This window comes from Symphalangus syndactylus, chromosome 7 (genome assembly GCF_028878055.3).
Source record: "Symphalangus syndactylus isolate Jambi chromosome 7, NHGRI_mSymSyn1-v2.1_pri, whole genome shotgun sequence".
Lineage (NCBI taxonomy): Eukaryota > Metazoa > Chordata > Mammalia > Primates > Hylobatidae > Symphalangus > Symphalangus syndactylus.
Window position 1 is genome coordinate 142821970 of NC_072429.2, and position 127541 is coordinate 142949510.

A 127541-nucleotide genomic window follows, 5' to 3' on the forward strand; every position below is an offset into this window, starting at 1 on the left:
ATTAAAACAGTGTGGTATTAATGCAAGAATAGACCAAAAGAAAAAAAAAGGAATATAACAGAAAAGCTAACAATAGAACCACACCCATTTTAAAGATGAAACTGGGTAACTACTTCAAAATAAAAATCCACCATTGTTGGATGAAGAATACAAATCTCAAAAGCAAAACTTTACAACTTCTGTCTTGAGACACACAAAAGCACTAATTACAAAAACATTTAACACTATTTAAATTAAGAATTTCTGTTCATCAAAAGGTACCTTAAATAAAATTGAAAAATAAAAAAAATAAGGGAGGCCAAGGTAGGAGGATCACTTGAGTCTGGGAGTTTGAGACCTGCCTAGGGAATATAGCTAGACCCCATCTCAAAAATGAATTAATTAAATTGAGAAAACAAGTTAAAAACTGGGAGAGATATTCATAACACATGCCATAGACAATGGATTTCCATCAAAAATGTAAAAAGAATTCCTAAAAACCAATGCAGGACAATCGATTTTTAAAATAAATATGGAGACTTCCGGCCACAAAGGACTGAGACAGAACCAGGATTTACACGCACACTCCACTACAAACAACTAAAAAATGTTATGAAACAGCCGGGCACGGTGGCTCACGCCTTGTAATTCCAGCACTTTGGGAGGCCAAGGCGAGTGGATCACTTGAGGTCAGGAGTTTGAGATCAGCCTGGCCAATAAGGTGAAACTCTGTCTCTATTAAAAGTACAAAAATTAGCCAGGCGTGGTGGCGCATGCCTGTAATCCCAGCTACTTGGGAGGCTGAGGCACAAGGATCGCTTGAGCCTGGGAGGCGAAGGTTGCAGTGAGCCAAGATTGAGATTGCACCACTGCACTCCAGCCTGGGTGATGGAGCGAAACTCTGTCTCAAAAAAAAAAAAAAAAAAGTTATGAAGCAGTGATTTTCAGAAATTATACAAACATTTTATAAAACTGTCCTGTGATGCAACAGGCAGCACAGGACTGTGACCCGGAGATAGGAGCACTATGATCATCCTGGCTTTCTGCCTAGAGGCACATTTCAGGCCACGTGACAGAAAACAGTCCCAGGCAAAGCAGTGGCATCTCCCTGAGATAAAAATCAGGTTGGAGAAGCTGAAGAAGCTAAACATAGTTCCAGGACAGAGTTCTGGAAAGGAGGCAACTCTACATAAAAAGAGAGCAACAGAAATCTGCATAGGGGCTGGCGCAGTGGCTTACAGCTATAATCTCAGCACTTTGGGAGGCCAAGACAGGAGGATAGCTTGAGCCCAGGAGTTCAAGACCAGCCTGGGCAACATAGTAAGACCCCATCGCTAAAAAAAAAAAAAAAATTTTTTTTTTAAATTAGTCAGGTGTGGTGGCACATGCCTATAGTCCCAGCTACTCAGGAGGCTGAGGCAGGAAGATCATTTGTGCCTTGGAGGCCAAGGCTGCAGTAAGCCATGATTGCACCACTGCAATCCAGCTTGGGCAACAACAACAACAACAAAGGCCAGCGTGGTGGTTCATGCCTGTAATCCCAGCACTTTGGGAAGCCAAGGCAGGAGGATCGCTTGAGGCCAGGAGTTCAAGTTCAGCCTGAGCAATATAATGAGACCCTATCTCCACAAAAAATAAAAACAAAAAATTAGCTGGGTATGATGGCGCTTGCCTGTAGTCCTCAGGAGGCTGAGGCAGTAGGATCACTTGAGCCCAGGAGGTTGAGGCCCTGTCTCAGAAAAAAAAGGAAGAAATCTGCATGGTGTCCCCCTTAAGTCTTAAGAGACAGAAAGTAGAATGGTGGGGGCCAGGACTGCAGGGAGGGGAAAGCAGGAGTTATTGTTTAATGGGGACAGTTTTAGTTTTACAAAAATTAAATCATGACCAGGCATTCACTGGCCTCAGTGCCTACCAGATGTCCTCTGTCTGACCCTTAGGACAAACTGAGTGTAGGTGTTATTGTCCCCACGCCACAAGTGAAGTAGCCCCACCTGCCGGCACCTCACACTGCCAACTCCACACAGCAGATGGAAGACTGGGCTAGATTTAAACACCACTCCCCAGGCTAGGGCCTAAACCAAGCCCCTCTGTCTCCTTCCCTATGTTCACAGAGATTCCTGATGAAAATTCCTTTTTTGGAGTCTATGCTGATTCAGTTGAGCTGAGGGTTGGGGAGAGGACCAACTCACTCTCCACTCAGGAACAGACTATCTGAGAGACGGTGCCTCACAGGTCGGCGCTCAGCTGTGGGGTCCAGCAAGGATAGGACAGAGGCACCAAGTCAGACCCAGTGTCCCAGAGCAGGAACAAGGCACAGACTGGGAGCAGGGCAGGCTCCTGGGGTGAATGGAGTGGGCACAGTTGAAAAGCTACCAAGAGGCCAGGCACGGTGGCTCATGCCTGTAATCCCAAAACTTTGGGAGGCCGAGGCAGGCAGATCACTTGAGGTCAGGAGTTCGAGACCAGCCTGGCAAACACGGTGAAACCCCATCTCTTCTAAAAATACAAACATTAGCCAGGCATGGTGGCGGGCGCCTGTAATCCCAGCTACTCAGGAGGCTGAGGCACGAGAATCACTTGAGTCGGGGAGGCAGAGGTTGCAGCGAGCTGAGATCACACCACTGCACTGCAGCCTGGGTGACAGGGCAAGACTCAGTCTCAAAAAAAAAAAGCTACCAAGAGAGGAGTAAGGAGAGCATCCAGGAGGGACCAGCATCCACCACGTCCGAGGTGAGCTGCTGAAAGTGGATAGAGATACAGGAAGTGAGAGGAGAAAGCAAGGAGGCCTGGAATTTACCCTGAGGCCTCAGAGCAAGGGAAGCAGACAGGCCCAGGCAGAGCACGTGTATTTGCTCCACAAACATTTACCAAGCGCCTACAGAAGTGCTGGTAGTGGACTTGAGCCACCTAACAGAGGCTACTATCCTGCAGCCCCAGGGCTTGCCAATCATAATCATATGAACTGGTTGTTAAAAATCAGGACAGTTCTTTGAATGAGGGTAGCTCCTCCCACTCCCTAGAAACCCTCGTAGCCTTTCCATGTCACTGAATGTAAAATCCAAAACCTCATCTCAGCCTACAGACTCCATCCCATGCTTCTCTGGCCTGGCCGTCCCCTCCCCACAGTGGCTGATTCCCCTCCATCTCATTGGTCTCCTTGATGGTCTTCAAAAACACACCAAGCCTGCTACCCACCCCAGGGCCTCTGCACTGGCTGTCCCCTCCGCCTGGAAGGCTTTGCCCCTTCGCATTCCCTGCTTTCTTTCAGGTGTGCTCCCAAGCAGCACCTTGTCAAGGAGGCCTCCCAACCACTCCGTACCAGACAGCCCCCTCCGCTCTTGCCCCTGCCCCCTCCTCCACCTTCCGCACGGAGCACAGGCCACCACATTGACCATCTTCCAAGTACCCACTGTCTTCCAGAATGTCAGCTCCAGAGCCTTTGCTGTTCTCCCCGCACTGGTAAAAGATGGTGCTCAACACTGACTGAAGAGTGGGGACCCTCATTCAGGCCTGTCAGATCCTGGGGCCCCCCTAACCCCAGTGCTCCCCAGTCCTCTGATCAACTTCCAGCCTGGCTGCCTTGGGCATTTCCTGGCAATATAAACAGAGCCAGAGAGGCCGGGCGCGGTGGCTCATGCTTGTAATCCCAGCACTTTGGGAGGCCGAGGCGGGCGGATCACGAGGTCAGGAGATCGAGACCACGGTGAAACCCCGTCTCTACTAAAAATACAAAAAAATTAGCCTGGCGTGGTGGCGGGCGCCTGTAGTCCCAGCTACTCAGAGAGGCTGAGGCAGGAGAATGCCGTGAACCCGGGAGGCGGAGCTTGCAGCGAGCCGAGATTGTGCCACTGCACTCCAGCCTGGGCGACAGAGCGAGACTCCGTCTCAAAAAATAAAAATAAATAAATAAATAAACAGAGCCAGAGAGAGAGCAACGGCTCCCACATGTCTGGCTGTTCCCCACTGTGTCCTGCAGGACCTGCGATGTGCCTGGCACCTAGCAGGTTTTCAAGATCTATGGGTTGAAGAGAAAGTGTGTTAAGCTTTACTCTGCCAGCCAGTGCCTTCTCTGTCTTCCACGCAACACCGCATCTCACACTCACAATGACAGCAGGAGGAGGGAAGGTATCCCCACTTGACGGATGAAGAAACAGAGGCACAGAGAGGTTGGGGGCCTGCCCCAGGCCTATAGTGAGAAAGCTGGGAAGTGGTGCTTCTAGTTCCCCTGTGCTATAGCTGAAGGGTGGGCACCAGTCTGATGAGGACTGATGAAGACTTTGGGGTCCCTGAGGGGCAACACACAAGCAAAGGTCTGAAGGAAAAGTAGGAATTAACCAAAGTTTGGGGTCGGGGGTAACATGGTCTGAAGTTGGGGCTCTGGAGTCTGCTATGGACTAAATGTTTGTGTCCCCCTCAAAATGCATGTGTTAAAATCCTAATCCCCAATATAACGGCATTAGGAGATGATTAGGTCATGAGGGTGGAGCCTTATAGAAAGATCACTGAGAGCTTGCTTCTTCTCTCTCTCCACTCCACCATGTGAGGATATGAGAATGCAGACATCTGCGCACCAGGAAAGGGTCCTCACGAGACACTAGGTCTGCAGGCACCTTGACCTTAGACTTCCCAGCCTCTAGAACCATGAAAAATCAACATTTATTGTTTAAGCTGCCAAGTCCATGGTCATTTCCGGAGTCTGAGGGGCTGGAAGCCCAACCACACACCTCCAGCAGGCCTTGGTGTCCACCTGCTCTCCATTCCACCCTTCCTGGTCTTCGACTCCCAGCCTGAATGCTGCCCCCCTGCTCTGCCCCACCAAACATTGTTTGCTGCCCTCCAAACAATGCTGTGTAAACAGCAGAAAGGAACCAACAACACAGAGAAGTTAGCAAGGCTCCAAAGCCTGACAAAGCCCTCCTGGTCTCTGTCCCTGGCTTTTAGTCCCTGAGCCTTTTATGAAGGGTACCTGGATGACCCCTGGGGTTGATGACCAAGTTCATATTACCAAAAGTCTCTACTTCTAGCAAGACCTCAGGAGCCTTTCCTCTGAGGCCACTCTTCCCAGCTCCTGGCTGGCAGGGCCCCGGGTAGACAAGCGGATATCCCTCCTCTTGTGGTGACTGTCTGCCTCCCCAGGGCCCTCCAGACTAATCAAAGGGATATTGGTTTCCTCAGAAACCAGGGGCATGTCCTCAGACACTCAGAAGCCAGTTATTATCTTGTCTGTTTCAACTGCTGGTATACAGCAGCTTCTCCAGCTTCATGGTGCAATTCCTTTAGAAAAAAGGAAAAGGTTGAATAAAAATGCATTCCTGTATTTACTGAGCACCTACCATGTGCCGGGGCCTGTGCTGAGCTCAGGGATGCAGAGCAGAGTTTGCTGTGGCCCTTGTCCTCTCCTGAGATATCACTCTAAGCCCTTCCTCTGGGCAGAGCCTAGCTCCAATGGGGTGTCCGAAAGACACACCCCCCACTCTTGGCAGCTGTGCAGAGAAGCAAAAGAGGTGAGGCTAGAGGCGAGAAGAGCAAGTGCAAGACTAGGCTGCCTGCACCAAGCCCTGACCTTGACAGCTGGGAAAATGTTGAAAGACCCAGGGCCCATAGGAGAGCCCAGGTACTTGACATGGCCATGCCTCAGTGGCCCCGCCTGCTGGATGGGGTACTACCTGCCTCAGGGGCTTGTTAGGACTGTCACAACAGTGCCTGGTATACAATAAGCGCTCAATAATGTCGGCCATGGCCCTTTCATCATCTGAAGTGTAGGAGAGCAATGAAGAGGAGTCACTGCCAACTTCCCGGAGGGCACTGGAAGTCAAATGCCAGCTGAATCTGTGGGAGCACAGACTGGACAACTCCCTCCCAGCAGCTCCTCGTCAGCAACAGGCAGACCTGGAGGTTCAAAAGGGCCACAACAGGCAGGATTGAAATGTTCGCATGGCCAGTACTGCTAGGACATGTAGCTGATGGCTGCTTCCCAGGAGGTGCCTCTCAGTGCACCCAGCATGGAGGCAACACGTTGGGGCCTGTCAGGTGGATGGAACAGAGGGCTCCCGGCTGCAGGCCCCCGTTCTTCGGCAACTTTATGCCTTGAAAAGACGGCTTCAGAAGGAAACTTGTTAAAAAGATCCCTGAAGGCTTTGCCAAGCTGAAATGCTGAGCGGAATCAAATGAGGCAAATTTGAATGGGGACAAATTGTGCAAAAGCCAGTGACCCAAGACGGGAAGGAGGAGATCTGACTCAGCAAAAGCAAGTGGGACAACACTGGAGGTTTGTTCACAGTGAGCCCCTAATGGGCCAGGAGGAACGCAAACCCTGAGTGCACCCCAGGAGGTTCCTGTCACTCCTGCGGGCCCAGCCTCCCTGCAGCCAAGAACCGGGACTGTTCCCAAGTGACACTGTCCAAGAGCTCAGAAGGGCAGGACTGAGAGCAGCATAGAGAGGCCCAGTGTCTCTCACTCCCCAGACTCTAGCCCCCAGACATATCATCCAAATGGATGTGGATACATTTTTGGATGAATCTCACTCCCAAACTTGTGGTGTTCTTTATACCAAGCTCAAACCCAATAGACTTGGATACCAAAGGACACTTTGTATATACAACATAACAAAAAGAAAAAGAAAATGCGAATGAAGAGGAAACAAAAGTAGGGGGAGGAGAGGTAGCCTGGCGGAGGCTAATTCAAAGAAAGGAACAGGAGGCTGCAGCTTAACATTCTGGGGGACCCTGGGGGTGTTTTGAGGGCCTCTACTGTGCACTGTGACTCTAAGGAGGGGCTGGAAGCAGCAGAGGCATGGTGGGCCACAGTCTTCCCTTGCACCAGGCTACAAGAGGAGGAAGAGAACAGTGAAGGAGGAACCTGCCTGCAGCTCTGCCGGCACTTCTCCATACAAGCAAACCTCTGAGAAGGACTGTGTGTGCCCTATCTCCACCTTACCCTCCCACTCACTTCTCAGACTTGTGAATCTGGACTTGGCCAAACCACTTCACCCAAACAGCCCTTGATACATCACCAATGACTTCCAAGTCCCTAAAGCTGACACACATTTTTTCGGTCTTCGTCTCATCTGACCTCTCAGCCTCACTAGACACCACTGCTGCTTCACATAACCGTGAAATATCCTCTGCCTGTGGCCTCCCAGCTCAGCCTTCTCCGGTTTTCCTGTCGCTGTGGGCACTTCTGCTCTATGTCCTCTGCAGCTTTGTCCTGGCTCTACTAGGCACAGTGGGCTGAAGGCTTATTCTCTCTCATTCATTCCCAATTCCTGGGCAACCTCATCTGCTCATACGGATGCAGTTGCCATCTAGGAGTTGATACCTCTAACGTGTATCTTTCCAGCCCACATAGTAGGTTCTCATCTAGGACCTGGAGCAGTACCCCCTGCCTCTTGGCTCATCTTCTTAACATCCTGATCTCAGCAGCACATCCAAACCTGACTCCAAATATTCGCTCCAAACTTGGTTTTCCTTCCAATTGGGTTGGTATGACCAGAGGCTCCACCACCCACGCCAGAAACTGCAAGGCCATCCTGCCGTCATTCTCGCCTTCATCCTCACATCCAAGCCAACTCCAAGACCAGCCCATCCAGTACCACCAAACATTTCTCAGCTCTGGCCACTCTCTCCACCTCCATGGCACCACCTGTGAACCAGCCACCCTCATTGCTTGCTTGGATGACTGCAGTGGCCTCCTTACTGTGTGTCACTCAGTAGTTTCTTCCCTTTAATCTGTTCCCACATGCCCTTCCCTAAAGATCAATCAAGATCACAGCCACAGGCCCTGTCCCAGCTGGGCCCTCCATCCCTCCCCAGCACATACATCCACCCCGCTCATTCTCTGCTCCACCACACTTTTGGTTTCTTTGGTGAAGCACACTCCCCGACTGGATCTGGTCCACTTGCTGTACCCTCTCCCAGCACCAGTGCCTCTCCCAGGCAGCATTTATCACAGGGTAAACTCAGCATTTATATATGATCATTCAATTCATGGCCACTCCCCACTAGCTGGTAAAGTCAATAAGGTGGGGACAATGCCTGCTATGACTAGCATTGAACCCCCAATTCCTAACACAACGCCTGCCACAGTTGGTGGCCAACATATGTTTTCAGACGAAAGAACACTGGCATATACAAAGGGAAGCAGAGATGGTGCATCAACCCGAGTCCTTTTATGTTAGGAGGTTTATTTTAAGGGCTTGGTCACAGAATTGTGGAGGCTGGCAGGTCCAAAATCTGCAAGGCAGGCTGGAAACTCAGGCGGGATTTCTGTGCCACAATCTTCAGGCAGAATTCCTTATTTTCCAGAAAACTTCAGGTTTTTTTCACTCTTAAGTTCTTCTGCCAGGCACAGTAGCTCACACCTGTAATCTCAAGCACTTTGGGAGGCTGAGGCAGGAGGATTGCTTGAGCCCAAGAGTTTGAGGCCTGCCTGGGCAATGTGGTAAGACCCCATGTCTACAAAAAAAATGTTTTTAATAAAAATTAGCCGAGTGTGGTGGCACACACTTGTAGTCTCAGCTACTTGGGAGGCTGAGGCAGCAGGATTGCTTGAGCATGGGAGGTCGAGGCTGCAGTGAGCTATGATGGTGACACTGCATTGCAGCCTGGGCAACAGACTGAGACCTTGCCTCAAAAAAGTAAATAAATAAATAAACAAATTTAAAAATTAAAAAAATAAATTTTTAAAAAGTTATTCAACTGAACGGATGAGATCCACCCAAATAACTGAAGGTAATCTCCTTTAAAGTCAACATCTTGTAGCTATTAATCACGTCTATTAGACGTGATTAATAGCTACAAGTATATAATTGCTTCACAGCAATATCTAGGCTAGATTTTGACCAAACACCTGGACACTATAGCCTCAAAAAATTGACACATAAAATGTAACCATCGGCCAGGCGTGGTGGCTCACGCTTGTAATCCCAGCACTTTGGGAGGCCGAGGCAGGCGGATCACGAGGTCAGGAGATCGAGACCACGGTGAAACCCCGTCTCTACTAAAAATACAAAAAATTAGCCGGGCGTGGTGGTGGGCGCCTGTAGTCCCAGCTACTCAGAGAGGCTGAGGCAGGAGAATGGCGTGAACCCAGGAGGCGGAGCTTGCAGTGAGCCGAGATTGCGCCACTGCACTCCAGCCTGGGTGACAGAGCGAGACTCCGTCTCAAAAAAAAAAAAAAAAAAAAAAAAAAAAAAATGTAACCATCACAGACTGCATCAACCCAAGAGGCCAACAGTGAAATAAGACCATGATAAGCTAATTTTCACATGTTGAAGGAAAGCCCAACAGAGACACTCTATAAAGTTAGAGGGGTGACTGAAGAGACCTCAACTCTGGTTCTTGGGGGCTCTGGTCCCTGGGGCCAGAGTGACTGAGCCAGGATTGTAGTCTGAAGCATTACAGGAGGGGTGGGGGTAGGCCCCCCATTGTGAGGTCCAGGTAGAATGCTCAACTCAGACCGATCCCAGCCCTGGCTGACCTTCTTCCCCTTCCTCATTCCCACATTCTACCAGGAGTCTGTCCTCTGGCCTGTACCTGGACTTCGCTATCCTCTCCCTGTCCCAAAAAGAGGTTTGAGGGAGAGCAGCCACAGAGCCAATGGAGGCCACGAGGACACGGCCTCACTCAGTACTCAAGGTCAGTACCATAGAGTTATCTGTAGACAGCTCTAAGAGAAGGGTAGAATCATGAGGACTGAGTCCTGAGTTCTTAGAACCAAGTGAGGGATGCAGTCTTTGGTTCCTGAAGGACTAAAGTCAGGAAAATTCAAGGAGCTGGGGAATAGAGATCCAAGTGCGGAGAAGGCAGCAATGGGAGATTTGGAATAGGGAACGCTGAGTCACCAGAAATGGAAACTCCAAGTTATAGAGAAGCTCCTGGACCAGCGGAAGATAGAGACTCTGAGCACCTGGGTCAGAAGAAATCATGGGCGAGTGTCCAGGCCTTCAAGACACAGCAACCAGGAGAAGGCTGAGAGGCCAAACCCAGGCGTGTTCAAGATCACCAAGAAGGGGCATCCTGGCCAGGAAGGTGGAGTGGTGGGTTTTCATTCAACAAATATTTACTGTTTACCTACAAACATTGTGCCAAGACTTTGTTGGACACTGGGGTTTCCAGGAACGTGTTACAATCCCTGACCTCACTGTAAAGCCAGTGGACAGTGTTAAGGAGCTAGCACAGAACTGGAACCAGGGGAAGTGCTATGATGCAGGACACATCTGCTGGGGAAACCCAGCGGGCAGCAATTAACTTGCGGTCGGGGAGAGGAAGCTTCACAAAAGAGGCACCATGAGGGTGAAGTTGGCCAGACAGAGAAAGGGTCAGGACATTCCAGGCCGAGGCAAGGCCTGTGTACAGGCCTGGTGGCACGGAGAGCTGAGTGTGTTAGAGCAGAGAGAGCAAGGAGGAGAGCACAGCCTCTGACCTCACAATACCCAGGGCCTGCTGGGCCAGCCTTGCAGACTCTGCACCCTCCTTCAGCCCGGGGAAGGCCTGGGGCCCTGGGCAGCCTCCAGGTGCAGTGCCCTCCCGTGGGCCGCACCCTTCCCACTGCCCCAGGGCATGTCTCTACTCACCAATTATGAGGGGCTTCGGCATCAGATAGAGAGGCTGATGCGGGAAAATGGGGAACTGAAGAAGCTGGTGCGGCTCATTCGGGAGAATCACGAGCTCAAGTCAGCAATCAAGACTCAGGCAGGCGGGCTCGGCATCAGCGGGTTCATGAGTGGGCTTGGTGAGGCAACAGCAGGTCTTCCCTCACGCCAGAATAATGGTAAGAGGCCTCGGTCCCAAGAGAGTGGGGAGGGAAGTGGGGACTGCACCAGAGAGGAGAGACTCAGTGTGCTGAGGTCTCAGGAGGTCATGGAGGGAGTGCCCTTCTTGCCCTCTCTGCTCTAACACACTCAGCTCACCCGACAATGTGCTTCCTGTCCTGGAAGAGACTGCATTCCCTCCTGTCCAGGGTGGACCTCTCCACAGGTGCTCAGCCCACCCCTGCAGTGACCTGCCTCCATCACAGGCCCTGTACCTTGCCCTCCTTACCTGGCCCTCTCCTCTGTCCACCATCAGGTATGAAATCTTCCTCCTTCCCTGAAAGGACACCTCTGCTCTTTCTGGTCTCTGCCTATTTAAGCCTCTACAGCTTGGGAACGAACCCTGACACCACTGCTCTAGAACGGTCACAAGTAGCTTCCTAGGTGCTGCATCCTTCTCCACCTCTGCATGGCATCTGAGATCGATTGCCCTCCTCCATGACCCTCTTTCTGAGTTCCCAAACCATCTTGTCCATCCCCCTGGCTCATCTTAATTGAGGCTGCTCCCAGGCTCTGGGTCCAGGCCCTATCCCTCCACCCTCAGCCAGCCTACCCACAGCACAGCTTCAACACTCCACTAGAAGTCAAGATCCCCTCCAGATCCTGCAGGCTCAATGAGTCACTGGAACTTAGCTCACTCCAAACTAGACATGTTTCTGACTGATAACTTGGGTCTTTCCAGCAGCTAAAGCCCTACAGGCTTGTGCTCACTCCCCTCCTGTCTTAATTCCCTGCTCCCTACCCACTGAGTTCCCTGCCATACAACCTGAAATGTGGCATAGGGCTGGTCTTCAGTTCCCCCTTACTGATCATGAGCACACAGACACCTCTAGGTTTAAATGTTATACCTCCAATGACACAGAGACAACAGACAGGGTAAAAAAAAAATACACATGGGGCCAGGTGCGGTGGCTCACACCTATAATCCCAGCACTTTGGGAAGCTGAGGCAAGCAGATGACCTGAGGTCAGGAGTTTGGGACCAACCTGGCCAACATGGCGAAACCCTGTCTCTACTAAAAACACAAAAATCTTCTGGATGTGGTGGTTCATGCCTATAATCCCAGCTACTCGGGAGGCTGAGGCAGGAGAATCACTTGAACCTGAGAGGTGGAGTTTGCAGTGAGCCAAGATCACACCACTGCACTCCAGCCTGGTTGACAGAGCGAGACTCCATCTCAAAAACTAATAATAGGCTGAGTGCAGTGGCTCAGCCCATAATCCCAGCACTTTGGGAGGCCAAGGTGGGTGGATTACCTGAGGTCAGGAATTTGAGACCAGCCTGGCCAACATAGTGAAACTCCATCTCTACTAAAAATACAAAAAGTTAGCCGGGCGTGGTGGCACATGCCTGTGGTCCCAGCTACTCGGGAGGCTGAGACAGGAGAATCCCTTGAACTGGGAGGCAGAGGTTGCAGTGAGCCAAGGTTGCGCCACTGCACTACAGCCTGGGCAAAAAGAGCAAAATTTTGAAAGAAAGAAAGAAGAAAGAAAGAGAGAGAGAGAAAGGAAGGAAGGAAGGAAGGAAGGAAGGAAGGAAGGAAGGAAGGAAGGAAGGAAAGAAAGAAAGAAAGAAAGAAAGAAAGAAAGAAAGAAAGAAAGAAAAATAAATCTTCCTGTTTAAGAAGCTAGACTCTGTTTTCGTGCTCCCAGGCAAACCAAGCAAGCCCTCTCCTCCCACCTTTCATTCTTTTTTTTTTTTTTTTTTTTTTTTTGAGACGGAGTCTTGCTCTGTCACCCAGGCTGGAGTGCAGTGGCGCAATCTCGGCTCACTGCAAGCTCTGCCTCCCGGGTTCACGCCATTACGCCATTCTCCTGCCTCAGCCTCTCCGAGTAGCTGGGACTACAGGCGCCTGCCACCACGCCCAGCTAATTTTTGGGAGGCCGAGGCGGGCGGATCACGAGCTCAGGAGATCGAGACCACGGTGAAACCCCGTTTCTACTAAAAATACAAAAAAATTAGCCACCTTTCATTCTTAAGGGAATCCTTGGACCACTTACTTCAGATCTTCCAACTCCCAAAAGGTCAAGCTTTGAGGGTTAGGAAAGACTTCCTGGAGGAAGCCAACTGGTTGTGAAGGGGAAAGGACCATGCCACAAGTAGAAGTGACTCATACAAATGTCTGGCCCTAGGGATTGCAGGAATGAGAAACAGATGTGCAATTAAAGCCCCGACCCGTGTGTGTGTGTGTGTGTCTAATGTGGGTGTATGTGTGAATGTGATATGAGAGTATGTGTGGTACACACTTATGCACCGCACATACTCTGTAGTGTGAGTATGGAGTGTGTGGTGTGGGTGTGTGCATGAGTGTGTATGAATGTGTGTAGGAAAATGTGCATGATGTTGACTCTGGGCATACTGCCTAGGAGTTAGCCTTGCTCTCAAGGAGCAGTGCTGTAAAAAGAAAATTAAATGTAATTTTTAAATATTTAAAAATTTTTAAAAATAAAACATATATAAAAAAAAAAAGAAAAGAAAAAGAAAATGTGGGCCGGGCGCAGTGGCTCACGCCTGTAATCCCGGCACTTTGGGAGGCTAAGGTGGGCGGATCACCTGAGGTCAGGAGTTCAAGACCAGCCTGGCCAACATGGTGAAACCCCATCTCTACTAAAAATACAAAAATCAGCCGGGTGTGGTGGCAGGCGCCTGTAATCCCAGCTACTCGGGAGGCTGAGGCAGGAGAATGGCTTGAGCCCACAAGTCAGAGGTTGCAGTGAGCCAAGATCACGCCCTGCCCTCCAGCCTGGGCAACTGAGTGAGACTCTGTCTCAAAAAAGAAAAGAAAAAAGAAAAAATAGGCTGGGTGTGGTGGCTCACACCTGTAATCCCAGCACTTTGGGAGGCCGAGGTGGGGGGATCATGAGGTCAGAAGATTGAGACCATCCTAGCTAACACAGTGAAACTCCGTCTCTACTAAAAATACAAAAAATTAGCCAGGCGTGGTGGGGGCACCTGTAGCCCCAGCTACTTGGGAGGCTGAGGCAGGAGAATGGCGTGAACCCAGGAGACGGAGCTTGCAGTGAGCAGAGATCGAGCCACTGCACTCCAGCCTGAGCTGGAGATTTTTGAGACTGTCTCAAAAAAAAAAGAAAAAAAGAAAGAAAGAAAAGAAATTAGCTGGGCATGGTGGCAGGTGCCTGTAATCCCAGCTACTTGGGAAGCTGAGGCAGGAGAATCGCTTGAACTTGGGAGGCAGAGGTTGCAGTGAGCCTAGATTACGCCATTGCACTCCAGTCTGCGCAACAAGAGCAAGACTTCATCTCAAAAAAAAGTGCACGTGTATGTGAGAGGATATGGTGTGTCTGCTTTGACAGTGTGTGATTTGTGAGTGAATGTGTGCATATGGCTCTGTGTGAGTTGCTGTGTGTGTGTGTGAATGTATGTAAGAATGTATGTGGTATGTATGTGTTATGTGGGTGTTTGAATGTATTTTAATGTATGTCTGATTGTGTGAGTGTATATGGTGTGTGTGTGGTGTGTTCATGTGTGACAGAGGCCAAGGAGAGGTGAAAAATGCAGCTAGAGGGGTCAGATCACCAAGGACTGCAAATGACATGCTGAGGAGCTTGGACTTGCTCCTAAAGGCACGAAGAAGACATTGATTTTTTTTCTTTTTCTTTTTTTTTTTTGAGACAGAATTTTGAAGTTTCACTCTTGTTGCCCAGGCTGGAGTGCAATGGTGCGATCTCGGCTCACCGCAACTTCCGCCTCCCAAGTTCAAGTGATTATCCTGCCTGAGCCTCCCGAGTAGCTGGGACTACAGGCATGCACCACCACGCCCGGCTAATTTTGTATTTTTTTAGTAGAGACGAGGTTTCTCCATGTTGGTCTCATGTCGGCCTCAAACTCCCGACTTCAGGTGATCCGCCCACCTTGGCTTCCCAAAGTGCTGGGAATACAGGCATGAGCCACCACGCCCACCTGACACTGGTGGTTTCTAACAAAGAATAATCATGTTTGTGCTTCAGAAACGTTATCCCAGATGCTATGGGGAAAATGGATTGGAGGGAGAGTAGGCTGAGACAGGGAGATGGATTAGACTGAGGCTGTTACAGTCATCCAGGTGGGAGATGACAGCATGAGCTACAGGTAGAGAGAAATCCATTCACGTTATTTAATAAGAAAACAGAAACCCTAACTGCGTGGATGTGAGGGATGACAAAGAGAGCATCCAGAATGTATCTGTTGTCCCAGCCAAGGCAGATCTCTATAGTTGCCTCGGAGAATCTTTCTCTGGCCACTTCCTCAACCTGCCTGTTCTCTTGGCCATCCCTTGTGACTGGCCTCCTTCATAAAGTTGGGTTTTCATTCTTGATTTGCCCTCATGAACTCGGGCCTTCAATTCCTCTTTCTGGGCCGACCCTTCTCCCTTATGCTGTGTGCACAGCCCTACCTCTGAAATCCCCCTGGTCCAGAGATCTGGCCCAACCCCATTTAGGAGGAACACAGGAGGAAACAGCTTGGGAGGTATGAGCAGGGCTTGGTCTGGTGGGCTGTGGGTGTTTATAAGCATGTGCACCAGACTCCTCTCAGTGCAGGACAGACCTCAGACGGGAAGAGAAGGGGTGCAGAAGGGCAGGGCCAGGGGACCAGCTCTCTCCAATCTACCACATCCTGGCACAAAACTCCAGAGAGTACAAGAATTTCAAATTCAAATCTGACCTTCCAGGTTGTTACAAAGGTTTATTTGTCAGGGTAAGAAAATAGAAAGTAGTTTAACAGTTAGCCTGAGTGGTAACTTTTAACTACTCTGACACTTGGTAAATGGGCTTTCATTTATACTCTTGCCCATAGCCCTGCAAATGTTAGAGGTGAGCCTGGGAGAAGGCAAGGCAGTTTTGGAGGAAGAAAATGAGTTGTATTTTGGACAAAATTATTTTAAGATGTCCACACAACATCCATGTGGAGTGTCCAGAAGAAGTAGCACTATGAGCCTGAAGCTCGGAGAAGTCAGGTCTAGAGAGAGAAGATTTAAGAGTTCCTGATACTTCAAGCTGAGGTAGCGGGTGAGGCCATCTGGGAAGAGAGTGCACAGTAAGAGGCTGAAGGACAGATCCTGACTGAGGACAGGTAGAGGAGTTGGCAAAGGAGCATGCAGAGAGACAAGGGAAACTTCAAAAGCAGAATGTCACAAAAGCCAAGAGACAGCTTCGAAGGGGACAGTGTCAGCAAGGTAAAGGCTGCCAAGAGGTCAAGCAAGAAAAGTGCTAAAAATATCCATAGCATTTAGTGGACAATTCATGACACTGGCATTCATGACCTTGGTTAGAGTGATTTCAGCCATCACAGGTGGAATGGCCGACCAGGGTGAGGTGAAAAGTCAGTGAGAAAATGGAGATAAAAGGTGATGGAGATACTTAATTCAAGAAGTTTGGCCTTGGGATGAGGGGAGTGGACAGGGAGAGGGCAGTAGCTGGGAGGGCATGGGGTCCAGAGCTTCTTTTCAAGGCGGCAGAGACCTGAGTTTGTTTATATGTGGAAAGAAGAGGCCAGAAGAGACTGTTGGAAAACACGCAAGATAAAAGAGGTACATTATGGGGTGGGGGGGGGCCCTTGACTGAAGGAAGAGAGTCTCTTCCACTGTCCTGGAAGGGAAGGAGGAAGGAGAGCATGAGTGTGAATGTCAGGTGGTGGGAAGCTAAAGGAACTCCAGACCCGTGGCTTCAATTTTCTCTGTTCAAATGTTCTTCTCTGAGAGCAAGGATGGAGCGGGGAAGGTCTGAAATAGAGTAAAAATAGGGGGCTGGGCACGGTGGCTCACGTCTGTAGTCCCAACACTTTGGGAGGCCAAGCCAGGCAGATCACCTGAGGTCAGGAGTTCGAGACCATCCTGGCTAACATGGTGAAACCCCGTCTCTACCAAAAATACAAAAAAAAAAAAAAAAAAAAGCCGGGCATGGTGGCAGGCGCCTGTGGTCCCAGCTACTCAGGAGGCTGAGGCAGGAGAATGGCGTGAACCCGGGAGGCGGAGCTTGCAGTGAGCCAAGATTGCGCCACTGCATTCCAGCCTGGGCGACAAAGCGAGACTCCGTCTCAAAAAAAAAAAAAAAAAAAAAAAAAGGGAAGGGGAAGGAACTGAAAGGAGAACTTGGAGGGTCTGTCTGGATGTATAGTGGGCTGAATGGCACAACCATCTATGGGATTTGCAAAGGCAGCAGCCATCAATCTGCGTTCTCCAGCAGCATTTGGCAACCTGAGGGCAGGCATGGGGGAGGCAAGCAGGCAGTGCTGAGGATGGCTCAGCAAGAGTTCAGGCACAACAAAGCTGCTCCGGCTGAGAGGGCAGCCAAAACCAGGAGTGCTGTCAGATGGAGAGAAAATAAAGAGGCCAGTGGACTAGCGATCTGGAGAGGCTCAGAGACCAGGTGGCCAGGAGTGATCTCTGACCAAGACAGAAGGTATAACTGTGTGGTCAGAGTGGGTAATCTGAAGAGGAAGGAAATCAGAAAATGTTGGCCGTTGGCCGAATTAACTTCACCGGGACAAAACAGGCGCCACGAGCTTCAGACTTGGCCCAGTGCACAGGGCAGGTGGGAGGTGCAGCATTCAGACTGCAGGGCGTCCTGCTCCTGAGGGCTCAGGGGCTTGCAGGGAGATAGGGCTGTTGGAGTAGCTGGGGAGACAAGAAATGAGGGCCAAGATGGGAGCTCAAGACACTAAAACAGTAACGGCACTGAAAACTGGCTCTTGCCTCTACTGGTCAGACCTGGCTCCTCCACACAGAGGTCAGGTGACAGGTGGGACAGCCGTCAGCATGGGATAGGCAGTCAAGAAAGGAGGAGTGAGGGCCTGCTCTAGCCACCAGCATCCTCCTCATCCCAGCCCTCACCACCCCTCCCTCACCCGAGCCCATTCACCTACCTGAGGATCCTCTCCCCTCAGGGCCACCTTGTCCTGCGCTCCCACTGCCTCCCCCACGGGCTGCAGCAGGTTTCTTCCGGCAGGGGGCAGTCTTCCCTTAGGTCCGGAGGGCCTTCCAGCACTAACGCCCGCCCCCATGTCACAGTTTCCCTCACACGAGAACCTGTCTTGAATTCAGGACCTGCAAGCCCCACAGATGCGTCCGGCCCCTCAGGACCCGTCAATACCCCACAAGACTCTACCCCACAAGAAACACGTTCCCGCTCAAGATCTGTCCCTCCCTGGCCGGGCGCGGTGGCTCACGCCTGTAATCCCAGCACTTTGGGAGGCCGAGGCAGGCGGATCACGAGGTCAGGAGATCGACACCATCCTGGCTAACGCGGTGAAACCCCATCTCTACTAAAAATACAAAAAATTAGCCGGGCGTGGTGGCGGGCGCCTGTAGTCCCAGCTACTCGGGAGGCTGAGGCAGGAGAATGGCGTGAACCCGGGAGGCGGAGCTTGCAGTGAGCCGAGATTGCGCCACTGCACTCCAGCCTGGGCGACAGAGCAAGACTCCGTCTCAAAAAAAAAAAAAAAAAAAAAAAGATCTGTCCCTCCCTACTCAGGACACATCCCTCCCGTCTCAGGACCCTCCCCGCTCAGGACGCACTTCCCTCAGGACCATTTCCCCTCAGGACGCTGTTCCCTCAGGACACTCTTCCCTGAGGACCCTCTCCGCTGAAGAACCTCTCGCCTCAGGACCCTCTTCCCTTGGAATCTTCTCCCCTCAGGACCTTCCCCCTCAGGACCTTCCCCTTCAGGACTCTCTCCCCTCAGAACCCTTTCCCCTGACGACTACCTTCCCTCAGGACCCTCTTCCCTGATGACCCTCTCCCCTCAGTGCCCTCTCCCCTCAGAACGCTCTTCTCTCAGGACCACCTTCCCGCAGGACCCTCTTCCCTCAGGACTCTCTTCTTTGAGGAACCCCTCCCCTCAGGACCCTCTCCCCTCAGGACCCTCTTCCCTCAGGACCCTCTTCCCTCAGGACCCCCTCCCCTCAGGACCCTCTCCCCTCAGGACCCTCTTCCCTCAGGACCCTCTCCCCTCAGGACCCTCTTCCCTCAGGACCCCCTCCCCTCAGGACCCTCTTCCCTCAGGACCCTCTCCCCTCAGGACCCTCTTCCCTCAGGACCCTCTCCCCTCAGGAACCTCTCCCCTCAGGAGCTCCTCCCCTCAGGACCCCCTCCCCTCAGGACCCTCTTCCCTCAGGACCCTCTCCCCTCAGGACCCTCTCCCCTCAGGACCCTCTTCCCTCAGGACCCTCTTCCCTCAGGAGCTCCTCCCCTCAGGACCCTCTTCCCTCAGGACCCCCTCCCCTCAGGACCCTCTCCCCTCAGGACCCTCTTCCCTCAGGACTCTCTCCCCTCAGGACCCTCTCCCCTCAGGACCCTCTTCCCTCAGGACCCTCTTCCCTCAGGACCCTCTCCCCTCAGGACCCTCTTCCCTCAGGACCCCCTCCCCTCAGGACCCTCTCCCCTCAGGACCCTCTTCCCTCAGGATCCTCTCCCCTCAGGACCCTCTCCCCTCAGGACCCTCTTCCCTCAGGAGCTCCTCCCCCCAGGACCCTCTTCCCTCAGGACCCTCTCCCCCCAGGACCCCCTGCCCCCAGGACCCTCTTCCCTCAGGACCCTCTTCCGCCAGGACCCTCTTCCCTCAGGACCCTCTTCCCTCAGAACCCTCTCCCCTCAGGAACCTCTCCCCTTAAGTACCTTTACCCTCAGTACCTTCCCCCTCAGGACCCTCTCTCCTCAGAACCCTCTTCCCTCAGGACTCCTTTCCCTCAAGACCCTCTCCCCGCAGGACCCTCTTCCCTCAGGACCCCCTTCTCTCAGGACCCTCTTTCCTCAGGACCTACCGTCTCCCCTGAGGACCCTCTCCCCTCAGGACCTACCCTCTTCCCTCAGGACCCTCTTCCCTGAGGACTCTCCCCTCAGAACCATCTTCTCTCAGGACTCTCTTCCCTGAGGACCCTCTCTCCTCCGGATCCTCTCCCCTCATGACCCACTCTCTTCCCTGTAGAACCTCTCCCCTCAGGACCTTCGCCCTCAGGACCCTCTCTCTTCAAGACCCTCTCCTCTCAGGAAACTCTTCTCTCAGAACCCTCTTCCCAGAGGACCCTGTCCCCTCAGAACCCTCTCCTCTCCCCTCAGGATCACCTTTCCTCAGGACCCTCTTCTCTGAGGACCCTGTACCCTTAGGAGCCTCTCCCCTCCGGACCCTCTCTTCACAGGACCATCCTACCTCTGGACCATCTCTCCCCTTAGGACCCTCTCCCCTTAGGACCCTCTCCCCTCAGGACTCTCTTCCCTCAGGACCCTCTACCCTCAGGATGCTCTCTCCTCCAGATCCTCTCCCTCATGACCTACTCACTCCCCTGAGGACCCTCCCCCTCAAGATCCTCTTCCCTCATAACCTTCCTCCCCCAGGACCGCCTTCTTTCAGACCCCTCTTCTTTCAGGACCCCCTCCCCAAAGGACCCCCTTCCCTCAGGACTCCCTTCCCTCAGGACCCTCTTCCTTCAGGACCCTCTCCCCTCAGGACCCTCTTCCCTTAGGACCCTCTTCCCTCCGGATCCTCTTCCCTCAGGACCCTCTTCACTTGAAACTCCCCTCAGGATCCCCCTCGAGATCCTCTCCCCTCAAGACCCCCTTCCCTCAGGACCCTCTCCCCTCAAAACTCTTTTCCCTCAGAACCCTTTCCCTAAGGACCCTCTTCCCTCAGAACCCGCTCTCCTGAAGAACTTGTCCCCTCAGGACCTTCCCCCTCATGACCCTCTCCTCTCAAGACCCTCTCTCCTCAGGAAACTTTTCTCTCAGGACCCTTTTCCCTGAAGACCCTCTTCCCTGACGACCCTCTTCCCTGAAAACTCTCCTTCCCTCAGGACCCTCTCCCCTCAAGACCTACCCTCTCCCCTCAGCACCCTCTTCCCTGAGGACCCTCTTCCCTCAGGACCCTCTTTCCTGAGGAATCTCTTCCCTGAGGAACCTTTACTTTCAGGACCCTCCCACCTCAGGTCCCTCTCCCTAAGGACCCTCTCCCCTCATGACCCACCCTCTCCCCTCAGGACCCTCTTCCTTCAAGATCCTCTTCCCTCAGGACCCTCTCATTTCCGAACCCTCTTCCCTCGGGACCCTCTTCCCTCAGGACCCTCCCCCCCCCTCAGCAGCCTCCCCGCTCAGGACCCTTTTTCCTGAGGACCCTCTCCTCTCAGGACCATCTCACCTCAGGACCCTCTCCCCCTAGGACCGTCTCCCCCTAGGACCGTCTCCCCTCAGGACCTACGTTCTCCCCTGAGGAACCTCTTCCCTCAGGATCCTCTTCTTTGAGGATTCTTTTCCCTGAGGACCCTCTCCTCTCAGGATCATTTCACCTCAGGACCCTTTCCCCTCAGGGCCCTCTCCCCTTAGCACCCTCTCCCTTCAGGACTCTCTTCCTTCGGGACCTTCTTCCCTCATACCTTCTCCCCTCACAATCCTCCCCTTGGTTTAAGTGATCCTCCCATCTTGACCTCTCAATGTGCTGGGATTACAGTCATGAGGCCAGGTGTCTAGCTTTTGCTTTTCTTTTTAACTTCAATTGTTTGATGTAACAAACCTTGCTGAGAGACCTAAATAATTAAATAATCATATAAACGCAGTGAATCTGAAGTCCTCTTCAATGTTCTCTTCAAGTTCTTTTCAAGGTGCTTGTACTGGAGCCTAAGATTTTCAACTCACAATTCTAAATAAATTAAACACAATTATCAAAAGGTTAAGAAATCACTTGTACATATTGCATTGGAATATCACGCGATGGGACTGAAATCTCTTAAACACAAGCTAACAGTGGGTGTCTGTTAGCTGAGGACTCTCCCTCCACCCATGGCATCCTGCAGTCGTGAACCCAAACCCCTGTCTCCTGACCAGGGACCTTGGTAAGGCAGCTGCTGAGATCTCATCAGTGATTCTGATGGGTCGTAGACTGAGGCCATCCCAGTGTGAGCAGGGCATATACTCCTCATGGTCTGTGCCTGCAGAGCCTGTAATGCCTCCCAGGTATGCACTAGATTGGCCCCTGAACCATAAATGTGCCTTTTCTGCCACAATAAATGCCTGTGACCCCAATGAATCTTTTTCAAATGACAGCTTCACTGAGATGTAATTCATATAACCATACAATTCACCCATTTAAAGTGCATAATTCAGTGGTTTTTAGTATAATCACAGGTATGAACAAACATTACCACAATCAATTTTAGAACACTTTCATCACCCCAAAAAGAAACCTCATCCCCTTTAACTATCACACCCCTACCCTCTCACCAGCCCCTCCCCAGCTCTAAGCAATCACTAATCTACTTTCTGTTTGTATGAATTTGCCCATTCTCAACATTCCATAAGCATGGAATCACGTATGCGGTCTTTTGTGACTGACTTCTTTCACTAAGCATAATGTTTTCAAGGTTCTTCCATGCGGTAGCATGAATCAGTACTCCTGGCTACAGTTAGGGTTTTTTGTTTCATTTCGCCTTTATGGCTGAATACTATTCCAGTGTATGGCTATACTACATTTTGTTTATTCATTCATTAGTTGGTGGACATTTGGGTTGTTTCCTCCTTTGGGCTATTATGAATAATGCCGCTATGAACATTCATGTACAGATTTTGGGCAGACGTTTTCATTTCTCTTGGATATATCTAGGAGTAGAATTACTGGGTCATATGGTAACTCTATGTTCAACTGTTTAAGGAACTGCCAGATTGTTTTTCAAAGCCACTGCACCATTTCACATTCCCACCAGAAACGTATGAGTGTTCCAATTTCTTCAAATCCTTGCCAATATGTGTTATCATCTGATTTTTAAAAATTATAACCATCCTAGTGGGTGTGAAGTGATATTATAATGCGGTTTTGATTTGTATTTCCCTGATGACAAATGATGTTGAGCTTCTTTAGGTGTGTTTATTGGTATATCTTTAGGTGCGCTTATTTGTATATCTTTGAGAAATATCTATTTAGATCCATTGCCCATTTTTATTTTTTTAATTTCTTTTTTTTTTTTTTTTTTTTGAGATGGAGTCTCGCTCTGTTGCCCAAGCTAGAGAGTGCAGTGGCGTGATCTTGGCTCACTGCAAGCTCCACCTCCCAGGTTCATGCTATTCTTCTGCCTCAGCCTCCCGAATAGCTGAGACTACAGGCGCCCACCACCACGCCCGGCTAATTTCTTTCTTTTTTTTTTTTTTTGTATTTTTAGTAGAGATGGGGTTTCACCCTGTTAGCCAGGATGGTCTTGATCTCCTGACCCCATGATCCGCCTGCCCCGGCCTCCCAAAATGCTAGGATTACAGGCGTGAGCCACTGCGCCCAGCCTATTTTTTAATTTCTATATAAAAATAGAGACAAGGTCTCACTATGTTGCCCAGGTTTGTCTTAAACTCCTGGACTCAAGTGATCCTGCCACCCCGGCATCCGAAAGTGGTGGGATTTTAGGCATGAGCCATCCTGCCCAGCCCATTGCTCATTTTTAAATTGGGCTGTCTTCTTACTGTTGACTTGTAAGATTCTTTATATACACTGGATATAGTCACTCCTCAAATATATCACTTGCAAATATTTTCTCCAATTGTTTGGGTTGTCTTTTCACTTTCTTAATAATGTCTTTGAAACATAGAAGCTTTTGATTTTGATGAAGTCCAATTTATCTATTTTTTCTCTTGTGTTCATGCTTTAGGTGTTATAGCTCAGAATCCACTGCCAAATCCAAAGTCATGCAGATTCATCCCAAGTTTTATTCTAAGAGTTCTATAGTTTTAGCTCTTACATTTAGGCCTTTACTCCATTCTGATTTAACTTTTGTATATGGTGTGAAGTAGGGGTCTAACATCATTCTTTTGTAACGTGGATATCCAGTTATACCAGCACCATTTGTTAAAAAGATTATTTTCTCAGGCCGGGCACAGTAGCTCATGCCTGTAATCCCAGAAATTTGGGAGGCCAAGACAGGCAGATCACTTGAGGTCAGGAGTTCGAGACCAGCCTGGCCAACATGGTGAAACCCCATTTCTACTAAAACTACAAAAATTAACCAGGCGTGGTGGCACACACCTATAATCCCAGCTACTTGGGAGGCTGAGGCAGGAGAATCACTTGAACCAGGGAGGCAGAGCTTGCAGTGAGCCAAGATGGTGGCACTGCACTCCAGCATGGGTGACAGAGCGAGACCCCATCAAAAAAAAAAAAAAAAAGATTATTTTATCAATTGAAACCGGACCCCTTAAACCTTATACAAAAATTAACTTAAGATGGATTAAATACTTAAATGTAAAACCCAAAACTATAAAAACTCTAGAAGAAAATCTAGGCAATGCCATTCAGGACATAGGCACAGACAAAAGATTTCATGACAGAAACTTCAAAAGCAATTGCAACAAAAGCAAAAATTGACAAATGAGATCTAATTAAACTAAAGAGCTTCTGCACAGCAAAAGAAACTATCATTAGAGCAAACAGACAACCTATAGAATGGGAGAAAATTTTTGCAACCTATCCATCTGACAAAGGTCTAATATCCAGAGTCTACAAGGAACTTAAACAAATTTACAAGAAAAAAAAACCATTAAAAAGTGGGCAAAGGACATGAACAGATGCTTCTCAAAAGAAAACATTTAAGCAGCCAACGAACATATGAAAAAAAGCTCATTATCACTGGTTATTAGAGAAATGAAAATCAAAACCACAATGAGATACCATCTCACACCAGTCATAATGGCAACTATTAAAAAGTCAAGAAAAAACAGATGCTGACAAGGCTGTGGAGAAATAGGAATACTTTTACACCATTGGTGGGAATGTAAACTAGTTCAACTATTGTGGAAGGGAGTGTGGCAATTCATCAAAGACCTAGAAAATGAAATACCATTTGACCCAGCAATCCTATTACTGGATATATACCCAAAGGAATATAAATCATTCTATTACGAAGAATTCATGCACGCATATATTCATTGCAGCACCATTCACAATAGCAGAGACATGGAATCAACCCAAATGCCCACCAATGATAGACTGGATAAAGAAAATGTGGTACATATATACCATGGAATATTATGCCATAAAAAGGGATAAGATCATGTCCTTTGCAGGGACATGGATGGAGCTAGAAGCCATTATCCTCAGCAAACTAACCCAGGAACAGGAAAGCCAAACACTGCATGTTCTCACTCATAAATGGGAGCTCAACAATGAGAACACATGGACACAGGGAGGACAGCAACACACACTGTGGCCTGTCGGAGGGGTTGTGGGAGGGAGAGCATCAGGAAAAATAGCTAATGTATGCTGGGCTTAATACTTAGGTGATGTGTTGATAGGTACAGCAAACCACTGTGGCACACATTTACCTATGTAACAAACCTGCACATCCTACACATGTACCCCAGAACTAAAAAAAAAAAAAAAAAAAAAAAGATTTTCTCCCATTGAATTGTCTTTGCACACTTGCCAAAAATCAGTTGGTACAGGACCAGGCGCGGTAGCTCAGGCCTGTAATCCCAGCACTTTGGGGGGCCGAGTTGGGCAGATTAGTTGAGGTCAGGAGTTCTGAGACCAGCCTGGGCAACATGTTGAAACCCTATCTCTACTAAAAATACAAAAATCTGACAAGTGTGGTGTGTGCCTGTAATCCCAGCTACTCGGGAGGCTGAGGCAGGAGAATCACTTGAACCTGGGAGGCAGAGGTTGCAGTGACCAGAGATCGCACCACTGCACTCCAGCCTGGGTGACAGAGTGAGACTCCATTTATTTCTGGACTCCCAGGCTATCTCATTGATCTATATGTCTGTCCTTATGCCAGTGCCACTAAGATTACCTAGCTTTGTAGTAAGTTTTGAAATCCAGAAGTGAGTCCTCCAACTTTTTCTTTTTTCTTTTTTTTTTTTGCACTGTTGCCTAAGCTGGAGTGCAGTGGTGCGATCTCGGCTCACTGCAAGCTCCATCTCCTGGGTTCACACCATTCTCCTGCCTCAGCCTCCCAAGTAGCTGGGACTACAGGCGACTGCCACCACGCCTAGCTAATTTTTTGTACTTTTAGTAGAGATGGGGTTTCACCCTGTTAGCCAGGATGGTCTTGATCTCCTGACCTTATGATCCGCCCACCTCGGCCTCCCAAAGTGCTGGGATTACAGGCGTGAGCCACCACACCAGGCCAACTTTTTCTTTTTCAATATCACTTTGGCCACACTGAGTCCTTTATAACTCCATGTAAATTTTAGGATATGCTTGTCAATTTCTACAAAGAGGTCAGCTGGGATTCTGAGAGGGATGGCACTAAATGTGTATATCAATTCAGGAAGTATTGCTCTCTTTACAATGTTGTCTTCTAATCCACGAACATGGGTTGTTTTCCCATTTATTTATATCTTCTTTAATTTCTTTCAATGTTTGTAGTTTACAGAGGGTAAGTTTTACATTTATTTTGTTGTTTATTCCTAACATTCTTTTTGATGTCGTTTTCTTGATATAATTATTAGTTTATTGCAAGTGTATACAAATACAATTGATTTTTTATTTTTTTTATTTTTTAGATAGAGTCTTGCTCTGTCGCCCAGGCTGGAGTACAGTGGTGCAATCACTGCTCACTGTAACCACATGCTCCCAGATTCAAGTGATCCTCCCGCCTCAGCCTCCCGAGTCTCTGGGACTGCAGGTGTGTGCCACCATACTCAGCTAATTTTTGTATTTTTTGGTAGAGACAGGATTTCACCATGTTGGCCAGGCTGGCCTCAAACTCCTGACCTCAAGTGATCCACCCACCTCGACCTCCTCCAGTGCTGGGATTACAGGTGTGAGTCACCACAACTGGCCATGCTGCATTTTCATTTTCACTTGTATCAAAGTATTTTCTAACTTATCTTATGATTTATTTGAGCTGCTGGTTATTTAAGAGTGTGTTGGCCAGGTGTGGTGGCTCACACCTGTAATCCCAGCACTTTGGGTGGCCGAGGCAGGTGGATCACCTGAAATCAGGAGTTCGAGACCAGCCTGACCAACACAGAGAAACCCTGTCTCTACTAAAAATACAAAAAAGTTAGCTGGGCGTGGTGGTGCATGCCTGTAGTCCCAGCTACTCGGGAGGCTGAGGCAGGAGAATCACTTGAACCTGGGAGGTGTAGGTTGCAGTGAGCCGAGAGCGCACCATTGTACTCCAGACTGGGCAACAAGAGCAAAACTCCGTCTCAAAAAAAATAAAAATAAAAATAAAGAGCGTGTTGCTTAATTTCCACAATTGTGAATTTTACAGATTTCCATCTGTTATTGATTTCTAGCCTCATTCTTATGGTCAGAGAAGATACTTTATATGATTTCAGTATTTTAAAACTTAGAGACCTTTTTTCATGATCCATCCTGGAGAATGTTTCATGTGCACTTGAGAATAATGTGTATTCTACTGTTGTTGGATGGAAATGTTTTGTATATGTCCATTAGAGCTAGTTGGTTTACAGAAAGGTTTGAGTTCTCTGTTTCCTTACTGATCTTCTGTCTAGTTCTATCCACTACCGAAAGTGGGGTGTCCAACTATTATTGTAGAACTGTCTATTGCTGACTTTGATTCTGTCAATTTCTGCTTTATATATTTTGAGGATCTGTTATTAAGTGCATGAATGTTAATAATTGTTACATTTTATTGTACTGAAACTTTTATTAATGTATAATGTTCTTCTTTGCCTTTTGTAATAATTTTTGATTTAAAGTCTATTTTGTCTGATATCAGTATAGCCACCCAGCGCTCTTTTGGTTACCATTTGCATGGAATATCTTTTTTTACCCCTTCATTTTCAACCTATGTGTGTCTTTCGATCTAAAGTGAGTCTCTTTTAGGCAGCATATAATAGGAACATGGGAGTGTTTTTTGGTTGACTGTTTTATCCATTCTGCCAATCTCTTACCTTTTGACTGCATATTTTAATCTATTTAAAGGAATTCCTGATAAGAAAGCACTATTTCTGTCACATTGCTGTGTATGTATGTATGTATGTATGTATGTATGTATTTATTTATTGAGACAGGGTCTCACTCTTTCACCCAGGCTGGAGTGCAGTGGCACGTCTCAGCTCACTGCAGCCTCCGCCTCCTGGGTTCAAGCAATTCTCCTGCTTCAGCCTCCTGAGTAGTTGGGATTACAGGCGTCAGCCACCATGCCTGGCTAATTTTTATATTTTTAGTAGAGACTGGATTTCACCATGTTGGCTAGGCTGGTCTTGAACTCCTGACGTCAGGTGATCCACCCGCCTCAGCCTCCCAAAGTGCTGGGATTACAGGCATGAGCCACCATGCCTGGCCTGCTGTTTATTTTCTGCATGTCTTATGTCTTTTTTCCCCCTCAATGTGTCTTTTATTGTCTTCTGTGTTTAATTAATGTTTTCTAGTGTATCATTTTGATTCCTTCTCCTACTTTTTTTTTCCTGTACATTTTAAAGTTATTTTCTTAGTGGTTACCCTGGGGGTCACAATAAACATCTTAAATTTTTTTTTTTTTTTTTGAGACGGAGTCTCGCTCTGTCGCCCAGGCTGGAGTGCAGTGGCGCAATCTCGGCTCACTGCAAGCTCCGCCTCCCAGGTTCACGCCATTCTCCTGCCTCAGCCTCTCCGAGTAGCTGGGACTACAGGCGCCCGCCACCACGCCCAGCTAATTTTTTTGTATTTTTAGTAGAGACGGGGTTTCACCGTGGTCTCGATCTCCTGACCTCGTGATCCGCCCGCCTCGGCCTCCCAAAGTGCTGGGATTACAAGCGTGAGCCACCGCGCCCGGCCAAACATCTTAAATTTATAACAGTCTAGTTCAAATTAATAGCAACTTAGCTTTAATAGTATGCAAAACATACATACAGTATATAAATAATATATAACCCTTTATGTTATTATTGTCACAAGTTACATCTTTATACAGTATGTGCACATTAGCATAGATTTATAATCAGTTTTATACATTTGTCTTTTAAGTCATATAGGAAAAATGGGAGATACAAACCCAAAATGCAGTAATACTGGCTTTGACATCAGCATATGTAGTTACCTCTATTGGTGTTATTTTTTCATATGGCTTCTAGTTACTGTCTAGTTTCCTTTCATTTCAGCCTAAAGGACTCCCTTTAGTATTTCTTGTGGGCAGGTCTACTGGCAATAAATCCCCTTAGCTTTTGTTTATCTGGGAATGTCTTAATTCCTCCTTCATCTTTGAAGGATAGTTTTATGGAATATAGAATTCTTCTGTGATCTTTTTACTTTCAGCAGCTTAAATATGTCAAACCACTACCTTCTGGCCTTCATAGTTTCTGATGAAAATTTTGCTGTTAATCTTATAGAGGATCCCTTGTACATGATGAGTCACTTCTCTATTGCTGCTATCAAGATTCTTTTTTTTTTTTTTTTTTTTTTTTTAGAGAAATAGGGTCTCACTATATTGCCCTTGCTGGTCTTGAACTCCTGGCCTCAAGCGATCCTCTGGCCTCGAAGATTCTGTCTTTCAACTGTCTGATTGTAATGTATCTCAGTGAAAATCTCTGTAAGTTTATTCTACTTGGAGTTCATTGAGTTTCTTTGATATGTGGATCCATGTCTTTCACTAAATTTAGAAAATTTTCAGACATTATTTCTTCAACTATTTTTTCTTTTTCTTTTTTTTCCTTTTTTTTTTTTTTTCTGGAGACAGGGTCTCACTCTGTCACCTATCATGCAGTGGCATGATCTTGGCTCACTGCAACCTCCACCTCCCAGGCTCAAGCAATTCTCCCACCTCAGCTTCCTGAGTAGCTAGGACCACAGGCATGTGCCATCATGTCCGGCTAATTTTTTGTATTTTTGGTAGAGACAGGTTTTGGCCATGTTGCCCAGACTGGTCTTGAACTCCTGGGCTCAGGTGATCTGCCCACCTTGGCCTTCCAAAGTGCTGAGATTACAGGTGTAAGCCACCATGCCTGGTCGATTTCTTCAAATATATTTTTTTCTGCTCCTTTCTCTTTATCCTCTTTCTCCTTCCAGGACTTCTATTAGAGTATGTTGCTATGCTTGATGGTGTCCCAGAGGTCCCTTAGGCTCTATTCATTTTTCTTTCTATTTCTGAAACTGGATTATCTCCATGGACTTAGTTTCAAGTTTGCTGATTCATTCTTCTGCCTGCCCAGATCGGTTGAATCCCTCTCGTGAATTTTTCATTTTAGTTATGGTATTTTTTATTATTTTATTTTATTTTCTGAGATGGAGTCTCGCTCTGTCACCCAGGCTGGAGTGCAGTGGCACGATCTTGGCTCACTGCAATCTCCGCCTCTTGGGTTCATGCCATTTTCCTGCCTCAGCCTTCTGAGTAGCTGGGACTAAAGGTGCCCGCCACCGCACCCAGCTAATTTTTGTATTTTTAGTAGAGACGGGGTTTCACCATGTTAGCCAGGATGGTCTCAATCTCTTGACCTCATGATCCACCCGCCTCAGCCTCCCAAAGTGCTGGGATTACAGGCCTGAGCCACCCCACCTGGCCTTTTGAATGCTTTTTAGCTTTTTGAAAACTAGACATTTTATTATTTTTTTTTTTATTTTTTTTTTTTATTTTTGAGACAGAGTCTCACTCTGTCGCCCGGGCTGGAGTGCAGTGGCGCAATCTCGGCTCACTGCAAGCTTCGCCTCCCGGGTTCACGCCATTCTCCTGCCTCAGCCTCCGAGTAGCTGGGACTACAGGCGCCCGCCACCGCGCCCGGCTAATTTTTTGTATTTTTTAGTAGAGACGGGGTTTCACTGTGGTCTCAATCTCCTGACCTCGTGATCCACCCGCCTCGGCCTCCCAAAGTGCTGGGATTACAAGCGTGAGCCACCGCGCCCGGGCGAAAACTAGACATTTTAAATATTATAATGTGGTGACTCTGGAAATGAGATTATTCCTCCCTCCCCAGGGTTTGTTGCTGCTTGTTATGGGCATACTTGTTTGTTTAGTGATTTTTCTAAACTGTTTTCTGTAAAATATTGTATTTTTTGTCCATATTGCCATATTGCTCCCCCTCGTGCCAGCAAGCCACACCAGGAAGGCAGAACAACAACCTTATGGCCATCACTGATCCAAAGAGTGGGAGATATTAGGTGTCTGTGAGGATAGTGACTTCTGTGTGTCATACGCACAGACAGGGAGTTCCATGAGCACACACAACAAAGAATACAGTCTTTATAAAAGTAGTTTAGAAAAGTCACTAAACAACAACCAACTACAACCCACAAAAAGCAGCAACAACAAAGCCTGGGGAGGAGGTGAATCTCATTTCCAGGGTTACCAAACTATAATATTTCAAATGCCCAGTTTTCAACAAACAGCAAAAAAAAAAAAAAAAAAATTACACGGCATGAAAGAAAAGTTAGTCTGTGCACAGTGGCTCACGCCTGTTATCCCAGCACTTTGAGAGACCGTGGCAGGCAGATCACCTGAGGTCAGGAGTTTGAGACCAGCCTGGCCAACATGGTGAAACTCTGTCTCTACTAAAAATACAAAAAAGTTAGCTGGGCATGGTGGCACGCACCTATAAACCCAGCTATTTGGGAGGCTGAGGCTGGAGAATCGTTTGAACCCAGGAGGAGGAGGTTGCAGTGAGCTGAGATAGTGCTATTGCACTCCAGCCTGGGCAACAAGAGCGAGACTCCGTCTCAGAAGAAAAAAAAAGAAAGAAAGAAAAGTTAAAATGCCTATGTTTTCCTCCCAAAATTTAGTAGCTTCTTCATTAAGCATTCCCCTGGTTATTGTAAGATTTTTATTAGATTCTGGAGACCCAAAAAAAGTTTACTCTGATCATTTTCGCCAGCTTAATTGTGGCTTTGGTGGAGGGCTGAAATTGTGGAGCTCTCTAATCCTCCATTTTCAGCTGCTACCTGTCTGGCTAGTTTGAGTTCAAAGGGAAAGACAAATGCAGCACACACATCCTTACCCATGGGCAGTGAAAGCAGATGTGACTGGCCCTGCAGACTGGTGTGGGTGGCATGCACTGGCCTCAGTGACTTTGCGTGTCCAGTGCCTCATCTGGGGTTTGGTTTTATGCTAACATTGGCTTTTCTCAGTCCATGCTGAAATATGTTGGGAATCACCACCAGCAGAGGCACAGGGACTTGGGAGAGGGGACCACATCACTGTTCAGCACTGGCAGGCAAATCCCATCTGAAAAGGAAGGAGAGGCCAAGGAATCCTAATGGGGAGGTAGTCCTTGGGCTCTCTGCTCTACGTGAAAGAGCTGAGGTTGCATTTGTGCTGGCGGGATGCAGCCAGGACACTTGGGTTTGAAAATCTCCTATTTTTCAGGGCCTAAGCTTTACTTCTATCAATCTGAGTTCTTCCCCTCCCTCTTCTGCAGTTGGCCTACTTACAGGGCCCTGCCCAGTTGACCACAAAGGCCCAGCATTGGCCAGGGAAGGCAGGAGGGCTCCTGGGAAGGTGCACATTGTACAGGAAGTGCCGGAGGACAGGGAAGCCAAAGGTGCCACAAAGAGGACCGGGCACGCACGGGCCTCCACGGCACAGGCTGGGAAGGAAGCACAGACCCCTCTCCACATGAGGCTGGGCCGCCCCTGAACCAGCCTTGCCTATAAGGGCCTGGCTTTGTTTGCTAAGTGTGAGCAGGGCTGTGGCCCCTCCTGGTCTCAAGACAAAACCAGGCAGAAATGCATTTTTTTTTTTTTTTTTTTTTTTTTAGAAAACACTTTTCTTCATAAAGTTTGTTTTTTAAAATACATACACATATTATGAAAATTTTAGAAAGTACACGAAAATATAAAGAAGAAAAAAATTAACTTGACATTCACATATACCTCTTAAAGGTCACCACCAGACCCATGGGGAGTATTTACCCACCTCTTTTTCAGAGTGGAGAATGCAACTCTCAGCTTTTATTTATTTATTTATTTATTTATTTTTAGACGGAGCCTCACTCTGTCGCCAGGCTAGAGTGCAATGGCACGATCTTGGCTCACTGCAACCTCCGCCTCTAGGGTTCAAGCAATTCTTCTGCCCCAGCCTCCTGAGTAGCTGGGGCTACAGGCACGCACCACCATGCCTGGCTAATTTTTTGTATTTTTAGTAGAGACGGGGTTTCACCATGTTGGCCAAGGTGGTCTTGATCTCCTGACCTCGTGATCCACCTGCCTCGGCCTCCCAACGTGCTGGGATTACAGGCGTGAAACACCGCGCCTGGCAACTCTCAGCTTCTAATCCACATTTCTACACTTAATGTTACAATTTTAATATTTACTATAAGCATTTCATTGTGTTCTCATATTTTCTTTACAAATAGTACTGTAAATGATTTCACATCAAGCTATTATACATTTGAACATTTCATGATTTGCTGAACAATTTTTCAGTGGTTTGTTGTGCCAGGTTTTATCATTAACAGACAAACAGGATGAGTCTTTCTGAGGCCTGGCATCTGCCCCCTGCTCTCACAGGCCCTCCTCCCCAGGCCCGCCTGCCCTCCCCCATCAACTCTGTCCACATGCTTCTGTCTCTGATCTGTACTTGGCCTTCCCTGGAGCCCTCATTCCTGGCAGGATGAGGGCAGCATGGGAAGAAAGTGGGTAGCACTTACTGTATTTGGGTGAGGGGTAGAGGGTACCAATAGCATCCAGCTCACAGCAGCCACACCACCCTCTCAGTGTGCAGCAGCACATTAGACAGTAGACTGGCTTTGTAATTCCACCATCTGTGTCTGCACCATTGTTCCTTCTGTCCTGGACCTTGACAAAGCTACCACTCCAGCGCCTCCTGGGAGTCCCCGTGGCTTCTGCTTTATACATTTTGGTGTTAGACTTTCTGTGAATTGCTCCCTCGGTTACCTTCCGTGTGCTACGTGATGGTTCTGCCTAGAATCCAACTTGGTTGAAAAACAGACTGGGCCATTTCCCTCTGGGGACGAGGCCATGGCCTGTCCAGTGCTGTGCTCCCTCTCAGCCCTGACTGGCTGGTCCCTCCACAGCGGTCATCTTCCCAGAGCAGGCGGCAAGAGGAAACATTTGTCCTGTCTTCTCGCCTGACCTGGCTGCTTCAAACATTAGGACCACCGGCGCTCCTTAGGCTGCCCTGGCTGTGCAGGGACAGTGGCCCCTGACTGCCTCTCCCCAGCCATCCTGGAGATGTTGCCCCAAAGTGGTCCTTTCCCACATCACCCAGACCCTGGGATCTTCTAAGGAAATGGAGGCCAAGCAGGACAGATAGCCGCACTCTGAGCTCTATCCTCCACCTCACACATGCAGCCCATCCCTCCTGTCTGCCCCACTCTGTGCTCCCTCTCCTTCAAGTCTGTCCTCTCCATGGACTGCTTGCCTTTGGCCCACAAGCTTTATTGTCTCCTGGGTCCTAAAACAAAATTTCCTAAAAAGTCAAAAAAAGAAATCATAAAAGGCCAGGCTGGGAGTGGTGGCTCACAACTATAATCCCATCACTTTAGGAAGCTGAGGCAGGAGGACTGCTTGAGGAGTTTGAGACCAGCTTGGGCGACAGAGTTAGATTCCCATCTCTAAAAATAAAAAAAAAAATACATAAGTAAAAGAGCAGTTGATTGGATTGTGCAATTTTGATTTATTTGTTTGGAAAGGGGAACTTAGAAGTTTTTGGGTTTTTATGAGACAGGATCTCATGCTGTCACTCAGACTGGAGTGCAGTAGCACGATCATGGCTCACCACAGCCCCGACCTCCTGGGATCAGGTGATCCTCCCACCTCAGCCTCCCAAGTAGCTGGGACTATCAGCGCACGCCACCATACCCGGCTAATTTTTGGATTTTTTGTAGAGACGGAGTTTCACCATGTTGCCCAGGCTGGTCTCAAACTCCTGAGCTCAAGCGATCTGCCCATCTCAGCCTCCCAAAGTGCTAGGATTACAGGCATGAACCACCACACCCGGCCCAGAACTTAGAATTCAAAAGGCAAATAAAGTAGCAGAACATCTCACCACACATCACAGAGGATTAGCTCTGAAGAGATAGAAGTAGTGCACCCAGAGACTTCCTGGGGAACATCAGAACACTTCTGAGGAAGCCTCTAAAATGTCTATTTCCAGGAAAAAAATCAATTATCAAGACTTACATCATAGGGTTTTTGTCATGGGGAACACGGGAATCAATTTAAATGCCCAATCACTGAGATAAGCTCAGTGAAAAAACAGCATGTCCATAAGATGAGGCCTCTGCAGCTACAATAGTGTCATTCGCAAAGAATCATGATGCCGGAGCTGCCATGGTGTGGGTCCCATGAGAAAAGGCAAAGTACAAAAGGACATGTGATCTATGCCACCACCACCTTTGTACACAGCCTGTTAAGAATGAATTTTACGGCCAGGTGCGGTGGCTCACGCCTATAATCCCAGCACTTTGGGAGGCCAAGGCAGGCAGATCACGAGGTCAAGACATTAAGACCATCCTGGTCAACATGGTGAAACGTCGTCTCTACTAAAAATACAAAAATTAGCTGGGCGTGGTGGCACACACCTGTAGTCCCAGCTACTCAGGAGGCTGGGGCAGGAGAATTGCTAGAACCCGGCAGGCAGAGGTTGCAGTGAGCTGAGATCGTGCCACTCCACTCCAGCCTGGGCAACAGAGCGAGACTCTGTCTCAAAAAAAAAAAAAAAAAAACATGAATTTTACTTCTTTAAAATTATTATTTTGAGATGGGGGTCTCACTCTGTTACCTAGGCTGGAGTGCAGTGGCATGATCATGGTGCAATCATGTCTCACTACAGCCTCAACCTCCCAGGCTCAAATGATCCTCCCACCTCAGCCTCCCAAGTGACTGGGGCTACAGGTTCATGCCACCATGCCTGGCTAATTTTTGTGTTTTTTGTAGAGACAGGGTCTCTCCACGTTGAGCAGACCGGTCTGGAACTCCTGGGCTCAAGCGGTTGAATTGTACATTTTTAAATGGTTAAAAGAAGACTACTATTACGTGACACATGAAATCCAAAATGTAGTATTCATCTATAAAGGTTTATTGCCATACACCCTCCCTCATTCACCTCCGGGTTGCCTGTGGCTGCCTTCTCAAGACAACGTCAGGCTTGAGCGGTTGCAACAGAGACCATATAGCTGGCAAAGGTGGAAGTATTTACCTCCAGACCTTCACAGAAAATGCTTCCAACTCCTGATCTATATACACATGGTAGAGAAGGTCTCCAAGGCAACAAGCGGCTCCTCAATAGAGACTAACTGTGGGGTGATGGAACTATCTGTGGCTTTTCATCTTTTTTTTCTGTATTTCCATTCTTTCTCTATAATGAGCATGTACTGCATTTATAACAACAAAAGTGGAAGTTTTCAATGAAATTGCATACTCACGAAAACCTTCTCTGCACTCCCACCACTCCTGCCAGCAGCTGCACCCCCAGGGGATCAGGGGGCTTCTCCCCCAAACAGTGGCCAGTAAAAGGAGCACTCCTCCAGGACCAAGGAAAGCAGGCTCCTAGGGGCAGGGAGAGAGCATAAAGCAGTGTCTGGGACTGGGGTGTGTGACCGGCTCTGACTGCATCCCTGTTTAGGCCACAGCAAGCCCCACAGGGCAGGGACCATGCAAGGGTGCCAGGCCACATGAGGCTCTGCCCATTGCAGCACGGACCCCCTGAGGAGCCCCCACATGGTGGGGCTTATTCCCCACCACAAAGACAGTGATCAGGAGGCCTGGGCCCTCTTCCGTCCACCGAAGAACAGAGGGGCCAACTTGGTGACCTGAGAGTCCAGCTGCTTGGAGACCCTCTACTGGGCAAGGGGTGGGCATGGTTGAGGAAAGGGCAGTGGGATGTCCCCATAGCTGGGGGCAGTGGGCAAGTGGTCAGAGAAGTGAGCCTGGGAGAACTGACCCAAAAATCAGGGCTGGAGATGAGGCCTTGGGGAGCCACTCCCAGGCTCCTCTGAGCAGACACAGACTCCCCACAGAGGCAGAGAGGCCATCACCCAGGGCTGCCTAAGAAGTGAGGCTCAGAGAGGCCAGGTCAGACCAGTCAGCTCATCGGGGACAGATGGGCACTGTGGCCAGGACCTACCACAGTGAGAGAGCCTGCGACCACCCTCCCCTTGGTCTGAAGGGGCTACCCTGGGGTCTCAGTGCTTTCTCTATGTTCCCAGGTGTCTTCCTGCCCCCGTCCCCAGCAATGGCAAACGAACCAGTCCTGGAAGAAGTGGGGATCATGGCCTTGGCCCCCCTGGCTGAGATGCTAACCAGCTTGCAGCCCAGTGCCACGCCAGGCTCACTCATGAGCCCCCTGACAGGCACCCTCACCAGGCTGCTGTCCGGCCCAGCACCCATGTCACAGAGCAGCCCCCTCACCGGCTTCCTGACCAGCCCCATGGCGGGGCCCCCAACGGGCACACTGGCCAGTTCCCTGGGCCTGCCCTCCACTGGCCCCCTGCCTCCCAGAAGCCCCCTGGCAGGCCCTGTGGCTGTGTCCCAGAGCAGCCCCCTGATAGCCCCTGTGACGGGCACGGTGGCTGTCTCTCTGAGCAGCCCCCTCCTCAGCTCCACTGCCACCCCACTAGGGGTCTCTCAGAACCTGCTGGCCAGCCCCATGAGCAACGTGGTCCTGCCAGAGGCCCCAAGGCTGCGGCTGGCTGAGCCACTCCGCGGAGGCCCCTCTGGGCCCCACTCCCCAGCTTGCATGGTACCTGCTGCCACCACCAAAGGTAACGGGTGTGGTGGGTGGTGGGTGGCAGAGTGGGGGGGGCAGAACCCTCCTACCTCACTCTAATCCCCCTCTTTTCATTTCTGTCCCCTCCACATCACTAGTCCCACTCTCCACTGGGCCCCCCCGGTCGACCCAGGACCCAGAGCCTCTCAGCATGGCGTTTGCAGGCGCACCCCTCCAGACCTCCACCCCTATCGGAGCCATGGGCACACCTGCTCCCGAGACGGCCTTCTCCTTCAACACTTCGGACACACAGGCCCAGCCCAGTGCCGCCCAGGAACAAGTGGTCCCTGCATCTGTCCCCACCCCCCCCACCACCTCCCCCACAGTCACCGTCCTTGCCTCTGCCCCTGCCCTTGTCCCCCAGGTTGTCACCAGCTACACACCCTCAAGCACCACCCACATCGCCCAGGGTGCCCCCCATCCCCCTTCCCGAATGCATAATTCCCCAACCTGGAACCTGCCTGCCCCCCACTGTCCTCCACACAACCCCCACTCCCCACCTCGTACCTCATCCTCCCCGGCTTCAGTCAATGACTCTCGGGGTCCACGCACCACAGAACCGTCGAGGAAGAGCATGATGGAGGTGGAACGGAAGCTGGCCCACCGCAAGACCAGCAAGTTCCCCGAGAGCCCCCGAGGTCAGTGACACTGCGGGCTCCACACGGGTCGGGCCCCCAAGCCCTCTCCCTGCCGCCTGCCTGAGCTGCTGAGCCCGGCTCCTCTCACCCTCTCACCTGGGCTGACGAGACCCTGTGTCCCCAGAGTCAAAGCAGCTGGCCTGGGAGAGGCTGGTGGGTGAGATCGCCTTCCAGCTGGACCGCAGGATCCTGTCCAGCATCTTCCCAGAGCGTGTGCGGCTCTACGGCTTCACTGTCTCCAACATCCCGGAGAAGATCATCCAGGTGTGTGGCCAGGGGTCCTGCAGGGACAGGGGGCAGGCTGGCCCATGAGGGGCCGTGGGGACCCTGCACTCTGGCCAGGCCAAACATGCCAGGACCTGAGGAGTCCCTGCGATAGAGGAAGCTGACTGCTCAGTGCCAACAGCCGGCAGGTGTTGGGGCGTCTGGCAGTGGGAGCCCACGGTCCCCTCCGAGGAAGGCAAGGTGGGGGCTTTCAGCATGTCGGGCAGCTCTCCCCCTTTGCCACCAGGATGGCCTCCTCTGTGGACGCACATGGAGGATGATGCTTTGCCAACACGCCGGAGTGTGTGCGTCTGTGCCATGCATGTGGCAGGCTGTAGAAGGCACGGGGAAGCTGGGTTGGGGCTGTGTGGCTGCTGGGCAGGGAGGGCAGCTGCATCCCTACTTACCACTTTTACCACTTGGGCTTCTCTTGAGAAAACAGCCCAGCTGCATTCCCAGCCGCTTTTTCTCTCCAGCTGTGTTTATCTGTGGATTGCAGGCCTGTGTGTAGCCTGAGCAGGAGCTACTGTGAGCTGCGTGGGTCCAGGTTGGAGCTTTGCCTCTGGTTAAAGCATCCTTGGGTTAGTTTTGTGTGTGTGGGTTTTTGTTTGTTTGTTTTCAGATGGACTCTCAGTCTGTCAGCTGCCCAAGGTGAGCTGAGATTGAGCTATTACACTCCAGCCTGGGCAACAAACGAAGACTCCACCTGAAAAAAAAAAAAAAAAGTACACAGTAGTGTATGTACCCAGCTCACTGCAACCTCTGCCTCTCAGTTCAAACAATTCTGCTGCCCCAGCCTTTTTTGACACAGCCCAGGCTGGAGTACAGTGGCATGATCCTAGCTCACTGCAACCATGAAACTCCTGGGGGTTCAAGCCTCTCAAGTAGCTGGGACCACAGGTTTACACCACCACGCCCAGCTAATATATATATATATATATATATATATATTTTTTTTTTTTTTTTTGAGGTAGTGTTTTGCTCTTGTCGCCCAGGCTGGAGTGCAATGGTGTGATCTCGGATTACCACAACCTCTGCCTCCTGGGTTCAAGCAATTCTCCTGCCTCAGCCTCCCGAGTAGCTGGGATTACAGGCATGCGCCACCATGCCCAGCCAATTTTTTGGTATTTTTAGTAGAGACAGGGTTTCTCCATGTTGGCCAGGATGGTCTCAAACTCCCAACCTCAGGTGATCCGCCCGCCTCAGCCTCCCAAAGTGCAGGGATTACAGGCGTGAGCCACCGCGCCTGGCCCCGAAAGGGAAGCTTTTAAAGACACAGGCATCCATGTAAGCTGCCTTGAAACCAAGTTCAGAGGTCACAGAAGCTCACTGCAGTGGCCTTGTTCATTGGTGAAGGCCATTGCTAGGCAAGTGGCCCTGAGCAAGCAGTGTCTTGGAATCCTGCACTCCTGAGGACGTTTTTATGATAAATCCTGTTACAGGCCTGTGTGCGAGAGGACTTCTTCATGGCCTTTCTCGATTGCAATTTTTTTTAAGATGAGGTCTCACTCTGTCACCCAGGCTGGAGTGCAGTGGCATAATCATGGTTCACTCGAGTGGCCCTCCCATCTCAGCCTCCCTGCTAACTGGGACTACAGGCATGCACCAACACACCTGGCTATGGCCAATGTGATGAAACCCCTTCTCTACTAAAAATACAAAAACATTAGCCGGGCGTGGTGGCATATGCCTGTAATCCCAGCTACTTGGGAGGCTGAGGCAGAAGAATTGCTTGAACCCGGGAGGCGGAGGTTGCAGTGACCCGAGATCGAACCACTGCACTCCAGCCTGGGCAACAGAGTGAGCCTCCGTCTCAAAACAACAACAACAAAAAGACACAACTCGCTGCACTGTGAGATGTGACTGCACTGCCATCCCCCATGGTGGGGGCCCCTGCGTGACCTGGTGTGCAGTGCTCACTGGGGCCGCCGCCTGTAACCCCCAGTACACTCCTGCAGGTGGCACTGTGATTTCCTTCACATCCCAGCAGGGAAACTGAGGCTCAGTCCCAGTGTGATGCAGAAGCAGCCGTTGAGCACGGCGGTCCACGGGCCCTTACTCCTGCGCTGAACCTCGATGGTGTCTTCCTGCACCCACAACTGTGCATATTACTCGTTTGCCTAGAAGGTTCAGGGGCCAAGAACCTCCAGCTGGGGAGAGACAGGCGCATCCCAGGCACGTCTCAGGCAACAGGGGTGCGGAGCGCAGGCTCTGGGAGCGCTTAGCAGAGGTTGGCATCACATTAACTGGGCCGGGTCCTGAGTCCAGCCCCAAGCCTGGTACCCTGCGCACACGACCGGCCTGGAGCCTTCCCCGAGGGGTGGTGCCTGAACAGCTTGTCTGGGCAAGGAGTGGGGAAGAGTATTCCCTGCAGGTTGGGGACCACCACGTCAGGCATCTGGGACACAGTAGGATGTAGCTGGAAGAGGGGTGCAGAGACAGATCGGGGGACAATGGAGGGTGGCCCTCCCCCAAGTCTTGGAGCAGCGGAAACTGCAGGAGGAGCTCGGGTAGGGGATAGCCCATCCAACTCCACTTCAGACCCGTGGCTCTGTGGGCCTGTGCAGAGAGTGGGCAGGGCCAAGCCTGGAGGCAGGGGCAGCTGCACCTGAGACAGGCTGCAAGATTGGCAGGGCCCAGTGCAAAATGAAAATAATTCAAAACTTAGAACTTCAGGATGGTGCCAACAGAGCATTGAGCTGGGCACTAGGCTTTCCACAACTGCCCAGGTCACACATCCAGGGGGCAGTGGCAGGCGGGGTGGGAGGGGCTGCCTTCATGATTACATGCCTTAGGGTGGGACCCAGTCACTGCCTGGCTGGTGGGAGGACACAGGGCATGAGGAAGTGAGTGGAAACTGACCCAGATGTGCTGGTTCCCAGGCCCTGGCCCCAGGCCCAGGAGGAGGCAGATGAAGGGGACAGGCCCCTCAGCTCTGGGGCCAACACTTGGCTGGGGTTGTCAGTTCAGTGATGGGGGAGGAAAGGGAGTCCCCTAGGGGGTGTGCAGGCTAGAGGGTGCTGAGGATGGAGGCCAGGGTAAGGAAGGGGGGGCCTTCAGACGCTGAAAGTGAGCAGAGCTGGGAGCCAGGAGGAGGCCTGGGAAAGACCCCAGACTCCTGGGTCCGGGGACCCTGTGCACCTCCAGATGCCTAGCCACGCCCCCTGTCCTCAGTCCCTGGAGGCCTCAGCCCAGTTGCAATCCCTGGTGGTGGGTGGAACAGATGACAGGGTTAGGGCATCCTCTTCCACCCTGTGGCTGAGGCCCCACTGGGGAGCTTTGAGAGCCACCTGCCCTGCCCGGATCAGGCCTTGGGGACCTGTCAGGCTCTGCCCACTGGGTTCCTCTGTCCTAGACCCTTGAGGTCTCTCACAGAACCTCCCCACTGCACACCCCTCGGATCCTGGCTGTCTTGCAGCCTCAGCTGCCCCTCGGTCTTCCCCTTATCTGCCTGTGTGTGGAGGTGTGGCAAGGGAGGGTCCCTGATGGCCACTGTCCCCGCAGGCCTCTCTGAACCCCAGTGACCACAAGCTGGACAAGGAGCTGTGCCAGACGCTCACACAGCGCTATGTGAGCATCATGAACAGGCTGCAGAGTCTGGGCTATAATGGGCGGGTGCACCCTGCGCTGACCGAGCAGCTGGTGAATGCCTATGGCATCCTGCGAGAGCGCCCGGAGCTGGCGGCGTCCGAGGGCGGCTCCTACACTGTGGACTTCCTGCAGCGTGTGCTGGTGGAGACTGTGCACCCTAGCATGCTCACCGACGCACTGCTGCTGCTCTCCTGCCTCAACCAGCTGGCGCACGATGACGGCAAGCCCATGTTCATCTGGTGACGCTGGAGATGGGAGGTCCAGGCTCGCTCAGCCCCACAGCCCTGTGCACGACCATTAAAGCTTCCCACAGACACTGGTCGCTGGGACTGCACCAGCACTCCTGGGTGGTGCTGCCTCCTCTGGGGTGGCTCACCGGGCCCCTGCACCGTACCCTTTCAGCCCTGCCTGCCCTGGAGGTCAATGCCCATCCTGGACCCTCTGCGAGAGCCCAAGAGGCCAAGGGTCAGCAGTAGTCTGCAAGGGGTTGGTCTGAAGGCCCCCAGGCTCCCCTCCCATGGCACTGAGAGCAGTGGGAGCTCCTGGGACTGGGATGGGAAAGGGTAGGAACCAGGAAGGGGTGGAGCACGGAGGGAAGGGCCGTGGCTCTGTGCCTGCCACAGTGGTGAGGGGCATGCAGCTGGCAGAGGTGGGAGGAGACAAGGATGTGGGTGTGGGATCCCTGCCCCCATACTAGGCCGGGGCTGGGTGAGGGGTGGGGGCGGGGGGTCTTCCAGGCCTTGAGGACAAGAGGACATTCAAGGGAGAAGAGGCAGGAGAAAGCAGTCTCACCCCAACCTGGGCATAGGGCAGCCCAGCGAAGTGTCGGCCCCTTCCCAAGACAACCAAAGCCATCCCAGACGTCCTGGAGACGCTGAGAGGGATTCAGAGCTGGCAAGGACAGACCCCACCTGCTGCAGAAGCTGAGGAGCACAAGCAGGATTTGGGGGCAGGCCAGGGGCCACCCACAGTGCACTGAGGGCAGATGGGGTGCTGGGAAGGGCTTGTGGAGAGTGCAGGAAGCTGAGGGGGCCAGCCAGGATAGGAAGTCCCTGGGGAGGAAGACATGGGAGGGGAGAAGTGCAGTGTGGGAAAGCCCAGAGGGGCCGCGGCCACAGGCTGAGACAGGAGCAAGCCTGCACGCAGGAAGGCAAGGAGGCCGGCTGCGATGGGAGGGGAAATAAAACCCCAACTGAGGAGGATCCTGGAGCACCAGCGCTTGCCAGCCAGAGAGGATGGCAGGAGGCAACAGTGGACCCACAGGGTCTGAGTTCCAGTGGGAATCTTTCAGCAACCAGCAAGGAGTCCGGGGACGGAGAGGGTATGCCGGGTGTGCCGGGCCCTCCGGGGATGCCTGGGATGCTGAGCTTCCTGCCTCTGCCCTCCCCACTCCCAGACCTCCAGGGAATCCAGCCAGACACCAGCCTCTTAGTCCCTGGGAAGGGCAGGGAAGAGCTCCTGCCAGAAGCCCCTCCACCTCCCTGCCCTCCAGCAGGAAGTGCAGCCCTGACCCAAACTCCTAAGGCTATTTAAGAGACGCTTGCACCCAGCTGACCGCGGAAGTGTGTGCTGGTTCAAGGCCCAATTAGAAAGATGGGAGGCGAGCAGAGCCTGGGAGCTACTGGCCGCCCTGTCCTGGGAGCTCCTGAGGGGATGCCAGAGGGCTCCACGAATGGGGAAACGCTTCCGTCGCGTGCCCAGGCAGAGCTGCGCGCAGGGCAGAACCAACGGTCCCTCCCCCTAGATTGGAAGCTCCATGGGGTAGGGCCACAGGGCCGTCACCACTGCGGGCTGGCCTTTTGGGGTACTTTGCGGGGCGCTGGGCGGGAGTCCATCCCTCCTCAGGTGTCAGGTCTTTGAACTCAGGCGCCCGACACCGCGGGGCCGCAGAGGCGCAGAGAGACGTGTAGGGGGTGGGGTGGATTCTGCCGTCTGGGCAGCTGGAGTGCGCGGCCTATTCCATGCTGACCTGCGTCGGGGCGGATACAGGGGAGCCGGAGGCAGCGCACACTGCTTGCTCCTCACCAGCGCTGCGCCGCCCGCACTCAAGAACGGTCGTCCTCCACGTGCCGCTGGCTGCATCCCGATCCCGCTTGCGTCAGGCAGGGCTCAGAGGTTCCCGGTGCGACCTTCGCGGGTGGATGGGGCGGGGCAAGGAGGATCCAGGGTGGGGATTTGAGATCAGGTCCCTTTCGGGTTTTCTTTTTGGAGCGCCCCTCTGCCTCCGCCCGTGCCTCCGCCAGGCTCGCTGCGTCAGCATCTCACCGGCGTTGCACACAGGCTGTGCCACGCGGCCTTCACCCCTGTGACTCCCCCGCAGGGGATGCACCGACGAGTCAGCTTGTCCTCTGGAAGCCAATGACTCTCCCCGGCGCCCCGTGGCCGAAGAGCTAGGTATACCGCCGACTGGCCCCCGGCGACCGACGCCTTGCGGCCCTCGCCCTTCCTGCCCCCGGCGCTGCACGCCCTCCACGGCTTGGCCCGCGCGCTGCTCTTCCCGGCCTACTGGGCCCTGGACCAGCTGCTGGGTGGCTGAGGAGGGCGGCGGGCGGCGGGCGGCGGCGCTGCTGCTGCTCCTGCTGCTGCTGATGGTCGGCCTGCCCCTGGCGCTACCCGGCCTGCTGCTCTGGCTGGCGCTGCAGGTTTGGCGCCGCCCCTTCTGCTACCGCCCCCCTCCGCTGTGCTGGGCGCCGCCCGCGCTCTGGCGCCCGACTGCCGAACCCGGGCCCTGCTCCGTCTTCCTCACAGCCAATCCGTGCGGCTCCCCGACGGGCTACCGCGCTTCAGCAACCTACCGCACAGCCAGCGACCGGCCGAGGCCATTGGCGCCGCTCTGCTGGCCAGCGCGCGGCCCGCGCTCCACAGGGCTACGGACTGCAGCCAGCCGTGGCCCAGGGCGCCGCGCAGGGCGCTGGTGGCCTCGCTGCCCGTGGGTCTGGACTTCGTGTGCCTGCAGGAGGTATTCGATCTGCGCGCGGCTCGTCGCTTGGTGAATCGCCTGGCGCCCAACCTGGGCCCGTTGCTGTACGCGTGGGCACGCTCGGCCTACAGCTGGGGCCGCACCTCAAGCTGCTGGACAGCGGGCTGCTGCTGGCCTCAGGCTACCCACTGCTGCGCGCCACCTTCCGTTGCTTCCCCCACGCACGTGGCGAGGACGCTCTGGCCTCCAAGGGACTATTGTCTGCACAGGTACTGGCCTACCCGGTGCAGCCCGCAGAGGGGGCAGAGGTTCGGCCGAGAAGGCGGAGGAAGCTGGGGCCGTCCGTGGTGTTGCTGGCGAGGCTGGGCAGCCTGGACGGGCACCGCATCGTGGGATTCTCGCACTGCACGCATTTGCAAGCACTGGCTGGTGAGCCCTGCGGATGGGTCCTCGGAACAGGTCCCGCCTCTTGGTAGCGGCTGCTGATCCCTACATTCGCCTGCACCCCGCCCCCCACCTCCCACCCTTTGTTCACTGCCCCCAGGCACCGGAATTCCTGAGAAGTGTCTGTCGGGGCTCACAGATCAGGAACTGGGGAGACGGGAGCTGACTGTCCAGGATGCGGGTCCGAATCTGGAGCCAAACCCACCCCACCCCACTCCCCCACGCAGAGGACGGGCCCTTGCGCAGCAAACAGCTGACGCTGCTGCTGGACTGAGCCGAGAAGTTTGGGGCCGAGAAGTTTGAGGCCGACAGAGAACAAAGTGGAGCGGTCGTGGCTTTCAGCGTGCTCCTGGGCGACCTAAACTTCGATAACTGCTCGAAAGGTCCAGCAGGAGGAGAGGAGCCAGGAGGCCCGGCCCCACCCACCGCGTGCCCGCCTCTCTCTGCAGACCACCTGCTGGAGCAGGAACACGAGCTCTTCCGCTGCTTCCAGGATCCCTGCCGGCTGGGCACGCACCAAAAGCAGCCCTGGGCCCTGGGTATTGCGCTTAGGGGGAGGGTACCCCCACCGGCTGGGCACCCGCCAAGAGCAGCCCTGGGCCCTGGGTATCGTGCTTAGGGGGAGGGTACCGGGGCGGGAAGTGGACCTGGGGAGCGCCGTCGGCCGAGGCTCCGGCTGATGCCGCCCTCCCCCAGATCCCCCAGGGACCGCGCTGAGCACCTCCGTGCTCCACCACTCCGTGGCCTCCTCCCCCAAGATGCCGAGGCGGAGAGTGGCGACCTGGAGGTAGGCACTGCCCGCCCAAAGCGCGCAGAGGGGCCCTGGCCTTGATGACACCGCCCCCACAACAGGGCCCTGGAGCAGGAGAAAGGGCGCCACCTCTACCTGGCCGGCCCTCCCTGCAGAAGCCGCCGAGCTAAGCCCTGGAGAGTTCGGCGCCTGGACTACATCACGTACCGCGGAGTTCCCGGGTGGCTGGGCCTGCGGCACTGGGACGACCCTCAACCTGAGTCCCACCCCCAGAAGGTGGAGCAGGTGACATTCAGTACCGCCCTGGCGGGGCTCACGGACCACCTGGCAGTGGGCCTGCAGCTCCGAGTCTCAGTGTCCTCCTAAGGCAAGCACAGGTGACAGGCGCGCGGCAGGCGCTCACAGACACGACTCAGAGCACGAACTAGGCGCGGTAGCCGCGTCCCCAGAACCGGACGACTTAAGGCATCTTTATTGCGGGATTCTCACACGGCCTCCTGGGCCCGACGATACTCATAGACGCTGCCGTGCTCAGGAAAGGCCAGTGCTTGAGGGGGCGACCCCGGCGGTGGGGCGGGGTCCTCCGGGTCCCCATAGCCACCGCCGCCAGGCGTGTGGAGGCAGAACACATCCTGTTGGCGGCGGGGTGGGGGGGGGGGCAGGGGAGGGCTCAGTGCAGGCGTGGCCCCTCCCTGTCACCTGCGCAGTCCCCTCCCCACCGGGCAGCGTCCATCACCCGCCCCCACGGACCACGGAGGCCGGGTACACGCCCCCTTTCCTTCCGGGGCCAAATTAAACTCGGCCTCTGGTCATGTCTACAACTGTTCCCCCTCTGTGGGATGGGGCCGGGAGGGGAGGGGGACAGGACAGGCCGCGGCCCTTACCCCGGGGTACACGGTCACCGACGTCTTGCCGCCCAGATTCACCGTCCGGCCGTTTTTGCGGATCAGCAGGTTTAGGCCGCGGGCGCCAGGCTCGCCCCCTGCGGAGGGAGGCGAGGAGTCCAGAGAGACCAGGGGTGGGGGTGGGGGTGGGGGTGGGGGTGGGGGTGGGGGCGGGGGCGGGGAGGGCCGCAAGGGCTGGGGAACCGCGCACCGTGGAGCCCGTATGGCCGAAAGGCGCGGCGCTCGGTCAGCACTGACAGCAGCGCCTCCTCACGAAAGAGCAGCTCGCGGGTGACGCCGTCGCCGCCCCGGAAGCGGCCTCTGCCCCCAGAGCCCCGCCGCAGCTCGAAGCGGCGCAGGATGACCGGGTACCTGCGAGGGCGAGGGCGAGGGCGAGGACGAGGGCAAAGACTCAGCGTGGCCCGAGCCCCGGCTCCCACCCGGCCGTGCCCCCAGCCTCTGCGCACGCCGCTCACCGGCTCTCCAGGATCTCAGGGTCGGTGATCCGTGTGTTGGTCATGTGGCTGTGCACGCCGCTGCGCCCGTGCCAGGTGGGACCTGCGCCCGCGCCGCCCGCCACCGTCTCGTAGTAGCCCATGTGGGCGTTGCCCAGGGTCACGTTGTTCATGCAGCCCTGGTGAGGGCACCTGGTCGCTGCGCTGGGCTGGGGCAGGGCGTCCCCACCTCGCCCGCCCGCTCCTACTCCAGCCTGCCCACCCGAGCCGCGCCCACCCCACCCCCGCACCTGGGAGGCGGCGCAGGCCCCAAAGGCCCCCAGGATGACATCCACCACGCGCTGCGACGTGAGCACGTTGCCGCCCACCACCGCGGCCTCGGGCGACGGGTCCAGGATGGAGCCTCGGGGAATTACCACGCGCACTGGCGCCAGGCAGCCCTGTGCGGGGCGGGCGGCTCTCAGGGGCTCTTGGGGTGGGCTCAGGAGAAACAGCACCCCACCCCCCGCCCTACCACCTCTGGGGTCGGTCCGTGGCTGCGCCCCCCTCGCGCACACACCCCTGCGAACCTGGTTGAGTGGGATGTCGCGGCCCACCAGACAGCGCAGGCAGTAGATGAGGGCGGACAGGGTTATGGCCCGCGGTGCATTGAGATTACCAAACACCTCCGGCCCAGTGCCGCTGAAGTCAAACACAGCGCTGCCCTGCGCGCCCAAGGGAAGAGAGAGGCTGTCAGCGGCCGCGCCATGCCCCTGCCGCCCAGAGGCGCTCTCCCCACGGCCCACCTGACTCAGGTTGATCTGCACACGGAGACGGATGGGGGAACCGTCGTCCATGTGGTCTTCCGAGGACACCTCTAGGGACAGGCCCCGGGCCTGCCGGGACGTTCCAAAGGCACGCAACATGTCGCGCACGGCCAGCTCAGCGTTTGCCTGGCAGGAAGCAGGATCAGTGGTGGCCAGGTCACCTGCAGGATGGCCCTGCCACCCACACTCCTGTGCCCAGGCCCACCTGAATATGGCCCATGTAGGCCTGCACCACGCCCAGGCCGTACTGCCCAATGAGCTCCCCCACCAGCTGGATGCCCTTCTGGTTGGCTGCCACCTGGGCACGGAGGTCCGAGAGGTTGTCGTGCAGGTTTCTGGTTCCACTACAGTTGGGGACTTTGCCTGGCGCCCGCAGGGCCTCCGTCACCGCTGGATGGACAGTGTCATCACTGAGCCCCTGGCCAACCCTGTCTGCACCCCCAACTCCGGTTTCCCAGATCCAGACAAGGTCTCTGGCCCCTAGAAAGCAGTGAGGCCTGGCCTGGGGCTGCTCAGCACCCCAGGAAAGCCCTCTCCTTGAGCCTGGCTCAGGGTCCTGTCTGAGGCAGCCACAAGGCCTTCTGCAGTGTGCCTGTGCATGTCCCTCTGTGGTCCACAACCCCTGCCCCAGCTCACATTGACTAAAGGAGCAGCCAGAAATGGGCCACTCTATTTGTGTCCTCAACACCCAGAACAGCCTGTGGTTCCGTTACACCCACTCTCCGCCCCCACCCTCCACCCTGGCCACGCCACTTCCCCTAGCCTCCCACACCTGCGGCCTCAGACCAGGGCTGTTTTTCCCTGCCTCTCCTACCCCCTACCCCCACCACAGGCACCCCTGCAGCCTCCATCCCACCTTCCCTGCAGCTGCTCAGTGCCAGGGCCTCCACCTCCAGCTGCCCAAACTTGACCCCTGGCCCCCTCTCCCAAATCCCTCCAAATACCCACCTCCACCTCCAAAACAATCCCCCACCCCCCCGCCCTTGCTCTCCACTCGGCCCAAGACTCAGCACCATCCAGGGCAACTGCAGCTGCCCTCCCCCTTGCCACCCAGCCTCCAGGCCACTCTCAGACCCCGCATCCTCTCTGCACATGGGCACAGCGGGAGCTCAGCGCAGGCCCAGCTGAAAGCCCTTCACGGCCACCCACCACCCAGAGACTCAGACCTAGGCCCAGAAAACTCTACAGGGGCCTTTGGGCCCTGCTCCTGCCCTGTTTCTCTGCGGACCCCACCCAGTATGACTGCACACACCACAAGCAGCCACCCGCCTTGAAACAGGCTTCTCTCTCCAGCACCCTGACCCTCCACGTCTTGGCTAATTCTCCACCCGCAAAACCACCCCTCAGGAGGCCTTCCTGGGCCCAGACTGAATTCATCTCAGCTCCTGGGATCCGATCTGCAGCTGCTCTTTGGGGTAACCACCTATCTCCTCCCAGCCTCAAGGCAGGCCTGGGCCTATGGGCTGCATCCCATAGTCCAGCCAGGCCTGCTTGCCAGCAGTGGCCACGTGTCCCAGCCTATAGAAGGCCTGCCCCACCCTACTCCCACTCACCCTCCTCCTGGAAGACACCCCCCTGGACGAGTTTGAAGGACAGAAAGACGGCACCCTCCTGTTGCAGCGTGGTGGAGTGGGGGGGCATGGAGCCTGGTGTGATGCCCCCGATGTCTGCGTGGTGCCCTCGGCTGGCCACATAGAACACAGGCCGCGTCTGACCCGGCCAAAACACCTAGCGGGTGGAGAGCCACAGTCAGCTGCATCGGCCACCCCTGCCCCAGCAGAAGCAGAGGGCAGCACCCCTCACCGGTGTGATAACAGTCAGGTCTGGCAGGTGGCTGCCCCCGGCACTGGGATGGTTGCTCAGTAGCACGTCGCCAGGGTGGAGATCGGCCCCCAGGTGCTGAATCTGAAACCAGGAGATGGGTGCAGAGTGGGCACAGGGGAGCAGGGGCCAGAGCGGGGTGGGGGGGCGGGGTGGAGGGCGAGGGAGGGGGATGGAAGGGTGAGGCGAGGGAGAGGTGGGAGTGTGGGGGAGGGGCCACCTGGAACTGCACCGTCTCCTGCATGGCACCCAGGTGCACAGGGATGTGGGGGGCATTGGACACCAGCCCCCCATCGGGCCCAAAGAGGGCACAGGAGAAGTCGAGACGCTCCTTGATGTTGGTGGAGATGGCTGTGCGCTGCAGGATGCGGCCCATCTGCTCTGGGAGCACAAAGTGACCAGGCCCGCTGGCCCCACCCACCCACAGCATGGCTCCGGGAAAGGGAGGAACAGGCCACCAGGGCTCAAACCCAGGACCCAGGAAAAACCCAGCAGCTTTTTCCTGGGGAACACCAAGGTGACAGTGTGCCCACTTGGCCACATGTCTTAGCCTATGTGAAGGACACCACCTTCTTCCCCAGCCTGCCTGGAGCCCCCAGCAAGAACCCGGTGCCACCCCTCGACCCTCCCACCCTGCCTGGCACAGCGAAAACCTGGTTCCTAGGCTCTTGACCCCTGGGCTCCCAGCAAGCCTCTGGCCTGACCCTGCACAGATGGGTTCCCTGTGCTGTCCTCAGTATCCCTTCTTTAGCTAGGAGGGCACTCCCCGGATCACATGGCTGCAGGTAAGAGGGGGAAGGTGTCCTCCCTGCCCAAGGCTTGTTCTCATGGCCAAGTGCACCATGCCAGTGCTGTGGCCACACTGCCCGCCCGGTCACCAAGGGATCCTGCTTCTGCCTCTCCCTTTGGGCACAAGCCTGCCAGCCACCCATGACACAGCCGGCGCCTTATCCCACAGGGAGCCAGGCAGCGGGGAGCCTGGCAGCAGCCACTCACCAGCAATGCTCATGAAGCGGTGTGAGAAGATGGACAGCTGGATAGGGTCCAGCTGGGTGCCCACTGTGCCGGGGACTTCGGCCCCCACAGAGATGCGGATGTCCCCTGTCTTGGTCACCTCTGCCTGGCAACCTGGCTCCACCAGGATGGTGCTGGGGAGCAGAGGGCACAGAGGGCCTGCATGGGGCCAGGCGACACCCCTCCAACCAGAGATGCCATAGCCCTAGGCCAGGGGACACCCCAACGATGGTGGGATACAGAGTCCTGCAGGCCCCTGCAGCCTTGGGCCAGAGAACCCTGCACCAGGGGCCCCGCAGTTGATCCGTCCACATCCTCCACCCTGGCCGGACCTCAGCCCACCTGTTACTGTCGATGATGAGGCAGGGCCCATGGAGCTTGTGCCCATAGCCCAGCTCTGCCAGCAGGTACACAGGGGTCTCCTGGTAGCCCCCCTCAAAGTAGCACTGGGTCATCTGCAGAGGGTGTGGGTGAGTACAGTGCCCGGGCCCAGCACCCTCCCCGATGCCTCTCACAGGGCTTGGTCCCCATCCCGGTGCCCCCTGGGTGCTGTCAGGCTGGCACGGGCAAGACCACCAACCTTGTCCACCCGGGGAGGCCCAGTCTGGGCTTTGGGGGCATCCTCGAGGCGAAGACCACTGCGGCCAGTGCCCCGCACTCGCACATCGTCCACGACCACCGGCCGCTCAGGGATGACAAAGCCAAACTCCCTCATGTACCTGCACTCCCCACGGGGACCCAAGGAGTGGTCAGAGTGAGGCAGCCAGACAGGAAGGCCCCTTGCCAGGGATCCGGAGTCAGGAAGTCACGTACCGCTCCACGAAGGCTGCCCCAAAGTCCCCTGCACGGGGCGAGCGGGCTGTGGCTGGGTGCTGGTGGGCAGACACCATCAGAGCACAGTCCGTGCCCCGGTAGCGCAGGTGCAGGAAGCTCTCAGTGCTGATCTGGGACCTGCAGCAGGTGGTTGGGGGCACTCACACCAAACCCCCTGCCCTGACCCCACCCCACCCAGTGCCCCGGCAAGGACACCCGTTCTGCTTCTCACGCACCCGGAGACCACCTGGAAAGTCATCAGGCAGAACACCCACCAAGGGGGTGGTGAGGACAATGTGAGCCCTCTGTCCAGGGCACCCTGGGAGCCCACCTGGGGAAGCCCTGGGCCCTCAGGGCATCCACACACTGCTCCTCCAGGCGGCTCAGCCTCTGGTCCAGCTGCATGAAGGTCTCAGGCACATAGAGCAGGGAGCAGGGCTCCTGTGCCTCGTGCACCACGTCAGCCAGGGCCAGCCCCAGGGCCGACAGCAGCCCACTGTGCCTGCAGGGATGGGCAGCATGGCAATAGGGGGGTCACCTCCCAAGCCCAGCGCAGATCACACACACCTCCGTGCACCCACACCCAGGCCCACCTGTGGATGTGCACGGTGTCCATGCCCAGGGCCCGGGCGATGGCACATGCATGCTGCCCACCAGCTCCCCCAAAGCAGGCCAGCACATGGGCTGAGGGGTCATGGCCTCTTGCCTAGGGAGACAGAAGGGGTCAGTGGGCTCTCCTACCCTACCCTATCCAGTCCCCGGCCTGAGCAGGAGGCGTGGGGCAGGGAGCAGGGCTGGGGGCAGGACAGGCGGGCGAGCAGAGGAGGACATACCTGCGTGAGTGCGCGGATGGGCCGGCACATGGCCTCATTGGCCACGCGCACAAACCCCATGGCTACCTCTTCCAGGCTCAGCGGGGAGGCCGGGCAGGGCCCGTTGGTCAGGAAGCTGTTGACCTCAGTGGCCACAGCCTCCAGGGCTTTGCGGGAGGCCTCAGGGGAAAGTGGTTGGTCCTCTCCCGGCCCAAAAATGCAGGGGAAGGAGGCAGGCAGCAGGCGACCCAGGACCAGATTAGCATCCGTCACTGTCACAGGGCCCCCTGGGAGGTAGACAGGGTGTGGGGCTTGGAGGCTGGAGACAGGGGAGCAGGAGTAGGCAGCAGGGATAGGGCTGACAGGAGGGGCTGGGCCTGGGGCAGCAAGTGGAGGGCAGGGCCAGGCCGGGCAGATCCTGACTCTTACCTTTGCGGTAGCAGGCGGGTCCTGGGTGAGCTCCTGCTGACTCGGGCCCAACTACAAAGAGGCCAGACCTAGGGGAAGGAAGGGCTGGGGTTGGACACGAGGAGGGAGACAGGGCTGGGGTCCCGCCTGGGAAGCAGGACAGCTGACCTGAAGAAGAGGCGGGAACCCCCTCCCGCTGCCACGGTGTTGATGTCCAGCTGTGGGGCCTGGAGGGTGATGCCAGCTGTGCTGGCCTCGAAGACGTGCTCGAATTCCCCAGCGTAGCGGCTCACATCTGTGGACGTGCCTGGCAGGGTGGAGCGCTGGTGGGTCGCTTGAAGACCCAGAGGCCCAGCAGCTGGGCCTCCCCGATACCCCAGCCCTCGGCCCTCATACCTCCCATGTCAAAGCCGATGACAGGCTGGCCACCCTCCTGCTGGTAAGTGGTGGCTGAGTAGCCCACCACGCCGCCGGCCGGGCCCGAGAGCACAGCACGGGAGCCACTGAAGGTGTCCATGGGCGCCAGGCCGCCATCGGAGCGCATGAACAACACCTGCACATCCTGTGAGCGGGCAGCAGGTGGGTCACGAGGGGCCGCGAGCGGGCAGCAGGTGGGTCACGAGGGGCCGCGAGCGGGCAGCAGGTGTGCCATGAGGGGCCGCGAGCGGGCAGCAGGTGGGTCACGAGGGGCCGCGAGCGGGCAGCAGGTGGGTCACGAGGGGCCGCGAGCGGGCAGCAGGTGGGCCACGAGGGGCCGCGAGCGGGCAGCAGGTGCGCCACGAGGGGCCGCGAGCGGGCAGCAGGTGCGCCACGAGGGGCCGCGAGCGGGCAGCAGGTGCGCCACGAGGGGCCGCGAGCGGGCAGCAGGTGGGTCACGAGGGGCCGCGAGCGGGCAGCAGGTGGGTCACGAGGGGCCGCGAGCGGGCAGCAGGTGGGTCACGAGGGGCCGCGAGCGGGCAGCAGGTGGGTCACGAGGGGCCGCGAGCGGGCAGCAGGTGGGTCACGAGGGGCCGCGAGCGGGCAGCAGGTGGGTCACGAGGGGCCGCGAGCGGGCAGCAGGTGGGTCACGAGGGGCCGCGAGCGGGCAGCAGGTGGGTCACGAGGGGCCGCGAGCGGGCAGCAGGTGGGTCACGAGGGGCCGCGAGCGGGCAGCAGGTGGGTCACGAGGGGCCGCGAGCGGGCAGCAGGTGGGTCACGAGGGGCCGCGAGCGGGCAGCAGGTGCGCCATGAGGGGCCGCGAGCGGGCAGCAGGTGGGTCGCGAGGGGCTGCGAGCGGGCAGCAGGTGCGCCCTGAGGGGCCGCGAGCGGGCAGCAGGTGGGTCACGAGGGGCTGCGAGCGGGCAGCAGGTGCGCCATGAGGGGCTGGACGGGCCAAGGCCCAGGCCCAGGCCCAGGAGTGGGCGGTGGAGGGGCCTCACAGCCTCACCTTGAGTTGGCCCTGGAAGCCACGGCAGAAGCCCTGCACGTAGCGTTGGATGGCGGGTGTGAGGTAGGCATCGGCACAGGCCGTGTGCCCCCGAGGGACGATGCGCACCATGGGCATGGCCTCCGAGGACAGTGACACGTGCGTGAAGCCCAGCTCCCGGGCCAGCGCACCCACCTGCTGCTCATGCTGGGCCCACCTATGACAAAAACCCAGTGGCACTTCGTCTCCCACCAGGCCCGGCACCTGCTCCCGCGGCCCACAGCCCCACCTCACTCACGTGTAGGAGTGCATAAGCAGCACGGCTAGGCTGCGGATGCCTCGAAGTAGCAGCCCCTCCAGCTTCCCACGCAGGGCCCCCAGGTCCACAGGCTGCTGCACTTCCAGCAGGTCCCCCGTGCGGCCTTCCAGAAAAGTCCAGGAGGCCCCGTTGAAGGCCAGCAGGACCCTCCCGCCCCAGATCCCACGGCAGCGGTGGCACACACACCTTTCACAGGCGTCCCGGTGCCCGCCTCTCCACGGTGCAGCACCACACGTTCGTCCACCTCCAGCACCTCTTCATACAGCACCTCAGGCATGGGCACGGCCTGGGGGCGGGCAGAGACTGAGAAGAGGCCCAGGCCTGAGGGTCCATGCTGGGGTCCTGTGTAAGTGGGTGGTACAGGTGAGTGGCTGTGTCCCAACAGGCCGGTTGGCAGGCCCAAGACAGTCATACCTGGCAGCCCCAGCAAGGCTCACCAAGGAGGCAGCTCTCCACCCCCTAGGCAGCTGAGTGCAGCCAACTGTTCCACCCCCACGAAGGCAGCTTCTTCCGGAAATGCAGCAGTAGGTGCAGGGGTTCCACCCCTCCTCTGCCTGAATAGGGCTAGCTTGGGTGGCCCCACACCAGCGTCCAGGGCAGGCATGGCGGCAGGCAGGAACAGGGCATCCTGTGCCCACTCCGAGGGCTAGGGGAACTTGGGGTCCCACTGGGAATTCCGGGAGCTTCCTCTTTCTTTGTCGGCTGGTGCCCATGAGCCATCACTAATCCAACAACTGCTCTCCCCACAGGGTCAAGGCATCCCTGGGGGGTGTACGCCACACAGCCTGGTCCCCAGCCAACATGGAGCTCACCAGGTCAAAGAGGCTCCCACGGGCTTGGGTGCCAATGTGCAGCAGGTCTCGGAAGCCACGTGTTACCAGCAGCGCCACCCGCTCCCCCTTCCGCTCCAGCAGTGCGTTGGTGGCCACTGTGGTGCCCATGCGGATGCTGGCGATATGACTGGAGTCCAGAGGCTGGTCCCGGGGCAGGAGCATGCCGGCCTCCTGGGGACCACGTGGTCAGTGTGGGGCTTCTGGCCGTGGGGTCCCTGTCTACCCGCTCCGCCCTGGCCCACCTGCTCCAGGATGCGGCGGATCCCTTCGGTTGGCGCATCTGCATAGTTGGCAGGGTCCTCTGAGAGCAGTTTTAGGACCCGCACATGCCCCCCTGGGCACTGGGCAAAGACGTCTGTGAAGGTACCCCCACGGTCGATGGCAAAGTGGAAGCGGCCCTCGGGGCTGCCCATGGTGGTGGGGCTGGGGTCCCACGGGAGCTCTTCAGCTGGTAGCCCTGGAAAAACTGGACAGAGGCGGGGTCAGCTCCGGCTCACCAGCGAGCGGGACTAGAAGCTCCCCAGCCCTGCGCATGCGGGGGGTTCCTGAGGGATAGACCCACGGGCATGACTCTGGGCAGAGCCAGAGCCGCAGGCCCAGCTCCGAGGGCAGCCTGGGCCCGAGCGAGAGCCTGGCCAGCGGTCAGCGGCCTGGTGCCCCCATGCCCCGCATCGCGCTTCTCCGGGCCCTGGATTGGGCTGAAACCCAGGCAGTGGAGCAGGCACGGAAGGTGGGGGCGCCGCTGGACCCTGGAGCCCTCGGGCGGGGTCTCTCAGCACGAAAGAGGCACGGGAGTGCGGGGAGGGGGTTTGGGGCAAGCTGGCCGGGGGACCCCACTTCCCGCTTTGCTCGACCTTCAGCCCAAGCCTGGCGGGCCCCGGGACAGGACGGAGCCTGAGCACCGACGGGGCGGCCCGAGGCGGGGACGCGTGAGGAGCAACCCGGGAGGCAGCGGGGAAGGGGCCGCGGAGGGGAGGCCGCCCGGCGCAGGCCCCACCTGGCGCTCGGCTCCGGCTCCAGCTCCGGCTCCGTCGCTCGCGGTCGGCTCTGACTGCGCTCCCAGCGGCCCTGCCCGCACCAGCCTCGCCTCGGGGAGGAGCCTACAGGGCCCGCCCCGCGCACCACTGGTCCCGGCACTCGCTGTTACATCAGGCCAGGCCCGCCCCCCGCGCCTCCGTCCTCGCCCTGCGCCTCCCCGGGCCGCCCGCGCAGGATCAAGGGCACCTTGGCTCTGCGGCCCTCGGGTCTCCAGCGCTGAGCCTAGGCTCGCCTAGCGTGGGCGCCCCGGGATCCCACCTCCAGGTGTCCTGGGCAAGGGGAGCTGGCAGCCCAGGCCACAACAGGGCTTCCCACTGGCGGACGTCCTTCTCCGTGGAGGGGGCATTGAAGGACGGAGAGGAGAGGGAAGGAGGCCCTGTGGCCTTCTCTACCAGCCCCAGCTCCCGGCCCCGTGGGCCTCTCCTGCGCGGTATCTCTGGCCTTCTTCACCGGGTCTCCCTCCCCTCCAGCCCTCCTTGTGTCAGAGGCATGTGAACCAGAGCAACTGCATCTTGAATAGGAGCTGGATAAAAAGAGCCCAAACCTACTGGGCTGCATTCCCAGACGATTAATGCATTCTAAGTCACAGGATGAGATAGGAGGTCAGCACAAGATACAGGTCATAAAAACCTGTATCTCCCAGCCTGGCCAACATGGTTGAAACCCCGTCTCTACTAAAAATACAAAAATTAGTCGGGCATGTGGCATGCGCCTGTAATCTCAGCTACCGGGAGGCTGAGACAGGAGAATCGCTGGAACCTGGGAGGCGGAGGCTGCAGTGAGCGGAGATCGTGTCACTGCACTCCAGCCCAGGGGACAGAGCGAGACTCCGTCTCAAAAACACACACACACACACACACAAAACCTGTATCTGAGTTGCAGTAAAGAAGCTGACCAAACCTACCAAAACCATCGTCCTACACTCCCCCCAGCGCCACGACAGTTTACAAGGGCCACAGCAACAGCAGGAAGTTACCCTATATAATCTAGAAAGGGGAGGCATTAATAATCCACCCCTCGTTTAGCATATCATCAGAAATAACCATAAAAATGGGCAACCGGCCCAGCACGGTGGCTCACGCCTGTAATCCCAGCACTTTGGGAGGCTGAGGCGGGTGGATCATGAGGTCGAGAGATCAAGACCATCCTGGCCAACATGGTGAAACCTGTCTCTACTAAAAATACAAAAATTAGCTGGGTGTAGTGGTGCACACTTGTAGTCTCAGCTACTTGGGAGGCTGAGGCAGGAGAATCACTTGAACCCAGGAGGTGGAGCTTGCAGTGAGCCGAGATCACACCACTGCACTCCAGCCTAGCGACAGAGCGAGAATCCGTCTCAAAAAAAAAAAAAACAAAAGGCAACCAGCAGCCCTCGGGGTGCTCTGTCTATGGGGTGGCCATTCTTTATTCCCCTGCTTTCTTAATAAACGTGCTTTCACTTTAGGCACTCGCCCTGAATTCTTTCTTTCAAGAAATCCAAGAACCCTCTCTTGGGGTCTGGATTGGGACCCCTTTCCTATAACATTTGTGCCAAGGGCAGCGGACTCCAGCTCCCCATAGACAGGGATGGAGCCCAGGATCAGGCACTCAGGAGCCCCTCCCCATGGATGGGCTGCTGCTCATGTTCAGATGACTGCCCTCTAAGTGGCACATGCCCGCTGTGATGCCACCCGCAGACCCCATGCCCATGGACCTCCTAGTGCCTTCCCCATCCTGAGGCCCAGCTGAGGCCCCAGATGATCATGCCACGCCCACATGCAGGAGCTCCACCTGCCTGCTCTGAGCAGTCTGTGGGAAGCAGCTCTGGTCAGCAACCCCACTTCAGCACAGGACCTTCCCACTGGCCACACAGCCTCAGCCCGGCCAGCCCACACTCCTGCGGGACTGCCCTGCCTTCTGGTTTCCACATGTCCCCAGCACAGCCTCTTGGTCCTGCCTGTCAGCCCAGGATCTATCAGGAGAGATTCCCGCACCCCACCCACCCACACCCCCACCATCTGCTGCCCTGTATGCACTCAGGCTGCCCGCCGGGCCTGTGCTGTAGACCCTAAACTCTCTCACTGCCCAGCACCATCCCCAGCCACCCCCTCGCCCCTCTGTTCACTCCAGGGTCCTGTGCTATCCACTCACAGACGCAACCTCTAAGGGCCTGTCCCCACGCTCCCTAGCGGCACCCCACTGCTGTGCACCTCCAGGTATCCACCTCCCACCTCCACCTGCCTCCTGGGCTCTCCTGACCCCACTCCACTGCACGGCTCGGGGGCAGACCAACAAAAGCCAACTCCCACCCACCCAGGCTCAGGCCTCCCCTGGCTGCCCCAGCTGCCTAGCTGCCCTACCTGCCTCCTGCCCCACTGGGCCTTTATCTCTGTCCCTCCATATTGCTGGGTCCCAGCTTCCCCTTGGCAATGCCACACAGCCCCTCCACAGCGACCAGAGGCAGCTCCAGGCCTGCAGGATGGCCCGGCCCCTACTCTCTAGTTGCGCCTCTGACTGCATGGCCAGACACTTCCCAAAACCAGGCCCCAGGCCGCCTACCAGTGGCCCACTCCAGCAGCGGCTCCCGCACCCAGCAAGCTGCCCCAGCCCCATTCTCATCCCCACACCCAATCTGCCAGAAGTCCTGTTACTTCCACCTTCAGAACACAGAGCTGCTACTTCTCACACCTCCACCCCGGCCAGACTTCCATCACTTTCCCCTAGGGATGTGGCTGTCCCCACCGCCAGAGAGCGCAGGGCTGGGATGACAGAGTCTGCCGTTTCAGTGGCTCTGACAGCTTCAGGCACAGACAACTTGCACCCACCTCAGGGCCTGGCACAGGCTGTTCCCTGGGCCTGGAAAGCCGTGCCCCAGCCTGGCAGCTCCCTCGCCCGCTCAGGCTCTGCTCAGAGGTCACTTTCCCAGACCTGGCACCTTCTCCCTGCTGCACGTCCTGAAAGCCCCAGGGCCCTGGCTTTGCTCCAGATGCGCCGCAGCACCCAACGGGTTTGCCCAACTCCACAGAGTCTTGGGGCCCCGGTACGGCTCACCTCTCTCAGCATTCTTGAATTTGATCGTTCTCCTCCTGGGCAGCCGGGGACTGGCAGCCACCTCAGCCAGGAACCCGGAGCTGCAGAAGCCCAGGCTGCTGCCGCGGTTCCTGAGCACCAGCTTCAGCTCCTGGTTCTCCTGGATGAGCTGCACCAGCCGCCGCAGCTCTTCGTTCTCCTGTGCCAGCCGCTGGATCTCCTGCCGCAGGCCCTCATAGCTGCTGAGGAGGGACATGCCTGGCAGCCAGGGGCGGCAGCTGGCGGGGGCCTGCAGGCTGGCCAGGGACAGCAGACCCTGCTATTGTGAGGTCAGCAGCTGCCCCTGCCCCCACACTTCAGCCGCATTCCGGGCCTTCAGGGTCAGGACCCAGCAGGTCCAACTACCCCCTCGGCAGGGTTGGCCTGACCTCTGACCTCTGGTCCCCTATGGGCCAAATGACCAGTGGGTGCCCAGAACTGTCCCAGGTCTCTGGCTCCCTCCAAGAATCCTCCTCCTAGAAGATGGAAGCTTCTTTGACCCAGCCAAGCCCAGGTGTGTTGTGGGGGAAGGGATATGAGATTCAGGCCTCCGCACCCACCCATCTGACTGCCCACTGGCCACCAGCCACAGCCTCCAGGCCTGGCCAACCGGGCATGGTATCTCAGCAGTCACGGTTGGCACAGCTTCTGAAGGGATCAGGAAGGGTGGGTGCGTGGCTGCCCTGCAGGATGGGGCCCAGAACAGCAGGAGCTGGACAGCAGCAACCAGGGCAGGCCAGGGCTACAGGGGCAGAGCTAGCTGAGAGCATGCTAGGAGAGCACGGGACGGGGCTGCAGGCAAAGGGATGCACCAGGCAGTGCTGGAGCCACCACAAGGGAGGCTGGGCCTGTTTCTGGGGGGACAGGGCCTTGGCATTGTCACATGGAGGGCGCAGCGAGCAGACAGGTGCCCTGGAAGAGGCACCACATCTGGGCCATAACCTCAAGGAAGGGGATGGGGCAGGCGGCCCACCAGAGGCTGAGGACCAGGACCTAAAGACACACCTCCCCAGGGACAGGAGAGCCACCCTCAACAGTGACAGTGGCTTGCATTTTAGATCACATAAAGGACTTTCTTCTTCTATCCAATCTGTCTTTGAAGGGACACTTCTGCACAGTTACTTTGGTTTTCTGGCTTTTTCTTACATTATGATTATTATGTATTTTACATCATTTTTCTCTTTTGCTTGTTTGATGGGCCTAGTTTCCACTTGCTGATTTGTAGACTGTCCTGGGATTCTCATACTCCCTTCCCTGGCTACTCGAGTGGAGCCATCGCAGGGCCCCTCACCTGTGCGAGTAGGGACAGCGCCCCTGAGACTAGTGCTCCAGGAGACTGGGGGCAACTGTACTGAATCCCAACAGAAATCGTGACAATTTAAGTAATTCTCGGCTGGGCGCAGGGGCTCACGCCTGTAATCCCAGCACTTTGGGAAGCTGAGGCAGGCGGATCACCTGAGGTAGGGAGTTTGAGACCAGCCAGACCAACATGGAGAAACCCCATCTCTATTAAAAATACAAAATTAGCCAGGCATGGTAGTGCATGCCTGTAATCCCAGCTACTCGGGAAGCGGAGGCAGAAGAAGCGCTTGAACCTGGGAGGCGGAGGTTGTAGTGAGCTGAGATCACGCCATCGCACACCAGCCTGGGAAACAAGAGTGAGACTCTGTCTCAAATAAAAAAAAAAAAAAAAAAAAAAGAATGAGAGGCTCAGTCAGTCAACTTTCAACTCACACAATCAAAGCCAGAGGGTAGAGCATGATAGGCAGAATTCTCAGAAGGCTTCCAGGATTTCCTGCTGTACATGCTGTGCATAATCCTCAGGACTGTCAATAAGACGGACTTTACTCCCACGATTAGGTTATGTTGTTTGACACTGCTGGGGGATAAAGGAGATGGTCTTGGGTGAGCCTAACCTAATCATGTGATCATTTCAAAGGACGGGTCTCTTTCCAGTGGAAAAAACTCAAAGCATGAAAGAGATTCCACACAGGGGAGAGTCTCCACTGCTGGAGGAGTCTCATAGCAAGGAATGTGGGCAGCTTCCAGGAGCTGACATACTATGGTAAAAATACTGGAAAGCAAAGACAAAGAGAGAGCTTTGAAAGTAATGAGATAAAAAAATGACTCATCACATATAAGAGAACCCCAAATAAGATGAACACCTGACTCCTCAGAAGCAGCAGTGGAGACCGGAAGACAATAGGATGGCATACTCAAAGTCAGAAAAACACTGTCAAGCAAGAATCTGGTATTTAGGAAAACCACTTTTGAAAATGAAGGTGAAATAAAAACAGTTCAAGATGAACAAAGATAGAAAATGTGTTGGCCGGGCACAGTGGCACACGCCTGTCATCCCAGCACTTTGGGAGACTGAGGCGGATGGATCACCTCAGGTCAGGAGCTTGAGACCAGCCTGACTAACATGGTGAAACCCCATCTCTACTAAATACATAAATTAACCAGGCATGGTGGCAGATGCCTGTAATGCCAGCTACTTGGGAGACTGAGGCAGGAGAGTCGCCTGAACCTGGGAGGCGGAGGTTCAACCTGCCGAAACAACCTGCCGGCCTGCATTCCTTCCTGATAGAGACCACTGGCCACAGAGTGGCTCTATGGCTATGGAGGAAGCACAGAGAGGGGTTTCATGTCCTCTGCTGCACCATTTGATGCTGGAAGCCTGAAAACCCCACCCTCTGATCACAATAATGCCACCATTTTTTTAACATGAGTCCCATGGGGAGGTGTGAAGCTCAGTTGTGCGTTTGTGTGCTCCCCTTTCATAAATATTCATGACTCCTCTTGCAGGTCATTGAATATGTACATTTGGCCACTCCCTTCAGCATAAATTCCCGTTCCCCTTGCCCCTCCCATGAAGTGTCTGTTTTTGACTTCTGACTGGAGGCTACGCTTCCCTGCCTGTCAGAATGGCCACCCTGGAGACTGCAACCCTTTATGAGAAATAAAGCTCTCCTTTCCAAATGTATGAACCTCGCCATTCTTCAGCTGACACCACCACCATGGCTGCCACTTTAGATGAACACGCTGCCCTGGCCCTTGGGAGGCAAGTCCAGTTCTCATGCTTGGGAATCTGACTGGCCTGTGCGGGAAGAGTGTGGGGAAGTGATGCTCTGTGTTCTCCGGGCCTCCACCTGAGACCCCACACAGGGCAGGACGCCCAGCGGGCTGTGTGGCACTCTCACTTTGGAAATTGACCAAGGGGCATACAGCAAAGCAAGAAAGCATTTATTCAAGAAGATCTACTAAGTCTGGGTCAGAACAGGGGGAATCTGTGGTGCTTGAGCTCAGCCTGCTCCCCCTGGTCCCTGGCTCTGCCATAAAAGCTCTACTCCAGGAGGTACAGCTGAGAACACGGGTTCCTTCCTCCCAGCTCCTGGCTGCAAGGCAGAGGCACCACACAGGGAGGGACACGCAGAGAAGACGAGGCCTCCCGTCCCCCAACACCTGCCACAGCACAGGGGTCTCACTCTGGGAGAAGCAGGCCACCACGCCCACACCCAGGTCCACAGATGCTGCCCCAGTGAGAGGCGGTGGCAGGGCTGGCGGCTGCATGGGGCCGCCTTCCTTAGGAAGCACAGTGTGGGAAAGTCATGCCTAAGGTGCATAGCAGGCTGTGGGAAGCTCAGTGGAGAGCAATTAGGAAAAAGCGGACAGCTGTGTGAAACTGATAGCAGCAAATGAAATGGCAGGCCAGCCTGGAGTGTAGCTGAGAACCAGGGACAGAGACGACAAAGAAAGGACACTGCAGATACCGCATCCACCCCTGGGCGTCCAGAAGCCTCTGCACCGGTGCCAGGCTGCACACAGGCTGAGTGGCTGGGCGTGCTGGCTGTCTATTGCTGCCCTCACAAATCACCACAAACTTGCAGGTTTAAAACAACAGAAACTTACTATCTTACAGTCCTGGAGACCAAAAGTCCAAGATGAGTCTTATGGGGCTAAAATCAAGGCTTTCACAGGGATGGTTCCTTCTGGAGGTTCCAGAGGAAAGCAGGTGCCCTGCCTCTTCCGGCTCCTGGTGTGTGCTGGCACTGCTTGGCTTGCAGCCGCATCACTCTGATCTCTACCCAGGTGGTCCCACAGCCTTCTCTTCTCCTGTAGTCCAATCTCCCTCCATTTCCCTCCTAAAGGATGCTTGGAATGACATTCAGGGCCCACTGGGTCACCCAGGATCACCTCCCCACCTCAGGCTCCTTAACTGCATCACATCTGCAAAGTCTTTTTTGCCAAATGAGGTACATTCATAGGCTTCAGTGATTCGGGCCTGAGTATCTTTGGGGTCGTTATTTAGCCCATCACGCTTGCTGAATGCGGAGCAGATTGGAAAGCTTTCCAACCACACACACATCCATCAGCAAAGGATGGAGCTGCTTCATCCCACCCAACCCCAGGCTGGAATCACCCCAAAAACAGCAGCATGGGGGTTCCCCCAAGGGAGGGCCCCAAACTGTCACAAGATTGAGCCTATTGGGATTCCAAAGAAAGAAGCACTCAACGCCAGGGTGACTAGTCCAGAGCATTAATTAGGGGAACTCAGGGACAGAGGGCTGCAGCAGTCCTTGAAACAGCGAGAGAAAAGAGCTGTTCTGCCCGGGTGTGCCCAAAGCAAGGGGGCTGGGGAACAGAGTTTATGTGTGGGTTTAGGGCATTTGGCTCAGGGCCGGGCCAGTTTCTTTCTAGTAAACCCAGATAACTTTATTAGTGCCTGGGAAAGTTCAAGGTCCCAGTGCGGGTTCAAACGTGCTGGAAAAAACCTGAGGCTGATGAGTCACAAAATGGTCAAGGCCCTCTGATTTTTGGTCAGGACACAGAAGGAAATTGGGAGGAGGTTGGGGGTGGTGGCTCACGCCTGTAATTTCAGCACTTTGAGAGGCTGAGGTGGGTGGATCACAAGGTCAGGAGTTCAAGACCAGCCTGGTCAACATGGAGAAACCCCGTCTCTACTAAAAATACAGAATTGAGCTGGGTGTGGTGGCGGGTGCCTGTAATCCCAGATACTTGGGAGGCTGAGGCAGGAGAATCACTGGAACCTGGGAGGTGGAGGTTGCAGTGAGCCGAGATCACACCACTGCACTCCAGCCTGGGCGACAGAGCAAGACTGCATCTCAAAAAAAAAAAAAAAAAAAAAAAAAAAAAAAAAAACAACCTGGGGCTGGGCGTGGTGGCTCATGCCTGTAATCTCAGCACTTTGGGAGGCTGAGGCAGGTGGATCACCTGAGGTCAGGAGTTCAAGACCAGCCTGACCAAAATGATGACACCCCATCTCTATTAAAAATACAAAACATTAGCCGGGCATGGTGGCGCACGCCTGCAATCCCAGCTATTCAGGAGGCTGAGGCAGGAGAATCCCTTGAACCTGGGAGGCGGAAGTTGCAGTGAGCTGAGGTCACACCATTGCACTCCGGCCTGGGCAACAACAGCAAAACTCCGTCTCGAAAAAAAAAATTTTTTTTTTGTTTTTTTTTTCAGAGAAATTGAGAGACCTACAGTAGCCTCGTTGGCTTGGGGAGGTTAAACACAACCTTTGACCAATTGGTGGCAAGCGCTAAACTGGGCTGACCCAGGCGTGATTTCTAGGAAGCCAGAAGTTTTTAAAAATAAGGAGGGGGGAGCTGAGCAGAGACATTAGAAGCTACACACTGTGGGGCAAACAGATACATGGAATTGGCCCAGGCAAGCCAATAAACAACATGAAAAAACAGCAGCAAAATCACAAGGGCCATCGGCCAATCCTAACCCAAAGTTGATGTGATATACGCTCTAAAGTGTCCAGTTTTCTTTCTTTCTTTTTTTTTTTGAGATGGAGTCTCGCTGGGTCTCCCAGACTGGAGTGCAGTGGCGCGATCTCCGCTCACTGCAACCTCCACCTCCTGGGTTCCAGTGCTTCTCCCGCCTCAGCCTCCCAAGTAGCTGGGATTACAGGCCTGAGCCTGGGATTACAGGTGCACGCCACCACACGTGGCTAATTTTTTGTATTTTTAGTAGAGACAGGGTTTCACCATGTTGACCAGGCTGATCTTGAACTCCTGACCTCCCGCCTCGGCCTCCTAAAGCGCTGGGATTACAGACGTGAGCCACTTCACCCAGCCTAAAGTGTCCAGTTTTCTACAAAAATGATGAGACATGCAAAGAAAGAGGATAGTGTGACTCTTTATATTTTGTATTGATACATACATACTGTACATGTGGGTCAGGTGCAGTGGCTTATGCCTGTGATCCCAGCACTTTAGGAGGCCAAGGCGGGAGGACCACTTGAGCCTAGGTATTCAGGGCCAGCCTGGGCAACATAGCGAGATCACATCTCTGCAAAAAAACACACAGAAATTATCTGAGGGTGGTGGCATGCACCTGCAGTCTCAGCTACCAGGGAGGCTGAGGTGGGAGGATCGCTTGAGCCCAGAAGGTCGAGGCTGCAGAGAGCCAAGATCGTGCCACTGCACTCCAGCCTGGGTGACAGAGTGAGATGTTGTCTCAAAAAAAATTAAAAAATAAAATAAATTTGTACATATTTATGGGGTACAGGTGATACTTTGTTACATGCACAGAAAGTGTAAAGATCATGTCTTAGGGTATTTAGGACATCCGTCACCTGGGTATGTGTCATTTCCGTGTGTCGGGAACATTTCAAGTCCTCGCCTCAAGCTATTTTTAAATGTATAATGCCTTGTTGTTAACTATAGTCACCCTATTCTGCTATTGGACTTTAGAACTTATACCTTCTTTTTCTTTTCTTTTTTTTTTTTTTTTTTTTTTTGAGACGGAGTCTTGCTCTGTCGCCCAGGCTGGAGTGCAGTGGCACAATCTCAGCTCACTGCAACCTCCACCTCCCGGGTTCCAGCGATTCTTCTGCCTCAGCCTCCCAAGTAGCTGGGATTACAGGCATATACCACCACACCAGGCTAATTTTTATATTTTTAGTAGAGATGGGATTTCACCATGGTGGCCAGGCTGGTCTTGAATGCCTGACCTCAAATGATCTGCCCATCTCAGCCTCCCAAAGTGCTTGGATTACAGGTGTGAGCCACCGCGCCCGACCTACAATTTTTACCTTCTATCTACCTGTATGTTTACCTACCCATTAACCAAACTCTCTTCACCATTGCCCCACAACACACACAAGCACCACTCCCAGTCTCTGGGGACCATCGTTCTATTGTCTACCTCCACAAGATCAACTGTTTTAGCTCCCACATGTGAGTGAGAACATTCCATGTGTGTCTTTCTGTGCCTGGCTTATTTCACTTAACATTATAACCTCCAGGGTGCTGCAAATGACAGGATTTCATTCTTTCTGTGGCTGAAGGGTATTCTATTGTGTATACACATCACATTTTCTTTACTCATTCATCCACTGATGGACACGTAGGATGAATCCGTATCTTGCCTACTGTGACTAGTGCTGCAATAAACAGGGGGTGCAGGTGTCCCTTTGATATGTTGACTTCAGGATGGTGTGACTGTCACACAGGATGAAGAGCAGGCAACAGTAACTGCCTTTGAAGGGGCCCAGACTCTGGGCTTTGCAGGCAAAGATGTCAAAGCTTAGCTTATGCAAAGGCCCATGAACAGAGTGGCCATGGTGGCAGGGATAGTGGCTCTGTATGGTCCTACTGACTGCTGAATGTCCAACCCACAGCAGCAGAAACCAAAGAACTCAAGTGTGGCTGGCATGGTGGCTCACGCCTGTCATCCCAGCACTTTGGGAGGCCGAGGCGGGCGGATCACCTGAGGTCAGGAGACCAGCTTGGCCTACATGGTGAAACCCCATCTCTACTAAAAATACAAATACAAAAATTAGCCAGGCGTGGTGGCAGGTGCCTGTAATCCCAGCTACTTGGGAAGCTGAGGCAGGAGAATCACTTGAACCCAGGAGGCGAAGGTTGCAGTGAGTCGAGATCGCGCCACTGCACTCCAGCCTGGGCAACAGAATGAGACCCCTTCTCAAAAAACAACAACAACAACAAAGACCTCAGGCCCCTCCCACCTGGAGGAGCAGCGAATTGTTCTTCCCAGAACCGACACCTACTCTGAACGCAACTTTGCTCCTCCTGCCTACAGCTCCCCCACCAGCACCTCTAACCCAAGCTTTCGGAATGTCTTCCCTCCCACTGGACCATGCTAAATACTAACGACCGGCCGGGTATGGTGGCTCACGCCGGTAATCCCACCACTTTGGGAGGCCACGGGAGGCAGATCACTAGGTCAGGAGTTCGAGGCCAGCCTGGCCAACATGGTGAAACCCCATCTCTACTAAAAATACAAAAATTAAAGCCGGGGCGGTGGCTCACGCTTGTAATCCCAGCACTTTGGGAGGCCGAGGCGGGTGGATCAGGAAGTCAGGAGATCGAGACCACGGTGAAACTCCGTCTCTACTAAAAATACAAAAAAATTAGCCGGGCGTGGTGGCGGGCGCCTGTAGTCCCAGCTACTTGGAGAGGCTGAGGCAGGAGAATGGCGTGAACCCGGGAGGCGGAGCTTGCAGTGAGCCGAGATTGCGCCACTGCACTCCAGCCTGGGCGACAGAGCGAGACTCCGTCTCAAAAAAAAAAAAAAAAAAATACAAAAATTAGCCAGACATAGTGGCACACGCCTGTAATCCCAGCTACTCAGGAGGCTGAGACATAAAAATCGCTTGAACACGGGAGGCGGAGGTTGCAGTGAGCCAAGATCGTGCCATTGCACTCTCGCCTGGGCGACAGAGCGAGACTCAGTCTCAATAAAAAAAAAAAAAAAAAAAAAATCCTAACAACCCACCTTAGAGCCTACTGTGTGGCAATGAGCTCATGTTCCTGGGACTCATTGTCTCCCAAACCCTTGTCAGCCCAACGGAATAGTGGCAAAGCCTGCTGAAGGCCCTGCCCCGCTGCCAGCTGGATGTCAGCCCCTTCCAGGGTGGGGCACTTCTGCTGGGATGCGCCTGTGCTGCCGTAAGGAGTTGGGGCTCGAGAAACAGGCTCACCAGGAATCTCGGGGATCAGTTCCAGGATCCTCAGTCCCACAGCCCCTTCCCGGCTTGGGCCCGAGCAAAGTATTTACAGAGTCATATATTTCGTAAAATTTGCAAAAGTGAAATATTTTAACCACAACCAGCTAAAACTGTCTCTTCCCCCTGCCACCTGCCATCAGTTACCCCCATCAGTTACCCCCTCCCCTGCTGCATAGAGCTGGAGGGGGTGTTGTAGGGTCCAGCTCCTGGGAGGTTGAGTTGAGGCTACGTTTTGCTTGGGCTTAGCGGGAACAGTCACTTCCTGATACAGTTATGCTATCGCTAGTCATTCTGGTGTAGAAATGGCTTCCAGAAACACCCACCTCCCTCGGCTGCATGTCATGACACAACAAGCTGACAAAATTGGCCAAGTGTCAACTCAAAGAGGATCTAACATTAGTCACAAACAAGAAAACCCAAACTCAAATTCATTTTTTTTGCAGGGGGGTGGTTCTGGGTTTTTTTGTTTGTTTTTTGAGACAGCCTCACTCTGTGGTACGGGCGGGAGTACAGTGGCGCTATCATAGCTCACAGCAGCCTCGAACTCCCTTGGCTCAGGCCAACCTCCCGTCTTAGTCTCTCAAGTAGCTGGAACTACAGGTGTGTGCCACCATGCCTAGCTAATTTTTAAATTTTTTTTGTAGAGATAGCGTATCACTATGTTGCTCGGGCTGGTCTCGGACACCTGGCCTCAAGCAATCCTCCTGCCTCAGCTCCCCAAAGTGTTGGGATTACAGGCATAAGCAACCTCACCCAGCCAAGCCCTGAACTGTTATGGCTCATATGTGGAAGAAATTTGATAAGCGGTTTCCTCAAATTTAATGACAATTCTAAAAATGTACATATTACCCAAAGGAGCTTTTACCTGAAAGCAACTTAAGTAATAAAATTAAATTTTGATCAAACATGTGAGAGGAGAAACTAAATCATTTTCTTTCTTGGTTTTTGTTTATTTGTTTTTCGTTTTGACAGGGTGTCATTCTGTTGCCCAGGCTGGAGTGCAGTGATGCCAACATAGCTTACTGCAGCCTTGACCTCCTGGGCTCAAGTGAGCCTCCCACCTCAGCCTCCCAAGTAGCTGGGACCACAGGTATGCACCACCATGTCCAGCTAATTTTTTGCATTTTTTGTAGAGACGGGGTTTTGCCATGTTGTCCAAGCTGATCTTGAACTCCTAGGCTCAAGTGATCCGCCTGCCTCTGCCTCCCACAAGTGCTGGGATTACAGGCGCGAGCCACCGCGTCTGACATCTTCTTTCTACATGTAGAAGGTTACGTTATAAAAAGTGTTGTCATCTTAAGAGAGCATCAGAGAATGCATCAAAGAAATGCGGGGGAAACCTGTTGGAGTCAAATATGTCAGGCAGGTTTTCTGCATTTTGTGATGTTTGTAGTATTTGTCAACTTTTAAAATGTTTGTTATGTGTTGGGACTTCTTTTCTCACTAGTCACTTAGTTTTGGATATAAATTTTGTCTTATGTTTCAAAAGGAGACTGCTAGAAGAGTTAACGGCAGGCCTGAGAAGCTCTTCTTCACAGGCAAGTTTGAAGAGTGGGTGTCTGGGAACTTGGGTTTTGGGATGGTTCCCCCACTCTCTGGTAAGTGTGTCTCACTGTGCCTAGACTGTTTGTACAAACATGGCTCATGCTGAACACCTGTGTTGCTTCTAGGGGTCTGGAATTTGGGCACATGCTTGGCACAGACTGTGTATGTGACCAGCCCTCCATAAAACCCCAGGGCGCTGAGTGTCTAGGAAGCTTCCCTGGCAGACAGCATTTCACACACACAGCTCCAGCTTCTTCCTGTAGAGTCCACCAGGAGAGGACATGGCCAGCTCATGCCTGATTTCCTGTGGAATTCATCCCACGCCCCTTTTCTCTTTGCTGATTCAGACTTATATCCTCTCTGTGTAATAATCTTAGCCGTGAAGACAAGTCTATAGTGAGTCCTTCTAGCCAATCGGTTACTCTGGAGGGGTCTTGGGGATACTTCTCATGGCCCCTGAATTTGTATAAGCTTTAGGCCTCCAAAATTTGAATCGACCCATGTGTGTACCCTAAAGCTGGAGTATGAGGGTCAGAGAACCAAAGGTGTGAGGTAGGAGTGGCCCCATAATCCTAAATCTGGAATGCTGCCAGGGTGGAGGCCTAGTTCCTGAAGGTGAATAGTTCCACCAGGGAACGCAGCAAAGGTTCCACTGATGTTGAAGTAGCAGCTATCACTGGCCCACTTTGAACTCCTTAGGCTGAAGACCAACATCGTCCTCATTGTCCTGAGTTGCTACAGTCAATGCTACACAACTGGGGTGGACAGTCCACAGAGCTCCCTGGGCGTCTAGTCTTCCCTCATGCAGCAAGGACTGTCAGTAGACAGCCGAAACAACAACCCAGTAATGGCCAGGCACGGTGGCAGGAGGCCGAGGCAGTTGGATCACCTGAGGTCAGGAGTTCAAGACCAGCCTGGTCAACATGGTGAAACCCCATCTCTACTAAAACTACAAAAAAAAAGTTAGCAGGGCACGGTGGCACGTGCCTGTAATCCCAGCTACCTGGGAGGCTGAGGCAGGAGAATCGTTTGAACCCAGGAGGTGGAGGTTGCAGTGAGCTGAGATTGTGCCACTGCACTCCAGCTTGGGTGACAGTGAGACTCCGTCTCCAAAAAAAAAACCTTAGCCAGGCATAGTGGCAGGTGCCTGTAATCCCAGCTTCCCAGCTACTTGGGAGGCTGAGATAGGAGAATCACCTGAACCCAGGAGGTGGAGGGTGCAGTGCGCTGACATTGTGCCACAGCACTCCAGCCTGGGTGACAGAGTAAGACTCCATCTCAAAAAACAAAACAAAACAAAGAAGCAAACGAAAAAAACGATGACTCAGTAAGAACAGGGACAGTAAGAGCTCAGGCTGCAAGGGGAAAAGGGCCTGGGCTGCTCCACAGTAAGCAGAGTGGCTGTAGAGCAGAGGGTGGGGAATTGGGGGTGGCCAGTGGCAGAGGATGGTGACCCATCATGGCCTCAGACCAGCTGCAGCAGCAGGGCTGTGGCTTGCTCACTCACTCTCATGCCTCTCAGTCTTTCAGGAGAGCATAACCACCTTGGAGGGGATGCTGTGACAGCTGAACTTGGGCCCCTGCAGCAGACCGCATTTCCCTAGCCCACCTGCTCTTCCTACAGTCTAATATTGACACTCCTCCCACTGAAGGGTGGGGTCCCTGTCCCCATCCCTTAAGCCTGGGCAGATCTGTCTGACTGCCTTGACCCACAGAGTCTGGCAGGAGGGACACTATGTGACTTCTGAGGCTAGGTCCTAAAAATACCATGCACATGTTGTCCATCTTGTTGTCCTGGAAGGCTACCCGTGGAACCCAGATGCCATACTGCAAGGAAGCCCTGGTTGCATGGAGAAGCACATGTAGGTGTGCTGCCTGACAGGCGCAGATGAGGTCCTGGCCTGCCACCAGCATTAGCCACCAAAGATGCGAGGGAGAAAGCTTTAGGATGGCTCACAGCCCCAGCCACCATCTGGCAGCAACTGTAGGAGAGATCCTAAGTGCAAACTACCTAGCTGAGCCTAGACAACCCCAGATTGCAGGACATAATAATAGAATGATTGGTATTATTTGAAGCCGCTGAGGTTAAGTGGCAAGAGATAAACAGACATACAACCCCTCTCTGGAAAGGATGAGGAAATCTGCATCCTTAAAGGGAAAAGGGAGGCCCACCTGACTGCAGTGTGGAAGCTCGGTGTAAAGGGAGGGCATGAGAAGACTGGAGAGGTGCCAGGTGTGGACCATCCTGGGACACCAGCCTGGTCACTTTCCTAGGACCGCTCAATGCCTTCTGTCAGTGTCGCAACCCACTGGGTTCATCCTTCCACTTTCACACTTGGGGCGCGGGGAAGGGCTGAATGCAGGCACCACTGGTCACGAGGGCGTGACTGGGGAATTCCTCCTTCGGCGGGCGCCCACCTCCTTGCACCCGTGGCACAGCTCCGGGAACGGCTGCAGGCCCAGCCGCTGCTTCCCCGGAGACAGAAGTGGAGCCGGACCGCCGGAAACCGTAGATCCGGGGAGGTCGGGGCCGCGGTGAACTCCAGTTCCCCGGGACCGGAAGTGACAGCGGACCGCCGGACACTGTAGATCCAGGGAGGTTGGGGCCGCGGAGAGCTGTAGTTCCCCGGAACCGGAAGTGATGGCGGACCGCCGGAAACCGTAGATTCGGGGAGGTCGGAGCCGCCGGGAGCTGTAGTTCTCCCGCGGCTCAGAGAAGTACGCAGAGAGCGGAGCTGGCGGCCGGGCAGCATGGCGGGGCTGGAGCTCTTGTCGGACCAGGGCTACCGGGTGGACGGGCGGCGCGCCGGGGAGCTGCGCAAGATCCAGGCGCGGATGGGCGTGTTCGCGCAGGCTGACGGCTCGGCCTACATCGAGCAGGGCAACACCAAGGCGCTGGCGGTGGTCTACGGCCCGCACGAGGCGAGTGGGCGTGCGGGATGGGGAATCGTGTGGCCGCGGGAGCTGCGGGGCAGCCGGGCTGAGCACAGGCTCGGGGACTTGAGGGGCAACGGCCGGCGCGCCTCAGTCTACACAGCCGATGCTCAGCACCGCATCTCACTCGCAGTAAACGCAAGTCCTTAGTGTGCTGCGCGGTGGCCCTGCCTTTCTCATCAGGCTCTGTCCCTGCGCCCTCCTCCTCTTTGCGGCTCTTCAACGTGCCAGGCACTCCCCCACTCGCTCCCTCTCCTCTCAGCTCTACTCCGACGTCACTCCTTCCCAGGACGACCTTATCCACGCGGTACTTCTCTCCCTGCAATAAACCCTTGTCTTTTGTGCACCTACAATCTCAAATGCCTATTTTGCTTAAGCATTTTCCCCTTTGTTTCCTCGCTGGAACATAAGCTTCCTAAAGACGGAACTTTACATAAAACTATCTGGTTTCATTGCTGTGTTTCCAGCGCTGTAACTGTGCTTGGCCAGCGAAGGTATTCAAAGAGTGTTTGCTTAGCGCATGAGTGTGAGAGCTCAGCTTTCCAGGCGGAGGGAACCAGGAGGGCGAAGACCACGGTGGTGAAAACAAGCAAGGCACTTATGCAGAGCAGAAAGACTGCTGGTGGGGAAAGAGGGGATAACTCCAAATCAGGTTGAGGGTTCCCGGGGAGGTGAAGACTTAGGGTTTTGTAGACCAGGGAAATGATTTGGGATCTTATTTCATATGTAATGTGAAGCCTTTGTAAGGTAATTAGGATTTGAGTGTGTAGGTGAGACAATCAGCCTTGATGTTTGTAAACTTGGGTTGGCAGAGAAGGGGGCAAGGATGGACACAAGGAAGCCAATTAAAAGGTGCCAGAGGGCGACACATGCAAGACAGAGAGTGCAAAACAGGGGGCTTTGTTTTGGAGGTAACCTAGCTGCCCGTTGCTGAGGCATTGAAAGTGGAGGGAGAGGCAGACCCACAGAGGACAGTGGAGTGTGAGCTGGAAGGAGTGGGCCTGGCTCATGTGTCTGTCCTCTTCCAGATCCGGGGCTCCCGGGCTCGAGCCCTGCCGGACAGGGCCCTAGTGAACTGTCAATATAGTTCAGCGACCTTCAGCACAGGTGAGCGCAAGCGACGGCCACATGGGGACCGTAAGTCCTGTGAGATGGGCCTGCAGCTCCGCCAGACTTTCGAGGCAGCCATCCTCACACAGCTGCACCCACGTTCCCAGATTGATATCTACGTGCAGGTGAGCCAGCTGCAGCCGTCAATCCAGGGAGGGAAGGGTACGATGGGGTTGGGGAGGGAGTCTGATAGACTGACACCCTGGGTTCCCTGCAGGTGCTACAGGCAGATGGTGGGACCTATGCAGCTTGTGTGAATGCAGCCACGCTGGCAGTGCTGGATGCTGGGATACCCATGAGAGACTTTGTGTGTGCGTGCTCAGCTGGCTTCGTGGACGGCACAGCCCTGGCGGACCTCAGCCATGTGGAGGAAGCAGCTGGTGGCCCCCAGCTGGCCCTGGCCCTGCTGCCAGCCTCAGGACAGATTGCGCTGCTTGAGATGGATGCCCGGCTGCACGAGGACCACCTGGAGCGGGTGTTGGAGGCTGCTGCCCAGGCTGCTCGAGATGTGCACACCGTCTTGGACCGAGTGGTCCGGCAGCATGTGCGTGAGGCCTCTATCTTGCTGGGGGACTGACCACCCAGCCACCCATGTCCAGAATAAAACCCTCCTCTGCCCACACACCCCTCACTGTACATTATCACCCAACAGCACTTCAGAGCCATGTGAAGCCTGGCAGAGCCTGGTCTGGTGCTGGCTCCTGGGGATGATCAGGGACCCTCGCCCACACATGAACTGCCCATCTCTGTGTAGCCTGATTCAAACCCTGAAGAGAACAGTGGATTAGGGGGTTGCTGTGGGGGAGGCCCTGGGTGGAAAAAGCAGCATGTCCCAATAAGGACTCAAGGCAGCTGAGCAGGAGACAGGGCCTGGCAAGATGAGCCAGGCCATTAGACTGAGGAATCTGTTACCCTTATTCCAGCAGATCGGGGGCCCTGAGCAAAGGGCTGAGGAAGAACTCGGCCGGCTCTGGGTACCCACCCTAGAGATGTGGGGGCCATGTCCCACAGCCTTTGGACTATGGCTTGGAGCCCCTTGGGCTTTTCCTACTGCTTACCTTGGGCTCTAACAGTACAACAGCCAGGCATGGTGGCTCACGCCTGTAATCCCAGAGCTTTGGGAGGCTGAGGCAGGCAGATTGCTTCAGGTCAGGAGTTTGAGACCAGCCTGGCCAACATGGCGAAACACCGTCTCTACTAAAAATACAACATTAGCTGGGGGTGGTGGCACATGCCTGTAATCCGAGCTACTCAGGAGGCTGAGGCAGGAGCATCTCTTGAACCTGGGAGGCGGAGGTTGCAGTGAGCCGAGATCGTGCCACTGCACTCCAGCCTGGGTGACAGAGCAAGACTCCATCTAAAAAAAAATAAAAGTGCAAAAATTACCTGTTCTCATGGATCACTTGAGGTCAGGAGTTCAAGACCAGCCTGGCCAACGTGGTGAAACCCCATCTCTACTAAAGATACAAAAACTAGTGTGGTGGCAGGCACCTGTAATCCCAGCTACTAGGGAGGCTGGGGCAGGAGAATCACTTGAACCAGGAGTTGAAGGTCGCAGTGAGCCAAGATTGCACCACTGCACTCCAGCCTGGGTGACAGAGCAAGACTCTTGTCTCAAAAAAAAAAAAAAAAAAAAAATACCTGTTCTCACATGGAGTCTTCAGCTTTGACCCTTCTCTCTGCCCACCACGATTTTGTTTGTTGAGACATGGTCTTGCTCTGCTCAGGCTGGAGTGCAGTGGTGTGATCACGGCTCACTGCAGTCTGGATCTCCCAGGCTCAAGTGATCCTCCCACTTTAGCCTCCTGAGCTGAGACTACAGGCATGCCCCACTCACCTGGCTAATTTTAAAAGAAATTTTTTTTGTGTAGAGACTGGGTCTCATTTTGTTGTCCAGGCTGATCTCAAAGGATCCGCCCACCTCACCTTCCCAAAGTGCACCCTCTTGAGCAAACTCTCCATTCACCTCTGGCCCACAGACCTACCTGCCTGAGCCCCGACTACCAGCTCCTGCAGTCTGGACCCTGGGACTGCTTCTCCCCTAATATTCCAAGGATCTCCTGGCCTGGACAGTGACAATATGCTCCCCCACTTTATAATGCACACACCCCAGCTCCAGTGAAGCCCGTTTTGGCCAGTAGTGCCATCAGCATCTTCTCTGCAGTCATCTGACTGAAAACCTCGGTGCTGGGCTCACTCTGTGACTCCACTGGGACGTCTTGAGTCATTGGCAGTCTCGCGTGGCATCCATTCTCTGACCGCCGCCGGCTTCCCACACACCTGCCCGGCTCATCACCTCTGACTCCTGCGGGCCTTCCAGCCGGCGCTATCTCGCTGCCCCCGAACAGCTCGGCCTGCTGTCGGGCATCTCTGCTGTCCTCCGGCTGTAGGGCTACCTAGCTCCCTCCGGGGCGGTGCACTGCGGGTCCGACTCTCCTGGGGGCAGCGCCTAGCGGACTCCCAAACCCGTTCACGTCCTGCCGGCCTCACCAGCACCGCCCACTCTCGAGCCGGCTGCTCTGGGCTTGCGCGCCGGCAGTACAAGGTGTTAGGGGCGCGCCCTCTGCTCTGGGCATGCGCGCCTTCGCGAGCGTCTCTGGGACCGGAAGTGCGAGCGAGCGTGCGTCCCCGGGTCTGACAGGAGCAGCCTGCGGGCACCGCGGCGGTGGTTGGAGGCGGGAGAGGGTCCGGAGGTGGGAGAGGGTCCGTAGCCGCGCCGCCCTGCCCCGCCATGGGCCTCCTGTCGGACCCGGTTCGCCGGCGCGCGCTCGCCCGCCTCGTTCTGCGCCTCAACGCGCCGCTGTGGTGAGGACAGGGCCCCGGGAGGCGGGGACCCGAGGGCCCTGGACTCGCGCTGCCGGCGGCCCCATGCGCGGTCCCCATCGAGGGCCGGGGCCGCTCCAGCTGCTCGCGCCCCTCCGGCTGCTCGCGCCCTTCCGCTCCTGCCCTCTGGAAGCACTGAGGGTATCAGGCCCAGGCTTAGCCCTTGGGTTTGGCGTCCCGATGTAGGACTCCGGGTTTAGGTCTCTTAGACCCGCGCGATCGACCCCGGGTGCGGAGGTTGTGGCCTCGGGCCGGCGTCTCAGGACCCGCTGACGCTCCGGTGCCCCTCCGTCCTCTCTCACAGCGTGCTGAGCTACGTGGCGGGCATCGCCTGGTTCTTGGCGCTGGTTTTCCCGCCGCTGAGCCAGCGCACTTACATGTCGGAGAACGCCATGGGCTCCACCATGGTGGAGGAGCAGTTTGCGGGCGGAGACCGTGCCCGGGCTTTTGCCCGGGACTTCGCTGCCCACCGCAAGAAGTCGGGGTGAGCGGCAGAGCAGGGCGTATGGGGCGAGCAGTGGTGGCTAAGGCCGGGGAGCTCTGCTCAGAGGCTCCCTTCGTGTCTGCAGGGCTCTGCCAGTGGCCTGGCTTGAACGGACGATGCGGTCAGTAGGGCTGGAGGTCTACACGCAGAGTTTCTCCCGGAAACTGCCCTTCCCAGATGAGACCCACGAGCGCTATGTACTGGGGGAGTGGGGTGTGCCTGGGCCCAGAAAGCACCTTGGAGGGAGGGGTCTGGGCTGGGTATCACCTTGGGGGGGTGTCATGGGGCCAGGAAGCTCAGTGGGAGGGAAATCCCTGGTGGGCATTGGAGGGCTAGGAAAGGGGGGGGGCCTTCAACCCCCTACCACAAAGTTACACTGAGGCTCCCCCCACCGATACTGCATACAGATGGTGTCAGGCACCAACGTGTACGGCATCCTGCGGGCCCCGCGTGCTGCCAGCACCGAGTCGCTTGTGCTCACCGTGCCCTGTGGCTCTGACTCTACCAACAGCCAGGCTGTGGGGCTGCTGCTGGCACTGGCTGCCCACTTCCGGGGTGAGTCTCAGGGCTGCTGGCCATGGAGGGGTTTGGTCAGTGCCCCAGACCCTGCTGATCCTGCTTCTGGCCTCCAGGGCAGATTTATTGGGCCAAAGATATCATCTTCCTGATAACAGAACATGACCTTCTGGGCACTGAGGCTTGGCTTGAAGCCTACCACGATGTCAATGTCACCGGTAGGTTCTCTTGTCCTGCCTGCCCTGGTCCCCCTCTCAGGGTCACTGTCCTCATCAGATCCCCCATTAGCGCTCATTCACTTGCTCCTACAGGCATGCAGTCGTCCCCCCTGCAGGGCCGAGCTGGGGCCATTCAGGCGGCCATCGCCCTGGAGCTGAGCAGTGATGTGGTCACCAGCCTCGATGTGGCTGTGGAGGGGCTCAACGGGCAGCTGCCCAACCTTGACCTACTCAATCTCTTCCAGACCTTCTGCCAGAAAGGGGGCTTGTTATGCACGCTTCAGGGCAAGGTGGGGCTGCCTGCCTGCCTGAGGGCTGAAGGGCACAGGGTCTGTGGGAGGGGCTGTCTCATCCTGTCCTGCACCTCTAAAGCTGCAGCCCCAGGACTGGACATCATTGGACGGACCGCTGCAGGGCCTGCAGACACTGCTGCTCATGGTTCTGCGGCAGGCCTCCGGCCGCCCCCACGGCTCCCACGGCCTCTTCCTGCGCTACCGTGTGGAGGCCCTAACCCTGCGTGGCATCAATAGCTTCCGCCAGTACAAGTATGACCTGGTGGCAGTGGGCAAGTAAGTAGTCTCTGGTCCCCCCCTTTCCATGCCCAGGATGGGGTCTAGCTGGAGCGGAGTGGGGGATGGCCTGGTGGCTCTGGCCAGCTGTGAACCTGCCCCACACTGACAGGGCTTTGGAGGGCATGTGCCGCAAGCTCAACCACCTCCTGGAGCGCCTGCACCAGTCCTTCTTCCTCTACCTGCTCCCCGGCCTCTCCCGCTTCGTCTCCATCGGCCTCTACATGCCCGCTGTCGGCTTCTTGCTCCTGGTCCTTGGTCTCAAGATATCCTCTGCCCCTTGCCATCTACTTGCGATCAGCCTCCAGTCTCCTCAACTCTAGGCTAGGGAGAGTCTTCCATCCTGAGAGGGGGTGGGGTACGGGGGTGAGCCCTGGGTCCCCCTCTGGGCAGATCCCGTTACACCTCTTGTTGGGGTCCTTGATTGGGCTACGCTCTGGAACTGTGGATGCAGCTGCATGAGGCCGGAATGGGCCTTGAGGAGCCCGGGGGGACCCCTGGCCCCAGTGTCCCCCTTCCCCCATCACAGGTGATGGCATGCCCTTCTGTTGTTGGAATGGGCTTCCAGGGTTTGACTGGTGTTTAGTGTTGCAACTTAGCCTCAGCTAGTGGGATGGTGGTGGTCTTTGGGGATCCCCTGGCCCCAGGGCCCATCTCCAAGAGCCTGTGTGCCCTGCAGGGTGTGGGGCTGGCCTCGCTCGTGGCACCTCTGCTGATCTCGCAGGCCATGGGACTGGCCCTCTATGTCCTGCCAGTGCTGGGCCAACACATTGCCACCCAGCACTTCCCAGTGGCAGAGGCTGAGGCTGTGGTGCTGACACTGCTGGCGATTTATGCAGCTGGCCTGGCCCTGCCCCACAATACCCACCGGTGAGAGGCTGGGCTGGTTGTGGGGGGCAGGGGTAGAGGTCCCCTGGACATGCAGACAGCTTGTGAGTTGCCTCTGAGCCCTTTGTCTTGCAGGGTGGTAAGCACACAGGCCCCAGACAGGGGCTGGATGGCACTGAAGCTGGTAGCCCTGATCTACCTAGCACTGCAGCTGGGCTGCATCGCCCTCACCAACTTCTCCCTGGGCTTCCTGCTGGCCACCACCATGGTGCCTGCCGCTGCGCTTGCCAAGCCTCATGGGCCCCGGTATGTACGGATCAGCCCCACTTCCCCCAACGCCTGTGCCGTCGTCACACACCACACCCTCATTCAATAGCCCTTTCCCCCAACCTGGTGCCCATGCCCCCACCATGGAGCCTACCTTGATGTTGCTTCTCCACCCAGGACCCTCTATGCTGCCCTGCTGGTGCTGACGAGCCCAGCAGCCACGCTCCTTGGCAGCCTGTTCCTGTGGCGGGAGCTGCAGGAGGCGCCACTGTCACTGGCCGAGGGCTGGCAGCTCTTCCTGGCAGCGCTGGCCCAGGGTGTGCTGGAGCACCACACCTATGGTGCCCTGCTCTTCCCACTGCTGTCCCTGGGCCTCTACCCCTGCTGGCTGCTTTTCTGGAATGTGCTCTTCTGGAAGTGAGATCTGCCTGTCTGGGCTGGGACAGAGACTCCCCAAGGACCCCATTCTGCCTCCTTCCGGGGAAATAAATGAGTGTCTGTTTCAGCAGCTATTTGAGCTCCTGGCCCACTGTCCATGTAGGGCCCCAGGGCATGGGGGTGAGAAGCCTCTGTCTGCAGGGCTTGGCATTCCTCACATCTCCTCCCTGGCAAGGGCTGCTGTAGTCCACTTACTGGGTAGCATTCCTGCCAACCAGGGCTCTGCTGCTGCATCAGCCCTGGGAGGTGAGCCTCAGGTGCACTGTCAGCCCTGGAGGGTGCCGTGCAGGCTCAGAGGGCTGTGTGCGTTGCTGTGTGGTACTGTGCCAGGAGCGGTGCTGGGAAGGAGAATACACCATGGCCATGGTTTGAGGGCCTGCCAGGAGCTGAGGCACACAGAAACCACCTGACACCATCTCTACTGCTAGGACTAAGAGGCTGGAGCTGGAGCCCTGCAGAGGAGGCCCAGGGTGCATGGCATGGGGCCCAGGCAAGGCCAGCACCTTGGTGTGGGATTGGGATGAAGCAGGGAGGAGCACCTGGCCTGCTGTCCTCGGAGTTGAGTCAGCCCAGGTGAGATGCCCACGAGGGGCTGGGCAGGCAACACAGTGGAGCCAGCACCCAGGAGCAGGCGGGGCACAGGGACAAGAGCCCCACAGGAGAGGGCACTGACGGGCCAGCAAGGAGAGAAGCAGGCTGTTGTACCAGGACTCTGAAAGGAACTGGGAAGACCACCGTCTGTTCCAAAAGAAAGGAAAAACCTGTGGCCTTTAGGTGATGCCAGGGCCATGTCAGAGACCTTGGTGCTGCAGCTAGAGAGCCCTCTGGTCACAGGAAGGCAAAGGCGCCGCAGCCACACAACCATGCACAGGCCTCGAGAATCAGAGCTGTGCTGCCTGGAGAAGCCACAGCATCTTAGAATCATCTGAGGGCCAGGGTCCTGTCAGTACAGTGTCCCCAAATGGCCTGTTGTCTGGGAGGTCCCGAGGAGGGTGCCCTCCCTGTGCCCCACTCTAGGCCACTGCCTCTTCACTGGGGCATGTCTTCCTGCGGGAGGCTTCCCTTGACACGAGACCCCTGGTGTTGGGGGTTAGTCTATTGATGGGGCTCCACAGTTGGGGGATGGGCGGAGGGTTCCCAGGGTGAGCACCTAGGCGATTTCCAGAGTTTCTGCAGAGGAAACACATGTCTGCTGGGTGGGCTTATGTTCTCTGTGTCCAGCATTGTTTGAGGCTCAGTGGGAATGAGGGGGTATCGGGAACCCCACTGTGACTGGTAGCCTCATCATTAACTTGCCTGTCTTCAGCCCCCTTGTCCCAAAGGTTGGAGCCTCTAGTCACTTTCTCCAGTGAATACTTCCTCTGAGGTTGGGTGGATGCCTGCAGTCCCCACCCTAGCCTAGCTGGTTTCCCCTGCCTCTCAGTACGCCTAGGAACACCTCCTAGGTGGGCATCACAGGGGCCTCCCCTGCTAAATCAGCAAGGGAGACTCATCTGTCAGTCTCCTATTTTCCAAGAAGAAATCTCTGTTGTGGTCTCCTGTTCTCTTTGTAAGATGACATCTGATACAAAATCACCCTCCAGGCATTTTAGCTGGGCTTTGACCTCAATTGTTTTGTTTTTGAGATGGAGTCTTGCACTGTAGCCCAGGCTGGAGTGCAGTGATGCGATCTCTGCTCACTGCAACCTCCACCTTCCTGGTTCAAGCAGTTCTGCCTCAGCCTCCCAAGTAGTGGGATTACAGGTGTGCACCACCATGCCTGGCTAATTTTGTATTTTTAGTAGAGACGGGGTTTCACCATGTTGTCCAGGCTGGTCTCAAACTCCTGACCTCAGATGATCCACACACCTAGGCCTCCCAAAGTACTGGGATTACAGGCATGAGAGCCACCACACCTGGCAGCCTCAATTGTTTTTTAACAGGACTTTGGCAGTCACTTAAAGCACAATCATGAAAATACATACGTGGGGGGAAAAGCTAAAGGATACCTTGCTTGTGTTCTGAGTAGTTTGTGCAGAATTCTCCCTACCTATACAAGTGTTGGAAGGGAACCATAGGAATGGCAAGGTTGCTTTGTTAGGGAGGTAGGATTTCTGTTCTGATTTTCAGTAATGACATGGGCTCAGGCTCCACGTTTCTCCCTCCCTGATTTTTTTTTTTTTTTTTTTTTTTGACAGAGTCTCACTGTCGCCCAGGCTGGGTGCTATGGCGAGATCTCGGCTCACTGCAACCTCCTTCTCCCGAGTTCAAGTGATTCTCTGGGCTCAGCCTCTGTTATATGTAAAATGTTTATTTAGAAGCAGAATGTTTGTTCCCTGGTACCGTAAGGAAAGATCAGCGTTCAGACAAAAAGTTCTCTCAGCAAGTCAATTTTACTTTCTGCAGAAAGGGTGCTCCTTGCAGATGGAATGATGGCGAGAGCATACCTGAATAAAGGAGGGAAGCAATTTTTATCTCTTAACGCAGCTTGTCCCTGCTACTGTGTCCTGTCTCTGTTGGCTGGAGCCAGACCTGAACCCGATGGGATAACAGTTTAAAAACTTTTTTAAATAGGTAAAAGCAATGGAGAACAGAGGAAAAGAGGAAGTTGCTTACTAAAGGACTTACAAAAGTAATAATATTCCCAAATAAGGAAGGGGCATAGGCTGTAAGCTGAGACATGCCTGTGAGCACGTCCAGCACAAATATCTTGGTTAGAGTACAAAGACATAGAATGTACTACGTGTCTGTGAGCATGTTTAACACAAGTATTTTGGTTAAAGTACAAGGACATAGAATGTCCTTATTCCTTTATACCTAACAGCTACATAGGATAGGGCTTAACAAAGAGTTATTAGCACAAAGCAAGGAGGCTTGAAGGAAGTTAGTCTTTAAAAGAAACACTTATAATTTATTTTTTAACAAGAAGGGAAACTTTGAAGAGGAAACTTTTTACTTTCTACAGCCTCCCGAGTAGCTGGGATTACAGGCATGCAGCACCACGCCCCACTAATTATTTTATATTTTTACAAATATTTTGGCTTCTTCCAATGTCCACGTTCTTACCAACACTTGCTAGTGTCCATCTTTTTTTTTTTTTTTTTTTTTTGAGTTGGAGTTTTGCTCTTGTCACCAGGCTGGACTGCAATGGCACAATCTCGGCTCACTCCAACCTCCGCCTCCCGGGTTCAAGCAATTATCCTGCCTCAGTCTCCCGAGCAGCTGGGATTCCAGGCATGCACCACCACTCCCGGCTAATTTTGTATTTTTAGTAGAGATGGGGTTTCTCCATGTTGGTCAGGCTGGTCTCAAACTCCCGACCTCAGGTGATCCACCTGCCTCAGCCTCCCAAAGTGCTGGGATTATAGGTGTGAGCCACCACACCCAGCCCTGCTAGTGTCCATCTTGTAGATTACAGCCACCCTAGTGGGTGTGAAGTGGCATCGCATTTTCGTTTTGATGTGCCTTTACCTAATGATTAATGAAGCTAAAGCATCTTTTCATGTTATTATTGGCAACTGGTGTATATATACACGTGTACATATATATATATATATATATATATTTTTTTTTTTTTTTTTTTTTTTTTTTTTTGAGACAGAGTTTTACTCTTGTTGCCCAGGCGGGAGTGCAGTGGCGCGATCTCGGCTCACTGCAACCTCCACCTGCTGGGTTCAAGTGATTCTCCTGCTTCAGCCTCCTGAGAGGGGGGTTATAGGTGCGCGCCACCATGCCCAGCTAATTTTTGTATTTTTAGTAGAGATAGGGTTTCACATGTTGGCCAGGCTGGTCTTGAACTCCTGACCTAGTGATCCACCCACCTCAGCCTCCCAAAGTGCTGGGATTACAGGTGTGAGCCACCATGCCTGGCCTACCTATGTTTTATTCTGAGAATTTTCTGGTTTTAGGTCTTAAACTTAGATCTTTGATTATTTTTCAGTTATTGTAAATGGTGTATAAATAGTGTTGGCCTTTTGTTTTTGTTTTTTGGTCCTTTTTTTTTGTTTTTTTTTTATCCTTTTGTTTTTTTTGTTTTTTTTTTGAGACGGTGTTTCGCTCTTGTTGCCCAGGCTGTAGTGCAATGGCTCGATCATGGCTCACTGCAACCTCCGCCTCCCAGGTTCAAGCGATTCTGCCTCAGCCTCCCGAATAGCTGGGATTACAGGCATGCACCACCACGCCCAGCTAATTTCGTATTTTTAGTAGAGATGGGGTTTCTCCATGTTGGTCAGTCTGGTCTCGAACTCCCAACCTCCGGTGATCCACCCACCTCGACCTCCCAAAGTGCTGGGATTATAGGCATGAGCCACCGTGCCCGGCTGTTTTGTTTGTTTTGAGATAGGGTCTCAACTCTGTTGCCTAGGCTGGAGTGCAGTGGCATGATCACAGCTCATTGCAGCTTTGACCTCCCACCTCACCCGCCTGAGTAGCTGGGACCACAGGCGTGCACCACTCTTGGCTTTTTTAAGACAGGGTTTCACCATATTGCCCAGGCTGGTCTCCTGGGCACAAGCAATCTACCTGCCTTGGCCTCCCAAAGTGCTGGGATTACAGGCATCAGCCAGCATGCCCGGCCCTGTTTGCAGTTGAATACACGGTTTTGCCATATTGGCCAGTCTGGTCTTGAACTCCTGACCTCAGGTCATCTTCCTGGCTTGGCCTCCCAAAGTGCTAAGATTATAGGAGTGAGCCACCGCGCCCAGCCAAGAATTATTTTTATGTGATGAGTCACTTCTCTCTTGCTGCTTTCAAGAGTCTTTGTCTTTCAACAATTTGTTATGTGTCTCCTTTAGTTTATTCTACTTAGTGTTTGTTGAACAAAAAAACTAGATGTGCAGATTCACGTTTTTCGTGAAATTTGGCACGTTTTTGGCCTTTTTTTTTTTTTTTTGAGACAGAGTTTCACTCTTGTTGCCCAGGCTGGAGTGCAATGGTGCGATCTTGGCTCACTGCAACCTCCACCTGCCAGGTTCAAGCAATTCTCCTGCCTCAGCCTCCCAAGTAGCTGGGATTACAGGTATGCACCACCATGCCTGGCTAATTTTGTATTTTTAGTAGAGACGGGGTTTCTCCATGTTGGTCAGGCTGGTTTCGAACTCTCGACCTCAGGTGATCTGCCTGTTTCGGCCTTCCAAAGTGCTGGGATTACAGGCGTGAGCCACCACACCTGGCTAATTTTGTATTTTTAGTAGAGTCGAGGTTTCTTCATGTTGGTCAGGCTGGTTTTGAACTCTCAACCTCAGGTGATCTGCCTGCCTCAGCCTCCCAAAGTGCTAGGGTTACAGGCATGAGCTACCGCGCCCAGCCTTGACCATTATTTTTTTTTTAAGTATTCTTACTCCTTTCTCTGTCTAGTCTACTCCTGGGACTGAAATTATGCATATGTTGGTATGCTTAATAGTGTCCCACAGGTCTCTGAGGCCCAGTTCATATTTGTTTCTTTTTTTAAATTTCTCTTCCTCAGACTTCCCTTTGTATAGAGCCTCAAGGTCAGCCAGAGGTGAGAGTTTAGGGCTTTTTCAGGTCTCTCCTGAGTATATCCATAGTCCTCCGTGTGTATATGACCTGTATTCCCAAAAATGTTTTGGGCTTTTCAAAGCCCCTGTGGACATCTCATTCCCTTGCTCTTCCTTTTTAGCTTTTTGTTTAGTCTATTGTTTGTGGCAACTGTTACCCATCACCTCAGGCAGCTGGCACTGGGCAAGCCCTGAGCTGATGTGGTAGGAGTCTTCCGGGAGCTGTCAGACACGTTCAATAACGGACGTTCTATGCGAATGAGGGCATTTTGCTCCCACAGTAACTGGGAATGTAGGTTCTTATTTCCAAGATTACCACTGAGCTGGAGGGCAGGGCTGAACCAGGGAAAGCTACAACCCACAAAGGCCACTGTTCTTACTGATGGTCACCCGTTTAATTGAATAACACCCCCTGGGATGATGAAAGCCTTTGATTAATTTCCATAGCTCTGTAAAAGTTGATTCTGATCATTTTTGCTATGTTTTTCCTGCCCTTATTGGGCGAGGGGTGGGCACATTTTTTAGGGGTCTTTCTCCATTTTCACTGACAACTAGTTTTTGATTTTTATTTTATTTTTTATTTTATTTTATTTTTTTCTTGAGACAGAGTTTCGTTCTTGTTGCCAGGCTGGAATGCAGTGGTGTGATCTCTGCTCACCGCAAACTCTACCTCCTGGGTTCAAGTGCTTCTCCTGCCTCAGCCTCTGGAATAGCTGGGATTATAAGCATGTGCCACCACACCTGGCTAATTTTGTATTTTTAGTAGAGATGGTGTGTAGAAAGTAAAAAGTTTCCTTTTCAAAGTTTCCCTTCTTGTTAAAGAATAAATCATAAGTGTTAGAAATAATAGTTTCTTTTACAGACTAACTTCCTTCAAGCCTCCTTGCTTTGTACTAATAATTCTTTTTCTCTTTTTTTTTAATTATACTTTAAGTTCTAGGGTACATGTGCACAACATGCAGGTTTGTTACATACGTATACATGTGCCACGTTGGTGTGCTGCACCCATTAACTCGTCATTTACATTAGGTGTATCTCCTAATGCTATCCCTCCCTCCTCCCATCCCACAACAGTCCCTGGTGTGTGATGTTCCCCTTCCTGTGTCCAAGTGTTCTCATTGTTCAATTCCCACCTGTGAGTGAGAACATGCGGTGTTTGGTTTTGCTAATAATTCTTTAAGCTCTATCCTATGTAACTGTTAAACATGCTCACAGGCAGGTAGTACATTCTATGTCCTTGTACCTTAACCAAAATATTTGTGCTGGATGTGCTCACAGGCACGTTCCAGCTCACAGCCTATGCCCCTTCCCTATTTGGCATAAGCAACCTCCTCTTTTCCTCTGTTCTCCCTTGCCTTTATCTATTTAGAAAAGTTTTAAATTATTAGCCAGTCGAGTTTTAGTTTAGATTGTGCAGTCTGGCTCTAGCCAATGGAGACAGGACACAGCAGCAGGGACAAGCTGCATAGGGGATAAAAATAGCTTCTCTCCTTTATTCAGGTGTGTTCTCACCATTTTTCCATCCGTGAGGAGCACCCTTTCTGCAGAAAGTAAAATTGCCTTGCTGAGAGAACTTTTTGTCTGAATGCTGACCTTTCCTTATGGTACCAGGGAACAAGCATTCTGTTTCTAAATAAACATTTTACATATAACACAGGGTTTCTCCATGTTGGTCAGGCTGGTCTCAAACTCACGACCTCAAGTGATTTGCCCACCACGGCCTCCCAAAGTGCTGGGATTACAGGCGTGAGCCACGGCACCCAGCCTAGTTTTTAAATTTTATTTTTTTATTTTTTTTTTTTGAGATGGAGTCTCCCTCTGTCATCCAGGCTGGAGTGCAGTGGCACGATCTCTACTCACTGCAACCTCCGCCTCCCGAGTTCAAGCGATTCTCCTGCCTCAGCCTCCCAGAGTAGCTGGGACTACAGGCACGTGCCACCACGCCTGGCTAATTTTTGTATTTTCAGTAGAGACAGAGTTTCACCATGTTGACCAGGATGGTCTCCATCTCTTGACCTCGTGATCTGCCCGCCCCACCCCCCCAAAGTGCTGGGATTACAGGCGTGAGCCACCGCGCCCGGCCTTTGCTTACTTTTTAAATATTTTATAATAAAAACATTCCCATATAACAAGATCACATTTACTTACTTTTTTGACACAAGGTCTCGCTTGATATCGCCCAGGCTGGAGTGCAGTGGCGATCTCGGCTCACTGCAGTCTCCACCTCCAGGGCTCAAGCGATCCTCCCGCCTCAGCTTCCCAAAGCGCTAGGACCCAAGGCGCGCGCCGCGCGTCGGGTCATGAGGAGTCAAGGGAATGAAGAACAGGGTGCTCAGCCCGGGGGCCCAGCCTCCCGCTGTCAGGCGCTGCCTGCGTCCGAGACCCCCGCCCGCGCCTTCTGCCGGGCTGCCCTACAAGCCGCCCTTTCTCTGGAGGTCCTCAACCTGGAGGGGCAGCCTCCACCCGGCCATCGCACAGCCTGAGAACGTGGAGAAAAGGAGCGTCGGGGTCTCACAGGCGGCGTGGGAAACGCCGGGCGGGGCGGGGCGCTGTCACGGCAACAGAGAGACGCGACGGGGCCCCGCCCCACCGCCAGTTTCCACGACAACCCGAAGAGCGCGGGGAGGCAGGCGGTGCCCCGGCCCCTGACTGACGCGACCCGGGCCACCGCGCTTCGTCCCCGCCCACCCGACAGGCCCCGCCCCCACGCCCGGCCCCGCCTTGCACTCCCCGGCTGTCGCGAGGTTTTGACTCTCGTGGCGCCCCACGGGCCGACGGGAGTGGCGGCCGCGCGGAGGAGGCCAAGATGGCGGCAGCTGCGGCTTCGCTTCGCGGGGTAGTGTCGGGCCCGCGGGGCGCGGGGCTCCCCGGCGCGCGTGCCCGGGGTCTGCTGTGCAGCGCGCGGCCCGGGCAGCTCCCGCTACGGACACCTCAGGTGAGCGCTGGGCCGGGCCCCGGCCTCCGCGCGGCCCCGCATCTCCGTGAAGGTCACGGCGGGGAGGCTGCGGGCGTGGGCCGGGGCAGCGCGGAAGCGGTCCCGGCCACCCAGCGCCGCCGGTCCCCACTGCCTGTCGACCTTGAGCGTGTGGGATCAGGGCTGGGCGCCCACCTCTCCGAACGGCAGGGCGCCCGTCCCGAGCGTGGGGGTCGGCGGGACGGGCTAGCTGCCGTGGCCGGGCTGGGGCTTTCCCGGATGGCGCGCCCCGGACGGCTCTTGCGGCTGGCTGTCCAAACTGGGCCCGCGTCCTGAAGTGACCCCAGCCTGACCTCGGCCAGCTGCTTGTGACCTTGGCCTGTCCCAGCACCCTTGGTCACTTCGGTCTGATCCCCGGCTCAGGATCCAGGAACACCCTCTCCTGAGAGCGAATCACGGTCTAGGGGTCAGCGGCGGAGAGGGATGGGGTGGGTAGTGGGACAGGGTGTGCGTCTGGTGCCCTGCAGGAGGAGGCCATTGCTGGGTGGAGAGGTGGGCGCTGAGAGTCAGATCCCCAGGTACGGCTGGGTGGTGTCCTGGCAGGCGCTGAGCGGAGATCTTGCAGGCAGTGGCCTTGTCGTCGAAGTCTGGCCTTTCCCGAGGCCGGAAAGTGATGCTGTCAGCGCTGGGCATGCTGGCGGCAGGGGGTGCGGGGCTGGCCGTGGCTCTGCATTCGGCTGTGAGTGCCAGTGACCTGGAGCTGCACCCCCCCAGCTATCCGTGGTCTCACCGTGGCCTCATCTCTTCCTTGGACCACACCAGGTGTGCAGCTGGCTGGCTGGCTGGCAGGGGGAGGTTCTGGGTGGAGCTGGTGAGGTGGAATCTTCAGCGTTCCTAACCCTTTCCCTCCCTCCAGCATCCGGAGGGGTTTCCAGGTATATAAGCAGGTGTGCGCTTCCTGCCACAGCATGGACTTCGTGGCTTACCGCCACCTGGTGGGCGTGTGCTACACGGAGGACGAAGCTAAGGAGCTGGCTGCGGAGGTGTGGGGTCTGGGAATGCCTGGGACCCAGGGCTCAGGGGCTCCCACTGTTGAGATGGCAGGGTTGTGATGAGGCTCTCTGTGGCAGGTGGAGGTTCAAGACGGCCCCAATGAAGATGGGGAGATGTTCATGCGGCCAGGGAAGCTGTTCGACTATTTCCCAAAACCATACCCCAACAGTGAGGCTGCTCGAGCTGCCAACAACGGAGCATTGCCTCCTGACCTCAGCTATATCGTGCGAGCTAGGTACACGGGCTGCCCATGGGGTGGTGCCGGAGAGGTGGGGGAAGGGCTGACTTGTGCTTGGAACTAAGGAGCCATGGATCTGGTCCTAGGCATGGTGGTGAGGACTACATCTTCTCCCTGCTCACGGGCTACTGCGAGCCACCCACCGGGGTGTCACTGCGGGAAGGCCTCCACTTCAACCCCTACTTTCCTGGCCAGGCCATTGCCATGGCCCCTCCCATCTACACAGATGTCCTGGAGTTTGACGATGGTAAGAGGCCTCCAGTCTGGCAGTGGGCATGTGGAATGCTTCTCCACTACCCCCAGGGATGCTTTCCCTGCGTTCCTGCGTCCAGGAGGTCCTGCCCACTTCTTGTCTGGGGCATCTTATGTTCATGTCTCAGGAGGCTTTTGGGCTCCTTCAGTCTTGCGTATGTCCGGTGGAGGGTACTGTCCCTTTGATGCCTTGGGTAGGGGGCAGTGTCTGCTCCACAGAGGGGGTGCATTATCCCAGTTTGGACATGAGCCTGAGAATAGCCCTCACTGCTTGTCCTTGGCCAGGCACCCCAGCTACCATGTCCCAGATAGCCAAGGATGTGTGCACCTTCCTGCGCTGGGCATCTGAGCCAGAGCACGACCATCGAAAACGCATGGGGCTCAAGGTAAAAGGGTTGGGAGAAGGCCATGGTGGGTATCAGAGAAGGGCTGGGAGCTGGGCAGGGCTCCTCCCCACTCCCTTCTCTGAGCCTTCCTTGTCTGCAGATGTTGATGATGATGACTCTGCTGGTGCCCCTGGTATACACCATAAAGCGGCACAAGTGGTCAGTCCTGAAGAGTCGGAAGCTGGCATATCGGCCGCCCAAGTGACCCTGTCCAGTTCTGCCTGCCATCCTGCCAGAACAGGCCATCAGGCCCAAGAGCCATCCCAGGCCTGTTCAGGCCTCAGCTGGCTAAGCCCCTCTTCATCTGGAAAAAGAGGCAAGGGGGCAGGAGCAAGAGACCAGGCTCTAGCTCTGGGCCCTCCTTCAGCCCCCATCATGGGAATAAATTAAGTTTCTCAATGTACATATTTGAGCTATTATATGGAAGGAGTGCAGGTTTGCAAGGGACTCTTGATACCAATACTCTTGCCTTCACAAGGCTCCCAGGATGTCCCATGCAGTGTGGCCAGCAATGCCCTGCACTAACTGGTAGCTGGGAGTCCAGACGGTGGGTGTGGGACAGAAAGCAGAGAACTGCATGTTAGAGGAAGTGGCAGCATTTGGTGGGGTGGGGTGTGCCTGAGCACAGAGCTGAAAAGGGCCTGGCCAGGCAGGATGTGGCCCAGGGACCTGTTGGAATGAACAGCCAAGTGTTAAGGTGTTGAACCACTTGGCCCCCATTCTGATGGCAGCAGGGAACCTCGGCAGCATTTTAACAGGGGAAAGGCTTGGTCTAGGGCAGGGGCTATTGCTGGGCTGGGTTGAGAGGATGGGGATGGCTCCCAGCCAGGTGAAGGAGTCAAGTAGACAGGCAGGATGTGTGTCATGGAGTGGCCCCTCCTAGCAGTCCACAGGGCAGCTGGGTGGTGGGTCCTGGCCAGAAGCTGGCAGTGGCTGGGTTCCCACAGGAGCATGCTGCTGAGGGAGGGAGACAGTGGATGTTATCTAGGAGGGTCACAGAGACATGACCCAGCACTGGCCCAGTGACCTGGTGCAGGACTCAGCTCCTGAGCTTCCCTCGTCCCTACGAAGGGAAGGAAAACACCCATTTTCACTGCTGGTGTCCTAGCTGCAAGAGCTGAGGGGAGTGCTGGCCAGAGTCCAGGGAAGGCAAGAGCTGAATGGGAGAAAGGTGATGCCAATAGGGCTGCAGGCAGGAGAGGCGCAGGCCTGGGGGACCAGGGTGGACAGTAGGAGACAAGGTCAGCGATGGGGGCTGCAGCTCAGTATGTGGCACACCCCAGCGGCCTCAGCCCAGTGGTGAGCAGCTGGGTGGGGGTCTCTGTAGGCCTCTGGGGTCTGGGAAGAGATCCCCATGCCATGCTTTCCTGACCATCAGGCTCAGGGTCTGAGTCCACTCTTCAGTACCACCGGGGTCTGGCTGGGGGAGCCCCACCTGCTGATGAGGGCCTGTCTCCCTGTATCGCTGGCTAGGTTGGGGCAGGTCTGCAGAGATACCATGAAAGGGACACTTGCTGGCTCTTAAGTGTCTTTAATAGTTTCAGTTTGTGGCCCTTCCCCCTAACCCTGGTGACTCTGTCCCAGCAAGCAGTCAGTAGAGGTCCCCTGTGTTCAGCCGGGGCCTGGAGATGTCGGACCTGTGAGGGAAGGGCCACTCTCCCCTTGTATCCTGTCGGGGAGAAGCTGGGTCATTCCTGTGGATTGTGCCCTGCCCCCCACCTCCCCTGCTTGTGCCACCTCTAGTACCTCTGGTGGCTGCTAGGTGGAAGCTGCAGCAAGGGGGTCCCAAGTGCAGGGCCTCTGGGTGCTACACATCTCGCAGCCAGGGCGGCTTGGGGCATTGATGAAGGTGCAGGAAGGACAGGGCCAGCTGGGCTAGGGGAAGAGAGACGGTTGTTGCTTCCCTGCTCTTTCCAATGCCCATGGCTGTCCTGGCCTTCCCTGCCCAGTCCTGTGCCTACCTGGAGAGAACTGGACAGGCTGGAGGCAGCTGGCTGGGGGCCTGGGGGTAGCCCCAATGATGGGGGAAACAAGCGTCCAAGTTCCCCGTCCATCTTCTGGGGGCGCTGAGGGCTAGGTCCTGTGGCTGAGGGGGTGGAGCTCAGGACTGGGGCTGTACCCCACCTCCCACACCCCACCCCCATTGAGGACTGACCTGGGGCTTCTCGAGGAGCTGACAGCAAGTAGAGGAAAGCAGGGTCCCCATCCTGCTGAACCCCGTAGGAGGCAAGGCTGCGCTCAGGCACACACAGGCACCGTCCGATGACCCAGCGTTGCACGGCTGGCGGGAAACCGAGCTCTGAGAACACCTGCGGCCAGAGCATCAGGGCAGGTGATGTCACCTAGGCTCCCCTGCCCCTCACAGGGCTCCCTAGACCCTGTGCCCACCTGCTCCTGGAGAGCCGCAACAGTGCAGTGGGGGTGGACCTGCAGGACAACGTGCGCAGAGGATGCGGTGGATGCGGCAGAGGCAGCGTCTTCAAGTGTGACCTGCAGCCTGTGCCAGAATGTGTGTTGAGGGATGGATGGAGGACCTGGGAGGGTCACGAGGACAGGGTGAAGAAGAAGCCCCAGGCCTCACCTGATGGGGCCAGGTGGGAAGCAGGCCTCCTGAAGCTGAACGCTGAGGGCCACACGATGCTGGGCCAGGATGGCTGCCGCTTGGGCTGCCCCCTTCTCATCTCCACCTGCAATAGCCCGGGCCAGGCTCCCTGCCAGCTCTTCTGCAGGGCAAGGAAAGGACAGCTGTCACCGCTGGGGATGTCTGCTATTCCCTCAACCCCCTAACCCCCCCCACCCCCACACCTGTACCTCTCTCCATCAAGTTTCCAGAGCTCCTAGGAAGATCTGCCTCAGGTTGAGGGGCCTTGAGTGTGGGGGCTTCCGGGGGACTGGGCAGGGAGACAGGGCATGCTTCTGGGCCCAGGGCTGGTGGTGAGTTGCTGCTGCTGCCTAAAGGTAAGATATGGGTGTGCTGTGCTGTGGCCTCTGGCCTCTGGGCCCTTGGTTTTCCAGGACCTTTGCCTTCTCCCTCACCTCAACCCATGCCAGGGCCCTGCCTCAGGCCACACTTCAAGCCACACCTTCTCCCAGCCTTGGCTCTAGCAAGCCCCTCAGAGGCCCCTGCCAGACTTCTGTTACTGCTGGAGCTGCATTTAGTTCGTCTTTGGGAATTAGAGCCTTTTCAAACCCTTTTGTGCCTGGCTAGGCCACCTCTCTTGGCCCTTTCTGCCAGCCAGGGATGCCTCACAGCAGAACCAAAGCAGGCCCTCAGTGGCCCTGCAGTCAGGGTGGCCTCTTGGAGCCCTTGGGGACCTCCCCTCTCCGGGCTCCCTGACCCACACTTGGGCTGGCAGCACTCCAGACAAGCCACTGCCCTGGGCGTCTTCAGAGCTGGGCACCCTGCTGACTCCCCTTACCCCACCGTGTGAGGCCCAGCCCACTGCAATGGGGGGTCCCCACCCAGTGCTAACACAGCTCCTGTGATGACCTCAGGCCCACTGTATTCATACTGTCTCCCTACTAGGATAAGCAGGGCCTTCCATGCACCCAGCACTGGCCCCGGCCCTGGCCCCCACTGAACCTCAAGGATCACTTGAACATGCTCACCTCAGGGTTTTTTTTTGTTTTCTGCTTCCTTGGTCACATGGTTCATGCCATGACCTTCAAATTTCACTCCGGTGTCGCCTCAATGAGGCCTTCCCTGACACCAGTTTTTTTGTTTTGTTGTTGTTGTTGTTTTGGTTTTTTTTTTTGAGATGGAGTTTCACTCGTTGCCAAGGCTGGAGTGCAATGGTGTGATCTCGGCTCACCGCAACCTCCGCCTCCTGGGTTCAGGTGATTCTCCTGCCTCAGCCTCCTGAGTAGCTGGGATTACAGGCATGCACCACCACGCCTGGCTAATTTTTGTACTTTTAGTAGAGACAGGATTTCTCCATGTTGGTCAGACCGGTCTTGAACTCCCGACCTCAGGTGATCTGCCCGCCTCGGCTTCCCAAAGTGCTGGGATTAACAGGCGTGAGCCACTGCGCCTGGCCCGGGCTACCGTTTTAAACAGCAATCCTCCCAGCTCCACCATTCTCATTTCCACACCATCTAACAGACTTTCTTTTTTAAAAAACTCTACAGTAATTTTATTATTTTTGTTTTTGTGTTTTTTTTTTTTTGGAGACAGGATCTCGCTCTGTCACCCAGGCTGGAATGCAGTGGCACGATCACAGCTCACTGCAGCCTAGAACCCCTGGGCTCAAGTTATCCTCCCATCTCAACCTCCCGAATAGCTGGGATTACAGGCAGATACCACTACACTCAGCTAATTTTTTTTTTTTTTTTTTTTTTTTTTTGTGAGATGGAGTCTCGCTCTGTCACCCAGGCTGGAGTGCAATGGCGTGATCTCGGCTCACTGCAAGTTCCGCCTCCCGGGTTCACGCCATTCTCCTGCCTCAGCCTCCTATGGGTCCCTGCCACCACGCCCGGGTTTTTTTTTTTTTTTAGTAGAGTCGAGGTTTCACCGTGTTAGCCAGGATGGTCTCGATCTCCTGACCTCATGATCCACCCGTATCGGCCTCCCAAAGTGCTGTGATTACAGGCGTAAGCCACCGTGCCCGGCCCACTCAGCTAATTGCCCAGCCCTGTGCTTATTTTATATGTCTGCCTCCCCCCCTCTAAAAATGCAAGCTCCAGTAGGATGAGGATTGGGGGTTTTGTTCATGCCAAAGGAGTACCTGGGACAGAGCAGCTGCTGAACACATATGCTTGGTGAATGACTGACTAAAGAGAGCCTAGCTCCTTTTATAAACACTGAGTTGCTTGAGCCTCTCTTACATCACTGTCTGGCTGTCTTCCTAGCCCTCTGGCAGCTCTGCTTATCTCGTTTGTGGGCTGCCCTCTATCTGGGAGCCCCATACTACCTAGTCCTTCATGTTTCTCAGTCTCAACTGCTAACTCTTCTAACTCTTGCATTTAAGCAGCCATGTGAGCCAGGAGCAGTGGCTCACGCCCATAACCTCAGCTCCTTAGGCTGAAGCAGGAGGATCACCTTAGCCCAGGAGTTCAAGGCTGCAGTGAGTTAGAATCACACTACTGCACTCCAGTCTGGGTGATAGAGGGAGGCTTTGTCTGCAAAAATCCTCCCAAGCAGCCATAAAACTCAGCTAATTCCATCTTTTTTTTTTTTTGAGATGGAAGTCTTGCTCTGTCACCAAGGCTGGAGTGCAGTGGCGAGATCTCGGCTCACTGCAACCTCTGCCTCCGGGTTCAAGTGATTCTCCTGCCTCAGCCTCCCCAAGTAGCTGGGACTACAGGCACACACCACCATGCCTGGCTAATTTTTGTATTTTTAGTAGAGACGGTTTCGCCATGTTGACCAGGCTGGTCTCGAACTCCTCACCTCAGGTGATCCACCCACCTTGGCCTCCCAAAGTGCTGGGATTACAGGCGTGAGCCACCCACCCAGCCACTAATACCATCTTCTAAGCATCTCTGGAAAGACTCTTCTCCCCAACCCTATCTGCACCAACCCTTGCCACTGCAGAACTGTCTTAAGCAGTAGGTATCTGAGTCTGTCACTCTCCCATTCCTGTCACTCTCCTGCTGCTCTTGGGATGATGTCTTCTCACACAGGTCCTGACCCTGCCTGCTCTGCCTCTTCATGCTTGCCTCTCATGCATGCTTCCTGAGGGTTAAGGAAGTGCAGGCTGAGGTTCCAGGGCTTCCTGGTGGAGGCTGCAACTTGTGCTGGCTGGGGCCTCGGATGGTGTAGGAGACTGACTCCAGGAGCCACTCCAAGTACTCCAAGCTACTCCAGACTCCACCTACTCCCTCCTGGGAGCCTTCCCAGACATCTAGCAGTGGGGAAGGTGGATCCAACTTCCCCAACCAGGACTGGGGGGCCAAGGCTATTCCAAATGAGTATCCATTACAGGGCACTGACCATTCTGTCCTTCCACGGTGGCACCTCGGACTAGGACTGCCCACCGCTGAGCTTCCTGAGGGTTGAGGAAGTGCAGGCTGAGGGTTCCAGGCCCTCCTGGTGGAGGTTGTAGCTCGTGCTGGGTGGGGCCTCGGATGGTGTAGGAGACTGACTCCAGGGGCCACTCCAAATTAACCTGAGAAGAGGGAGAGTCCAGGCTCAGGGCGTCCCCCCGCCCTACATCGCACGATGAGCAAAGAAATACAAGGTAACATTTATAGGCCATTTACACGGTCCTAAGCCCTGTACGCCTATTACCAAATCCTCACAATAGTCCTGTAAAGCAGGTCCAAGTAGGTCCCAGCATCACTCCCATTTCACGGACGAGAAAACAGAAGCAAAGAAACATAACTGCTTAAGGGCACTCAGGTGGCAAGCGGAGGGGCCTGGCTTTGGGCTCCATGCCCTGCCCGGGCCAAGAGGACTGACCGCGCGCCCTCCGCCCCCACTCACCGCCCCGGGTCCCGCGCCCAGCAGCTCCAGCCGGAAGCGCCCAGGCCGCTCAGGGTCCGCGCTCAGCTGCAGCCTCCGCAGCTGTGCCTCGGTGTCTAACCCGGCGCCCAGCGGCCTCACCGCGGCGTGCACAGCCAAGAGCACTGCGGCCGAGCCCAAGTCCGAGGCCGCCGCCGCCCCGCCCGCCGGCGGCGCCATCTCCGGTCCGGCCGGGTCCCGGCCCTCCGAGCACGCTTCCGTGGGATCGGGCCGCTGAGCGCCTCCGCCGGTCGGAAACTGGCGCCGCGAGCCTGGGGTTCCGGGCGCGCCCAGAGCGTCGGGCCTGGGACGGCGCCGAGTGGTGCACTCTGGCCAAGCCTGCCCCACTGGCTTTGCCCACAGATGGACACAGCCCGAGGGTGTCCGGACACCGGCTGGGCGAGGCTGGCGGGGTGTACGAGGCTGGGGGCAAGGCGGCGGAGGCGCTCACGTTAGAGCTGGTCTTTGGGGGCGAAGGGTCAGGGACCGAAGCACCGGCCAAAACTGAAGGCGGACGCGGCCTCTTCGCCCCAGGGGCTCGGCGGACGTAGATGCAGCCGGCAAGCGACTATCCCAGCACCTGGCGGCACCTGGACATCGCACCCGGGACCTCCAATGGGCTGCCACCTTCGCCCGCGGACCGCAGCCCCCGCCACGCCCACACGTCGCACTAGGTTGGCCCGTGCCTCTCTGGTTACGGGGTCGATCCCCCTAGGGGGCGGAGCTAAAGAGGCCACGGCCAAATGAGCGCTGGGGGTAGGCGGGTTAGTACGGCGAGAAGAGTGACAGACAGGCTCCAAAACCAGTAGACGTAGAAGGCAGAACTGAGTGGCGGGTAAGGCAACCGATGGCTATTTGAGCTCTCGATCCAGGAGACTGGAGCGGGCCATTCAGAGGCGCGGGGCCGGGCCTGGCGGACGCTTGTTGTTGTCCGGCCGGTGGAGGCGGAGGTCGCTCGCTCGGCTCGCTGACTCGCCGGGGCGCTCCGTGGCGGTCGGCGGCAGGTCGGTCGCGACAGCGGGCTCTGTGCAGGGGGACGAGGCTATGTCGCGGTGGCAGCCCGGATGGGCCGGCAGGGCCGGGAGTAACGGGACGTCGCCGCGGAGCTTCTTCCCCCGGATACAGTGCGGCCCGAGCGGAGGCCGCGGCGCCGCCCTCCGATCTTGAGGAGCCCGCGTTGCGCGGAGCCCGCCCCCGCCTGCGCACCGGCACCGACGCGGAGCGACCCAGCCCGGCCAGACCCGGCCCGGCCCGATCTAACCCAGCCAGGCAGGTGGGTGTCCGCCCTGCGCCGCTCGCCGTCTCGGGCCTCCGGAACCACAGCTCCCAGCAGGCCTCGCGCGGCGCGCTGCCTCCTGGGATTTGTAGTTCCACCGCGGCTCGGCTGGTGCCCGACCCGGCCCCGGCAGGCGCTGCCTGGCGACTCTGCAGCGCCCCAGCGGGGCCGAGGGACCGCCCTCCTAGGCGTCTGGAGAAACTAGGCGCTTTTTCCGGGTAGAGTGGAGGAACTTGTAGTTTTCCTCTCCCCGGGCCAGAAAGCCAAAACGAAAGAGCGCCCGCCTAGGTGACCGCAGGGCCCGGAGCCCTCGGTGTCCTGGTTCCTAACCGGGATGCAGCCTCTTACCCTGGCTGAGGAGCCCAGCCAGCCTGAGGGAGACTGCAGGAGTCATGTCCCGTTGCGCACTCAAGAGTTACCCCCATGGTGGCTGGAGCTCTTTTTTCGGGGGTGGGGGTGGGGATGGGGAATGTTGAGCAACAAACAGCCAGCAGCCCCGGGGTGCGCAGGGTCCCCCGTGGTCCTAGCCTAGTCCCAGAACTCGCGTGTTCTGCAGGAGGTGTGGCTGACCTGGAGCCTGGACTTGCCACCCTCAGGTAAAACAGGATCTCTGTCACCTCTCCTGGCCGGGCAGAGAGGGGAGCTCCTGATGTGCAGCCTGGACAGAGGCCAGACTCAGCTTGTTCCCAGAGGCTCCACTTAATGGGTAGGAGGGCTGAAGGCAGGGCCCCAGGGGGCCAGATAGATACCCAAGGTCTGGTCTCCCACTCCCCAGGCAACACTAGCCCCTCTGGAGCACGGAGCTCCTTCCCCAAGGACATGAAGCTGTTGGAGAACTCGAGCTTTGAAGCCATCAACTCACAGCTGACTGTGGAGACCGGAGATGCCCACATCATCGGCAGGTGAGGCAGGCCGGGGGTCTGGCATCTTGGAGGTCACACTGCCCCGCCCTTCAGTGGAACCTGGGGGAAGCATGCTTCATGGTCCTCCCTGCATCCTATAGGATTGAGAGCTACTCGTGTAAGATGGCAGGAGACGACAAACACATGTTCAAGCAGTTCTGCCAGGAGGGCCAGCCCCACGTGCTGGAGGCACTCTCTCCACCCCAGACTTCAGGCCTCAGCCCCAGCAGGTGAGCCATGGTGGGGCCTACCTGGGGCTGGGGGTTGAGGGGAGGTGATGGGCCCAGCTAATGGTTCTGTCTGTGCAGACTCAGCAAAAGCCAAGGCGGCGAGGACGAGGGCCCCCTCAGTGACAAGTGCAGCCGCAAGACTCTCTTCTACCTGATTGCCACGCTCAATGAGTCCTTCAGGCCTGACTATGACTTCAGCACAGCCCGCAGCCATGAGTTCAGCCGGGAGCCCAGCCTTAGCTGGGTGAGGGTCAGGTGGAGGGAAGGGACCCACAGCCACCCCACTGTCCTTTCCCACTTTTGGTAGCCCTGGGCTCCTGTCACCCTGACTGTGACCTGCCCTAGGTGGTGAATGCAGTCAACTGCAGTCTGTTCTCAGCTGTGCGGGAGGACTTCAAGGCCCTGAAACCACAGCTGTGGAACGCGGTGGACGAGGAGATCTGCCTGACTGAATGTGACATCTACAGGTGGGCCGGCATCCCTGCAGGTGGGCCCCCAGGTATGTGTGGCACATGGCACCTCACACCACCTGTCACCCGGTACTCCCCAGCTATAACCCAGACTTGGACTCGGATCCTTTCGGGGAGGATGGTAGCCTCTGGTCCTTCAACTACTTCTTCTACAACAAGCGGCTCAAGCGAATCGTCTTCTTTAGCTGCCGTTCCATCAGGTGGGCACCATCCGCCTCCTCCCCCACCTCCCTGTTGGGCCGATACAGCTTCCCCAGCTGTGCCATATCCACCCAGCTTTGTCCTCCCTGAACATCCTCCCTGGGGCCAGCAGCAGGCCTGGGTAGGGGGTCCTAAAACTGGTTTCCCTGCCTCCCCTCAGTGGCTCCACCTACACACCCTCAGAGGCAGGCAACGAGCTGGACATGGAGCTGGGGGAGGAGGAGGTGGAGGAAGAAAGCAGAAGCGGAGGCAGTGGGGCCGAGGAGGCCAGCACCATGGAGGAGGACAGGTGTGTGATGGGGACCATGACCCGGGTCCCTGAAGCCAGGAGTGGGTACAACAGGGTGGGGGCCTCCTCTACTTGGTCTAAGTGGTGGCTCCTGAAGGCCCACTGTGTGCCAACCTCCGCCCAGGGTCCCAGTGATCTGTATTTGATGAGGAGGAGCCGAGGCCCCAGCTTCATCCAGCTTCAACCAATGCCTGGACCTGCCCACCTGAGAGGCCCCTGGGGCCTCCCCAGCTGCTGGCCAGACCCTGGCGCTGCCACAGTCCTGGCATTGCCCAAGGCCATACCTGCCTAGCCCTTTGGCTCCATCCTGTGGATGCCCACTCACCCGTCAGACTCCTGCTGCCCGTGCTGTGGCCGGACTTGGCAGCAGGGGGCCTGGTGGGAAGAGCGACTGCCCTGCCCAAATGAACTGCCACAGCAGGGACAGCTGGACCACAGAGTTTATTTTTGTATTTCTACTGGGCCTGCACACTCCAGCCCAAAGGGTCTGTGGCCAGAGGCCCCGCAAGCAGGCCCCAGCGTCACCCGCTCTGGTCTTGGGCCGGCCCCTGGTGCCCACCTGTACCCCCACCTCGCCCATTTGGCCGCGTGCACTGAGTGTCACTTTGCTGCAGCTCATTTCTTTCCAATAAAAGTTTCTGTGACTTGGTGTGGACCTGGATGCGGTGTAGGGGCGGGGCCTGCGGTGTGGGAGTGGCCGGCGGCATCTGGTATCCTAGCAACTGCCGCTGCCCGCCATGACCGCTAAGTCCTGGGAGCTGTTGGGCTCTGGGACCGCAGTTGCTGAAATGGAGGCAGAGGCGTGGGAGGCAGAAGGCTACAACCTAGTTCTGGACTCGGACCTGTATGATGCAGATGGCTATGATGTCCCAGACCCTGGGCTGCTCACCGAAAAGAATGGTGAGGGGGCCTGGCCTCGCCCCCCAGGCATCCCGCTAGGAAGTGGGTCTCACTCGGGCTTGGGTTCCATCCCCTGGAACGAAACTCCCCTGGGCAGTGCCTGGCAGGGCAGGGCCCCTGGAGGAGGGCTCCCCATAACCGTCAGGGTCGGGGACCTGGGGCTGTAGGTGGCAGAACTTCCAGTTCCCGCCCGCAGAGTTGACTTTCACGGAGCCGTCGCAGGTCCTGCCCTTTTTGACCAGCAGCCAACAGTGGCAAAGCCTGACCCCGCGCGCGCGCGCCCGCCAACTGTGGCTGCTTCTGCGCACCAGCCTCCAGGAGGTCGTGGAAAAGGTGCGGTGTGCCCGTCCTGCGCCTCCAGGCCTCTTTCCGGATCTGGCCCTTCCCTTAGAGGTCCCCTAGGCCAGAGCAGCCCCAACCTTTGATTGCGGGCCCGCCCACCCTGGCCCACAGGAGAAGAGAGCCGAGCTGCGCGTGGCGCGCCTGACGCATGGGCTGGAACCACTGCGCCGCCTGGAGGTGGCAGCCGGGCTGCGCTCGGTGGCGCAGGACCCGGTGGGTGGACGCTTCGTGGTGCTGGACGGCGCAGGCCGCCTGCACCTTCACAAGGAAGACGGCTGGGCACAGGAGACGCTGCTGGCGCCTGTCGGGCTTACGGGGCTGGTGACCGTGCTGGGCCCGCTGGGTGCCGTGGGCCGTTTTGTAGGCTGGGGCCCCGCGGGGCTGGCCATCCTGAGGCCCAACCTCAGCCTGCTGTGGCTGAGCGAGCAGGGGGTGGGCAGGGCCCCGGGTTGGGCGCCCACCTGCTGCCTGCCGGTTCCTGACCTCAGGCTGCTGCTCGTTGCGGAGATGGACGGCAGCCTGGCGCTCTGGCAGTTCCGCTCAGGTGGTCGCCGCCTGGTGCTGCGAGGGTCACCACTGCACCCGCCCCCGAGCCCAACGGGCAGGCTCATGCGTCTGGCTGTGGCGCCGGTTCCTCCCCACCACGTCCTGCGCTGCTTCGCGGCCTATGGCTCGGCCGTGCTCACTTTCGATCTGCATGCCTGGACTCTCCTAGATGTGCGCCGGGATTTGCACAAAACGTGAGGGAGATCCCCCTAGGGAGGGCCAGGCATGTAGGGGCTCACGGCCCTCACACACAAGGCGATGTTAAGTCCATTGGGCTTCTCCCATTCCCCACCTGTAGCACCATCTCGGACCTGGCTTACTGCGAGGAAGTAGAGGCAATGGTGACAGCTTCCCGGGACAGCACCGTGAAGGTGTGGGAGGCTGACTGGCAGATCCGGATGGTGTTCGTGGGCCACACAGGTGCTCTGAGTTCTCTGCACCCCGAGCCTCGGCCCTTTGCCTCCAGCCGCTCTAGGCTGTCCAGCATCTCTGCAGCTCTGGCCAGACCTTGCTGCACTGACTGCCACACAGGCTGAAGGCTCCCCTACCTTCAGTCAGCCAAGTGACCTGCACCCCTCCCACAGGCCCGGTGACGGCTATGGCTGTGCTCCCGAACACGAACCTGGTGGTGTCGGCCTCGCAGGACGGGACGCTACGCACCTGGGACCTGCAGGCGGCGGCGCAGGTGGGCGAGGTAGCGCTGGGCTTCTGGGGCCAGGACAAGCTGTCCCGGCGCGTGGGCCGTCTGCTGGCGCCGGTGCGCCCGGGCTGGCCGGTGCTGTCCCTGTGCGCGAGCAGCATGCAGCTGTGGCGCGTACGCGAGCTCTACTCGCCGTTGGCGCAACTGCCCGCCAAGGTGCTCCACGTGCAGGTGGCGCCCGCGTTGCCCGTGCCCGCGCACCAGTCGCTGCCTATGCGCCTCGTGTGCGCGTGCGCTGATGGCTCGGTCTACCTCCTGTCGGCTGCCACCGGGCGCATAGTGAGCTCACTGCTGCTGGAGCCGGAGGACTGCGCGGCAGCCGTGGCCTACTGCCTGCCGCGTGAGGCGCTGTGGCTGCTGACCAGGGCCGGGCACCTGGTCCGCGCCAACGCAGCACGCTGCCCCATGAGCGTGCTGCACCGCGTGTGCCCGCCGCCGCCCCCTGCGCCGCAGCCTTGCTGTCTGCACCTGTACAGCCACCTCACGGATCTCGGAGGCGCCTTCTCCTCCTGGTAGGTCGTGCGCCAGCACTGGGGCGAGTTGCGCTGCAGCGCTGTGGCCTGCGCCCGGAAGAACAAGAACCGGTGGGTGCGGGAGCCGGCGAGGGTCTGGCGGGCGGAAGGAGCGGCAGGGTCCGCGCCAACAGGCTCGTCCCACTCGCAGGTACCTGCCAGTGGTGGGGCACACGGACGGCACGCTGTCGGTGCTGGAGTGGCTCTCGTCGAAGACTGTCTTCCAAACGGAGGCGCACAGCCCGGGCCCGGTTCTCGCCATCGCATCCACCTGGAACAGCATTGTGTCTTCTGGTCAGTAGCTCCCCTGCCAAAGGCCAGGCCGCCACAGAGCCCCCTCCCCTCCGACAAGGCCCAGCCAGATTCCGCTGCCCACAGGTGGGGACCTGACGGTGAAGATGTGGCGCGTCTTCCCCTACGCCGAGGAGAGCCTGAGCCTGCTGCGCACCTTCTCCTGCTGCTACCCGGCCGTGGTGCTCTGTGCTCTAGGCAGACGCGTCACCGTGGGCTTTGAGGACCCAGACAGCGCTACCTACGGCCTGGTGCAGTTTGGCCTGGGCGACAGTCCGCGATTAGACCACCGGCCCCAGGACGACCCCACGGACCACATCACTGGTGAGGGGGCAGCACGGGTGAAGCCCAGCCACCGCCCGGCTCCGGTTCCTGACCCTGAACGCTGCCCCCAGGCCTGTGCTGCTGCCCTGCGCTCAAGCTGTATGCCTGCTCCAGCCTGGACTGCACCATTCGCATCTGGACCGCTGAGAACCGCCTTCTGCGGTAGGGTGGGAGGTGGGGAGGGCTGGGGTCTCCTACCTCTGCTCCTCACCAGAGCCCAGTGGCTGGACTGAGTGGAGAAGGCCTTGTCCCTGCTGAGCCTCGGTTGCCCTGGGTGCCTCTCCAGGCTCCTGCAGCTGAATGGTGCCCCTCAGGCCCTGGCTTTCTGCAGCAACAGTGGAGACCTGGTGCTGGCACTGGGATCCCGCCTCTGCCTGGTGTCCCATAGGCTCTACCTGCCTACATCCTACCTAGTTGAGGTGTGTGGTGAGGACAGAGTGAGCAAGGTGGGCCCCCCCTTGCCCACCTTGGGGGACAGACCCGGGTTCCCCCAGCCAGGGGATACAGGCTCCTTCCCCTATTCAGAAGATGTGCCAGAAGGCCCCAGACATGGTGGACGACCCTCCGCTGCCACTGATGAGCCAGGAGTCACTGACTTCCGCCCAACTGCAGAGGCTCACCAACCTCCATGGGGCAGCCGGCCTCAGGTCCCATGCAGGCCTGCTCAGCCCTCCCACAGGCCCTCCTTTCCCACCCTGGGTGGGAGCCTGGCAGTGTGGGGCCCTCTGGAGTTGATGCAAGCCTGCCTGAGCCCTGGCACACCCATTTGGGGTTGGTCTTTGTCCCAGCCTCTGCCCCAGCCCACTGGCAGGCCACCCAGCATCCCACCTGTGCCTGTCCCTGTTTGCAGCAAGGCCTTGTCTCTCATCCATCGTCGGAGAGCAACATCTCAGCACCTGGTGTCGAAGGAGGTGGGGTGGGTCCTCCTTAGCCCACCCTGCCCAGGTTCAGGCCCCAGCCCTCAGCCCTGGGGCAGGCCTGGGATCCCCGTGGTTGCCCGGGCAGCACATAGCAAGGCTCAAGGAAGAGCAGGCTGATCCCTGAACCCTGACTCAGGACTTGGACGCCCTAGTGGCTCGGGACCGAGACCTTCAGCAGTTGAGGCTGGGGCTAGTGGTCCCGGCAGCCCGGCCCCCACCCTCCTGGCAGCAGCGCCAGGAAGGCTTTGACAATTACCTCCGTCTGATCTACGGCTCTGGCCTGCTGGTAGGTGTAGGACCTCTCCCAGCCCAGCCCTGACCCTGGCCCCTCCTCTCCACCCACCCCTCCCACCTGGTCTCTGATAGTCTGTCTGCTCCTGCTACCCTCCCAGGGCATGCAGTCTGGAAGGGAGTCCCAGCAGTGGAGCGCCAGGACCCTCACAGTGGAGAGAGAGACCCGGGATGTGTGTGCCCTACCCCAAGCTGCCCACTGTCTTGCCCGGGCTGAGGTCAGCACTGCAGCCCAAACAGTGCCAACAGCCCTGTCCCCACGGGACCTGGGGGCCCTGGGCCAGCACTTCTCCCAGCCTCCCCGAGTCACAGTGCCGATCCCACCCTCCCACCGTAGGGTGCACAGCAAGGCATCCCAGGTGAGGCTTCCCACCCTCACACATGCCTGCTGGGCCCCTCTGCTACCCTGTGACTCCTCCTGTGCCGCAGCTTCTGGCCCGCTCCTCACTGAGCCACTACCTGGGCATCAGTCTGGATCTGCAGCTCCGAGGGAGGACGACCATGGCCCTGGACCTGCCATCCTCCCACTTGCAGTGCAGGGTGAGGGACCCAGGCAGGTGGGGTACCACCTACTGAGGGGCAGAGCTGCAGGGGTGCTGGGGGCTGTGTTATTCTGAGCCCCCATTCCATCCCCCAGATCCCACTGCTGCCAAAGAGACGGTCCAAGGAACCTCTCTCTAGCCTCAGAGGCTTCTTTCCTGCCACCGTACAGCCCCACAAGGTGAGGCCCCCTCCCAGCTCCTGCAAAGCCACTCCTCTCCAGGCGTCACTCTTGTGCCTGCCATCTCCCCTTTGCTACAAATCTTTGTGTCCAAATCTGACCCAAGGGCCATGCCCACCTACAACCAGAGGGCCAGGCTGCAGCCTCCCACGCACCCCTCACCCCTCACCCTTCACCCTCTATCTAGCCCTGTTCCAGTACAGCTGTGTTTGTGGCCACAGGCTCCTTGCTTCTCTGGGAGCTGACATCAGGCAAAGCCAGGCCCCCCAACCGGTTATGCCACACACCCCTTTCCCCCATGGAGGTGCTGGGAGGGCAGGTCCCCTAGGGACTTTTCCTGGAAGATCAGAGTCCCTGCCCTTAGAGGAGCAAAGGCAAGGGAACCTGGCCCTTTAGAATCCACTGTCTTCCCACCCTCATGTACACCAGGTGCCCAGGCAGGCCTCAGCCCCTCCCCCAGCATATGCCTGGCACTGTCACCTGCCCAGGTGGTTACTGACTCTTTGGACCTGGGTGCCACCATCATGCTCTTCGTTGCCCTCTCTCCAAGCTCCTTCCTTCCTCCCTGGCCCCTGTGCTGCTTTTAGACTTTCTTGTCCCAGGGCTGGGGCTAAGTCCTGTGAGGAGCTTGCGGGGTGTCAGGGCCCCTAGAAGCCAGCACTTCCCCAGGTTTCCCTTCTCGTTTGTCAGAGCTGATGCTCACTGAGGGCCTCGCCCCTGGTATCTCAGGGTTCTCCTGCCATCTGTGTTGAGAGTAGGGATTGCCAGCTCAGCCAGCTCTCGGAGGCCTGGCAGGCAGAGCTGGACTGGTGGCTGAGGGGCTCTGAGAGGTTATACAGGTGACCAAGGGTGGTATTCAGGCTGGGGGAATCCAGGTTCCCAGCATTCCCTGCTGTGCCCACCTCCAGCACTGCCTGAGGCCCATCTGCTTCCCCGGCTATGTGCCCAACTCTGTGGTGCTACAGCAGATGTGGCTAAATGCGGAGGTCAGCAGCCTCGGATCCCTGACTCAGCTCGCCTCCCAGAGAAAGCTCAAGGCAAGGGGCAAGGCTGGGGGTTTTGCTGGCAGGGGAGGGCTCTGCTGTCCTTGCGACCCATCAGGCACCATCTCTTGCCCCTCTGCAGCCAGGGGCAAGCCAGGATGCCCTGTGGTTGTGGCGCCCCAGGCCATCCCAAGCCCAGTGGCAGAGGAAGCTGCTCCAGTGGATGGGGGAGAAGCCTGGGGAGGAGGCGGAGGAAGACCAGAAGGAAGAGGAGGAGGAGGAGGAAGACGAGAAGCTGGACCGGGCCTCAGCTTCCCTGAGCCCACACTCCAACCAGCAGCTGGATTCCTGCGAACTGGAGGATCAGGTAGAGGCTCCGGCAGAGCCCCCAGGCCACGGGACGTGGGCTCACACTGAGACCCAGACAGGTGGGACCTGCAGCCGCTGTTGCTCCCCTAGAGTGCTGTGGACTGGACCCAGGAGCCCCGGCAGCACACCTGCGAGGCTGCCAGGACCCACCCTCATCCCTGGCACCGTCATGGGAGTTTGCTCTTGGATGAGCATTATGGGCATCTGCCCAAGTTTCTGCATTTCTTCATCCACCAGACCTGGTTCAAAAAGTTATTCCCCATCTTCAGCCTGCAGGTTGGAGGGAATTGGGGATGCCTGAGAAGCATGGGTTAGGGTGAGGGACAGGGGAGAAGGTAGGGGCTGGCTTGGGTGTGACATGGGGGCGGGGCCTCAGCACGCTACCCTGCAGGCGTACCCGGAGGCGGGCACGATGGAGGGCCTGGCCTCGCTGTTGGTGGCCCTGCTGGAGGAGACCATGTGGGTCGACCGTGTGCACATCCTGCGGGTGCTACTGAGACTGCTGCCCAACACGAGCAGTGATCTCCAAGACCAGCTGCAGGGCCTGCTCGTACACTTGCTCAACCTGGACCAGCCCCCTAGCCTCCAGGTGTGCCCCTTGTCCTGCCCCCAGTTTTCCTCCCCGCCCACCGGCCCTCAGCAACCACATCCCCCCGCCCGCCTGCCTTAGGACCAGACGCAGAAGAAGTTCGTGATGCTGGCACTGCAGCTGCTCCTGGCCTGCTCCCTGGAGTCCCGGGATGTGGTGCTGGAGCTCATGTGCTACTTCCTCTCCTCTCCGGTGCACTGCCGGTGAGTCGCGCTTCTGCCCAGCCCTCCCTGCCACTGGGAAAGCCTCTGGACAAGCCACATGCATCTGTCCCAGGCCAGAGCTCAAGAAGCTGCTGCACAGGCTGGGCCTTCAGGACCCGGAAGGCTTCCTGTTCAAGGAGATGATGACCTGGGTCCAGGGCCCAGACCTGGAGTCCAAGGCCGGCCTGCGCACTCGCTGCTGCCAGAAACTGGAGGACATGATCCAGCAGCTTCAGGTTGGGCCGGCGGGGGCCGGGGGGGCCTTGGGAACCCTCTTGCCTTCTCTGGCTTTCTGCAAGTCCTGGGGTCAAAGCCAGCTGAGGCCACGGGCTCCTCCTGGCCTTGCCCAGTCCTGGGCCTCCAGCCCCCCTGCCCTGAGCATCTCTGGGGATTTCCCTGTGCAGGTGGAAATCAACAGGGGGTGTCTAGCCGGAACCAGGGACAGCCCTGGGACCTCCTTGTCAGGGGAGGGGCAGCCCCTGCTTTGGGCTGAGGGTCGCACAGAAGGGAGTTTCAGTGGCCATGTGGATGCTTGAGGAGCCAGGGTGCTTGGCCATGGGTCACCTCCTGACAGATGGAAAGTTCGCAGCCACTGTCTGCAGCCAAGTTGCTGGTGGTGCTGCCCAAGGTCTCCCAGACCTCAGCACTTTCCTCTCCTCCCAAGGAGACCCAGTCGCAGACGTCAGTGGTCTCTGGGGCACCCACGCGCGCCTCTGTGACACCCTCGGGCACCTCCTGGTCGCCCTCCAGCATCTTCGGGAGGCTCTCGCGCGTCTCAGAGGTGCCTGTGATGGTCTCATCTGCGGAGCTGCACTCTTTAGCCCCGGAGCTCCAGGCCCAGCGGACGCTGGCACCCACACGCAGCTGGGGGACCCGCCAGCTCCGTCTCGGAGTGCTCTCCGAGACGCTGAAGAACTTCTGCCCGGAGGCCGAGGCCCGCCTGCACCCTGCTGGGCCTGCTCAGCTGCCCGGAGAGCCGCCGCCGCTGGAGGAGACCGACTGGTCACACTCGCAGCTGCTGGACTTGGGCCCCATCGATGCGCTCAACTTCTTCTGTGAGCAGCTGCGGGCGCAGCAGCGGAGCTCGCTCCAGGAGGAGGCTGCGCACCCACATCCGCACCCACCAGTGCCCGACACGGTGGCGCCGGTGCCCGACATGGTGGTGCCACCTCCACGGGAGCACTGGTGCGCGGGGCCTGCGCCGGCGGGACCTGCGTGGGGCGGCCAAGCGTGGGGCTGGGCCAGCTGAACCCTCCTCTTCGCCTCCAGGTACCACCCCATCTTCCGGCTGCAGGAGGCCAAGGCGCAAAGGTCCGCAAGGTCCGCGAAGAGACTGAGGGGTGAGTGGGGCCAGGGGTGGAGACTGGGCCCGCACCCCACCCCAGCCCCCGGGCCTCACAAGCCTCCGCCCGCCCCCAGGCCCGATGCCGTCCCGGCTCTGTGCCGGCCGCACCCTGGACGGCCCCATCCGGACGCTGAAGCTGCCGCTGCCGCGTGTGGAGCCTCAGCCTTTCCCCCTGGACTGGCCCACGCCCCCGCGCCCGCTGCCCCCGCGGCTCCTGCAGCCCGCCCTGCAGCGCTACTTTCTGCCAGAGGACGCGGACCCTGACACCTACAGCTGACCGGGCTGGTGGCCTCAGCCCGCCTGGCTCTGGGGCCTGTCATTGGTGTTTGGCCAAGGCCTGCATCGGAATAAAGTCCAGACAATTTCTGTCTGCAGGATGCCGCCTGCTTTGAGGGCCCTGGGGTACTCAGGGCGTGCGGGCGTGCGGCCTCAGCCCACAGTGGCGGCGGAAGGCAGGAGCCGGAGGCCTGGCGGAGGTGGCCGTCGTAGGCACCAGCGTTCCCGGAGGGGTGGCCGGCCTGGGGCAGAGGAGACCCATAGCGGGGCACCATCCGCTAGGCACTGAGCAAACGTTTCCTGGTCAAGTACTAGGTGTTGAGATGCGGGCTGACCTTAGAGAATGCGTCCTGGGCCAGCCCACAGTCTGGTGTGGAGGGGAGTCCGGGAGGGCCTGGGCGGTCACAGGACGAGCCTTCCAGGTCGACGCAGGTGAGACCAGGAGTTTGCGGACCTTGCTTTCGTTACTTTTATTCTGGAAAAGAGAAGAATTGACAAAGGCACCAGGAGCTTTTTTCTGAGCGGCAACGAAGACGATCCTCTGACCCCTTTAGCCTGAAAGCCCCTAGGGGAGGGGCTTGGTCTGGAAGGGCTCAGCCTCTGGGCCGGGCTCCCCTGCCCTGTGTGGCCTGGCAGGGCGCAAGACCTGTGCACAGAGCTCTTGGGGCAGCTCTGGGGGAAATCCCCGGCTTTTACACCTGTCTTTTGTGTTGTCTGAGCAGTGATTTCCCTTCTGTATTTCTAGCCTCTGACTTTACTAGTTTCTTCTCGATGGCTCTGGTTAGAATCGCTCCTCCACACCTTCCCTGTCACCCCAAACTGTGCGGTGGCTCTTGTTATGCGGCCACCAAATGGCTGCTCTTTCCCAGGCCGGTGCTTGACACGGTGGTGCCACCATCCCAAGAGCATGGGTGTGCAGGACCATGTGGGACAGCCCAGTTGCTGGGCCCAGCTGAACCTGCCTCTTCACCTCCAGGCACTACCGCATCCTCCCACTGCAGAAGGCCAAGGTTCACAAGTATGCGATGAGACTGAGGGCTGAGTCTGTCACTAGAGGACTTGACACTTTTTATAAAAAATGAGTAAACCTAGATACCTCGATCAGTGTCTAGCAATGTCAAGGCCCCAGTTTGGGTTCAAGCCTGCTGGGACAGTCCTGCAGCTGCTGGGTCACAGAGTGGCCAAGGCCCTCTGATTTTTGGTCAGGACACAGAAAGATAGCAGGGCGCAGGGGGGATCTGAGGGACTGCGCATGACCTACAATCAGACAAGGTAGGTCAGAGGATTTCTTTATGGCTTTTTTTTTTTTTTTTTTTTTTGAGATGGAGTTTCAGTCTTGCTGCCCAGGCTGGAGTGCAATGGCGTGATCTCGGCTCACTGCAACCTCCGCCTCCTGGATTCAAGCAACTCTCCTTCCTCAGCCTCCTGAGTAGCTGGGATTACAGGCATGTGCCACCATGCCCGGCTGATTTGTATTTTTAGTAGAGATGGGGTTTCATCACGTTGACCAGGCTGGTCTCGAACTCCTGACCTCAGGTGATCCGCCTGCCTCAGCCTCTCAAAGTGCTGGGATTACAAGCGTGAGCCACTGTGCCTGGACTTCTTTATGGCTATCTCTAAGACAGCAAAGGCAGGGGGAAAGTCCTGCCTTGGGGAGAAAAAGGAGGGTGGGAAAAGGTCAAAGAGAGAGATTCTGTTGTCTGAGTCTTGCCTCTGAGGCCTAAGTGCCCCAACATTATAACAAGGGATATGGGAGTTATAAGCCAGGAACTGCGGATGAAAACCAATAGACAGATATCATAATATCACACCCACACATCAGGCAAGAGACTTGTTCCTTAAAAATTATCTAGTCTCCTTCCTTCCTTCCTTCCTTCCTTCCTTCCTTCCTTCCTTCCTTCCTTCCTTCCTTTCTTTCTCTTTCCCTCTCTGGCCCAGGCTACAATCTACTCCACATGCTGCTGCCCGCGCCGCGGACTGCCTGGGATTGCTGCCGGCGCGCGCCTGCCTTTTCTCCTTTCGCTGCAGGCACGCGTTCGCCATCTTGGCCACGCTGGTCGCCAGCTCCTCACGCCGAGTGCTCTGCCCGCCTCAGCCTCCCGAGGTACTGGGACTACAGACGGAGTCTCGCTCACCCAGTGCTCGGTGTTGCCCGGGCTGGAGTGCGGTGGCGTGGTCTGGCCTCGCGGCAGCCTCTGCCCCCCAGCCGCCTGCCTTGGCCTACCAGGGTGCTGGGATTGTAGCCCCTGCCCGGCCGCCGCCCCATCTGGGAGGTGGGGAGCGCCTCTGCCCGGCCGCCCCGTCTGGAAAGTGAGGAGCGCCTCTGCCCGGCCACCCACCGTCTGGGAAGTGAGGAGCACCTCTGCCCGGCCACCCACCGTCTGGGAAGTGAGGAGCGCCTCTGCCCGGCCACCCACCGTCTGGGAAGTGAGGAGCGCCTCTGCCCGGCCGCCCCGTCTGGGAAGTGAGGAGCACCTCTGCCCGGCCACCCATCGTCTGGGAAGTGAGGAGCGCCTCTGCCCGGCCACCCCGTCTGGGCAGTGAGGAGCGCCTCTGCCCGGCCGCCCCGTCTGGGAGGTGAGGAGCGCCTCTGCCCGGCCTCCCATCGTCTGGGAGGTGAGGAGCGCCTCTGCCCGGCCGCTCCGTCCGGGAGGAAGTGAGGAGCACCTCTGCCCGGCCGCCCCGTCCGGGAAGAAGTGAGGAGCGCCTCTGCCCGGCCGCCCCGTCCGGGAAGAAGTGAGGAGCGCCTCTGCCCGGCTGCCCCCTCCGGGAAGAAATGAGGAGCGCCTCTGCCCGGCCGCCCCGTCTGGGAAGTGAGGAGCGCCTCTGCCCGGCCGCCCCGTCCGGGAAGAAATGAGGAGCGCCTCTGCCCGGGCGCCCCATCCGGGAAGAAGTGAGGAGCGCCTCTACCCGGCCGCCCCATCCGGGAAGAAGTGAGGAGCGCCTCTGCCCGGCCACCCATCGTCTGGGAAGTGAGGAGTGCCTCTGCCCGGCCACCCCGTCTGGGAAGTGAGGAGCGCCTCTGCCTGGCCGCCCCGTCTGGGAAGTGAGGAGCGCCTCTGCCCGGCCGCCCCGTCTGGGAAGTGAGGAGCGCCTCTGCCCAGCCACCCACCGTCTGGGAAGTGAGGAGCGCCTCTGCCCGGCCGCCCCGTCTGGGAAGTGAGGAGTGCCTCTGCCCGGCCGCCCCGTCTGGGAAGTGAGCAGCGCCTCTGCCCGGCCACCCCGTCCGGGAAGAAGTGAGGAGCGCCTCTGCCAGGCCGCCCCGTCCGGGAAGAAGTGAGGAGCGCCTCTGCCCGGGCGCCCCGTCCGGGAAGAAGTGAGGAGCGCCTCTGCCCGGCCGCCCCGTCCGGGAAGAAGTGAGGAGCGCCTCTGCCCGGCCGCCCCGTCCGGGAAGAAGTGAGGAGCGCCTCTGCCCGGCCGCCCCGTCCGGGAAGAAGTGAGGAGCGCCTCTGCCCGGCCGCCCCATCTGGGAGGTGAGGAGCGCCTCTGCCCAGCCACCCATCGTCTGGGAAGTGAGGAGCGCCTCTGCCCGGCCACCCACCGTCTGGGAAGTGAGGAGCGCCTCTGCCCGGCCGCCCCGTCTGGGAAGTGAGAAGTGCCTCTGCCCGGCCGCCCCGTCCGGGAAGAAATGAGGAGCACCTCTGCCCGGGCGCCCCGTCCGGGAAGAAGTGAGGAGCGCCTCTGCCCGGCCGCCCCATCCAGGAAGAAGTGAGGAGCGCCTCTGCCCGGCCGCCCCATCTGGGAGGTGAGGAGCGCCTCTGCCCGGCCACCCACCGTCTGGGAAGTGAGGAGCGCCTCTGCTCGGCCGCCCCGTCTGGGAAGTGAGGAGCGCCTCTGCCCGGCCGCCCCGTCTGGGAAGTGAGGAGCGCCACTGCCCGGCCGCCCCGTCCGGGAAGAAGTGAGGAGCGCCTCTGCCCGGCCGCCCCGTCCGGGAAGAAGTGAGGAGCGCCTCTGCCCGGCCGCCCCGTCCGGGAAGAAGTGAGGAGCGCCTCTGCCCGGCCGCCCCGTCCGGGAAGAAGTGAGGAGCGCCTCTGCCCGGCCGCCCCGTCTGGGAGGTGAGGAGCGCCTCTGCCCGGCCACCCATCGTCTGGGAGGTGAGGAGCGCCTCTGCCCGGCCACCCATCGTCTGGGAGGTGAGGAGCGCCTCTGCCCGGCCACCCATCGTCTGGAAAGTGAGGAGCGCCTCTGCCCGGCCACCCACCGTCTGGGAAGTGAGGAGCGCCTCTGCCCGGCCGCCCCGTCTGGGAAGTGAGAAGCGCCTCTGCCCGGCCGCCCCGTCCGGGAAGAAATGAGGAGCACCTCTGCCCGGGCGCCCCGTCCGGGAAGAAGTGAGGAGCGCCTCTGCCCGGCCGCCCCATCCGGGAAGAAGTGAGGAGCGCCTCTGCCCGGCCGCCCCATCTGGGAAGTGAGGAGCGCCTCTGCCTGGCCACCCATCGTCTGGGAAGTGAGGAGCGCCTCTGCCCGGCCACCCACCGTCTGGGAAGTGAGGAGCGCCTCTGCCCGGCCGCCCCGTCTGGGAAGTGAGGAGCGCCTCTGCCCGGCCACCCCGTCTGGGAGGTGAGGAGCGCCTCTGCCCGGCCACCCATCGTCTGGAAAGTGAGGAGCGCCTCTGCCCAGCCACCCATCGTCTGGGAGGTGAGGAGCGCCTCTGCCCGGCCACCCATCGTCTGGAAAGTGAGGAGCGCCTCTGCCCGGCCACCCATCGTCTGGAAAGTGAGGAGCGCCTCTGCCCGGCTGCCCCATCTGGGAAGTGAGGAGTGCCTCTGCCCGGCCACCCATCGTCTGGGAAGTGAGGAGCGCCTCTGCCCGGCCACCCATCGTCTGGAAAGTGAGGAGCGCCTCTGCCCGGCTGCCCCATCTGGGAAGTGAGGAGTGCCTCTGCCCGGCCACCCATCGTCTGGGAAGTGAGGAGCGCCTCTGCCCGGCCGCCCCGTCCGGGAAGAAGTGAGGAGCGCCTCTGCCCGGCCACGCATCGTCTGGGAAGTGAGGAGTGCCTCTGCCCGGCCACCTATCGTCTGGGAAGAAGTGAGGAGCGTCTCTGCCTGGCCGCCCCGTCTGGGAAGTGAGGAGCTCCTCTGCCCGGCCGCCCTGTGTCTGGGTAGAAGTGAGGAGCTCCTCTGCCTGGCCGCTCCGTCTGGGAGGTCTACCACGGAGGCCAGAAGCAATGTGGGGGCTGGACGTGGTGGCTCACGCCTGTGGTCCCGGCACTCTGGGGGGCGAGGCGGGTTGATCACTTCGGGCTAGGAGTTCAAGACCAGTCTGGCCAACTTGGCGAAACATGAAGAATACAACAGACAAACCAACCAACCAACTCAGTGACAACAAAACAGGTCTACCCTGGAGTCATACTCTAATTTTTTCTATTTTCCTCCCTTTCTGATCCTTTATCCCACTTTCTTTTTCTTCCTCTTCCTTCTCCCTCTTCTTTGTCAAATAGAGGATTGAGTTATTATCACTGATCCATATAAAGTCCCTCTCTCATTTATTTTAACTCCCACCCCCCATTTCTATTCCCCGACTTCCCATGTGCAACCTTCCTAATATGTTTGATACGCATCTTTTGTTTGTATGTATTTTTAGAAAATGTTTATTGTTTTTGTATGCAAAAAAAATTAATAAAAAAAAAAATTATCTAGTTTAGGCCGGGCGCGGTGACTCACGCTTGTAATCCTAGCACTTTGGGAGGCGGAGGCGGGCGGATCACGAGGTCAGGAGATCGAGACCACGGTGAAACCCTGTCTCTACTAAAAATACAAAAAATTAGCCGGGCATGGTGGCGGGCGCCTGTAGTCCCAGCTACTCAGAGAGGCTGAGGCAGGAGAATGGCGTGAACCCGGGAGGCGGAGCTTGCAGTGAGCCGAGATTGCGCCACTGCACTCCAGCCTGGGTGACAGAGCGAGACTCCGTCTCAAAAAAAAAAAAAAAAAAGACAAGAGCCACCTTGAAGGGTCTTCCACTGGCCAAATCATGAACAGGTTGAGGATCAACACAATGAGAACACAATATTACATTTCTTTGAATAGAAGAGGAATCCATGAGTCCTCACTGATAAAAATAAATAGGTTAAGATAAAGCTTTTCCCTACAATCAATGATGGGATTAGAAAATCACTTAGGCTGGGTGCGGTAGCTTACACCTCTAATCCCAGCACTTTGGGAGTCCGAGGCAGGCGGATCACAAGGTCAGGAGTTTGAGACCAGCCTGGCCAACATGGTGAAACCCTGTCTCTACTAAAAATACAAAAAATTAGCCTGGTGTGGTGGTGGGCACCTGTAATCCTAGCTACTTGGGAGACTGAGGCAGGAGAATTGCTTGAACCCAGGAGGCAGAGGTTGCAGTGAGCCATGATCATGCCATTGCACTCCAGCCTGGGCAACAAGAGCGAAACACAGTTTCAAAAAAAAAAAAAAGAAAATCACCACTTAGGCCAGGCACAATGGCTCACACCTGTATTCTCAGCACTTTCGGAGGCCAAGGCAGGTCGATCACCTGAGGTCAGGAGTTTGAGACAAGCCTGGCGAACATGGTGAAACCCCATCTCTACTAAAATACAAAAATTAGCCAGGCGTGGTGGCACACACCTGTAGTCCCAGCTACTTGAGAGGCTGAGGCAGGAGAATTGCTTGAACCCGGGAGGCGGAGGTCGCAGTGAGCCAAGATGGCCCCATTGCCCTCCAGCCTGGGCAACAGTGCAAGACTGTGTCTTTAAAAAAAAAAAAAAAAAAAAAAGGCCGAGTGCCATGGCTCATGCCTGTAATCCCAGCACTTTGGGAGGCCGAGGCAGGCGGATCACCAGGTCAGGAGATCGAAACCATCCTGGCTAACAGGGTGAAACCCCGTCTCTACTAAAAATACAAAAAAAAAAAATTAGCCGGGCACAATGGCGGGCGCCTGTAGTCCCAGCTACTTGGGAGGCTGAGGCAGGAGAATGGTGTGAACCCGGGAGGTGGGGCTTGCAGTGAGCCGAGATCGCACCATTGCACTCCAGCCTGGGGGACAGAGCGAGACTAGGTCTCAAAAAAAAAAGAAAGAGAAAGAAAGAAAGAAAGAAAGAAAGAAAGAAAGAAAGAAAGAAAATCACCATTTAGCAATCATCATGGTAATAATTAATTCAGAGATATAAACAATCCAAAACTAGTGGGAGAAAGTTGGAAAAGGAATAGGTATACAAAGTCTCAAAGTATCTCCCCATAAACTATGCATTCAATACAAAAAGCAGAAGAATGACTTGGCAGTGGAAAAGCCTGGCCAGCTCCACTTTAATCAAGGGATCAAGATGAGCATCACCAGTCCTGGCACAAACTGGCATCGCATGCCACCTGGTTCTTTTGTGATGCCAAAAAAAGAATTCAGCTTCGCCCCTGGGTTGCTCCTGTCTAAAATGTGCAACCTGAACAAAACTGTGGGGCAACCAGACAGCCTGCAGTCGAGGAATATTCTACCAGCAGCTGGTCGGTGATCGTTAAGAGTCAAGAGAATGAAGTCAAAGGCTGAAGAACTGTTCCTTACTGAGGGAGACAGAAGAGACTCAGACACACTTTTTGCTGAAAGGTCATCATCGTGGTAACATGATTTGGGAACTTCATTGAAGTCTCTGGGCCAAGGGTATATGGGAGTTCTTTGTACAGTTCTTGTAACTATTCTGTAACTTTTTTTTTTTAACATGGTCTCTCTCAGTTGTCCCGGCTGGAGAGCAGTGGTACAACCACAGCTACTGCCACCTCGACCTCCTGGGCTGAAGCGATCCTCCCTGCCTCAGCCTCCTGAGTAGCTGAGACTACAGGCACGGGCCACTATGCCCAGCCTGGAACTTTGAAATTAGTTCCAAAAAGTTTGGATCTTTCCATTTATCTCGGGAATTTTTTTTTTTTTTTTTTTTTTTTTGAGTCAGAGTCTGGCTCTGTCCCCCAGGCTGGAGTGCAGTGGCACCATCTCGGCTCACTGCAAGCTCCACCTCCCGGGTTCACGCCATTCTCCTGCCTCAGCCTCCCGAGTAGCTGGGACTACAGGCGCCCGCCACCACGCCCTGCTAATTTTTTTGTATTTTTAGTAGAGACAGGGTTTCACTATGTTGGCCAGGATGGTCTCGAACTCCTGACCTCGTGATCCGCCCACCTCGGCCTCCCAAAGTGCTGGGATTACAGGCTTGAGCCACCGCGCCCGGCCAATCTCGGGAATTTTTAAGGCTCCCCACCTGGTGGTGATTGTGGACACTCCTGAAACCATCAGAGCCAGGGCTTGCTCATCAGCTGTCGGACACCAGCGGCCCTGAAGGTGCACACTTTTGTCTCAGTGAAAAGTATCCACCAGAGGGCACGATTTACCTAATTATCCGTAATACGTATTCCCTGGGTCTGCGTGTCTCAAGCCTGTGCTTTCCTTTGGAGGGGTGGGCACTGCCTTGGACTCAGACCCTCTTCCTCAGTTTCCATGGGGCGTTCATGCAAATTGAAATCGGGATTGAGACGATGAAGTGCCCTTCCTCGGTCTTCCCCAGGGGTGAGTCCCAGCTCTTGGACTGTATGATGTGCTGCTCTGTGAGTGGCTTCATCCCAGTCTTTCGTGTGAAATAAAAATAACATCAGGCTGGGCACGGTGGCTCACGCCTATAATCCCAGCACTTTGGGAGGCCAAGGCAGGCGGATCACCTGAGGTGATTAGCCAGGTGTGGCACACTCCTGTAGTCCCAGCTAGTCCGAAGGCTGAGACAGGAGAATTGCTTGAACCTGAGAGGCAGAGGTTGCAGTGGGCCGAGATCACGCCACTGTACTCCAGCCTGGGTGACAGAGCAAGACTCTGTCTCAAAAAATAAAAAATAACATCAAGCTGGTAAGGGGATTATAACCTATGTAAAAGTAAAGTACAACAAATAACCCATAAATCAAGGAATAAATGGATAAAAATAACAAGCCTACATTAGAATAGAAGGAAGGTCTCAAATCAATGACTTCAGCTTCTACTTTAAGAAACTAGAGGCCGGGCGCGGTGGCTCACGCCTGTAATCCCAGCACTTTGGGAAGCTGAGGCGGGCGGGTCACGAGGTCAGGAGATCGAGACCATCCTGGCTAACATGGTGAAACCCCGTCTCTACTAAAAATACAAAAAAAAAATTTAGCAGAGTGTGGTGGCAGGCACCTGTAGTTCCAGCTACTCAGGAGGCTGAGGCAAGAGAATGGCTTGAACCCGGGAGGTGGAGCTTGCAGTGAACCGAGATAGCGCCACTGCACTCCAGCCTGGGTGACAAAGCGAGACTCTGTCTCAAAAAAAAAAAAAAAGAAACTAGAAAGAGAATGGCCAGCGTGGTGGCTCATGCCTGTAATCCCAGCACTTTGGGAGGCCAAGGCGGGCGGATCACCTGAGGTCGGGAGTTCGAGACCAGCCTGACCAACGTGGAGAAACCCTGTCTCTACTAAAAATACAAAATTAGCCGGGCGTGGTGGTGCATGCCTGTAATCCCAGCTACTCAGGAGGCTGAGGCAGGAGAATTGCTTGAACCCAGGAGGCGGAGGTTGCAGTGAGCCGAGATCGTGCCATTGCACTCCAGCCTGGGCAACAGGAGTGAAACTCCGTCTAAAAGAAAGAAAAGAAAAGAGAAAAGAAAGAGAGAGAGAGAGAGAGAGGGAAAGAAAGAAAGAAAGAAAGAGAAAGAAAGAAAGAAAAAAGAAAGGAGAGAGAGAGAATGGCAAATTAAACCCAAAGTAAGCAGAAGAAAGGAAATAATAGTAAGGTCAAGGTGGTAATCAGTGAAATAGAAAAAGAATACAGGCCGGGCACAGTGGTTCGCTCCTGTAATCCCAGCACTTTAGGAGGCTGAGGCAGGTGGATCACCTGAGGTCAGGAGTTCAAGACCAGCCTGGCCAACATGGCGAAACGCCATCTCTACTAAAAATACAAAAAATCAGCCGGGGATGGTGGTGGGCACCTGTAATCCCAGCTACTTGGGAGGCTAATGCAGGAGAATCACTTGAACCTGGCAGGCAGAGTTTGCAGTGAGCTGAGATTACGCCATTGCACTCCAGCATGGGCGACAGAGCCAGACTCTGTCTCAAAAAAAAAAAAGAAAGAAAAAGAAAAAGAACATAATGGAGAAAAATAAACGGATCCAAAAGCTGGTTCTTTCAAAAGACCAACAAATTGACAAACCGCTGGTGAAACTGACAAGAAAGAAGACACAAATTACCAGTATCAGTAATGAGAGGGTGACGTCACTACAAATGAGAGGGTGACATCACTACAGATTCTTTTTTTTTTTTTTTTTGAGACAGAGTCTCCTCTGTCGCCCAGCCTGGAGTGCAGTGGCGTGATCTCGGCTCACCGCAAGCTCCGCCTCCCAGGTTCACGCCATTCTGCTGCCTCAGCCTCCCGAGTAGCTGGGACTACAGGCGCCCACCACCACACCCGGCTAATTTTTTTTTTGTACTTTTAGTAAAGACGGGGTTTCACTGTGTTAGCCAGGATGGTCTCGATCTCCTGACCTCGTGATCTGCCCGCCTTGGCCTCCCAAAGTGCTGGGATTACAGGCGTGAGCCACCGCAACCGGCCCTCACTACAGATTCTATAGATACTAAAAGGATAATAAGGCAATGATGTTATGAACAACTTTATGCCAATTAATTTGACAATTTAGTTGAAATGGACCAATTCCTTGAAACACAAAAACTACCAAAAGCCACCCAAGAAAAAAAACCTGAATAGCCATATATCTATTAAAGGAATTGAATTTTTAGTTGAAAATATTCCCAGAAAGAAAATTTCAGCCCAGGTGGCTTTGCTGCAGAGTTCCACCAAATGTTTAGGGAAGAAATAATAAGAGTTATACACAAGCTCTTCCAGAAAATTTAAGAGGAGAAAATATTTTCCCAATCCTTCTGAGGTCAACATTTCCCTGATACCAAAACCAGAAAAAGACATTACCAAAAAAGGAAAACCACAGACACAATATTCCTTGTGGACATAGATGCAAAAATTCTAAACAAAATCTTAGCAAATGATACAACTATATATAAAAATTAAAAGGCACCTAGCCTTAGAGAATTTTTTTTAATTTTTGAAATTTATGTTATCTATCTGTCTGTCTATCTATCTATCTATCTAATCTGTCTATCATATAACTATCTACCTATCAACCTACCTATTTTTTGATTCAAGGTCTCACTCTGTCGCCTGGGCTGGAGTATACACGGTTATCTGCAGCCTTGGCCTCCTGGGCTCAAGCGATCCTCTCACCTCAGCCTCCAGAATAGCTGGAACTACAGGTGTACACCACCATGCCTGGCTAATTTTTTTTCTTTTTTCTTTTTGTTCTTCTTTTCTTTTCTTTCTTTCTTCCTTTTTTTTTTTTTTTTTGAGACAGAGTCTCACTCTATTGTGCAGGCTGGAGTGCAGTGGTGCGATCCTGGCTCATAGCAAACTCTGCCTCACATGTTCCAGTGACTCTTATGCCTCAGTCTCCTGAGTAGCTGGAATTACAGGTACACACCACCATGCCCGGCTAATTTTTGTATTTTTAGTAGAGGGGGGGTTTCATCATGTTGGCCAGGCTGGTCTCAAACTCCTGGCCTCAAGTGATCTGCCTGCCTTGGCCTCTGAAAGTGCTGGGATTACAGGTGTGAGACGCTGCACCTGGCCCTCAGCTATTTTTTTAAATGTTTTGTAGAGATGGGGGTCTTACTATGTTGCCCAGGCTGCGACCCTTCTTTGAGTTTTATGAGTTGTTGTTCTAATAAATTTTCAAGCCTGAGTGGGTAATGGGGACCTTTGAATTTGTAGCCAGTTGATTGGAGGTTAGGGTGGCCCCGGAAATCCCTAAACTTGTGGCTGTTGTCTGAAGTGAGAACAGTTTTGTGGAAGACTGTCCCCTCAACCTGTGAAGTGTGGCCTGACTCCAGGTAGTTCGTATCAGAAGTCGCTGCAGAAGGTAAATTGCCACGACCCTTTTGGAAAGTTGTCTGGCATAAGCACGTAAAAGTGAACATGTGCCTAGCCCTGATCCTAGAGACACTCTTGCACATGTGCACCTGGAGACATTAAATAATGTTCTTAGCAGCATTTTTCATAATAGCAAAAATTGGAAATTATCCTAATGCCCAGAAACATGAAAATGGATGTCTACATCCCGAGATATTCACACAGTGGAGTACTGCACAGCCACGAAAATCATGAAGCCCACAAACCGTAATGAGTGAAAGCAGGTCATTATAAGCATATACCTTTGGCCAGGTGCAGTGGCTCATGCCTGTAATCTCAGCACTTTGGGAGGCCGAGGCAGGTGGATGACCTGAAGTCAGGAGTTCGAGACTAGCCTAGCCAACATAGCAAACCCTGTCTCTACTAAAAATACAAAAATTAGCCGGGTGTGAGGGCGGGCACCTGTAATCCCAGCTACTCCGGAGGCTGAGGCAGGAGAATTGCTTGAACCCAGGGGGCAGAGGTTGCAGTGAGCCAAGATTGCGCCACTGTACTCCAGTCTGGGCAACAGAGCGAGACTCCGTCAAAAAAGAAAGAAAGAAAGAAGGAAGGAAGGAAGGAAGGAAGGAAGGAAGGAAGGAAGGAAAGAAAGAGAGGGGCCCATGGGCCAAAGCCTTTCCTGGAGTCCAGGTGTTACTTACCCAGGCAGGTTTTCATGGTGAGTCCTTTTTCTGAGACGGAGCCACTCTGTCACCCAGGCTGGAGTGCAATAGCACAGTCTCAGCTCACTGCAACCTTCGCCTTCCAGGTTCAAACGCTTCTCCTGCCTCAGCCTCCCAAGTAGCAGGGACTGCAGGCATGTGCCACCACATCTGGCTAATTTTTGTATTTTTAGTAGAGACTGGGTTTCACTATGTTGGCCAGGCTGGTCTCGAACTCCTGACCTCGTGATCCGCCCATCCAGCCACCCAGAGTGCTGGGATTACAGACGGGAGCCACCGCACCAAGCCTCCATGGGGAGTTCTAATGGGTGTTCTCAGAGCAAGCAGGAATGAGTTCTGTGGATTTGTGTGTGACTGAGAGGTGGTCATTGCAGCAGCATATCTGCGCAGTCTATGCAGGGTGTAGGGGTCTCTGGGGCAAGTCAACTAGGTTGTATGTAGATGTCCCTTATTCAACCAGGAGGTGGTTGAATGAGGCAGATACCTGGGTCAATCCCACTGAAGAACTGGAGGAGGTGGAGAACTGGAAACTGTGACAAGGGTGGCTGAGCCTTGATTTTGGAATGAGAAAATCCAACTTATATTCAAAATAGATGCCAAAGCAAAATTGCAATTCACTACACTTTCCATTTCATTTTGAGCTCTTGAAGGTTGCCTTGACTTCCTTATAAGCTCAGTATGTATTTTAAAGGATGTTTCTTGTATCTTCTCTTGCATTTCTAGATTGTAGTAAGAAGGTTTTTTTAGAGTATTTGGTCTACTATATGGCTAGAGGAGAAAAGTCTCTCCTAATTATTTTTTTCCATACGTTGAGTTTTTTCTTGCCCATTAGAGACATATTAGATTTCTTGTAACTTCTAATTTTCCTCTCATGTTTTTCCTCTGTCCTTTTATTTATTTATTTAGACATGGAGTCTCACTCTGTCACCCAGGCTGGAGTGCAGTGGCACGATCTTGGCTCATTGCAACCTCTGCCTCTCAGGTTGAAGCGATTCTCCTGCCTCAGCCTCCCAAATAGCTGGGATTACAGCATACGTCACCACGCCCGTCTAACTTTTGTATTTTTAGTAGAGACAGGGTTTCACCATGTTCGCCAGGCTGGTCTCAAAACCCCTGACCTCAAGTGATCTGCCCGCCTTGGCCTCCCAGAGCACTGGGATTATAGGTGTGAGCCACTGTGCCCAGCCCTATTTTGTCTTTCATTTTGGATATACTCTCGACTTTAACTTGTCAAACACTAATTCAATCTTCAGCCATATTCAATCTTCCACTGGTTTTGTTGTGTTGTGTTGTATTGTATTGTATTGTATTGTATTGTATTGTATTGATTGTATTGTATTGTATTGTATTGTATTGTATTGTATTGTATTGTATTGTATTGTAATTTGTTTATTTTGAGACAGAGTTTCACTCTGCCTCCAGGTTGCAGTGCAGTGGTACCATCTTGGTTGACTGCAACCTCCACCGCCTTTGAGGTTCAAACAATTCCCCTGCCTCAGCCTCCCAAGTAGCTGGGATTACAGGCACACAACACTGTGCCTGGCTAATTTCTTGTATTTTTAGTAGAGACAGGGTTTCACCAAGCTGGCCAGGCTGGTCTTGAACTCCTGACATCATGATCTGCCCACCTCAGCCTCCCAAAGTGCTGTGATTACAGGCATGAGCCACTGGGCCCAGCTCTCCCATTGGTTTTAAATTCAGCAATCATGATTTCAGTGTTCAATATATCTTTGTTCTTTGATTGCTCCTTTATCATGACATCTGTTCTTGTTTTATGGCTGCACTATTTTCCTAAATTTTCAGAGCATAGTAACTAGAATTCTTTAAAAGTTCTGGCCAGGAATGGTGGCACACACCTGTAATCCCAGCACTTTGGGAGGTCAAGGCAGGCAGACCACTTGAGCTCAAGAGTTCAAGACCAGTGTGGGTAACATGGTGAAACCCCGTCTTGGCAAAAAATACAGAAAATTGGCCAGGCGCAGTAGCTCACGCCTGTAATCCTAGCACTTTGGGAGGCTGAGGTGGGCAGATCACAAGGTCAAGAGATCAAGAGATCGAGACCATCCTGGCCAACATGGTGAAACCCCGTCTCTATTAAAAAAAAATACGAAAATTAGGCCAGGAGCCATGGCTCACACCTGTAATCCCAGCACTTTGGGAAGCCGAGGTGGGCAGATCACAAGGTCAGGAGATCAAGACTATCCTGGCCAACATGGTGAAAACCTGTCTCTACTAAAAAAATACAAAAAATTAGCTGAGCGTGGTGGTGGGCACCTGTAGTCCCAGCTACTCGGGAGGCTGAAGCAGGAGAATGGCGTGAACATGGAAGGCAGAGCTTGCAGTGAGCCACGACTGCGCCACTGCACTCCAGCCTGGGCGACACAGCGAGACTCTGTCTCAAAAAAAAAAAAAAAGAAGAAGAAAGAAAGAAAAAAAAAAAATACAAAAATTAGCTGGGCATGGTGGTGGGTGCCTGTAATCCCAGCTACTCTGGAGGCTGAGGCAGGAGAATCCACTTGAATCCGGCAGGCGGAGGTTACAGTGAGCCAAGATCATGCCACTGCACTCCAGCCTGGTGAAAGAGAGAGGCTCCATCTAAAAAAAAAAAAAAAAATTAGCCAGGTATGGTGGCACACATCTGTGGCCCCAGCTACTCAGGAGGCTGAGTTGGGAGGATCACTTCAGCCTGAGAGGTGGAGGCTGCAGTGAGCCAAGATTGCGCCACTGCACTCCAGCCTGGGCGATAGAGCGAGACTCCATCTCAAAAAATAAATAAATAAATAAAAGTTCCCGGTCAGGCGTGGTGGCTCATGCCTGTAATCCCAGGGAGGCCGAGACAGGTGGATCACAAGGTCAGGAGATCGAGACCATCCTGGCTAACACAGTGAAACCCTGTCTCTACTAAAAATACAACAACAACAACAACAAAACAAAACAAAATTAGCCGGGCATGCTGGTAGGCGCTTGTAGTCCCAACTACTTGGGAGGCTGAGGTAGGAGAATGGCATGAACCCAGGAGGTGGAGCTTGGGTGAGCCAAGATCGCACCACTGCACTCTAGCCTGGGCGACAGAGCAAGACTCCATCTCAATTAAAAAAAAAATAAAAAGTAAATTAAAAAAAAGTTCCCTTCTGCTTCACATACTGTGTTACCTTTGTAAATAGGTACATGCCTTTGGTTTACTTAATATCTAGTGATTCTTGGTTTTTGTTCACATTCATTAGTGACATCAGTTGATCAATTTGGGTGACATCATGGGTTTCCTCAGTATTCAGGAAGGTATTTTTCTGCAGCAGTTCTTTCTCCTAAACAGAGAGTTGTCTATGGGCCCATGGGTGAGTGCCAGAAAGCCAACAGGCTGCAAATAGGGTTGCCAGATAAAATACAGGATACCCAGTTAAATTTGAATAGAGGATACGGTATTTATTGTTGTCTGAAATTCAAAATTTACTGTCCAGGATACAGTTAAATTTGAATTTCAGACAAACAGGATACAGTTAAATTTGAATTTCAGACAAACAACAAATACTTTTTGGTATCAATGTGTCCCAAATATTACATGGGTGCCCTCTTTTTAACAGCTTTGAGATATAGTTTTTTTTTTTTTTTTTTTTTTTTTTTTTTGAGACGGAGTCTTTCTTTGTCCCCCAGGCTGGAGTGCAGTGGCGCGATCTCGGCTCACTGCAAGCTCCGCCTCCCGGGTTCACGCCATTCTCCTGCCTCAGCCTCCCGAGTAGCTGGGACTACAGGCGCCCGCCAACACGCCCGGCTAATTTTTTGTATTTTTAGTAGAGACAGGGTTTCACCGTGTTAGCCAGGATGGTCTCGATCTCCTGACCTCGTGATCCGCCCGCCTCGGCCTCCCAAAGTGCTGGGATTACAGGCTTGAGCCACCGCGCCCGGCCTGAGATATAGTTGAAATACAATCAACCCATTTAAAGTGTACAATTTAAATGTTTTTAGTGTATTCACAGTTGTGCAACTACCAGCATAATCTAATTTTAGAACATTTTCAACATCCAAAAAAGAAAGCCCAAATCCATTGTCTCAGTCAGCTCAGGTTGCCATAACAAAATACCATAGACTAGGTGGTTTAAACCATAGAAATTTATTTTCTCACATTTTTGGAGACTAGGAAGAAGTCCAAGGTTAAAGTACTGACAGACTTGGTTTTTGGTGAGTGCCCTTCCACTTCCTTAGAGGCCCCATCTCTAAATACAGTCACACTGGGGTTAGGACTTCAGCATATGCATTTTTTGGAGGGACACTGTTCAGTCCATAGCACCCACTAACAGTCACTCCTACTCCCTTTACCCTACCCTTCCCTTGACAACTGCTAATTTACTTTCTGTCTCTATGAACTGTCTATTCCAGATGTGTCTTATAAATGGGATCATAAAATATGTGATCTCTTGTGATTTATTTCTTTCACTTAGTCTAAGATTTTGGAGTTCATGTGTGTTGCAGCATATGTCAGTACTTTGCTCCTTTTTATGGCTCAATAATATCCCTTTGCACGGATTTATCTGTTTATTTTTCCATTCGTCAGTTGATGGACATTTGGGTCGTTTCCATCTTCCGACCACTGTGAATAATGCTGCTTGTACACGTTCACGTTTCTGTGTGGTTTTCAGTTTTCATTTCTTTTTTTTTTTTTTTTTTTTTTTGAGACGGAGTCTCGCTCTGTCGCCCAGGCTGGAGTGCAGTGGCGCAATCTCGGCTCACTGCAAGCTCCGCCTCCCGGGTTCACGCCATTCTCCTGCCTCAGCCTCTCCGAGTAGCTGGGACTACAGGCGCCCGCCACCACGCCCGGCTAATTTTTTGTCTTTTTTAGTAGAGACGGGGTTTCACCGTGGTCTCGATCTCCTGACCTCGTGATCCGCCCGCCTCGGCCTCCCAAAGTGCTGGGATTACAAGCGTGAGCCACCGCGCCCAGCCTTCATTTCTCTTGACTATATGCCTGGGAGTGGAATTGCTGGGTTATATGATAACTCTGTTTGCATTTTTTTATTTTTTTATTTTTATTTTTATTTTTTGAGATGGAGTCCGGCTCTGTCATCCAGGCTGGAGTGCAGTGGTGCCGTCTTGGCT

General features: G+C 55.4%; 9 protein-coding genes and 2 long non-coding RNA genes across 39 annotated transcripts; 7 read left to right on the forward strand and 4 right to left on the reverse strand.

Annotated features, from left to right (window-relative positions):
- Positions 1-8143: 8143 nt before the first annotated feature.
- LOC129486929 (uncharacterized) lies at positions 8144-43961 on the reverse strand. 4 transcript variants are annotated; one of them, XR_010121792.1, is made up of 8 exons: positions 43877-43961; positions 38677-38966; positions 38093-38277; positions 36016-36139; positions 31627-34203; positions 21287-21412; positions 10553-10792; positions 8144-8432 (listed from the first exon to the last, which is right to left on the reverse strand). It is a non-coding gene; the product is annotated as an uncharacterized lncRNA (long non-coding RNA). The 4 variants fall into 4 exon arrangements; XR_010121790.1 differs by having other exon boundaries at positions 43821-43885; XR_010121791.1 differs by lacking the exon at positions 43877-43961 and adding an exon at positions 43407-43464.
- Positions 10090-42173, forward strand: SPATC1 (spermatogenesis and centriole associated 1). Of its 6 annotated transcripts, none has more exons than XM_055287609.2 (7): positions 10090-10749; positions 10884-11045; positions 36799-37353; positions 37457-37996; positions 38121-38260; positions 38737-38841; positions 41765-42173. In XM_055287609.2, exons 1-7 carry the CDS (start codon positions 10539-10541, stop codon positions 42092-42094), a joined length of 2043 nt encoding a protein of 680 aa, XP_055143584.1. In that variant the 5' UTR covers positions 10090-10538; the 3' UTR covers positions 42095-42173. The 6 variants fall into 6 exon arrangements, with proteins under 6 accessions (XP_055143584.1, XP_055143586.1, XP_055143585.1 ...); XM_063643022.1 differs by having other exon boundaries at positions 10612-10749; positions 10939-11045; XM_055287614.1 differs by lacking the exon at positions 10884-11045 and adding an exon at positions 15584-15962 and having other exon boundaries at positions 10635-10749.
- Positions 43096-46859, forward strand: LOC129486925 (uncharacterized). 6 transcript variants are annotated; one of them, XR_010121789.1, is made up of 7 exons: positions 43096-43655; positions 43880-43973; positions 44172-44810; positions 45041-45200; positions 45443-45598; positions 45665-45754; positions 45921-46859. XR_010121789.1 is itself a non-coding variant. In XM_063643027.1 (5 exons), exons 1-5 carry the CDS (start codon positions 43445-43447, stop codon positions 45470-45472), a joined length of 1134 nt encoding a protein of 377 aa, XP_063499097.1. In that variant the 5' UTR covers positions 43096-43444; the 3' UTR covers positions 45473-46859. The 6 variants fall into 6 exon arrangements, 2 of the variants coding, with proteins under 2 accessions (XP_063499097.1, XP_063499096.1); XR_010121787.1 differs by having other exon boundaries at positions 45443-45821; XR_010121788.1 differs by having other exon boundaries at positions 45443-45754.
- On the reverse strand, positions 46392-59874 carry OPLAH (5-oxoprolinase, ATP-hydrolysing). 7 transcript variants are annotated; one of them, XM_055287603.2, is made up of 27 exons: positions 59605-59874; positions 55779-56002; positions 55516-55707; positions 54890-54989; positions 54683-54806; positions 54406-54601; positions 53376-53541; positions 53148-53286; positions 53001-53068; positions 52593-52858; positions 52353-52465; positions 52091-52261; positions 51760-51897; positions 51527-51665; positions 51289-51401; positions 50929-51080; positions 50153-50313; positions 49915-50016; positions 49665-49839; positions 48317-48501; positions 48091-48237; positions 47875-48009; positions 47596-47745; positions 47327-47484; positions 47062-47222; positions 46851-46948; positions 46392-46598 (listed from the first exon to the last, which is right to left on the reverse strand). In XM_055287603.2, the coding sequence occupies exons 1-27, from the start codon at positions 59837-59839 to the stop codon at positions 46452-46454; spliced, it is 4155 nt and encodes a 1384-aa protein (XP_055143578.1). In that variant the 5' UTR covers positions 59840-59874; the 3' UTR covers positions 46392-46451. The 7 variants fall into 7 exon arrangements, with proteins under 7 accessions (XP_055143578.1, XP_063499080.1, XP_063499081.1 ...); XM_063643010.1 differs by having other exon boundaries at positions 55779-55993; positions 59605-59857; XM_063643011.1 differs by lacking the exon at positions 59605-59874 and adding an exon at positions 56534-56696 and having other exon boundaries at positions 55779-55993.
- Positions 59875-69555: 9681 nt separating this feature from the next.
- On the reverse strand, positions 69556-72458 carry LOC134737149 (uncharacterized). The gene is made up of 2 exons (XR_010121793.1): positions 72347-72458; positions 69556-69886 (listed from the first exon to the last, which is right to left on the reverse strand). It is a non-coding gene; the product is annotated as an uncharacterized lncRNA (long non-coding RNA).
- Positions 69865-76349, forward strand: EXOSC4 (exosome component 4). Of its 2 annotated transcripts, XM_063643032.1 has the most exons (4): positions 72777-73096; positions 74137-74343; positions 74436-74762; positions 76198-76349. In XM_063643032.1, exons 1-4 carry the CDS (start codon positions 72926-72928, stop codon positions 76261-76263), a joined length of 771 nt encoding a protein of 256 aa, XP_063499102.1. In that variant the 5' UTR covers positions 72777-72925; the 3' UTR covers positions 76264-76349. The 2 variants fall into 2 exon arrangements, with proteins under 2 accessions (XP_055143602.1, XP_063499102.1); XM_055287627.2 differs by lacking the exon at positions 76198-76349 and having other exon boundaries at positions 69865-73096; positions 74436-74840.
- Positions 76350-76739: 390 nt separating this feature from the next.
- GPAA1 (glycosylphosphatidylinositol anchor attachment 1) lies at positions 76740-80435 on the forward strand. 3 transcript variants are annotated; one of them, XM_055287616.2, is made up of 12 exons: positions 76740-77023; positions 77346-77525; positions 77611-77722; positions 77933-78080; positions 78158-78259; positions 78353-78549; positions 78632-78828; positions 78941-79094; positions 79262-79357; positions 79508-79698; positions 79792-79962; positions 80101-80435. In XM_055287616.2, the coding sequence occupies exons 1-12, from the start codon at positions 76950-76952 to the stop codon at positions 80342-80344; spliced, it is 1866 nt and encodes a 621-aa protein (XP_055143591.1). In that variant the 5' UTR covers positions 76740-76949; the 3' UTR covers positions 80345-80435. The 3 variants fall into 3 exon arrangements, with proteins under 3 accessions (XP_055143591.1, XP_063499095.1, XP_063499094.1); XM_063643024.1 differs by lacking the exon at positions 76740-77023 and adding an exon at positions 77164-77182; XM_063643025.1 differs by lacking the exon at positions 77346-77525 and having other exon boundaries at positions 76768-77023.
- An 8108-nt stretch (positions 80436-88543) lies between these two features.
- Positions 88544-91102, forward strand: CYC1 (cytochrome c1). Its single transcript, XM_055287623.2, has 7 exons — positions 88544-88791; positions 89396-89592; positions 89687-89813; positions 89901-90058; positions 90148-90308; positions 90599-90699; positions 90800-91102. Exons 1-7 carry the CDS (start codon positions 88663-88665, stop codon positions 90902-90904), a joined length of 978 nt encoding a protein of 325 aa, XP_055143598.1. The 5' UTR covers positions 88544-88662; the 3' UTR covers positions 90905-91102.
- An 85-nt stretch (positions 91103-91187) lies between these two features.
- Positions 91188-97321, reverse strand: SHARPIN (SHANK associated RH domain interactor). Of its 3 annotated transcripts, none has more exons than XM_055287618.2 (9): positions 97124-97321; positions 96632-96806; positions 93511-93651; positions 93281-93422; positions 93088-93196; positions 92855-93008; positions 92661-92785; positions 92446-92574; positions 91188-91656 (listed from the first exon to the last, which is right to left on the reverse strand). In XM_055287618.2, the coding sequence occupies exons 1-8, from the start codon at positions 97319-97321 to the stop codon at positions 92458-92460; spliced, it is 1161 nt and encodes a 386-aa protein (XP_055143593.1). In that variant the 3' UTR covers positions 91188-91656; positions 92446-92457. The 3 variants fall into 3 exon arrangements, with proteins under 3 accessions (XP_055143593.1, XP_055143594.1, XP_055143592.1); XM_055287619.2 differs by lacking the exon at positions 91188-91656 and adding an exon at positions 92215-92368 and having other exon boundaries at positions 92661-92779; XM_055287617.2 differs by lacking the exon at positions 91188-91656 and adding an exon at positions 92215-92368.
- Positions 97322-97674: 353 nt separating this feature from the next.
- Positions 97675-101158, forward strand: MAF1 (MAF1 homolog, negative regulator of RNA polymerase III). 5 transcript variants are annotated; one of them, XM_055287625.1, is made up of 8 exons: positions 97675-97815; positions 99193-99319; positions 99421-99549; positions 99628-99793; positions 99895-100016; positions 100100-100219; positions 100381-100509; positions 100634-101158. In XM_055287625.1, exons 2-8 carry the CDS (start codon positions 99237-99239, stop codon positions 100653-100655), a joined length of 771 nt encoding a protein of 256 aa, XP_055143600.1. In that variant the 5' UTR covers positions 97675-97815; positions 99193-99236; the 3' UTR covers positions 100656-101158. The 5 variants fall into 5 exon arrangements, with proteins under 5 accessions (XP_055143600.1, XP_055143599.1, XP_063499099.1 ...); XM_055287624.2 differs by lacking the exon at positions 97675-97815 and adding an exon at positions 97958-98414; XM_063643030.1 differs by lacking the exon at positions 97675-97815 and adding an exon at positions 98412-99013.
- A 77-nt stretch (positions 101159-101235) lies between these two features.
- On the forward strand, positions 101236-109919 carry WDR97 (WD repeat domain 97). Its single transcript, XM_055287599.2, is given in 24 exon segments — positions 101236-101409; positions 101606-101742; positions 101863-102491; positions 102596-102717; positions 102882-103581; positions 103661-103803; positions 103888-104124; positions 104196-104286; positions 104411-104543; positions 104650-104771; positions 104975-105035; positions 105181-105330; positions 105437-105694; positions 105765-105875; positions 105973-106056; positions 106965-107042; positions 107182-107406; positions 107499-107684; positions 107800-107997; positions 108079-108200; positions 108274-108436; positions 108865-109385; positions 109470-109540; positions 109620-109919. Coding segments are annotated over 24 exon segments (4908 nt in total). The 5' UTR covers positions 101236-101246; the 3' UTR covers positions 109823-109919.
- The last annotated feature ends 17622 nt before the right edge of the window (positions 109920-127541 follow it).

Excerpts from the sequence above, each read along its gene's own strand:
- SPATC1 (XM_055287609.2), top strand. The coding sequence starts at position 10,539 with ATGTCTCTACTCACCAATTATGAGGGGCTTCGGCATCAGATAGAGAGG. Across the intron at positions 10,750-10,883 it reads TCCCTCACGCCAGAATAATG|CTCACCCGACAATGTGCTTC; the intron begins GTAAGAGGCCTC and ends TAACACACTCAG. Across the intron at positions 38,842-41,764 it reads TCTGGTTAAAGCATCCTTGG|GCCTCTCTGAACCCCAGTGA; the intron begins GTTAGTTTTGTG and ends CTGTCCCCGCAG.
- LOC129486925 (XM_063643026.1), top strand. The coding sequence starts at position 43,445 with ATGGGAGGCGAGCAGAGCCTGGGAGCTACTGGCCGCCCTGTCCTGGGA. Across the intron at positions 43,974-44,171 it reads GCAGGGCTCAGAGGTTCCCG|GGGATGCACCGACGAGTCAG; the intron begins GTGCGACCTTCG and ends ACTCCCCCGCAG. Across the intron at positions 45,201-45,315 it reads GCATTTGCAAGCACTGGCTG|GCACCGGAATTCCTGAGAAG; the intron begins GTGAGCCCTGCG and ends CACTGCCCCCAG.
- OPLAH (XM_055287603.2), bottom strand. The coding sequence starts at position 59,839 with ATGTCCCTCCTCAGCAGCTATGAGGGCCTGCGGCAGGAGATCCAGCGG. Across the intron at positions 48,502-49,664 it reads GGGTGTCTTCCAGGAGGAGG|CGGTGACGGAGGCCCTGCGG; the intron begins GTGAGTGGGAGT and ends CTGTCCATCCAG. Across the intron at positions 47,223-47,326 it reads CCTGAGATCCTGGAGAGCCG|GTACCCGGTCATCCTGCGCC; the intron begins GTGAGCGGCGTG and ends TCGCCCTCGCAG.
- EXOSC4 (XM_063643032.1), top strand. The coding sequence starts at position 72,926 with ATGGCGGGGCTGGAGCTCTTGTCGGACCAGGGCTACCGGGTGGACGGG. Across the intron at positions 73,097-74,136 it reads TGGTCTACGGCCCGCACGAG|ATCCGGGGCTCCCGGGCTCG; the intron begins GCGAGTGGGCGT and ends GTCCTCTTCCAG. Across the intron at positions 74,344-74,435 it reads AGATTGATATCTACGTGCAG|GTGCTACAGGCAGATGGTGG; the intron begins GTGAGCCAGCTG and ends GGTTCCCTGCAG.
- GPAA1 (XM_055287616.2), top strand. The coding sequence starts at position 76,950 with ATGGGCCTCCTGTCGGACCCGGTTCGCCGGCGCGCGCTCGCCCGCCTC. Across the intron at positions 78,260-78,352 it reads CCACGATGTCAATGTCACCG|GCATGCAGTCGTCCCCCCTG; the intron begins GTAGGTTCTCTT and ends TTGCTCCTACAG. Across the intron at positions 79,095-79,261 it reads TCCTGGTCCTTGGTCTCAAG|GCTCTGGAACTGTGGATGCA; the intron begins ATATCCTCTGCC and ends TGATTGGGCTAC.
- CYC1 (XM_055287623.2), top strand. The coding sequence starts at position 88,663 with ATGGCGGCAGCTGCGGCTTCGCTTCGCGGGGTAGTGTCGGGCCCGCGG. Across the intron at positions 89,814-89,900 it reads CTAAGGAGCTGGCTGCGGAG|GTGGAGGTTCAAGACGGCCC; the intron begins GTGTGGGGTCTG and ends TCTCTGTGGCAG. Across the intron at positions 90,700-90,799 it reads GAAAACGCATGGGGCTCAAG|ATGTTGATGATGATGACTCT; the intron begins GTAAAAGGGTTG and ends CCTTGTCTGCAG.
- SHARPIN (XM_055287618.2), bottom strand. The coding sequence starts at position 97,321 with ATGGCGCCGCCGGCGGGCGGGGCGGCGGCGGCCTCGGACTTGGGCTCG. Across the intron at positions 93,652-96,631 it reads CACCGTGGAAGGACAGAATG|GCAGCAGCAGCAACTCACCA; the intron begins GTCAGTGCCCTG and ends TCTTACCTTTAG. Across the intron at positions 93,009-93,087 it reads TTGCGGCTCTCCAGGAGCAG|GTGTTCTCAGAGCTCGGTTT; the intron begins GTGGGCACAGGG and ends CTCTGGCCGCAG.
- MAF1 (XM_063643029.1), top strand. The coding sequence starts at position 99,237 with ATGAAGCTGTTGGAGAACTCGAGCTTTGAAGCCATCAACTCACAGCTG. Across the intron at positions 99,320-99,420 it reads GATGCCCACATCATCGGCAG|GATTGAGAGCTACTCGTGTA; the intron begins GTGAGGCAGGCC and ends TGCATCCTATAG. Across the intron at positions 100,220-100,380 it reads TTTAGCTGCCGTTCCATCAG|TGGCTCCACCTACACACCCT; the intron begins GTGGGCACCATC and ends GCCTCCCCTCAG.